The 144,179-nt window shown below is 38.5% G+C and overlaps 5 protein-coding genes and 4 non-coding genes across 9 annotated transcripts; 1 reads left to right on the top strand and 8 right to left on the bottom strand.

The window, feature by feature from the left end:
• Window positions 1-9,490: 9,490 nt before the first annotated feature.
• Window positions 9,491-10,092, bottom strand: LOC142179833 (uncharacterized). Its single transcript, XM_075250717.1, has 2 exons — window positions 9,649-10,092; window positions 9,491-9,502 (listed from the first exon to the last, which is right to left on the bottom strand). The coding sequence occupies exons 1-2, from the start codon at window positions 10,090-10,092 to the stop codon at window positions 9,491-9,493; spliced, it is 456 nt and encodes a 151-aa protein (XP_075106818.1).
• Window positions 10,093-23,008: 12,916 nt separating this feature from the next.
• Window positions 23,009-24,522, bottom strand: LOC107793744 (uncharacterized). Its single transcript, XM_016616159.2, has 2 exons — window positions 24,398-24,522; window positions 23,009-23,576 (listed from the first exon to the last, which is right to left on the bottom strand). Exons 1-2 carry the CDS (start codon window positions 24,520-24,522, stop codon window positions 23,009-23,011), a joined length of 693 nt encoding a protein of 230 aa, XP_016471645.2.
• A 2,686-nt stretch (window positions 24,523-27,208) lies between these two features.
• On the bottom strand, window positions 27,209-28,791 carry LOC107793745 (thioredoxin-like 1-2, chloroplastic). Its single transcript, XM_016616160.2, has 4 exons — window positions 28,354-28,791; window positions 28,082-28,264; window positions 27,825-27,989; window positions 27,209-27,660 (listed from the first exon to the last, which is right to left on the bottom strand). The coding sequence occupies exons 1-4, from the start codon at window positions 28,567-28,569 to the stop codon at window positions 27,415-27,417; spliced, it is 810 nt and encodes a 269-aa protein (XP_016471646.1). The 5' UTR covers window positions 28,570-28,791; the 3' UTR covers window positions 27,209-27,414.
• A 24,571-nt stretch (window positions 28,792-53,362) lies between these two features.
• LOC142179832 (uncharacterized) lies at window positions 53,363-129,157 on the top strand. Its single transcript, XM_075250716.1, has 2 exons — window positions 53,363-53,532; window positions 126,858-129,157. Exons 1-2 carry the CDS (start codon window positions 53,363-53,365, stop codon window positions 127,462-127,464), a joined length of 777 nt encoding a protein of 258 aa, XP_075106817.1. The 3' UTR covers window positions 127,465-129,157.
• On the bottom strand, window positions 121,759-121,838 carry LOC142180522 (small nucleolar RNA snoR122). Its single transcript, XR_012709143.1, has one exon. It is a non-coding gene; the product is annotated as a small nucleolar RNA snoR122 (small nucleolar RNA).
• Window positions 122,171-122,254, bottom strand: LOC142180501 (small nucleolar RNA R44/J54/Z268 family). Its single transcript, XR_012709124.1, has one exon. It is a non-coding gene; the product is annotated as a small nucleolar RNA R44/J54/Z268 family (small nucleolar RNA).
• Window positions 122,328-122,423, bottom strand: LOC142180500 (small nucleolar RNA R44/J54/Z268 family). The gene has a single exon (XR_012709123.1). It is a non-coding gene; the product is annotated as a small nucleolar RNA R44/J54/Z268 family (small nucleolar RNA).
• LOC142180499 (small nucleolar RNA Z267) lies at window positions 122,574-122,642 on the bottom strand. The gene has a single exon (XR_012709122.1). It is a non-coding gene; the product is annotated as a small nucleolar RNA Z267 (small nucleolar RNA).
• A 141-nt stretch (window positions 129,158-129,298) lies between the features above and the next one.
• Window positions 129,299-131,526, bottom strand: LOC107769270 (uncharacterized). Its single transcript, XM_016588477.2, has 4 exons — window positions 131,371-131,526; window positions 130,168-130,297; window positions 129,826-129,883; window positions 129,299-129,618 (listed from the first exon to the last, which is right to left on the bottom strand). The coding sequence occupies exons 1-4, from the start codon at window positions 131,468-131,470 to the stop codon at window positions 129,544-129,546; spliced, it is 363 nt and encodes a 120-aa protein (XP_016443963.1). The 5' UTR covers window positions 131,471-131,526; the 3' UTR covers window positions 129,299-129,543.
• Window positions 131,527-144,179: the final 12,653 nt, after the last annotated feature.

Genomic DNA, 144,179 nt, shown 5'->3' with positions numbered 1-144,179 from the left:
TGAAAAGTACGAAAATCTCATAATCCATTCTGAGTCACAGTAAACTACATACTCAACCAGTTAGAAACCTTCCATTTGATCTCATCTAGGAGAAAATCCCTATTTGCAACATGTTCCACACAACGGTAGGAAATATACACCTCGAACCATGGTAGTAACCATTGAAAACTCTTCGAAACTCATTTGCACATAAGCAAGCTATCAGAACTAAATCTCTCTATCTCAACCAAGCCACGCAGGCTGCCAAAACCCAAGAGCATTGCCACGAAGCACCTGTAGAAACTCACCACATCACAAGTACCCAAAGAACAGATCATATCTTTTATTGTGCTGATCCAACCTACTACCAAGTTGACATTTTCCCTTTCCAGAACACCACGACCCTTAACCAAAACTCACGACAATCGGTCATAACATAACACCACATGCCTTAAAACCCATAAGCCGTTGAACGCTCTCTTAAGTACCCCCGAAATACCACAACCGAGATACTCACTCCGAAGAGACCTCCTGCGAATTTCAAGTTGTTCTTTCACCTTCCTGATACTAAAATGTAGAATCCATAAGGATATAGAAATGCCACGAGTCTCGACACCATCCACTGAAATTCTCAGTTTCTAGCTATATACAAATCCTGAAAGTTTCCAATTACTGCATTTAAATCTTGTATCCATTAAAACCATTCTCGAGAGTGTTCCACCCTACTCAAATCTCAATTATACCGACCAAACAGACCGAATGGTCTGTGCCCCATTAGCACACCAACACCCAAGGAAGTGACCCCACATTAATGCAACCAAACAAATTTCTACTCCATTCACACTACATCCTTCACGAATAACCACTCAATCATTCCATGATTTCTATATACCCATAGAGTGTAATACAACCTGCATCCAGAAATTCCTTCACTCGAGTCATCCTCAATCTCAACCTCTGTAAGTCATAACTGATTCACAAATATACCTCAAACGGAAACCAATACAACACATAATCGCGCAATCAACCCGTCGATAGCAGACTCCCCCACTTGGCTCAAAGCCAAGGAATAAAGCATTTGATAACTTATAATACCCATACTTTGTTGCTGCCCAAAATCCAATTCAACTAAATCCTACGTAAGCTTATGTAACACAAACCATCTAATATCTCATATCATCTGCAAATCTTGCATTCACCCTTGTAACAGTCAAGCCAATTCTCATAAGCGATCCAAACCCAAATTGCAACACATATAATTCACTGGTAAAAGAGAACTCGCTACAAAACAATATAGGGATCACACAAACCTCAGGACATCCCGCAGGAGATAACCCACCTGCTTTGCCTCAAACTGACATCTCTCTATTCCCTTCCACAGTTATAACTATTACGCAATCACTTAATCTTCCTGAGTCTGAACTCATATCACAAAATTGAAAACTTACTTCACTCTACAACCAAACAACATGAAAGATCCTTCAACACGCCCATAACTCGAGACTATACGTCGAATAAAGACAGAAATCAGGCACCCGATAGCCCCTTCTACACCTCAAGCAAACCCTTCTCGTCATGTTCAAACCATATGAACACATCTCGCAGTCACATCATACTCATCACGTAGCCATCCAGCCATAAACTCCACTAATAGGGACATTATCGGGCATATAAATCCAAAAGCACGTGCTCACATAATCAACACCTCTGTGCTCAAGCTACAATCGAAACCCGGCCTCAAGTCATCTATACTGGCCCATCATTAGCATGCCAAAATCGTATTCCGCACCTCAATCATGGAATCACAAGCCGTCGATGCACAATTGATACCGAGCACTCACATGCGCATATGAATGAGTGGAAGGAATTCAAAGAGTTACGCTTCAAGCTGAATCAATGTTGCATGATAAGGAAAGAAAGATAGGAAGTATATCCTAAATGTCCTGTAGCCTCTCGAAGATAGGTATGGACGTCATCATACCGATCCGCAAGACTCTACTAGATACTTGCTCATGACTTGTAGAACCTATGAACCTAGAGATCTGATACCAATCTGTGACAATCCAAAATCAACTAGTCGTGATGGCACATAACCCAACCTGCTAGGTAAGCCAACTAATAACTATCCAATTCCACTAATATTAATAAGACAATTAAACAAAAGGAATTATCTAAATCTTATACATTCAAGGACTGATAGTACAAATCATGAGCTTCTAAGAATAGAATTTACAAAGCTGATATAAAGTAAATACATCTTCTATTTGAAAAGTACATAAACAGACTTTTTATAAATCTAAGGCTACCATGAATAAGAGGCGGCTACAACAGGAAAGCATGTACATCTTCAAATCCGGCAACCATCGAGCACAACAACAATAGCATCCAACATCTGCACGCAATGTGTAGAAGTGTAGTATTAGTACAACCAACCCCTTGTACTGAGTAAGTAACAAACCTAACCTTAGGTTGAAAGTAGTAACGAGCAGGAGCATAGGTCGGGTCCAACACCAATAACCAATAGCAGTTCAAAACAACGTAAAGAATATAAATAAGAAAGTAACTCAGAGATAAAAATGCTCAACTTTTTCACAGTTTTCCGAAAATAGTTCCACTTTTCAAGAAAATCAGTGAAAACTCAAATCCTTTACCGAAATCGTCGTAAAATATGACATAGTTTGAAAACTGTAATTGTTTCAAAAATCCTTTCCACAATAAATTAGATGTTTCATTTTCTTTCCAGATAGCAAGTTTGAAATACCTCTTTATGCCCACATATCAATGTGTGTAAAAAGTCATGAATGACGTGATACCGTACAGCATGAGAAAAAATTCACCTCTATGCATGTATGTCATGTGTGTATGCCAATGCCATGTATCTCAGAGATGAATCATGTACTCACTCTCTGAGAGTACTCAATCTCACCGTCTCACACTTTTCACTCATCATGCTCCACCACTCGGTACTGTATATGGCCCATACGGCCTAGGGAAATCAATCCTGGAACATATACAACACTGACTATAAGTCATCTAGTACCGAGGAAAAAGGGCAATCCAACCCTGTGGAGAAATCCATCTCCAGATATCAAGTACTTCGGACAAATCTATGTCCAGGGAAATTCATCCCTCTATAATATCATCCGCGCTCACTGGGAGTGTGTACATACTTCGGAGGGGCTCCTATATCCCAAGCACTATCATAAGCCACATCCAGGCATAAATCAATATAACATGCTGCGGCGTACAATCCGATCTCATAACTGTCACTCACAATCAGGCTCTCAGGCTCACTCAGTCATCAATCTCTCCAATCTCACTCACGGGCTCACAATGTCATGAAACTAGCCCGACAACAATGATATAATGTATCAATAAACGACAACTGTGACTGAGATATGATAGGAATGCATGAATATGACTGAGTATGAAATATCAATGAAATCAGTAAGATGACAGCAAGAAACGACCACTATGGTTCCTAACAATATCAGCATAAAGCCTAAATAGGTTATCTAGCATGATTGACAGCTCAGTTACTTTATCACATGGTGATAACACAGATATCAACCAAATAGGGCCACTAAATAGTGTCATGAAAACAACGGAGTCATAATTCACAGAGTGCACGCCCACACGCCCATCACCTAGCATGTGCGTCACCTCATCATCAATCAAAATCGAGTATAGAACACTTACCTTAATCCATATGGTAAAAATCACCTCCAAATATTGTCCAAATCCGAGCTCCCCAACTCAAAATATGACCAAATGAACAAACCTTCGATATTAAGTACTTTGCCCAGTTTTTCTACCTCGTTTTGCATGCCAAATGATTCCAAAACTTACTTTTGATGCCTCCAATGGATTCCTTGTGAAATTGCAATCAAGATAGAATTTTGAATCACTCCATTTGACCTTATAATGAAGGAGAAATGTTGGTTTTAATATTTGAAAATAGTTGCAGATTTTTAAATACGAAGTCAATGGCAATTTTGTAATTAATCTGAAAAAAAATATGGCAATCCAATTCTTAGTAAAATGACCATAAAATCCTCATACGATGTCCACATTTGACGATTCTTTTTGCTACGGATCCGTAATTATGATACGGATCTAATACGTCAACCAAAATAAAAATCGGAGCTCATTTGTTCAATGTGGTACCATTTATGCTTGAAAAAACGATGTCGAAACATAAGAAAAACGAGCGCAACACAACCCAATTCTATCCAAAACTCACCCGAGCCCCTCGGGACCCCATACGAATATACCAACAAGTCCCATAACATAAAACGGACTTACTCGAGGCCCCAAATCACGCATAACAACATTGAAACGATGAAACACACCTCAAATCAAACTTAATGAACTTTCGAACTTTCGACTTCCAAAAACTCGCGTCGAAATATATCAAATTAACTCGGAATGAACTCAAATTCTGCACACAAGTCCTAATACATCATACAGAGCTACTCATGCCCCCAAACTAGCGAGCGAAGTGCAAATACTCAAAACGGCCATTCGGGTCGTTACACTTATTTGTATGCAATGTATTAATGTATTTCTGGCTGTAGTTAAAGTATAGTAGAATTGTTATTATTTTATTTTTTGGTCTTTAAACATCTTTTATTAACTTACTGTTTCTTTTGGTACAGAATCGAATATTTTTTGCACCACATGATATTGGTTATGGCATCACTAGGTTCCAGACATTATCAGACCCTGTTGTTCGTGCCCAAATCAAAGGTATTATTGTTTGAAAATGGGTTAAAGTTGTTTAAGAAGACATGTTTTGGGCACTTTCTTTGCATGCCCAAAATATGTATCCAAAATCAGGCAATTCACCTTCTCATGAAGTATGAATTGAACGCATCCGGTTCTTTTTTTTTAGAGCAGAGATAAAGGGTAAGAGGTTGAACTTTGGGTTAAGGGAGTTTGCCCTTATCACTGGCCTTAGATGTTTTACAGAAGTAACGGACTTTGGTTACACAACTAAGTATGACAGTAAAATAATGAGGAGCTATTTTTCGAACAAGGAAAAAGTTGAGAAGTCATACTTGAAACAAATTGTAACCAGCCGTAGTTGGGTGAATGATAAGGATGCAGTCAAGCTGTGTATTCTCTATCTAATAGAATTCTTCCTCTGTCCTTCATAGAAATATAATGATTTGATAGACCATTTTAGGTTCTATTTAGTGGACTCAGGACAGTATGCGAATTTCGCATGGGGTATCGAACCTTATACACAATCGCTTCTGTCTGTTAGGTATAAGCTGAACCCTTCTGTGCATTTTTATCTCATTTGAGGTTTTCCACTGTCTATGCAAATCCGGTTATATGAGTGTTGCTCTACAGTCAACACTGATATAGCTACAAGGGTTGGTAATTCGATCCCCTGCATACTTAATTGGACAGCTAGTAAGGACAAGATATGGATTTCTGCATTGGAAAAGAGGATGATCAAACCATTATGGATCAAGATAAATATTTTTCACTTCTGTACAAAAAATATAAATATAAATTATCTATACATTTTATACATATGATGACTAGGTCCCTCACATTTTTATTTCACTCAGTTCACCAACATGATTTAAGCCCCGGAAGAGCTTTCTAGAATGACTTTGCCAGACAAAGTTGAATACATCCTTGAAGAAGCTGAGACACAGGCCGAGCATCCGACAGATGCTCCATCTCCATCTGGCAATAAGCAGGCAATGGAAATAGATGACAAGAAAGATATTATGAAAGAACTAAAAAATTAAGAAAAGATATTGATAAGGTAACAACTGATGATATTCCTAGCTGGTTTTCTTTAATTTATGTTATGCAAATTATTTCTTTAACTCTTTCTATTTTAATACGTAGGTAAGTTCAGATCTTGGATTGTTCAAGAAAGAGGTATACCTAATTCTTGATTTTTAGTCTTCTTTATATATTTGTAAGCATCTAATTGTCAGATACATTATAACAATTTTATGTTCTTTAGTTTTTTCAGGAACTAGGTAGCATTCGACTCCTACTCAATGATTCCATCAAGTTTGTGTTGCATGCAATAAAAAGTCAACAGGATACTAACATTGATGCTAAGGTTTCATTAAAAATATATTTATTTTGGACAACAATTCTTACCATGTTTATATTTATATTAGCATTCATAAAGTATATAGCCTGACAAATTCTGCTTGCAATTTACTGGCAGTTCTGTGAAAAATGATGAGCATTACAAAGAAAAGAACAAACAACAGTATCGTGGCAGTAGTGCTAAACCAGTGTTCGCCAGCAACAATAAAACAAGTATTTTAAGAATTTTAACACAATTTCATGACAAATAATCTACATTACATTTACACTAATAATCTACATTATATTTTCAATTGTTATCTTAGATACAAGACACATGTCAGACATTCAAAATGAGGAGAATGTTCCTATATCATACCCTGTAGGTGTTGACTTATCTTTCCAATTTCAAGGGGCATTGGAGGAAGAAACTGCAGGTATGATTTAGTACATTTTATCTACATATTTCACAATACATATTACATCTCAGCTACAGGACAATATTTTAATAAATTAACTACAATTAAACTATAATTTATCTACAATGTTGTTTCTGTTTACTACAAATGATCTACAATTTTATTAAGTTATACATATTTATTGTAACAGAAAAGAAAACTATGCATGTGGACTCTCCAAAATAGGATGTGAAAGTCGGCATACAAGGAGAGCATTTAAATGAGGAGAAGGAGACTATGCATTTGCAATCTCTAATTCAAGAAGCAAATGTTATACAACAAGGAGACGATTGTAATGAAGATTTCAGTGGTATTATATATTATAATATAATTGTAGGTAAAAAGCAACAGCTTTCATATAAGTTTCAGTTTTCCCAAAGAACTGTTGCAACCAACATACAATGTTGTTCTTTTGTTTTTAATTTTATAGGTGAACCAGTCGACTACATCAATGTAGGTGATTCGGACAATGACTCCAGGTCTGGAAAAATGGCAGTAACACTTGATGATTTTGAGCTGCCAGAGAACTTCTCACAGATTGTTAAGTTCGACGAGGTTAATGAAGAAGAAACAACCCATGTGCATCAAGGAAGAACAAGGGTTCCTGGAAAGCATGTCAGATCCCCCTTTCTTCCTTATTTCAGTTCTGGGGGAAGCACTTTTGTTGGATCTCCTCCAATTTTTAACATCAAGCATCCATTTACTGGGGTTATTGACGACGATGTTGATCCTGACTTGTTAGAAGAATTCAATAAGTGGTTATATTTAGGTAGCGACACGATTTCAAAGAGGTTAGATTATATATATTTTTCATATTATCGAGTGCATAATTTTACTTGCTATATATTTAAATAGGAATAAGGCACCTTATACTTTAAAAGATAACCAGTTCAACATGTGGTTTGATCTTTGAGTGGAGAAAGTTGATAAAAAGGACTAGTTTTATACTTTGGCACATCCCGGTCAAATCCTTAACAACACGGTACATGCATACCCTGGCAGAATTTAATGTTTAGCTGTAGTATTCTTTTATTTTAGATATCTGTAGATTTTTTATTTGAAAATTATAGTTAAATTGTATTCAGCATTGAGAAATAATAATTTTTTTTCCAGCACATTGATGATATTTTATACTATTTTAGGAAGAGAGGAAAGTATGGTCCTGAAAATAAAATACGGTTTACCACCACTGACTGTATCTTCAAACTAGAATTGAACAAATTTATGAGAGGTACATTAATGCTCCTGCTGATAGGAAGCTTGCTGTTGTCAAACCCCAGGACGTTGTATCACAATACATATTGGGGTACCGATTACTTGCAAATATTGCATGGGACAAAGTTGATTTTGTGAATATGCCCATAAACATTGTGGAAAAATTTCATTGGTTATTGGTTGCGTTTGACATTACCGATAGGGTTCTATATGTTTATGATTCTATGGTCTTTTCACAAAATCACAAACTTGTTGAATCTGTTGTCGACAAGTTAGCTATTATGATCCCCCTCTACTTGTCATGCACCGATTTTTATGGAAAGCATCCAGACATTAACTACAAGAACACAAAGGCATACATTGAAAAATGTGTTACTGACCCTCTTGAAATTCAGTGGTTGGTCGGTGAGATACCCCAGCAAAAAAAGGGATCATTGTATGTGCTGATTTTCCTTCTATTTAACCAATTGTATTTTATATTGAATGCTAAATCTTTTTTCCTATTATTTTTTGCAGTGACTGTGGTGTATACGTGGTGGCATTTGCAGAATATGTCAGCATTGGAGAGCTATCAATTTCATAGGAAGACCTTTCTGATATTGATCAACACCGTAGACGCTATGGAGCGCTCCTTTGGGATTATGCTAGAAAATAGCAAGAGCTTGGTGCAATTAGTGAAAGTGAAATGACTGACAGATTAGCAAGAAGAAAAAGTGCATTAGCTGTGAAGGAGAGAACACGAGTCCGGAGCAAAAAGAATTAGTTGCCCTTTTCAGTAGAAAAATTATAGTTAAAGTGTTTAGTTGTAGCTGGATTGTAGTAAAGTTGTAGAAAAATTATTTATTGAGAACAAGTCAGCTATAATTTATTTGTAGCAGATTTGTGCTACAGTTGTTTTACCTTTTGTTTTGTTATTTTGTCCAGAATTCTACTACTTAGAATAAAAAATATTTGTGACATTTTTTTTGGTTGAAAGTTGTTAGTAATTAATCTCGATATTGGTACTATATAATTTCTTTACAGCATTAACTATAACTATGTCTACAACTACTATAAAAAAAAATACATAATCTATTCAATTTTAGCAGTGTTGTTGGGAAAGGCTGAAAAGTAATAAATAAATCCAGTATTTGAACAAAACAACTATAAACCAATTACATTAAGAGTTAAAATATGTTTAGCAAACATTCATTATAGGAGACAATCTTTATTCAAATTAACAACACAATTACACCACAACTATAATTCTCTAGAACAGAACAAATACAACTTAATATGTCTTAAAGGATAGATTATCATCAATAGTACTCAGTAAGAAAAAATTCTTTAAACTATATCAATTTTTATTTTCTTTTGAGAGCATTCCTACAAGATCTTTTGTTATGCCTTTCTAGTCCGCAGTTGCCGTATGAAACCTTATACTTCTTTGCATTTACTTCATCATATGGTTTGTATATATTTTTTTTGAGATCTCCCTGGATGCCTTTTCCCAATAGTTGGCATTACAACTTCTTCAGTTATATGTTGTGGCACATTCCATTTGCTTTCATAGGCAACAGGTCTACTGGTATTTTATAAGTCTGCAGAAGGCTTTCCCCCGTGTAATAAGGAGAACAATAGTTTTTATAAGACTCGTTCATGTGCCTCAAAGCCGCCAAAGCATGTGGACATGGAAGTTCATCAAGCTGGAATTGTCCACAACTACATCTCTTATTTTGAAGGCAAATAATGAAGCGCTTCACACCATCTATCACAGTATGGATGTAATCTGTTTAAACCCTCACCTACAATTTCATTACAAACACATAACAATTTGTCAGCAACAGATACAAAACAAAATAACTACAATTATACAACAATATTTCTACAATTATCAGTATATATTTAGTTTGTTGAAATCAATGATCTGATGTTATTGGCCATAACTTACTCTCATCTTCTGCAATAATGTCCTATTATCCTCCAACTCTTTGTTGTATTTTTTTCCAAGGTATGTGAACATACCCTTTGCATTCAATAACTTTTTATTAGTCCAACGTTCAAGAATTGTCCTCATGTACTCTAATAGTTCTATTACGGGCAACTCTCTTACATCTTTGGTTACCGCATTCAAGGACTCTGCAATGTTTGATGTCGTCGTCCATGTTCTGTTCACCGTAGCATGTACCAGAGACCATCTGTGATAGCCAATATCGTATAGGTATGCTTTAACATGTTTGTCGATCTCTTCAATCTTTGACATTCTTTCATTAAATTCATCAAACGTGTATGATTGTGTCGTGGCAAAGTACAATTCGCTTAACTTTAGATAATTTTTCTTGAACTTTGACCTTACATTTATCCAAATATGCCACATGCAAGCATAATGTGCCATGCCGGTATAAACAGTAGATGTTGCCTTCAATATACTCTCATTCCGGTCCGAAACAACACACATATTTGGTTCTTCACCATATACATGTTTGAATTTCTCAAAAACTCACCTCCATGATGCGTCATTTTCTGAATCAACAACGGCGTATTCTAGTGGTAATATGCTACCTATCACATAGATAGCAAAAAGAAATTCCAAATTCAAGTAATGAAACTTGAAAATATAAAAAATACAATAAATAACTTTATAATAATTTTTTTACAATTAATCTACATTATCTGTTGCATCCATTGTGCTAGTTGTTAGCATGATTCCCCTATATGCCGACTTCAAGATGGTGCCATCGACTACTACAACTGGCCTACAATGCTCCCAACCCTTGATGGACGTACTAAGTACAACAAATGCATACAAGAAATAGTCATTTTCAGTCTTCTATAATTTCACTACCGATCCAGATAAGTCTTCTCCAGAATATATAAATAACTCGGCAAGCGACTATAGGAATCAACTGGATGACCTCTCAAAATTTTCAAAGTCTTTTCCTTTTCTCTCCAAGCTTGCATGTATGTTAAGTTCACAACATGATCCGACAACATGCCAGTTTGTATGTATTTTGGTGTGTATATTGTCCTAGATCCGCATATTTTGGCATCACCATAATGCCAACTACCATGGCGGTAGGTTTGCGTTGTATATATGTGTTGTCCATCAAAGAGCATGTGTGCAAGCTGTTGAATTTTTGAACCGTGAACAATGCTGATTCATTTATGTTGGTGGACTTGAAGTGCCACGTACAATTGTCTCCAACATATACGAGGTAGTAGCTACTGAATAAAAACAATTCAAAAAATGTTATGCAAATTATAGCTACAGAATACGAGGCTGTTTATGCACAACAACTTGTTTTAAATAATTTTTATACAAAAAAACTACAACTTATACACCATATGAATTTGACAAATATAATGTTCCTACCTTCTTGCACTAAACCATTTCACCCTAAATTGAAACTTATTCATGACAGAATAGTACTTCATTGCACTGATAATTATTTGCTTGTCTTGGTAAACTTGGCCTACTTCAATTACATTTGGCGTATGTTATGTTATGATAATACTTTCATATTCCACAATTGCTGGAGATGTTTGCATATCAATCAACTTCATTGTTCCTGATACTTCTCCAATTGGGGTACAATTGTCAATAATTGTAACACGTTAGTATTACGATAATCAGAAGAACCTTCATTCAATTAAAAGTATAATAATTCAGACCTCTGTATATTCATGTGTTCAGTATTTGACAGAATACTTGTAGAGACATAACAGTTGAACTGCATTTGTTATGTAGTATTATTGTAGATAATTTGTAGTAAAATTGTAGAACACTTGAAATTGAAAAAATATCAGCACTGAAAAAACAGAGCAAACCTGCAATTATGCTCGCATTCGACATACTGCATTCCAAATCGAAATCACGCACCGTTATACACAGCGGATACATTCCTAAGTTTTTGTTTTCCTTTTTCGTCTCCATATACACTCGAACTCCCATATCGTTCTGAATTTCTATTGGAGGACAACGTTCATTGATAGTGTATTTGATTTCGATATTTTGCGGAGGTATCGATCATTAGATGCTCTGTAATTGCGGAATTCAATTGACTATAATTTGAATCTTCATTGACTACAATTCAGTCAACATCAAAATCTTTGTATCTCCCAACGCTATCCCACCAACCATTGAGCTGAAGCATAATCGCTAATTTTGACATTATGTTGTGAAATTCAATTCAATTGTAGCTAATTGTTTGCAATTATTTTCTTCAAAACCTTTGTGTATGGAAAACCAGAGAAAACCAGAGAATAGAAGGATACTACAGATATGTTGCCTTGATTATGGTGTGATGATAACCAGAGACAATCTGCGTAATAGAAGAATTCTACAAATATGTTGCCTTGATTATGGTGCAATAATTGCGTCAGTAAAATCTCTAACTGAAATATAAGCGATCCCAAAATCTCGCGTCTAAATAAGGAAGATTACCGTAGAAAGGAGTCTAGTTTAAGCAAATATATATTTTTTGTAGCTAAAACATATTTAGGTCGGGTAAATACCAAAATTGAGATATTTTTGATAATAAGGTTTCAAATAGTGTATAGGAATGAAAAAAGCCCAAACTTAAAAACTGTTGCCGGAACTTACCAAATAAAAAACTGTTACCTTCTAAATTTCACGATCATTCATGACTTCACTTGCTATCATTATTCTCTCTAGTCGACTGGTGCTGGTTGCATGCCGAAATATCTTTCTTTTGGATGCAAAAAGATTCATCACATATCGCATTTAGCAAACACTATTAAGAAGTTATTAGCTAGAAGTTGCAATTGGAATCTTTCTTTCACTGGCTAACTAAGTACCAAGCTTTATAGTTCAACTAGTACATATGTCCGCGCTTTGCGCGGTACTAAAAAAAATTAAAATTTAATTAAATATTCTTTGATAGTTGTCTTAGTGGTGCCATATATAAAATTCTTTAACAAAAAGAATATGAGAAAATTGTGACTTCAAGATCAGCAAAAGACCGATAATCAATTTGCATCAAGTTATTTCTTTTTGCAAAATTTGCTAGGGCTCTACAAAAAATAAACTGGAGTACACAAATCTTTCCTCCATGTCAAAACATATATATTTGGCCTAATTCCGAAATAAGATGTACTACTAAAAATTGTTTACGAAATGGATAAATGATAATAAAAACAAATGTCATTTTCTAATACAAAATTTATGGACGCGCACACCATGCGTTTTATCTCTATCTGAAATGAGCAAAGACATGAGGATCGAATTCAAGAAAATGCATCAATTCCTGTATCAAAGTAGCTTGACCGTATTGATTTGGTGCTTTTAGAATAAATGACATAGCACTACATACTGGACTGTTTTTCTGCATGTTCTGCTTCCTTCCACCTGGTCCTTGCATATAAACTAAATCAAGTGAATAACAAATGCTCAAACGAAGAATACGGTGATGAAGAGGAGAAGGCGGAAAACACTTGAAAGGTGATGCACACTTTTCAGTTCTCCATTGTTATACACAATAAAGAATAATAATAGCTATTCTTTTTAAAACACTGAATAAGGGAGGGAAAAAGAACCAAAAAGATAGGATGCAAATCATTAAAAAGGTAGGATATGGTGCAAATTAAAAAAGAGGACACACATTAGAGGTACAAAATAGAAAGAACTCAGAGACGAATTGACCCTTTATAATAAGGAAAAAAACAAAAAATTTGAGAAATTAAGAAGATAAATAGTTTTCCTGGCTATCCAAGAGAATTTCAAATCACCTCTTCGAAGACCGTGTATATATATTTCCTTCGATAAAAGTTAAATTCTTCTATTCATATAATTTTCTACTATTTTTATGATAAAAAAGAAGAAAATTAAATAAGAAGAAATAATTAGAAAAAGAAGTAGAAAGAAATAATGGTAGCACCAATTTTGGACCCTTTTCATTAGATCTTTCTCCCAAAACGGACACCTTCTTTCTCCCTCATGACCTTCTTCCCCTTTGGTAACAACGGATGTCCTTTTACTCTCAAGTCAGAAAACAAATGTCTTCTTTCATTTCCTCCTAATTTGCTGTATATGTTTCTTTTTGCAAATAATTATTCCCATCATTTGGAAATACTGATCACTTTTCTATAAATTTAATCTCTCAAAAAGAGTTGTATTTGGGTGTGTGTGTGTGATTCTTTAGAAAATAATAAGTACTAATATAGATTCCAAACAAAGCAAATTAAGCCAGCAAATATTACCTCCATTATATTGTTCCTGAACCCAAACCCGCTTCTGCATGAAACGATAATACGCACAAGCAATAATAGCATATAATTTCATTTGTTTCCAACATGTGGTATGAAAGGGACAACATTACCTAACAGGAATTTGACCGTGTCTATCCAAAAAGTTTTCAGGGAGTTCAAGCATGAAAAAAGACATTAACAAAGTCTTGTACATGGCTTAATTAGCGTTGAAGAGAAAAAATGACAACAACAACAACAAAAGTCTGCAACAAAGACCCAAAAATTAAATTTTAAGGGGCACCTTTCAAAGAGAAGATAAAGGAAAAAAGCACATGGAAAGAAAATGCTTGTCTGACGGAGATCCAAAAAACACTTCTCTATGCATCTGATCACGCTTGTTTTGTTTGGGGTGTGTGTGTGAGAATGGATGTGAAGGGTGAGAAAAGGTTTTTATAATTTATAAGTATCGGTATACAGTTATGAGTCTTTGTAGAATGTAGTGCCGTTTAAAGGGTATGTGTCGTTTAAATAGCCTTTTTTCATAGGAAAAGGCAAAACGTTGTGGAAAAAGATACAAGTAATTTCTGATCAATAAGACATGCAACATTACTTGGCAATGTCCCTTAATTATATATATATATATATATATATATATATATATATATATATATATATAGATTACATGATATGGCTAACAATACAACAATTCGTATATTTATGAACTGGTACCTCTTTAACCTGCAAAAACATATTTTGGTGCTCCATCTGAATTCTGTTTTAGTGCAAGCTATCAATATGTTGCATATGCCTTTTTTATTTAATACTTTAGCATATCTATGAAGCACGTCAAGACTACTAAAAGCTTGCTTAAAACCATGCATGATTTTGAAAATTGGATGGCAAAAGTTTTTTTCAGTGTTTAAATTCCGGCAACAGTTTTTCATTTTTGTAAATTCGGGCAACAGTTCGTGGATTGTGGCAACAGTTTTTCTTCGGAAGGTGTTTACCCGTAAAATAGTACAGTTGAATTTATACGTAGTTTATAGACAAGTGAATTAGTTCGATCCAAAAATAACAGATGAATTAGACAAAAATATAAGACTTAGCCTTAAAATTGAGATAAACGGCAGATATCTTATTTCCAGACGCAGAGCTACTCGGAGCAATAAGAACAATGCAAGTAAGCAAGAAAATAAAATGTTATTTGAGCTTTTGATAAAGTATAGTACATGCTTGTCAGAAAATTCGTGTCCGTACAATGATGATAGAGCTCACTATTTATAGTTACACATGGGGAACAAGGTCATAGGATTAAGCTCCTCTTTAATGATAATTATGAGGGCAATTGAATAATGTGTAACGGTGGGCAGTAAATGTCATATTCTCTATAACGAATCATGCACTTAATGTTGTAGAATATTCTTCATTGAATGCTACTGGATGGCGGCATTTATTTTATTTTTATGAGTGTCATTCTCTCTGATGACAAGCGAGATCATTGCCTTCGGGTTTGGCTATCTTCTGTCTTCAGTTCCACGTGTCGCTTTCTCATGCGATCATTAAATATGAACATATTTTACCCCATACAGATAGTCCCCCTACTTTCCGGTGGCATAACTTTGTATCACCGGGATATTGGTAAAGACACCTTTCTTGGCAAGAAATTCTCAGACACCCTCTGAAAAGTTTTTGACGGTTGATTAGACGCACGTCTCTCCGTATTTAATGACTCGAACATGCGTCATCCCATGATTCAACATCACTTTTGCCAGTTATCTAGGTAATTATGGCCACGATTTTAGCCGCCTATTCCTTTACTTATACGCATCAAACTTTTTATTTACACTTCATAATTCCTTAAACTTTCTCCTCTTTACTCAACTCGTACTTTGTCTTCAAGCTTTTTTTTAACCTTCTTCATGAGAGAAAACTCTCCTCCTTTTCTGATAAAAAATGGCATCTTCTTCCAGAAACCCTAGTTTCTCAAAGAACAAAGGTAAAGCTGATGATGTTGCTCCTCCTACGATGAACACCATCATCCCAAAGAGTCTTGTCAAGGCTAAGGACTTCGAAGAGAAGTTTCCTTCCGCTCACCCTCGTACACGGTCCGTTAGCGTATACCCTTCTTCCATCCATCCTTCCAGTATTTCTGCTGTGAAGGAAGACTGTTATTGCCAGGATCTAGACATTATCACTCCTGATATGGCGAACCGGGTAACCTTACCCAAGAAAGGTTTTATGTATTTTTATATGTACTCATTCACTTTGGGGTCGTTCTCTTTGAGTGGAGAGCTTGACTCTGACATCGTGGAGTTCTGTATACGCTACCAGGTATGCCTAGCACAAGTAAGTCCTTTTGTGTGGAGGACAGTCACTTGTCTTTGGCGCTTGTGCCAGGAGACGGGAGAAGAGTTAACCCTAGCTCGATTAATAAATCTTTACTCCCCCAAGATATTTCGCGGGAGAATAATAAATTTCAGCAAGTGTGGCCACCATGCTCTGCTATCCATCATGGACGATGACAACGACCGTGGGTGGATGGAACGGTTCATTGCAGCTGCCACCATTGACATCATTCAGGCCATGGCTTTATCCTTTCCGGAATTATGGAACCGCACTCGTAAGTTCTTCGTTTGTCTTTTCTTCCATTAAAGATCGTCCCATATCGTTATTGACCCCTCTTCTTTCGCTCGTTTCAGCAACTCGGTGGGTACCACCTAGGGTTGAAGGCTAAAAATCATGGTAAATTGAACTCATCTTGTCTTTACTTTTCGTATAAGGAAGTTGATTAACCTTTCCTTTCTCCTTGAATTCAGGTCTACCCCAGGACTCAGTTGTCATCTCCGAGGAGGACGTTTTGGCTAATCCTGCTGACACGGCAAGGCTGATGCATGAGGCTTTTACACGAACAGGTGTCTCCAAGCCTGCTTCTGGTGCAAGTGCTTTTTCTCGAAGTCCCCGCCCGGAGAACAAGCCACAAAAAGGATACGTTCATCCGCAGCCGGGGGAATAAAAAAAAGGCAAAGAACGCAGCGCCCGAGTCATCTTCGGATGTTGTAGTGATGAGCGCCGCACTCGAGCCTGTCCTAGAAACCGTGGTGATTGACGATGATGGAGAAGCTAGTGATGATGGGGCTTCTCTACATAGAAGACGACCGACCTTCATCAACTCAACAGAATGCTCAATCTATTGAGTTAGCTATACTAACCGAGGACGATGCCCTGGCACTATGGGGGGAATTTGATGTGGTAGAAGATGCCAACTCATGCTTACGATTCCCAGCTGCCACGCCCGATACTGTAGGGCTAAGCACCGAGCGTCTTCCGTCTTCAGTTGACGAGTAACCATCAACCAACACTGCACCTGTCGCAGATGCTTCTCACCCTACAATGCCATTTGCTTCATCTCCCTCTTCTCCAACTCTGTCTTCGCCACCGGCAACTGCTACATCATTTCTACCGGCCGCAACTGCCTGAGAGGAGGATGTCCCTCTTCCCCAGTTCCCAGTTCATAGGAACCTAGGGCAAGATTATATTGCCCCCTCAGAAGATCCCCAAATAAGAAGGAGCGCCACCCTCTCGGTTTCCACTGGATTTAATTTGTTATCCCGGCCGGTGAAACTTGCTAACTATCTGAAGCCCCTAGCTTCAGTGAAAAATTGGGAAAAAATACAAACTCTCTCGGGAGAGTGCTTGTTGAACAATGCCATGCACAACGCAGCGGCAGTGTAGTCTTTGTTTTCTTAGTTGTTTCTCCTACTTTTGTTATGGCAAGGTTTTGAATTTTCATTCTTGTTTTGCAGGCCAACTTACTTGCTTCTGAGGGACTTCAAAGGTTGATTCATGATAAGGAGGAACTTACCTCCGAGCGGTATCAACCTTTGGCCGAGAGGGACTAAACTGATGCTCGCCTTTCAAAACTGGAAGCTCGAGCTACTGAGCCCGTTGAGTTGGAGGCTTGGTTGCAGCAAAGCGAGCAAGAAGTAGTGACCCTTAGCCAAGAGGTTGCCCCGTTGAGGGCTCAATTTGAATAGGCTAGGACCAAATGTGTTGAAATCCATAATACCGTTCTTGCTGCATCCGATCGTGAGGCTACCTCCGCTGAAAGAGTGAATAATTTAGAGGCGGCCTTAAACTCCAAAGCTGAAGAGCTTGTTGCTGTCGGGGTGAAGTATGCCCAATTGGAGGAGAAGCATAAGAGCACCATTGAGCATAATAGAATTTTCAGCTCTGCTATCCGTGACCTCGATGTCAGCCTCTTGTCCATTAGAACCACGCGGTAAAATCTTTCTGCTGAGGTCGATCAACTTAAAGAAGAACTTCAGCACCGAACGGCTTCCCTCATTATTGAAAAGGCATATGCTATGTATAGCATGAGGAGAGAAACCTTGGAAGAGGCCAAAACATGTGTCATTGACTTTGATGCCGAAATCGCTAAGGCCCGTGAGCTAGAGTTAGCTGTAAAAAGGGGTCTTCCGGCCCGGCCTGATGCTACCAATTCTTCTGGTTCTAGTTCTGAGTTCTCGAGAACTGAAGAGGAAATGGAAGGCGATGATGCTGAAGGCCAAAATGACAAAGGCGAAAATATCGAACTGACGGTAGATCCACCCACTTCTCCTGGGGGCGTAGATGCTTCTCCTCCTCCGTGTTCCGGAGATGCAGCAGCTTAATTTTTGCTTTCCTTTTCAAACTTTTGTACTTGTGTTGTTTGGCACATTCATTTTAAATAAAAACAATTTTTCGTTCAAGTATCATATAAGTTTTCCTTTCTACGTACTTTTGTTTGAATATTTGTACAAGTTTGCTCTTTGCGTCTTTTTTCATTTAAGTATTTGCGCAAGCTTTACTACTTGTGTGTCTAATTGTGCAAGGGTGTCTTTTCCCGCGAATGCATTTTGATTTTGGGCACTGGTTCTTCCGAAATCAATCCTTTATCATGAGGGTTTTCATAAGAGAGGGCCCTATTATATTTACGGTGCTCTTGAAGAGGACGTCTCCTGTTCATTATGGCACTAGCATTTGAAGTACTTGTTTAACTTTCAAATGACAAAATCAATTCATCGTTCATACAAGAAACATGATATAAACAAAAGTACTTTACTTTATTTGTTCTATTTTCCAAAGTACATAAGCATTCGTTGTGCTAAAACGAAATGGTCATTTCTTGTGGTAACTTGTACAACTTGTTTCTACGGGGCTGGCCGCGTAGTCCCCAATCCTGATAATACAACTATGTTTCGGATTTCGTATTTCGGTCGAAGTGGCAGTCACTGTTGTCGCATCCTCATATCATTCCCCCCAATGTTTGAATGCGAAAAATGCAACTTTGAACACTGGAAGTTTTACACCTTCAAGGATTCCACTAGTGAATTGCTAGATAATCTCCAGTTCAATAACAAACTTCGCTTCCCCTTAGGAATTTATGCTATCGAGCCAAAGATTATTTAACAATCCCCCAGTGGCTTGCACTTGTGAACGGTCGGCTAATCTCTGCTCAACAGCAAACTAAACTTCCCAGTAGGAACTTTGCTATCGAGCAAAAGACTATCTAATCGCTCCGTAGTGGTTCTTTGCTTGTGTGCCTTGTCATTTAAAGGTCTTATTGCTAAAGCTCCCTTTGTAGTATGCTTTCCGTTGTTGCCTCGTTAAAAAGCTTGCCAGGAAAACCCAATTGGGACAAAAACTAGACAAAGGGAAAAAGAGTGGAGCACATACTTTCAGTACAAGTGATGTTCATCAGCAATACTATCTCTTGAGGTGCACCACGTTCCAGTTGCTTGGCAACTTTTCTCCATCTTGATTCTCTAACTCGTATGACCCTTTTCAGGTGACAGCTGAAACTCGGTAGAGGCCTTCCCAGGTTGGACCTAGCTTCCCCGTGTTGAGTTCCCGGGTGTTCTGAGTTACTTTCCTTAAAACCAAGTCTCCTAATTTAAAATAACGGAGGTTGGATCTTTGATTATAATATATCTCTATTCTCTATCTTTGGGCTGCCATCCTTATATGCGCCAAGTCCCTGCGTTTGTCGAGCATCTCCAAATTGACTAACAATGCTTCCTTGTTTTCTTCTACGTTTGTTCGGAAATAACTCAGGGTAGGTTCACCTACTTCCACTGGGATCAGGGCTTCTGCCCCTACACAAGAGAAAAAGGAGTCTCCCCCGTGCTCGATTTGGCTGTTGTTCGATATGCCTATAGTACACCTGGCAGCTCTTCGAGCTATTTTCCTTTAACTGCTTCCAATCTCTTTTTGAGATTTTGTATAATCACCTTGTTCATTGATTCTGCTTGGCCGTTTGCGCTCGGATAATAGGGTGATGATGTAATTCTCTTGATTTTCAAGTCTTCGAGGAACTTTGTGACCTTTGTGCCTATAAATTATGGTCCGTTGTCGCAGGCTATCTCTTTTGGTATCCCAAATGTCCAAATAATATTCTCCCATGAGAAATCTACCACTTCACGTTCGTCGATCTTTTGATAAGGACCTGCTTCAACCCACTTAGAAAAATAGTCAGTTAAAATCGAATGAAATCTTACCTTACCGGGGGCCGGAGGCAGTGGTCCGACTATATCCATTCCCCACTTCATGAACGGCCATGGTGACAGAACTGAGTGCAATGGCTCTGTCGGTTGATGTACCATCGGTGCATAGCGCTGATATTTATCACATTTTTGAACATAAGCTTTGGCATTTTGTTCCACCCGAGGCCAATAGTATCCAGCCTTTATTAATTTTAGTACTAAGGAATCTGCGCCTGCGTGATTTCCGTAGATCCCTTCATGGACTTCTTGCATAACATAATTAGCTTCAGAGGCTCCCAAATAATAGGCCAACGGGCCTTGAAATGATTTTCTGTATAGTTGACCCCCTTGAAGCTATAGCAAGCTGCTTTAGAGCGTAGTGCCCGAGATGCCTTAGGATCTTCAGGCAGTTTCCTGTGTTCGAGGTAGTCAATGATTTTGTTTCTCCAGTCCCAGACCAATTTAGTCATGTTTACCTCGTAATAGCTATCCGCGTCCAGTACCGAGTGCATAAGCTGTACGACCATACTAGAGTTCGATCATTTCATTTTCATAGACGAGCCAAGGTTAGCTAGTGCATCTTCTTTTGCATTTTCTTCCCTCGGGATATGCGTGATTGACCACTCCTGAAACCGAGCAAGCAGAGCCTGAACCTTCATTACGTATTGTTACATGTGTTCCTCCTTGGTTTCGAAGATCTCGTAGACCTGATTTACCCCCAACTGGGAGTCGCATTTGATTTATATGACCTCGGAGTCCAGTCCCCGGGAAAATTCGAGCCCTGCAATCAAAGCTCCATACTCCGCTTCATTGTTAGTCAAAGGAACAGTTCTTATGTCCTGCCTTAGGGTTTTCCCCGAAGGCATGGTTAATACCATGCCCAGCCCGAACCCTTTCACAATGGAGGCTCTGTCCGAGAACAAGTTCCAAACTCCTGATGTCGATTCCGACACCATTACTACTTCTTTAGTAGCCAGAGGTAAAAGTCCTGGACTGAAATCGCCCACAAAGTCGGCCAAAACCTGTGACTTAATATCAGTCCTAGGTTTATATTCTATGTCAAATTCACTCATTTCGACGACCCATTTGGCTAGCCTACTTGAGAGTTTAGGCTTATGAAGAATATTCTGCAGGGGAAAAGTGGTCACCACAGCTATCGGGTGACACTGGAAATAAGGCCTTAGCTTTCGAGTGGTGACTACGAGGGCTAAGGCTAATTTTTCTAGATGTGGGTAGCTAGTTTCTGCTCCCGTTAAAATTTTACTAACGTAGTAAATAGTAGACTGTCTACCTTCATCCTCACTGGCCAAAATGGCATTTACCGCCACCTCAGATACCGCTAAGTAGATCAATAATTGTCCGCCTTCCTCCGGTTTTGATAGTAACAGAGGACTTGACAAATATCTTTTCAAATCCCTCAAAGCCTGCTGACACTCAAGGGTCCATTAGAAGTTGTTCTTCTTTTTTAGGAGCGAAAAGAAATGATGGCATTTCTCCGAAGATCGTGAAATGAATCTGCTCAAAGTGGCCAGTCTCCCTGTTAACCATTGAACATCATTTACGCTTGACAGCTGATCCGGGATGTCTTCGATGGCTTTAGTTTTATCGGGGTTAACTTCAATCCTCATTTGTGACACCACGAATCCCAGGAATGTACAGGAGTTGACCCCGAACGCACACTTCTCGAGGCTAAGCTTCATGTTATGCTTCCTTCATATGTCAAAAGTTTCTTGCAAGTGTTTAAGATGATCACCTGCGCTCAAAGACTTAACCAGCATATCATCTATGTAAACTTCCATGGTTTTTCCTATTTGTTTTTTCAAACATTTTGTTCACGAGCCGCTCATATATGGCTCCAGCGTTCTTTATCCTGAAGGGCATCACATTATAGCAACATGTGCTGAAGTTTGTTATGAACGAACTTTTTTTCCTGATCCTCCGGGTTCATCTTGATTTGGTTTTAACCAGAGTACGCATCGAGAAAACTCATTAACTCCTGCCCAGCCGTTGCATCAATCATTTGATCAATGTTTGGCAATGGGAATGAGTCTTTTGGGCACGCCTTATTTAAATTCTTATAATCTACGCACATGCGAAATTTATTGTTCTTCTTTGGAACTACTACTATGTTAGCTAGCCAATCAAGATACTTTATCTCTCGGATTGAACCGATATCAAGCAAGCAAGTTACCTCATCTTTGACAAATTTGTTTCTGACCTCGGCAATAAGACATTTTTTCTGCCTTACCAGAGGGATGCTGGGATCCAGGCTTAGCTTGTGCACGGTCACTTCTGGCGGGATACCTGTCATATCCGCTTGTGACCACGCAAAACAATCGACATTAAATTTAAGGAATTCAATACATCCAGACCTGAGCTCAGGGTGCAGGCATGTCCCTAAGTGGAACTTCTTTTCCAAGAACTTTTCGAACAATGCGACTTGTTCAAGTTCCTCTGCTGTAGATTTTGTTGCGTCCGTCACTTCTGGTACCTGAAAATACCTTGGTACCTGATAGGATTCCGACGAGTCTTCCCCTGGTTGATATTTCTTGGCTCGGGAGCAGGCGCCGGTTCCTATAATTGCTATGTTGCAGGCTCCTTCCCTTTGCTACCGGAGATTGAGATTGCATTCATCTTCCTTGCTGCCGTTTGGTCACCTCTTATTTGTTTAAGTCTCTCGAAAGTTGGGAATTTCAGCAGTTGATGATACGTTGATGGCACAGCCTTTATTTCTTGCAACCATGGTCTCCCTAGGATGATGTTGTAACCCATATCACCATCCACCACCTCGAAAAGGGTCGTCTCCATCACCCCTTCAGCATTCGTGGGCAGCAGGCTCTCTCCTATGGTTATCACTCTTGCTAGATTGAACCCGGCGAGGAGCTTTGTGGTCGGAATGATGCTTTTGGTGAGCTTGACTTGCTCCAACACCCTCCATTGTATAATATTGGCCGAACTTCCTGGATCCACCAGAACACGTTTAATTCTAAAATCTAAGACATTTAGAGAGATTACCAGGGTGTCGTTATGCGGTAGCAGCAGTCCATCCATGTCTTCCTCCGTAAAAGTAATATCGTCTCCAGCGACTTCCCGGAGTCTCTTGATGTGGGTCACTGACACCTTTGTCTTTTTTGCCGTCAAAAATGTAACCCTGTTAATCTCATTCCCCCCGAAAAATCATGTTGATCATCAGGCATAAGGGATCTTCTACTGCTTTCTAAGGCTCCGCGTTATCACGATTGCGACCGTAGTTGTTTTTAGTCTGGTCACTTAAAAATTCTTTGAGATGGCCGTTTTTCAGCAATTTCGCCACCCCTTCGCGCAGATGCTGACATTCCCCAGTCCGGTGACCGTTTGTCCCGTGGTATTCGTACCACAACTTAGGATCCCTCTGGCTAGGATCGGATCTCATTAGTTTTGGGAACCGTGCTTCTTTAATGTTCCTCATAGCCGACACCAGCTCTACTGCACTGACATTGAAGTTGTATTCGGAAAGTTTGGGGTAGGAAGAATCTTGAGATTTATTCTGTTGCTGCGCTTGGTTTGTACAGTAATTGTGTGTACTTCTTTGAGTTTGACCCTTTCAGCATTGGTGGTGCGCCCGAAATTTGATCCATTCGGGCATTTACTTTCCTCATAAACCGCATGAGTTGGATTTCAAAGGGATCACTCTCGTTATTGTGATCAGATCCGCTCCCCCCGGCCCCATCGGAGCCGATCTCGTCCCTCAAAGTGTTGTTGTCAAACCTCTGCGTTGTTTGATTTGTGGGAGCACCAGGAAGAACTAGACCTCGTCCATTCGCATTGTTGGAAGCACCCGACAACGCTTGCTTCAGCTCCGTCATGAGCTTATCCTGTCATGTGAGATGACCTATAATGGCCTCTTGTTGCTCCTACAAGACCCTGACTGCTTCGACAACGTGCTCTTCTTCAACATCATCAGGAGTCGCGCCCCAAACATGTCACGGATACCTGCAGCCGTGGACCGGCATGGCCTTGTTCCCCTTGTTGTGGGTATCACTGATAGAATATTCGTGTTGAGGCTGATTTTCTTGAGCCTCAACGTTGTGTGTGTTGTCAACACCATTATCTGCCATTTTCAATGACTTTTATTGAGGACAAAGAATCAAAAAAGTTAGTAATAGAAGCAAGGATCAACTCAATTACACAACTGTCTATGCCCCACGGTGGGCACCAAACTGTTTACCCGTAAAACTGTATAATTGAATTTGTACATGATTTATATACAAGTGAATTAATTTGATTAAAAAATAACAGATAATTTAGACAAAAATATAAGACTTAGCTTTAAAATTAAGATAAACGGTAGATATCTTAGTTCCAGGCGTAGAGCTACCGGGAGCAATAATAACAGTGCAAGTAAGCAGGAAAATAAAATGTTATTTGAGCTTTTGATGAAATATAGTATATGCTTGTGAGAAAATTCGTGTCCTTACAATGATGATAGAGCTCACTATTTATAGTTACACCTAGGAAACAAGGTCCTAGGATTAAGCTCCTCTTTAATGACAATTACGAGGGCCATTGAAGAATGTATAACGGTGGGCAGTGAATGTTATATTCTCTGTGACGAATCATGCACTTAATGCTGTAGAATATTCTTCATTGAATGCTACCAGATGACGACATTTATTGTGTCTTTATAAGTATCATTCTCTCTGATGACAGGCGAGATCATTACCTTCGGGTTTTGTTATCTTCTGTCTTCGATTCCACGGGTCGCTTTCTCATGTGATCATTAAATATGAACATAGTTTACCTTATATATTAGGTTGTTCCCGTTCTCATTCAACAGGCGGGTATTGTTTTCCTATACTAAAAGCTAAGGGAATAAATTGGAATTCACTCCTCGATAATTTCAAACGTATTGTGTTTTCTAACCAACCATTAAATGGGACTCGAATTTTGAACAATATAAAAATAGTAGTACTGTATAGAATATTGACCAAAAATACTAGTGCGTGTGGGGAAGACAATAAAATGAGGGGAATGGTGAAACAAGTAGTGAGTAATTGAACTAGTGCGTGTGGGGAAGACAATAAAATGAGGGGAATGGTGAAACAAGTAGTGAGTAATTGAAATGTGAGTACCACGTACCCATCCCAATCCACATTCAAAATCTAGGAGATGTGGTATGGTATCCCCACATTAAATAGCAAATGGGGCCATCCTCGTCAGCTCCACGGGGTACCCAGCTAATGGGAACTCTTTTCTGTGGGTAATGTCGGGGCTTCCATTTGTTTCCAACTTTCCATAAACAACTGCGCTATTACGAGTATCCTTGACACCATGGGAATAGCTCCATTTTATTTTCTTGACAATCCATTATTAATACTAGTATTTTATAAATGGCCCATGTTGCCCACTCTCCTTCTCTATTCTTGAATTAGTCAGAGTTCTAAAATTAATGAAATTTTTTTTAAAAAAAAGAGTCAGAGTTCAGAAAAAGATCGCACTCCAAGAGGGTATAATATAAGTAGTCTATTCTGATGCAATGATCAGTGGTTGATTTCATGCCTTGAACCCGTAATTTATAGATCACACAAAGACAACTTTAGCATTGCTCCAAATTTATCCTTCTAAATGTATATTTATGAATGGAAATCAACTCAGCGTTCACATGAATTTAATCCACTCCATAAATCCTCAAAAGGAAGAAGCATGTCTAATTTCATTCATAATGTTAAGATTTTTGGCGCTGAACTTCCGAGAAGAATAACTAAGAAGAAGATGTACATAGGAAAAGGTGAAAGAACTGGATATTTCTAATTGTGCACGCTGTAGGGTTATGTCACGGGTTATTGGTTACGCCCCAAATGTAACAATTTGCAAAGCAAGCATTATTCTTCACAAAATATATATAAACAAGTGACATTAATTAAGGAGAAAAAGAAAAGCTAGCAAAAGTTATGGAGAACTACGTGTTTGAAAATGAGAAGGTGGGAAAAGGTTGCCTAAGTAAAATTGTTTAACAAAAGATCGAAAAGGACATTGAGAAAAAGTTACGGAGAACTCATGTTTGCTTTTTAAGTCTCCAACGACCATCTTGATTCCAACCAAGTCCACAAATAGCAACAAGTCCTAAAGGGCATAAAATAAAATTAAGTTGAAAACTAAAATTAAACCTAGCTAATGACTTAAGAGAAAATTATTGGGATTTTTACATAATTCGAAACCAAATTTCATGCCAATCTTAAAAGCAAAGTTCTTGTCGATATTATACACATTATATATCATTGTGGAATTTTTCTCATCATTTGAATTATGATCTTGGTATTAAATTCTTCAATTCTTCCTACTGTAAAGCTGGACTCTTGTCGGCGGACGCACATGGTATTTAGACTTTGTAAAACTTTGAAAGAGCGACAAATATGTCTTCTTAAAGCTTTCAAACATGGAATCAATCGCCGCCATGTTTTGGTTTACAAATGCGTTTTGACACTTAGCTGTCGACTAATTTATGTTGAACGCTATCCTGGACTTGCGTTGAGGATATTTGAATTGAATCTTTATACTATAAATTTCCATCAATAGCCTTTTCTATTTAAATTCTTGTAATAATGTCAAGGTGGATGTCAAGCTACAAGTTTTGAAATTGGTTAAAAGATTTAATTGGGAATTGCTTGAATCACCTGTTAATGCGAGGATGGAATAAATTAACTACGTAACAAATAGCTAAACACATAATACTAATTATTCCTTCGTCGAGGGTTGAAGAAGAGGAGAAAATATTTTAGAACGGTAATGGATAAGATAAAACGGTAAACGAAAAGATAAGCATAATGTATTTCATTTGCTTAACAAAATGACTATGTTTGATCCAATTGACAGATTGACCAACTATGCAAGAGCTTATCCAAAAAACACCCAGCCCTGCTTATGGAAAACCCCAATTAATAATATTTACATTCACAAAACAAATTTGCTCCCAAAAAATATTGTTGCAAACTTCTATTCAGATCTCCAATTTAGGCCATCAACAACTCGTTGCTTTCTTTTAGCCCCAGATTATTATCAAAATTGCTGGATAGATCCACACCTGATAGCACAAAATTTTCCAATCTATCCTTTTTCGGATAATCCAAGGATTGATTTCTTGATAATTGACCAATTGAGGCTAAAGCTAACAGCTCAGACTCATCAAGCCCTTTTGCTGGACCAAGGCTACACCTATCTGTTCCGTACTTCCCTAATGCATCTTTGAATTTCTTGATCTGCATAATAACAAATTTGCTATAAGAAACTATAGGACTCCTATATTTTTGGTCTTTGAGAAACTAAAATTTCAAAAATCTATATATTTTTGGAGGATCCGATAGAGTGCGGCAGCATTTTGGGCAACATAACGAAAAAATAACAGGAGTTTTGTGTAACTTACTGTTGCATTAGTACAGCTGAAGCTACAGAGTTTGCCTTCTGCACCCCTATAGAATCTAAAGAAGGGCAAAACATGAATTCGAAGAGCATGACACATGGCTTTGAGTTCTTCATAGTTTACTTTGAGAAAAATTGCATCCGGGTTTGAATCAGCCAGTTGACATATCTAAAAACATTGAGAAAAAAAAGGTGAGATTTTTGTAACGCAAACAGGTGGAAAAGGAAAATAAAAGTCATCCTAGGTAAAATTAAACATACCTTAGGATGTAAAGTCCTGCAACCTCCACAACCAGGGGAATAAAAGTCAATAATGACCAATTTGTCACCAGCATTTAACAATGAATCAACAAGCTCCTTCGCTGAATGGATTTCTAGCATGTTGGGTTTTAGGGTTTTTTCCCACCATCTTTGAGCTTTGCTTACACATATTGATGCTTGTGCCTAATAGTCAAAAAAGATTCAATCTTTGAACCCAAAAAAGGCTAAATCAATACATAAAAGAGAAAGTTACTAAAAAAAGTTTTACATACATTAATGGAGACGGGTTTTGGAGTTTTAACATTCCAATGGCTCAAACCAATCTGATTCGGTACATCCAAAGATTTGCCCAGAAATTCATTGGGTGTTAAAGCTGTAATATTTAGAGCCCCAACCGAAGAGCGAACAGAAAAGCCTTTGTTTGTGTTGTTGAAAAAGCAATCGCAGGAACCAGAAACAGAAAATCCAGTTTTGAACGAACAAGCCATTTTTCTCTCCTAAAAATCTGAGGATTAGTCAAGAATTTAGCATCCAACAACAAATTCCCACAAAATCCACCGACCCTTTTGGATCAAGAATCAATTTCTTCGAATAGAACAAGATTAAAAGGAAAAAAATTGTCCGCTTTTTCAACAGGAAAAGTAACGATGTGTTCTTTTGGACCAGTATATGTTTTGGTGGTTGAGAGGTAAAAAGGGCCAAAATAGATTGTGGCTTTGTGTTTCTCTCTGAAACTTATAAAAAGAGGCGAACAAATTGAAGAAGAAAAGAATGGTGGGGAGAAAGAATTATTAAAGGTCAAAAAGTGAAAAGGAAAAGAAAAAGGATTAGGTGGGGTCAATGAGTCAGATTTAAACTGTGGGCTTTATCCATAAACAAATTTCCCCTTTCCTTTTCACTTTCTTTTTTCCTTAATAATAGATTAACAACTCCTAAATTTCTGATTTTGGATATAGTAATTGATAATGCAGGCTATGTGTCGGATCTGATTTGGGATGAGGAGAGGATTAAGGCTTTGTTTATTATTGTGCTTGCGTGTATTTGCGTGTATTTGCGTTGGCATTTTCTTTTTTGGTTTTTTGTCATGTTTTAAAATTTGAATTAATTGGATTTTTTTATTTTTTATTTTTGCCTAAGGGCTAATATATAAATAAAATTTCAAAAATGGATCAAATGCTTACCAGCTGTCCAAATCAAAAATCAAAATAGAAATTGCATGAAGCTACTAGCTATTAAAAAAGATAGAAAAACTAAAATCTAATGAACTAACTATTACAACATGATAAGTTGAATGTTTCCTTCTCCTATTAGTGTATGTGAATCCAATTGTCATTGGCAAATACCAAGCAGCACCTATCAAGCTCTCACAAGGCGCCAGGGTATATTGTCCATAGTCTAAAATAAATTCTAAACATCTTCACCGCAGAGTTGAAGTCCGTATCGTCCTTCAAGTGTCGCTACTATATGATTTTCATATGCAGTAGATTAATTTTATTCAAGTATTAATCATATGCTCACTCATCAAAATTAATTGGATTTAGATAAGTGTTTTTAGAAGAAAAATATCCAAAAGACGGGCATCTGGAGCTTCGGTGGAGGAGCTGATTATTGCCATTATCGGTTTAGGATTTTTGGCAGTAAGTCACTGCATTTTCACCGCGTAGCTGACTGTGTCCTTTGCCAGTTGGGCATATTTTGGATTTGGATAAGACCCCACCAAATCACTATTTACAAGGACATTATATACCGACAATATCGTATGTGGATGCACATTACTCTAGAAAAAAAAATGCAACATCTTTATTTACGTTACTCATACGCATTGTCACAATAAATAAGATTAAAATACATATATTATATTATTATAATTGATTCATAGTAACCAGAAAAGAGTTTCTTAGTAAACTTCGTTCTTTTTCCGTTTCTCGTTTTAAAATAGGAACAGTTGTTAAAGTGTATCAAGAAGTAGAAGATTAGAGAGAAGTGCTTCAACAAAACAAAATATTGCAATTGAAAGTTGAAGTGAAGTTTCAATTGTAACGACCCAAAATTCAATTAGTCGTGACGGCATATAACTTAATTCGCTAGGTAAGCCAGTTATCAACTATTCAATTTTAATGAAATTTAACAAGACAATTAAGTAAAAAAAATATCTAAATCTTATACATTCTCCAATGACTGGTAGTACAAATCATGAGCTTCTAAGATTAGAATATACAAAACTGGTATGAAATAAATACAACATCTGTTCGAAAATGTACATAAATAGATCTTTATAAATCTAAGGCTACTATGAACAAGAGGCAGCTACAACCGGAACGCGGTACATCTTCAAATTCAGCTCCCGTCAGTCTCAACAACGTCAGCAGCCAACATTTGCACGCAAGGTGTAGAAGTGTAGTATGAGTACAACCGCCCCCATGTACTCAATAAGTAACAAACCTAACCTTATGTTGAAAGTAGTGACGAGTTGGAACAAAGGTCGGGTCCAACACCAATAGCCAACAATAGTCCATAACAACGTAAAGCAAGTAACAAAAGAAGTAACTCAGAGATAAAATGCTCAGTTTAATCATGATTTCTGAAAATAGTTCTGCCTTTCAAGTATATCAGTGAAAACCCAAATCGTTTATCGAAGTTGCCAAAAATATGAGTAAGTTTGAAAATAGTAATTTTCCCAAAAATCCTTTCAACAATAAATAAGATGTTTCATTTTCTTTCCAGATAGTCAGTGTAAACTGCATCACCATGCCCATATGCCAATATATGTGAGAAGTCATGAATGACGTGATACTGTACAATATGAGGAAGATACATCTTTATGAGTGTATGTCATGTGTGCATGTCAATGCAATGTATCTCAGAGATGAACTCATGTACTCACACTCTTAGAGTACTCAATCTCATTGTCTCACACTTTCAACTCATCATGCTCAATCACTTAGTATCGTACATGGCCAATCCGGCCCAGGAAAGATTCATCCCGGAATATATACATCAACTGACCATCAGTTACCCAGTACTGAGTAGGGCCAATCTAGCCCGTGGGGAAGATCCATCCCCAGATATAAATGCTTCGGACAAAGATCCATGTCCAGGGAAGATCCATCCCTTAATATAAATCAATCACACTCACTGGGTATGTGTGTAGACTCCGGAGGGGTTCCTTCAGCCCAAACGCTAAAATCCGCACGGACAACTCACGTGCTATAATATCAATATCTCAAAATCAGGCCCTCGGCCTCACTTAATCATCAACCTCTCCAATCTCCCGGGCTCACAATGACATGAACTAACCCAAAATGATGATTTGATGTATCAATAAATAACAACAGAGACTGAAATATGATATGCAATGAATGAATATGACTGAGTATGACATTGCAATGTAAGCAAATAACTCAACAGCAGTAATTACCTCAATGAGTCCCAATAGAATAAACATGTATCCTAGACATGGTTTCTAATATGATTCACAGCTCGATAACTTTAGTACGTAGAGATTTCATAATTACAGATAAGTTCAGGTAACTATGCAGTACCACAGAAATAACGAAGTCATAGTTCACACAGTGCACGCCCACATGCCCATCACCTAGCATGTGCATCACCTCAACACCAAACACATAACACGTATAGTCAAGGTTCATACCCTCAGCTCCAAGATTAGAAGAGTTACTTACCTCGAACAAGACGAATCCAATGCCGGGCAAGCTAAACAATACTCCGAAAATTCTATTCCGCACGTATCAACCTCCGAACGCCTTCATATCTCCTAAATTCCATGCCAAATGATACGAAACTAGTCAAACAACGTGCAAATTAATCAAAATACACTCCAATGCTTGCAATTTAACAATTTATAAAAATTTCTAACTCCGCTCGAAAAATCGACAGTGGGGCCCACGTCTCGAAATCTGACGAAACTCACAAAATCCGACAATCCATCAAATTACGAGTTCAACCATACTAATTTTACTCAAATCCGACACCGAATTGGTATTCAAAACTCGAAAATTCGTTTTATGAAATTATAGAAATTTTCTTCGATTTCTCTTGAAGATTCGATAATCATACACCAAAAATGAAGATTAGTTAATGAAATATAATCATAAGGGAGTCAAGAACACTTACCCCAAGTTGTGTGGAAAAATTCTTCTCCAAAGTCGCCCAAACCGAGCTCCAAAATCCAAAAATGGATAAAAAATATTGAACCCTCGAATATAAGGCATTCTGCCCAGCGTTTCCGCATTTGCGGACACTAGGTCGCATTTGTGACCATCGCTTCTGCGTAACAAGCTCGCATCTGTGAGACAGCCTTGGCCAGCAGTGATCACTTCTACGATGTCCAGGACCGCTTCTGCGCGCAAAATTCCATATCTGCGGCTCCTGCCCAGCAGTGCTCAGTCCATTTCTGTGAAGGGTTGCTCGCTTCTGTGGGCCGAACCTGCGGTTCCTCATGCGCAGGTGCGAAGACACTAGCAATAGAAAAATTCTAGCATTTTTTTAAGTCCGAATTTGATCCGTTAATCATCCGAGGCCCCCGTGAGTTCAACCAAATATACCAACAAGTCCTAAAATATTATACGAACTTAGTCGAGGCCTCAAATCACATCAAAAAACACTAAAACCACGAATCATAACCCAATTCAAGCTTAATGAAACTGAGAAATCTCAACTTCTACATTCGATGCCGAAACCTATCAAATCAAGTCCGATTGACCTCAAATTTTGCTCACAAGTCATAAATGACATAACGGACGCATTCCAACTTTCAGATTCCGATCCCGATATCAAAAAGTCAACTCTCCGGTCATACTTCCAAACTTACATTCCCATTTTTAGCCAATTCAAGCCTAATTTTACTACGAACTTTCAAATAATTTTTCGGACATGCTCCTAAGTCCAAAATCACCATACAAAGCTATTGAAATCATCAAAACTCTATTCTGGGGTCGTTTACACATAGTCAATATCCGGTCAACTATTTCAACTTAAGCTTTAGCCCTTGAAACTAAGTATTTCAATTCATTCCAAAACCTCACCGGACCCAAACCAATTACCCCGGCAGTCATAAATAACTGTAAAGTATAAATTAAGTAGTAAATGGGGGGAACGGGGCTGTAATACTCAAAACGACCGGCCGGGTCATTACATTCTCCCCCACTTAAACATACGTTTGTCCTCGAATGTGCCAAGAGTTATTTTCAAGCCATCACATCACTATTCCATCTTGTCACACCCATACCCGGGGGTGATCCCACGCCATCCTATTCCATATAGGCGTGACAGTACAACATAATTGAAGATCATTACTTTAACTTTAGTCTGTAAAACTTAGGACCCAAATTTCCAACATCCAGAATTCTTTTCAAGACACGAATCTCACATCTGCACACTGTATCTGAACAAGCTGTATCAAGCCATAACCATAACCCCAGATATAATCACATAACATACTACACAACTCGCATGCTCGCAGCACCATTCCCGATCACAACAACTACTCCAACTAACCCGGTACTAGTAGTAAACCCCATATCAAGCCAAACCTCATTCCAAAACCTTCGTACACTGCTGATAATAAAAAAAACATGAGGAATCTCGTAACTCCTTATCAGATCAACAAGTCATGGACCTCTCTCGCCCCAACCAGAACCATATTCACTTTCTAAGCCGACTTTTAATGTCATCCTACCAAATATACCGTAATCAAACCTGATAGTACCCATTCTAGGTCCAATGACCATGTATTATTAAACACAACTATCCCACAGACATGCCACACCAATATAACTCAAGCCACAACTGTGCAATCCGTGTACCCAAAAATAGAAAATGTCTCAAAGAAGAGAACCGTATTGCATGTTCAACCAGCACCACCACAACTGCACACGAATCTAACAACGGCAACCAACTCTTCTAGAGCTCACATTAACATCAACCGCACGGCATGGTCACATGCCTCCAGTCCCAGCATATCATACAAGAGCAATTAAACAAGTATACATGTATATAATAATGAGATAAGATTCTCATGATCCTGGACTGGTATAAATAACACGTTTCCTACACCAATAGAAAATATACTATCACAACTAAAATCAGCAAGTTAACGCATAAATAGTAACTACTAAGTTTTCTCAGGGAATTAGCCTCTTCATAACTTCAAGTATAGCCCAGATAGTTCTCCACAAAGGTATGAATATGAGAAATGTTATAACTTTATGATTAACAGTTAACTCTAGGCATATCATAACCTAAGCATTCTTCCGAGTATGAATACTTGCCCCGATGCCCGTACATGGGCTCAAACCTCACCTATATGCACACTCATAGCGCGTAGCTATCACAAATAATTAATGCAACTAGTACCTCAACTGAGTTTAAATAAAATACTCACCTCAAACAGGTCGCAACCCTAAAACAATATGCTTCTGAGAATTCCTAGTTTTCAAATTCATAGGACACATGAATCATCATAACTGATCTCAATTCTAGCATTCGAATGACTAACACATCTTTCATGCATGATCATACCACGAGGAATACTTCCATAATTCTTCTGTGCCACATAGCAAAAATTCGAATACCAGTAGTCTAACAACCATATGAGTACCGCCATACCAATGAACATCCGTAAGTCAAAACACAATGCGCCTTTTGAAATGCGCACTCTTCTCAGGGATTACCGATCGGTTATAACATTCATCGAAATATCTGAAATTGACCATTCTGTCCAAAATTCGTGATCTTCCTTTCAAGAATGAACTGCCACCTTGCACATGTAAATCTAAATCCCGCACAACACACTACATCTATCATGTGAAAGCATGAGAATCGCATTATAAACTCTGAGTCACCAGCAAATTACATACCCGGTTAGTTAAAAACCTTTCTCTTGCTTCTTTCCAGGAGGAAATCACAATACACAATATGTTCCCCACACCGGTAGAAAATATCCGGTTCAAACCATGCTAGAAACCATCAAGAACATTTTGAAATCCATTTTCACGCAACCAAGCTATCAGAACTAAATTCCTCTAACTCGATCAAGCCACGCAGGTCACCAAACCCAAGAATATTGCCACCAAAACATCTGTAGAGCCTCACTACATCATAATCACCCAAAAGAACCGAGCCTACCATTACCATACTGGTCCAGCCTACTACACAGTTGTCCTATTTTCTCTGAACTTCTTCTGAATTACCCTCAAGTTGACACTTTTCCTTGTTAGAATACTATCATCCTTACCCAAAGCTCACTATAAGACACCCTAACATAAAACCACACCGCCCTAAGGCCCATAAGCTGTTGTATTCTTTTTAAGCACCCCGTAAATACCATAACCGAGATATTCACTCTGAAAGACCTTATGTGAATTTAAAATTGTTCCTCTTCCCTTTCTTATACCTTCTTCACTCTGAAAGACATTCACTCTGAAAGACCTTCTGAATTACCCTCAAGTTCACACTTCTCCTTGTCAGAACACTATCATCCTTACCCAAATCTCACTATAAGACACCCTAACATAAAACCACACCGCCCTAAGCCCCATAAGCTATTGTATTCTTTTTAAACACCTCGTAAATACCACAACCGAGACATTCACTCTGAAAGACCTTATGTGAATTTAAAATTATTTCTCTTCCCTTTCTTATACTGAAATGTAGAATCCATAGTCATACAGAATTACCGCAAGTCCCGATACCATCCAATATAAATAACTGATTCTAGTGATATAGGATTCCGAAAAATTTTCAATTACCACATATACATTTTTGAATCCATTAGCACCTTCTCGAGAGTCACCCACTTTGTTCAAATCTAAATTACACCACCCCAAACGGGCTGAAAGACACATGCCCCATTAGCATAACAACACCCAAAGAAGTAACCCTGCCTTAATACCACCGATCAAATTCATACTCTGTGCGCACTACATCCTTCAGAAATAATAACTCACTCATCCCATGATTTTCATATACTCCTAAAGTGCCATATAACTCGTATCCAGTCATTTCATTACTCGAGTCCTCCTCAATCTCAACCTCGGTAAGTCGTAATTGATCCATAAGTATGCCTCAAGCCAAAACCAATAAAACACATAACCGTGCAATCAAATTGTAGGTAGCAAACTCCCCCACTTGGCTCAAAGTCATAAATCATGACATTCAATAACTCACAATACCCATACCGTGTTATTGTTGTGATACTGCAGCGAGATTCGACTAAATTATTCACAAGCTCATTAACGCAACCCGTATAGTACCTCAATTCATGTGCTAAGCTCCCCTTTTATTTCTCTAGACAGTCAAGTCAACTTTATCAACCAGATTCAAATTCAAACACATACACCCTGTTGGTAGAAAAAAAACTCTCTACTCAATATTATAAGGAACACACTAACGTAGATTACTACGCAGGAGATAACCCACATATCTATCCTCAAATTGGCATCTTGCTATACCCTTTTGCAGCCACAATTCTTACGCATTCCCTTAATCTTTCTGAGTTTGAACTCATTAACACGACATGAAAATCTAATTCGCTCCACAATTAAACTGTATGACAGATCCTTCAATACATTCATAACTCGGACCGTACGTCACATCATAACGAAAATCAAGTACCCAATGGCCCTTTTTACATTCCAAGGAAACACTTCTCGTCACATTCAAACTATCTTACACATCCTGCAGTTACATCATACTTATCATATAGCCATTCAACCGCTCATCGAGTCACGAATTCCATTCATAGGGACACCACGGGACATATGAGTCCAATTGTACAAGTTACAACTGAAGTTACCGAGCCTAAGCTACGGTCTAAACTTGGCCTCAAGTCCTCCAGACTGGCCCTTCACCAAAACACAGAATACACATTTCAAACCTCGTTCATGGAATCACAAGCCGGCGATGCACAACTGATACCGAGCGCTCACATACGCACATGAATGCGTGGAAGGAATTCATAGAGTTATGTTTCAAGCTGAATCAATTTTGCACGATAAGGAAAGAAAGAAGGGAAATTATCCTAAATGTCGTGTAGCCCCTCGAAGATAAGTATGGACATCATCATACCTATCCGCAAGACTCTACTAGACACTTGCTCATGACTTGTAGAACCTATGAACCAAGAGCTCTGATACCAACTTGTCACGGCCCAAAATCTAACTAATCGTAATGGCACCTAACCCAACCCACTAGGTAAGCCAGTTATCAACTATCCAATTCCAATGGAATTTAACAAGACAATTAAGTAAAAGAAAGTATCTAAATCTTATACATTCCCCAAGGACTGATAGTACAAATCATGAACTTCTAAGATTAGAATATACAAAGCTGGTATGAAATAAATACAACATTTGTTCGAAAATATACATAAACAGGTCTTTATAAATCTAAGGCTACCATGAACAAGAGGCAGCTACAACCGGAATGCGGGTACATCTTCAAATCCAGCTCCCGTCGGTCTCAACAACGTCAGCAGCCAACATTTGCACGCAAGGTGCAGAAGTGTAGTATGACTACAACCGCCCCCATGTACTCAATAAGTAACAAACCTAACCTTATGTTGAAAGTAGTGACGAGTTGGAACAAAGGTCGGGTCCAACACCAATAGCCAACAACAGTCCATAACAACGTAAAGCAAGTAATAAAAGAAGTAACTCAGAGATAAAATGCTCAGCTTAATCATGATTTCTGAAAATAGTTTTGCCTTTCAAGTATATCAGTGAAAACCCAAATCGTTTACCGAAGTTGCCAAAAATATGAGTAAGTTTTAAAACAGTAATTTTCCCAAAAAATCTTTCAACAATAAATAAGTTGTTTCATTTTCTTTCCAGATAACCAGTGTAAAATGCATCACCATGCCCATATACTAATATGTGTGAGAAGTCATGAATGACGTGATACCGTACAGCATGAGGAAGATACATCTCTATGCATGTATGTCATGTATGCATGTCAATGCAATGTATCTTAGAGATGAACTCATGTACTCACACTCTTAGAGTACTCAATCTCATTGTCTCACACTTTCAACTCATCATGCTCAATCACTTAGTACTATATATGGTCAAATCCGGCCCAGGGAAGACCCATTCCGGAATATATACATCGACTGACCATCAGTCACTCAGTACTGAGTAGGGCCAATCCAGCCCGCGGGGAAAATACATATCTAGGTATAAATGTTTCGGACAAGATCTATGTCCAGGGAATATCCATCCCTCAATATAAATCAATCGCGCTCACTAGGGGTGTGTGCAGACTCCGGAGGGGCCCCTTCAGCCCAAGCGCTAAAATTCGCTGACAACTCACGTGATGCATGGACAACTTACGTGCTATAGTATCAATATCTCAAAATCAGGCCCTCGGCCTCACTCAGTCATCAACCTCTCCAGTCTCTCGGGCTCATAATGACATGAACTAGCCCAAAATGATGATATAATGTATCTATAAATAACAACAGAGACTGATATATGATATGCAATGAATGAATATGACTGAGTATGACATTGCAATGTAAGCAAATAAATCAACAACAGTAATGACCTTAGTGAGTCCCAACAAAATACTAACATGAATCACAGCTCGATAACTCTAGTACGTAGAGATTTCATCATTACAGATAAGTTCAGGTAACTACACAGTACCACAGAAATAACGGAGTCACAATTTATACGGTGCACGTCCACACGCCCGTCACCTAGCATGTCCGTCACCTCAACACCAAACACATAACACGTATAGTCAGGGTTTATACCCTCAGCTCCAAGATTATAAGAGTTACTTACCTCGAACAAGACGAATTCAATGCCGGGCAAGCTAAACAATACTCTAGAAATTCCATTCCGCGCGTATCAACCTCCGAATGCCTTCATATCTCCTAAATCCCACGCCAAATGATACAAAACTAGTCAAACAACGTGCAAATTAATCAAAATATACTCCAATGCTTGCAATTTAACAATTTATAAAAATTTCTAATTTCGCTCAAAAAATCGACAGTGGGTCCCACATCTCGGAATCCGACGAAACTTATAAAATCCGACAACCCATCCAATTACGAGTTCAACCATACTAATTTCACTCAAATCCGACTCCGAATCGGTAAACTAGAAAATTCGTTTTATGAAATTATAGAAATTTCCTTTGATTTCTCTTGAAGATTCAATAATCATCCACCAAAAATGAAGATTAATTCATGAAATATAATCACAAGGGAGTCAAGAACACTTACCCCAAGTTGTGTGAAAAAATTCCTCTCCAAAATCTCCCAAACCGAGCTCCAAAATCCGAAAATGGATAAAAAATATTGAACCCTCGAATATAAGGCATTTTGCCCAGCGTTTCCGCATTTGCAGACACTAGGTCGCATCTGCGACCATTTCTTTTGCGTAACAAGCTCGCATAGCGAGACAGCCTTGGCCAGCAGTGATCACTTATGCGATGTCCAGGACCGCTTATGCGGTCGCGCTTCTGCGCAGGTTCCTTCGCATCTGCGGTTCCTTTCGCTTATGTGATTAGTGTCACCGCTTCTGCGGCCGCGCTTCAGAGCGCAAAATTCCGCATCTGCGGTTCCTGCCCAGTAGTTCCCAGTCCGCTTCTGTGAAGGGCTGCTCGCTTCTGCGGGCCGCACTTGCGGTTTCTCATGCGCATATGCGAAGACACCAGCAACAGAAAAATTCCAGCATTTTTCTTAAGTCTGAATTTAATCCGTTAATCATCCGAAACTCACCCGAGGCCCCCGGGAGCTCAACCAAATATACCAACAAGTCCTAAAACATTATACGAACTTAATCGAGGCCTCAAATTACATCAAACAACGCTAAAACCATGAATCATACCCCAATTCAAGTTTAATGAAACTAAGAAATCTCAACTTCTACATTCGATGCCGAAACCTATCAAATCATGTCCGATTGACCTCAAATTTTGCACACAAGTCATAAATGCCAAAACAGACGCATTCCAACTTCCAGATTCGGATTCCGACCCAATATAAAAAAGTCAACTCCCCGATCAAACTTCCAAACTTATATTTCCATTTTTAGCCAATTCAAGCCTAATTTAACTACGGACTTCCAAATAATTTTTCGGACATGCTCCTAAGTCCAAAATTACCATACAGAGCTATTGGAATCATCAAAACTCTATTCTGGGGTCGTTTACATATAATCAACATCCGGTCAACTATTTCAACTTAAGCTTTAACTCTTGGAACTAAATGTTCCAATTCATTCCAAAACCTCACCGGACTCGAACCAATTATCCCGACAGTCCTACAACAACTATAAAGTATAAATTGAGCAGTAAATGGGGGAACATGGCTGTAATACTCAAAACGACTGGCCAGGTCGTTATACCAATATAAAAAAGAAAAAAAAACATTGGAAGGTTAGATAAAAGTGCTCTAATAATAGGCGGAGCTAAGATTTGAAGTTTATGAATTTGTGATTCTAGCTTGTTTAAGTTATTGAGTTATAAGTTAATAGTTTGTACATATTCAATAAACTTTTAAAACAAATATAGGATTTGAATGAAAGTTATTGATCCGGCCGAACCCATATTTCGCATTCCTACTCTATATTTGGCTCCAACAAAATAAAAAAATTAAAGATAGATGAGAAGTGCATCATCACACTGAAGATTGGAGAGAAGTCTCCAAAAGTCAGACGCATACACTTCGAATTATGAGGTGATATTAGAAAATTAAAATCAAAGTTAGAGTAAAAACCAAAATTATTTAGGATTTGATATTTGATAGTTTATTCAATTTTTGTCTAGTTAAAATTTATAATAAGAATTATATACCAACAGGTTGCATACTTTAGTAGTTCAATATTTTCTTCTACTATCATATATATATATATATATATATATATATATATATATATATATAGATGCTAATCATTACTTATTATTATTATTATTATTATTATTATTATTATTATTATTATTATTATTTTGTGAAAAATTGTGAAGAATATTAAAAAAATGTAGATTACGAGTGCATTATTTTTCCTTTCAAGTTCAAATACAAAGGATCATTTGAAGGCCTTAAACTGAAGTTTTATATCACATTAAGCCTAAATTATGGTCAAACTCAGCTTCAGTGCAAGAAATATTTACCACGTTCGAGACATTTTAATTCACGCCACATATGAGTTCTTTTTATTTTTTGTGGAGTTGCCTCTTTCGTTCTTGTCATCGCAATACTTGAATTGGACAAAAGGATTTCTAGAATGTATTCATGGCCCAAGGGATGGGTGGTAAATTGTAGGTCTAGTTTCAAATGTGTGTTTATGGTTCTTACAACACACGTTGATGCTCCTCCATTGAAAACTTTTAACGCATCAAAAAAAAGTTAAAGGAAAAAAGAAAAGAAATATAAGGCTGTTTATTGTCAAACTCTTTTGCACCACAAGGATTATGGTGAAATTAAAAAATAGTCAGATTTAAAAGTGCTAATTAAAAAATAATCATAGTTTCAAAAGTAATCAAAATTTAACTACTTTTCATGTAAAGATAAATTTGAACGAAAATACTGTTCCAAATCCGGAAAATATTTCAGTATAATATACTGGACTTCCAGTATAATATACTGGTCTGGCATAATATGCTGGACATTCATACACATGTGCACCAATCTCCAGTATATTATGCTGGAACTTTCCGTGTTGCAGCAAAATAGTGGCTATTTTTTAATGACTTTGCAAACGCTGACTATTTTTCAATTATCAGTCCAAAAACTGGCTAGCGTGTTCTATTTTTCACCAAAGATTATGTATATATAAAAAAATAACTAGCGAGAATCTTGTGTTTTGTGCTCAACGACTTTTCAATCTCATATGTTTACTTGAAGTACTGCATGTATAAAGAAGTCCATAAAATATGGGATTCCTGATTGATTCAAATCAATGCATTAATTTCTTGGTACCCCATTCAATTAAGTACTGTCAATGTGTGCTTTGAAACCTGGTGTAGATATACTGGTGATCTTAGGTTAATAGGTTACAAAATAGCCCAAAATGTAGAGCAGCTGATTCAAGGGATGCCCATTTTTCACGTTAAAAGGAAAGGCATCAGTCCGGACAGCAAGAGAGTAACTATCCAAACTTTGACGGGATGAACGATGAATATGTCTTAATGGATAGAATCTAAGATAACTTAGACAAAGTATTTTGAGCTAAACTGGGCTAAAAGGGTGCAAGCGAACAGATTGATCTAAACCCGCCGTAGTGTCTTAAAACAATACTTAATTCTTCAACTACAAAATAAATTAAAGAACCAAAATAATCAATGTTGTAAAAAAATTGGCCAAATGGTTACAAGTAACTATTTAAGAAGTGGTCTTGAGTTTGACAGATAGGATTATGACCCCCTACTTAACTCATATTTGATCCAAATATATCTTAAGCGCGATAAATGAGTAATTTTTATGGGTGATTATTCAACTTTATATTCATTACACAAAAGTTATTTTTCTTTTTTTTGTTACGTAAAAATCATTCAACTTTGTATTCATTACTCAAAAGTCATTTTTCTTTCTTTTGTTACACAAAAATCATTTTACTTTGCACTATTTATCAAAAAAATCACATTTGCTAGATTTTATAATACTTTTACTTGAAAAGTCTATTATGCCCTTGACATTATAAATCCTCTCATTTATGTAACACCTTCTATATTATATACAATTTAATATATTTTCACCTAGGTATTTTACTTATAATTAAAATAAATTTATATTATTTTATTTATTATTTTTATAATATATCCATACATTTAATTTTTTCACGGCACTCGATTTGTTTAATCATATTCAAACATGAACATATTTTAAATATAAAAATAATAAAAATATTTATCTTTTAATATTTACTTGAAATAATAAAAATAGATTTTTTTAACAAATGGTAGTTTTTTTTAACAGTTAATAAGAATTTTAGAAAAAGTTTCAAAGATATTTGTGTTTAGTATTAAGTTTTTAAAATTTTATCTGTTAATATTATTTATTTGAAAGTATTAATCCGATGTGTCATTGTGCTAAATGTAAGTATTTTATTTATTGGATTAATGGGTATGGTTTGACTGATAAATCAATGAGCTTTGATTTTATAATTTTCATTAAAAATATTTCATTAAGCATGGTTAAGAATGTGGACTTGAGATTTGTTCACGGCAATGTTACCTACAAATTTAATAATGCTACTAATTATATATTTTAAAAATTATATTATAAAAATAATAAATAAAATAATATTAAGTTGTTTTAATTATAAGTAAAATATATGAGTAAAAGTATATTATATAGTATATAATATAGAAGGCGTTGCATAAATGAGAGGATTTATAATGTCAAGGGTATAATAGATTTTTTCGGTGAAAGGTTTGTAAAATTTGGTCAAAGTGGCTATTGTGATAATTAGAGCATATTAAAATATTTTTTGTGTAATAAAAGAAAAAAAAGTGATTTTTGGGTAATGAACACAAAATTAAATAATTTTTACGTAACAAAATAAAGAAAAATAATTTTTAGGTAATGAAGACAAAATTGAATGACCACTCATAAAATTTACTCCGCGATAAATCATGTACACCATATATCCATTATCCATATGGTGAACATAGAATTAAACTTGTGAAGTAGCTTTGATTCCTTAGGGCTGATAAATTAGACATGGGAAAAGAAGATATTTTGTTTGAAGAACAAGCCAAGTATGGTGGAAACGTTATGGGATGAGAGCACAAGAGGTCCTCATACATGGGATTTTGTGGATATATTTGATTAGGTTATTGGGTCCACACTGGATAAAATGTCTTTGCCCATGGTTTTGGAACTGCTGGTTTCCACGCCGAGGTTTCTGTTTCTTCTATAATCACTTTCCCTTCCTCTGTACAGATTAAGATGCAAACTTTCAACAAAAACAATGTCTTCTCCTGCAATAAATGAGAGAGTTATAAATACCATGCTGAACTTACTCTACTTAAAATATTGTATCTTAATAATTTTTCCCCGTGAACTGATGTCTGGTACATCTTGTTAGTATCACTGAGTTCGAAACCGGACAATCAGAGACCTAAAGAAATGTCATTTCAATAAAACAAAACATAAAATAATTTTCGAGCCCATAAGTTATTTGTATATTCTTAATAAATTTAATCCCCTCATTGTTGTCCAAGGTTATGGATTACTTCCTCTCATGATAGAACGAAAAAACTATTCTGTAATACTAGCAATCGAAATTACAAAACTTCAGCGAACTCAACAAATAGAGCAAATCTCACTTGACACTTATATGTTTGTTTTGGAAAATAATGCAACAATATAGAAAAGATGAGAGAAGTTATCAGATTTTCCATGTATGAAAAATGAGGCTAAGCCTCTAAATTTATAAACAATGAAAGGATAAAAAGAAGAGGTGCAATTCAAAAGGTGGCTCTTTCATTTCTCATTCACGACATTCACAAAACCTAACAAAAAATTCATTTGGTTATGCAAATTTTTCTTGAAAACACCACCAGAAAAAATCTTTCTTTTGTAAGAGAACTTTTCTATCTGGATAAGTAAGTTTCCGTTTGAACTTCCCGTAGTGAACTTATATCGGATATACTCGGTCAATCGGTAGATTTGATATCTTCGAATCGTCGAACTTTGGTGTATACCTAGACAACCATAAGTCACACGATCATCCCTTAACCGTCTTTGGTTCTCATTATTGTGTTCGTTTCGGCTATGAACACCGCATGGTTTCATAGGTGCATAGAGAATTGGCCTTACAGAATTCTCCTTGAAGCGGCTAATACTTCACACATACAAGGGTGAGTCCTAAATGTGTTATCCCGCAGATACACTATTTGATATACCTCGTATCAAACTTAGAAACCACTAAAAAGTCTTAACGCTTTACCTATGGTACAGAACATTGTCTCATCATGAGAATGGACCAACAAAATTTTATTTGACAATGTTGAACCGTTATTAATGACTTTTCTTGATCTCCTTGAATCTAGATCTTGGGATCTCCAGTCTTCTAAGTAGAGTTACCGCCATAATGACTTGTCCTCGGCCATAGTGTCATTCCCCTCGATGATCTTTCAACTACCTCTCTAGTTAGGCCTTTTGTAAGTGGATCTGACATATTATCGCTTGACTTTGCATAGTCAATTATGATAACTTCCCTAGAGAGTAGTTGTCTAACGGTTATATGCCTTCATCGTATTTGACGAAATTTTTTGTTATACATAATGCTCCCAACCCTTCCTATTGTCGCTTGACCATCGCAATGGATGCATATAGGTGCCAATATTTTGGGCTACGATAGAATTTTTTCAAGAAATTTCGGAGCCATTCAACTTCTTCCCGACCTTGTCTAAGGCTATAAATGCAGCCTCCATTGTAGAGAAGGCAATGCACGTTTATTTAGATAATTTTTAAGACATCACTCCTCTACCGACTGTAAAAATATATTCACTTGTGAGTTTATAAACACTCAAAATGGTGATCTAATTTGCATTACTATACCCTTCCACTACCGCATGATACTTATTATAGTGCAAAGCATAATTTGAGTATATTTCAAATATCTCAAAACTCATTTCATTGTCATGATAGTTCAATATAAACTTCTTTATGACGTAGACTAATACGTCTTGATTTTCTATTGTATATCAGATTATTGACTACACTTAGTGTAGCAATATTATATCGTAATAACAACTGGAATGGTTGGCATTAGTTGTGGCCACAACTTTTTAATATTTAACATATTTCGTGACTACTCCATTTTTTACTAGCATTTGTATTCTATTTATTCATATTCCATAAATAGAATACACGTCTATACAAATTACAAATTATAACACCTTCATTCATGAAGCAAATTCAACTTGCTATGGATTTTTATCATTTTTATCGTTTGGTTCACCATATTATAGACCAACGTATTAATACATCCGTTCAAGAACAGTCATGTCCATACAAAAATATACTGACGTATCTTTTCACGAAATGTCACAACCTTCGAAGTAACATCCTTTCATAAAAGAACTAAACAATATAAAGAAAGAAAACAAGCTTTCGAGAAAGGCATGTGACGAACTTCCAAATTGATAGTTTCATCAACTAGTCTTCACTAAGACTGAACAAGTAATGCATTCACCGACTACCAAATCAATATCCACTAAAAATTTGTGGGGTCCAAAAATTATCATCTAGTTTGTCTAAATAATACAAACATCATATCTAACATTGGCTTTTGTTATGCATAAGCTAAACGTCCCCACATTTTAAATATTTCATGTGCCTTTTCTATTATTCGTTATCTGTTACATATCATCCACATATAGACAAACAATGACTACATGATTTGGAGTATTCTTAATGTAAATACATTTATTTACACTTATTAATTTTGAAATTATTTGACAGTATTATTTGGTCAAATTTCGCATGTCATTGTTTGGGTGCTTATTTTAGTCCATAAAGAGACTTAACACGTCTGCATACCTTCTCTTCTTTTTTAGGAACCAGAAACCCTTGGTTATTCCATTTGGATTTCTTCCTCCAAGCTCACTTTCGAGAGTCTCTTTTGTTGGGCTCGACGGCCCCAATCGAAAGGCTAGATCCAGATCCCCCATAGCCTGTTCAACATGAGGAATGGCTGGCGGAGCATCAGGATTTCCTTGATCCATTCTCAAGATTTCAGCCCCCCTACCAACTCGTTCCCGGTGACATTAGGCACTACCTCATTTGGACTAGAAATTATATAACTATCCATAAAATAAATCATTGCAAATAATAATTTAAAAAGGTTGTATTCACATCCATTTGATGGATTTCAAGACCGTATACAATAGAAAATGCTACTAACATTCATATGTACGTAATACTTATAACCGACGAGTATATGTCGAAATAGTCAAGGCCTTCTCATTGTCTACACTCGTTGACAACAAGTCTTGAATTATACATGTCAATAGTGCCATCATCCTTTATTTTTCTCTTGAAAATCCATTTTGAATCTAACCGTTTGTACCCTAGAGTAAGATCAACTAACTCCCAAGTATGATTAATTAATATGGATTCTATCTCACTATTGACTGTATTTTTTCAAGAAAGTCATAACTTCTTTAAACGTTTGAGGCTTATTTTCCAACAAGATTATTAGAAAATCTAGTCCAAAGGAAGTAGTTGTCCTTTAACATTTACCACGTCTTGAATTCACCTCATTTAGTTACTTAGATTTTTCACTAGACGACTCACATTCCTTTTTATAAGAATAAATATTCTCAAAGAATTCGCCATTATCTGATTGTATCACCAATAAATATGAATCTCCGGGTTTTCTGATTTGTGAATTAGAAATCGATATGCTTTACTGTTGGTTGCATATCCTATGAAAACACAATCAACGATTTTCGGTCATATATCTACCCTTTTAGGTTTAGGACCTGCACTTTAGTCAAATACCTCCACACTTTGAAATATTTCAAGCTAGATTTTCTTCCTATTCATTTTTTATATGAAATGGATTCTGTTTTGCTATGGAAACTCGATTGAATTCAGTTAGTTGTATGAATAACTTCTATAACGACCATGCCGATCATTTTGAGAGTTTTAGACCCAAACCCCTAATTATTACTCCCTTTATTTTATTTTGTAGTTACGTAACTGCCGGGAGGAGTTATTTTTAGTTTCGGAGTGAAATGAGACACATAGTCTCTGAATTGGAAGTTTAAGCTCTAAGTATTGACCATAGCTTGAATTGTGTGAAGATGACTCAAGAATGGAGTTTCGTTTCAATAGCTCCGTAGGGTGATTTTAGTCTTAGGAGCGTGTTCGGATGTTGAATTGGAGGTCTGTAAGTCATCTTAGCGTCAAATGGCGAAAGTTGGAAAGTTGGACCGTGAGTGAACTTTTTGATATCAGGGTCGTATTCTGATTTCGGAAGTTGAAGTAAGTCCGTAATGTCAATTATGACTTTTGTGTAAAATTTAAGGTCAATCGGACTTGATTTGGTAGGTTTCGATATTAGATGTAGAAGTTTGAAGTTTTAAAGTTCATTAGGTTTGAATCGATGTGCAATTCGTATTTTTAGCATTGTTTAAGGTGATTTAGAGACTCGACTACATTCGTATGATATTTGTCATGACCCAAACCGCAGGGCCGTGACGGGCACCCGGTGCCTTACACAGCTGATAACCAACGTAACATATCTTTCTTATCATACTGTCATGGGTAAGTGGCCAAGAAGGGCCGTCATGAGACAACGGGAATAAAACATAAGGGAATACTAGACATAGGACGATCCAACATGATATAGAAACTTATATATGTGACATATGGGCCTATAAGGCCGACATGATCATTTGTATACTCAAGACATAGGCCGATAAGGCCATACAAGTATCCATATACATGTCATCAGTCTACAAGCCTTTAAGAGTACATAAATGTCGAGAACCAATCAATACATATTCAAATCATACTGACCAAATAGGCAACTCCGGAGCAAGTGGAGTGCACAAATACCTTCTACTGAGCTGATAGACTACTAGGAGAACTCTTAACCTATCTATCGGGACCTGCGGGTATGAAACGCAGCGTCCCCAGGAAAAAGGGACGTCAGTACAAATAAAGTACCGAGTATGTAAGGCATGAAAGAAACATAGAGTAAGGAACTCAACCTGTAAGTCTGAATAGCTCTGTGAATTATGAAAATATTTATAATGTCATGCATGTGCATATGAATATCATACCATGCATAAGTATATGCATACATAATATCATCAAGCCTCTGAGGGCATCCCATCATATCATCTCAGCTATTGTGGGCGAAATCATCAACGTATACCAGCTGATCAGGTAGTGTTGCGTATATAACGCCATAACCTTTCCCCATATCCCATATATATATATATATATATAATATACGTGTATATAATGCCATCTGGTCATGGGTCAATGTACATGTATAAATGAATGCAATACATAATGAAGTAAGTCACTAAGATTTCTCGGAATGTCATAAGATCAATATACCTTCGGATAAACTTTAGTAACTTACGTATTTTTATGATACCCATGAACATAAGATATAATAATAGGACACATGGGGAATCAAGAACATAGGCACCCCTAGTACTTCTATGAATAGAGTCATTTATGAAAGTTCCGCATTTGCATGTGTCATTTGTATCATATGGATCATGCCAAAAGAAAAGAATGGATAGCCTTATCATACCTTATCACAATATTTTCAATCACCAAGTTGAACTCGCCTCTTCGTACCTTAATCTACAACAACAATAATAACACTATCGTTAAGTTACGAAAGGTACAACTATCGCACAACGAACGACAAACTTATTTTGTATTAAAACGGGCAGCATCTCCCCTATAATCCTTACTTCCTTCAAATTCAAGATAACACCAACAATACAAGAACAGAACAATAACAACATATATACATCATTTTCCAGCCCTATATACACCATCAAATACTACAAAACAGCCCAACACACCCCAATCTCTTCATACACAAAACGACCACCGTAGTAGTGTCAAACGACCCGAAAATATTATGACGAACGACCAGCCCACCACCATAAATTTATGTGGTGTTTCTCCACAACCTTACTCCTCCAAAACTCCACGAAACAGTAGTAAAACACGCATCCCAACAGCAACACAAAACAATCCACAAAACAGTCTGCTACAAGTGAATACTCGAACTCACAGCTACCGATCACCATCCCGTGAGTTCAAACTATTAGAAAACTAATTTATCAACCTTCCTTGATATTTTAATACTTAAATACAGAAAGTACACATTTTCTTAACTTTTAATTACCTTCCAAAACTCAAACTACAAAGAAAAAGAGAGGTGATATAGCGATACTTATGTCGTAGGGATCGTTTTAATGTTATAGTTTCTTGATGCCATGCCCGGGATGATAATATTGTTTGAAGTTCTTGCAGAGAGCTTAAGAGTAAATTTAGAGGTCTTATTTGGTTGTGTGTTCTGGAAAATTGAAGAAAGAAACGAGATAAGGATATAAATATCCATTTTGTTTGAAAAGTCAAAAGGTGCTACTTGGCACATTCGTCCTTCTTCCAACACTAAAAACATTTTATCCGGGTGTCGTATGAACGAACGGTTAAGAGAGTTGGAAACTACATTCCAAGACCTTCAATTTGGTATATAATATGTCCCAAAAAACCTCATATAGTACACGGAATATATTTCTCAAAAAACTCTATTACAAGACAAATCCTTAGTCGGTTTTTCCGCAACTTTAATCCGATTTTCCCAAACTTCATATTTTCTATCCAAACATCATATATAGTCATATTATGACTTTAAAATCATTTAAATAATGATTAACAAGTCTTATATTCATTACGTCACCTTGGGACACACAGGGTGTAATAATCTTCCCCCTTTAGAAACATTCGTCCTCGAATGTTAAACACCCAGAAATATATAGAAATTTTGGCAGAGTCTCCTCTGTAACGGTACTGCTACCAACCTAAAGGCTGTGATGTCTCAGTCTGATCCTCCTCCGGAAGTGGAAACAAGTGAGGATACCTAGTCTTCATTTCTTCTTAAGTTTTCCAAGTCATCTCCTCCACATTATTGTTAATCCAAAGTACTTTAACCGAAGCCACATCCTTAGTTCTTAATCTCCGAACTTGTCTATCTAGTATAGCAATGTGAGCTTCCTCATATTATAGATGCTCTGTAACCTGAACATCGTCAATTGGAATGACTTTAGAGGGATCTCCAATACACTTACGGAGCATAGACACATGAAATACTGGATGTACAAACTCCAATTTGGAAGGAAAGTCTAACTCATATGCTACTTGTCCTACTCTACATATAATCTTATAAGGTCCAATGTACTGAAGGCTAAGCTTTCCTTTCTTACCGCCAACATGATATAGAAACTTATACATGTGACATACGAGCCTATAAGACCGACATGATCACTTGTGTACTCAAGACATAGGCTGATAAGGCCATACAAGTATCCATATACATGTCATCTGTCTACAAGCCTCTAAGAGTACATAAATGTCATAAAGGTCGGGACAGGGCCTCGCCATACCAATCAATACATACTCAAATTATACTGACCAAATAGGCAACTCAGGAGCAAGTGGAGTGCACAAACACCTTCTGCTGAGCTAATAGCCTTCTAGGAGACTCTCAACCTGTCTATCGAGACCTGCGGGCATGAAACGCAGCGTCCCTAGGAAAAAGGGACGTCAGTATAAATAAAGTACCAAGTATGTAAGGCATGAAAGAAATATGGAGTAAGGAACTCAACCTCTAAGTCTGAATAGCTCTGTGAATTCATGAAAAATTTATAATGTCATGCATGTGCGTATAAATGTCATACCATGCATAAGTATATGCGTACATAACATCATCAAGCCTCTGAGGGCATCCCATCATATCATCTCAACCACTGTGGGCGAAATCATCAACGTATATCAGCTGATCAGGTGGCGGTGCGTATATAACGCCATAACCTTTTTGCATATCCCATATACATATAATATATGCGTATATAACGCCATCTGGTCATGGGTCAATGTGCATGTATAAATGAATGTAATGCATAATGAAGTAAGTCAGTAAGATTTCTCGGAATGTCATAAGATCAATATGCCTTCCGATAAACTTTAGCAACTTACGTATTTTTCTGATACCCATGAACAGAAGATATAATAATAGGACACATGGGGAATCAAGAACATAGGCACCCCTAGTACTTCTATGAATAGAGTCATTTATGAAACTTCCGCGCTTGCACGTTTCATTTGTATCATATGGATCATGCCAAAAGGAAAGAATGGATAGCCTTAACATACCTTATCACAATATTTCCAATCACCAAGTTGAACTCGCCTCTTCGTACCTTAATCTACAACAACAACAATAATACTATCGTTAAGTTACGAAAGGTACAACTATCGCACAACGAACGACAAACTTATTTTGTATTAAAACGGGCAGCATCTCCCCTATAATCCTTACTTCCTTCAAATTCAAGATAACACCAACAATACAAGAACAGAACAATAACAACATATATATATCATTTTCCAGCCCTATATACACCATCAAATACTACAAAACAGCCCAACACACCCCAATCTCTTCGTACACAAAACGACCACCGTAGTAGTGTCAAACGACCCGAAAATGTTATGACGAACGACCAGCCAACCACCCTACATTTATATGGTGTTTATAAACCCCCTTCCTCCTCCAAAACTCCACAAAACAGTAGTAAAACACACATCCCAACAGCAACACAAAACAATCCACAAAATAGTCCGCTACAAGTGAATAACTCGAACTCACGGTTACCGATCACCATCCCGTGAGTTCAAACTATTAGAAAACAAATTTATCAACCTTCATTGATATTTAAACACTTAAATACAGAAAGTACACATTTTATTAACTATGAACTACCTTCCAAAACTCAAACTACAAAGAAAAAGAGAGGCGATATAGCGATACTTACGTCGTAGGGATTGTTTTAATGTTATTGTTTCTTGATTCCGTGCCCGGGATGATAATCTTGTTTGAAGCTCTTGCAGAGAGCTTAAGAGTAAATTTAGGGGTCTTATTTGGTTATTTGTTCTGGAAAATTGAAGAAAGAAACGAGATAAGGATATAAATATCCATTTTGTTTGAAAAGTCAAAAGGTGCTACTTGGCACCCTAGCATTCGTCCTTCTTCCAACACTAAAAGCATTTTATCTGAGTGTCGTATGAACGAACGGTTAAGAGAGTTGGAAACTACATTCCAAGACCTTAAATTGAGTATATAATATGTCCCAAAAAGACCTCATATAGTGCACAAAATTTATTTCTCAAAAAGTTCTTTTACAAGGCAAATCCTTAGTCGGTTTTTTCGCAACTTTAATCCGATTTTTTCCAAACTTCATATTTTCTATCCTAACATCATATATAGCCATATTATGACTTTAAAATCATTTAAATAATGATTAAAAATTCTCATATTCATTACGTCACCTTGGGACACACAAGTTCGTATAATATTTTAGGACTTGTTGGTGTATTTGGTTGAGGTCCCGGGGGCCTCGGGTGATTTTCAGATGCTTAACGGGTGAAAATGGCTGAAGTGCACCAGCTCTGGTGTAATCGCACATGCGCAAGATTGACCGCATGTGCGAGCCAGCAGAAGAGAGCAATTAGGCGCAGAAGCGGGGCTGGGGGAAATGGCTAGTGGTCGTAGATGCGACGTGAAAACCGCAAAAGTGGAGCCGCTTCTGCGGAAGGGTGATCGCAAAAGCGGAGTGAGTGAGGGAGATGGGGTGTCCAAGGCCTCCACAGAAGCTGACAAGGAACCTATAAAAGTGCTTCCAAATATGCAAATGTTTGCGCGCAGGTGCGGAAGCTGGGAGTTTTAGTGAGCTCCGCAGATACAGAGACTTCACCGCAAAAGCGAAAAGCCTGGGCAGATTTTATTAATTTCAGGGTTCGAGATTTTTATCATTTTTGGGCGTTTTGAGCTCGGGTCTTGGCAATTTTTGAGAGCATTTTCAAGGGATTTCTTGAGGTAAGTCTCTTGTACTAAATTTTGATCAATAATCTTGTTTCCCTATTGATTTTTCCACCTAGTTTGTGTGTATTTAAGGTAGAATTTAGGAGTTTAAGGCTAGGGATTTAGAGAGTTTAAGTTGGAGATTTGTGTGGCGACTTGGTGTCGGATTTTGATAAAATTGGTATGGTTGGACTTGTGGTCGAATGGATATTCGTATTTTGTGACTTTTACCCGATTCCGAAATGTGGGCCCTGGTTGACGTTTTGGGGCAATTTTTCGATTTTTTGCTAAAGTCATAGGTTTATTATTTAAATTAGTTTCTTGTAGTTGTATTAATGGTATGTAATTGCTTTTGGCTAGATTTGGGCCGTTCAGAGTCGGAAAATCAAGGGAAAGGCATCCTTATCAATTGATTGAGCGAAATTTAAAGTAAGTGACTTGTCTAACCTTATGTGAGGGAAAGTCCCTTAGGATTTGGTACTGTTGTAAAAATTTGTGATATTTGAGCACTGTGTACGCGAGGTGACGAGTGTGTACACGGGCTAATTGTGGAAATTTCTGTTTTGCTGAGTAGATTTCCTTTAAATTCCTTAACTAAGTTGCCTTAGCATGTGTAGCTATCATGTTAGCCTAGTATAGCATGTCTACGTGTCTTAACCTGTACTTAAAATTCGTGCAACATTCTTAGTTGAATTTCCTGTTTCCTTGATTATTGTATTCGGTCTTTAACTGTAGGATTCCTTGTCGTAAATTCATTGTTCCATAATTTATGAGTTACATATTTACTTTTGGGACTATGAGGTGGTACCTCGGGAGATCCCCTTTTTGTGCATATTTACTTTTGGGACTACGGGGCGGTACCTCATGAGATCCCCCTGTTGTACATATTTACTTTTGGGACTACGAAGCGGTACCTCGGGAGATCCCCCTATTGTGCGTATTTACTTTTGGGACTATGAGGCGGTACCTCGGGAGATTTCCATGTTACATATTTACTTTTGGAACTACGAGGTGGTACTTCGGGAGATCCCCCTGTTGCGTATTTACATTTGGGGTTACGAGGCGATACCTCTATAGCACCCCTGTTGTTTACCTCTATTTGTTGTGCCGTTACCTTTCTGTAATTTCTCGTTGTTCATTTCTCAGTTATTTCATTATATTATTATATTTTCTGCCTCATTTCTTTTTATTCCAGTAGGGCCCTGACCTGACCTCGTCACTACTCTACCAAGGTTAGGCTTGACACTTACTGGGTACTGGTTGTTACACCCTATATTTTCGTACGTAAAAATGCGTCGTAAGCAAACTAATGTAGGACCAAAAATGAGATAATATTTAAAAGTATATAAAGTAAGTTAATCATGTTACCTCTGAGGTTACAAATATTGAAGATCATGAACAACAAGTACAAAGAGGGTTGGACAGTTCAGAAGCTAAAGCAATTGAAGAAAATAATGTTTCGTCGAAAGTCGACAAGTTGGGAATGTTATAACATGTACCTTTGGGGTGAGACTAGGGTGATTAACATGATAAGGAGATTATGTTATGATTTATATTAGTCGTATGACATCCGTGTGTTATGTTTTGAAGTCAAGCGAGTTGTGGAACAAAAGTCGATGAAAGTCATCACAAGTTACATTTATAAGTTTTACTGAAACTTTGGGTCAAATGTAACTGCAATTTTCTCCCAATATACTTAGAGTTATGGTGTGTTCCACCCATTAAATTAAAGATCTATGAGTCTATTTTCCAACGCATTAAACCGTTTGTCAATACAACATCGGAGTAGAGAGATATGGGCATTTTTGCGATACTGCACAAGCTGCTAGGTGACAAGTAGGCGTGTCACCTACTTGCTTAAATGAAAGCCCAAAAATGGGCCATTTCGGGTCGTCCAAAGAGGCCTTTTAAAGGCCTATTTTCTTCATATATTAGACTTAAAATAGAGCATAATAACCAGACATAAGCTCTGCAAAGAATCCTCCCAAATATTTCCCACAAACCCTAATTGATTTTCTCTCCCTTTCAAGTTCTAATTGGAGGTAAAACCTAGAGTTTGAAGAACCAAGATAGGAGCTGAGTTATCCAACAAATAAGGTGAGTTTACTGATCTCTTTCATCCATTTTTGCTGCTGTAAATTCATGGTAAGTCATTCTATACTTGTAAGAACTCACGGGACGGTGATCGGAAGCCGTGAGTTCGAGTTATTCACTTGTAGCAGACTGTTTTGTGTTGCTGTTGGGCTGCGTGTTTTACTACTATTTTGTGGAGTTTTGGAGGAGGAAGCGGGTGTAGAAACACCATATAAATGTAGGGTGGTTGGCTGGTCGTTCGTCATAACATTTCTGGGTCGTTTGACACTACTACGGTGGTCGTTTTGTGTATGAAGAGATTGGGGTATGTTGGGCTGTTTTGTAGTATTTGATGGCGTATATAGGGCTGAAAAATGGTGTATATATGTTGTTATTGTTCTGTTCTTGTATTGTTGGTGTTATCTTGAATTTGGAGGAAGTAAGGATTATAGGGGAGATGCTGCCCGTTTTAATACAAAATAAGTTTGTCGTTCGTTGTGCTATAGTTGTATCTTTCGTAACTTAACGATAGTATTATTATCATTCTTGTAGATTAAGGTGCAAAGAGGTGAGTTCAACTTGGTGATTGGAAAGATTGTGATAAGGTATGTTAAGGCTAAGCCTTCCTTCATTTTGGCATGATCTCGTAGCTACATGTGTTAGTAATGAGACAAAAAGAGAAGTTCATATTCATGAATTTATTCACACTATTCTAGTCTCATAAGTTACAATATTATTCCTTATCGAGACTCTATATTCAATTTAGTATTGTCTTCTTCCAGTCAAGAGAGCAGCAAGCCTATATATATAGTACAGTATTACAGTATTTTTATTACCATCGAGCTATAATCGATGGGCAGGCCCCTATTGGGCAACCTCTGATCAGATGGAAAGTTATATACCGAGCCTACTGTGGCCGAGCGCCTATGAGCGAGCCCAGCATGGTCGAGATACATAGCCTAGTATGGCCGAGCGCCTATGAGCAAGCCTACTACGGTCGAGCAGTTATATATACCGAGCCTTATAAGGCCGTACAATTATTTTACTTACTATATTGAAGGAGTTGAGTCAGTATCAACAGGCAAGTATATCTCCAGATCATCTTTGACTCCCAATTATTTTCAGTTATTATATTATCAGTTCAGTTTCAACTTTCAGTTATGTTATCGCCTTATATACTCGGTACATTATTTTGTACTGACGTCCCTTTTCCGGGGACGCTGCATTTCATGCATGCAGGTTCAGATAGACAGACGAGTACACCTCCTCGGTAGGTGTTTCCAGAGTTTAGCCTGATCGGTAAACTCCACATCCTTCGGAGTTATCGGGTCTAGGTTTTTGTGTGCATCTTATGTATGTATTTATATATATAATATGGGTAGGTCGGGGCCCTGTTCCGATCACAATATATCTATCAGTAGAGGCTTGTAGACATATCTTGTTGGTTAGTGCAGTATGTTGGGTTTGTAGGCCTGGTATGTATATTTGATGGTTTCTCAGCTGTAGTAGCTATGATGGCCTTGTCGGCCTAGCTTTATATTGATGTTTAGTTAGCGCTAGTTTCCATTCAGTTTTATATTTTGCTTCGCAAATTTGAAGGAATTTAATTATTTCTGTTGGTTAAAGAAAGTTATTATTAATTCTATAAATCATGTTGATTTAATATTTCTAATTTTAATATTATTGACCCTTAGTGAGTGTCAAAGTCGACCTCTCGTCACTACTTTTTCGAGATTAGGCTTGATACTTACTGGGTACATGTTGTTTACATACTCATGCTACACTTGCTGCACATTTTTGTACAGGTACGTATATGTCTAGCGGCCTTGTGGGCGCATAGGTGTGGTTAATGCGGAGAATTAGGTGAGCTACATTCTATATTACAATCTGCAGCCAGTAGAGTCTCCTTCAGAGTTATTTATATTTTTCCTATCTAATTTGTAATCCGGACAGTTGCTGTATTTTATTTTATATTCCTAGTAAATGCTCATGCACTTGTGACACTGGGTTTTGGAAAGATTATAGGTTGTTCTGTATTGAATTTGTTAAAAGTATTACTATTTACTCTGTAAATCCCCCTTCTTTACTATGTATATTAAAGGAAAATCTGATTTCAAAAGTAATAAAAATGAGAACTCAATTTAGTATTTATTGTTGGCTTGCCTGACAGTGGTGTCCGGTGCCATCACGACCTTAATGAATTTTGGATTGTGACATTTAATTTTCAAATCGACTATAAAGTCACTTGGACTTTAATCTCCGACAAATGAGTAAAGAGTCATGAAAACTTTAATCTCAAGGGACGAGTAAAAAATTACATAGATTTTAATTTTCAAGCTGGAGTAAAATATTACGAAGATCTTTAGTCTCCGTAATAAGCGTAGAAAATCACGAAGATTTTAATTTCATTTTCAAATGGCTTTCCAACTAAACCATTATAACACTTAAATAATTTGATCTCTTACTCTAATCAAATAAATACATATATATAATATATATATATATATATATATATATATATATATATATATATATATATATATATATATATATATATATATATATATATATATCACCTTATCAAAAATATTTTTAAGTATTTAGTCTACGCCTAATTCATATCTTACCACCTTAACAACTATCTTTTACAGAGTTTCATGTATGCTACCAAATTGTATACCAACAAATCGATTTCTGGCATGCAAATAGAATATACTTTGAGATCATCAAATAATAAGTATTTATCCTAATATTTATAGAAACTGAATTACATAATTCACACATGATAGAAAATCAATTAAAAATAAGTAGAGTAAGAAAAGCGTAACCCGATTTTGATAACTTATAATTCACCACGGATTGAAATCTTTAATTACCATGAACCAAGGAGTTCCTCCACTTTGCTTTCTCAATTCATCGCTTTGAGATTATGTCTTCCGTGTAAAATCATATGAGTCTTAGCAAGATTGTGAAAGATTGCATATAGATGTTCGTAACACGCATTGGAAGACAATAACAATCCTAGGAAGATTTTTTCGTGTTTAAAATTTATTTACATGTCAAAGATCGGATCTGAGACGTACTTGGTGAAGAGAGTTACGTTTCAAAATTTCTTCGAAAAGGCGAAGACTCTAGGCGTATCCACACCGAGACTAATCCTTGTTATCAACTCTTTGATCAATGAAACACGCGAACAAACTGAACGAAAAATTGTGTTGAAAGTTTTCTCAAAAATCTCAACCCAAAGGTAGAAGAACAAGAAATAATTTTTCTTGTAATTGTATTTTCTCTCTTGGCTTTATATTGCACTCCCACTTTCACAAAGTGATTTTTCTTCTCAAGAAATAATAATACTGCAAATTTTTCTCCATCACCCTTTATATAGTATTACCTATAAACCCTTTTTCTATTTGGTTGAGGTAATGATTTACTTAAAAGTCTATTTCCTAAAGAAAAATCAGTAACACATTCTTAATGGGTTTGAGTCTGCCGAATTCTACTTGGACTTTCCATGTAGTCCAACGTCAAAGTTGGTACCGTAATAATGCCAAATCCATTTCAATTTTGGATTTTCTTATAAGTCATTAATTAATATTATGCAAAGTTCAAATTCCATAACCAATGGAGTTGAAGTAACCAGCGATTTTCTCATCAATCCAATTCTTAACTGGATTGATCAACTTAATCTTCATTAATAATTATATACATATCTTATATGTAAATATTAATTATATATATCACATATATATTTCAACCAAGAGATAATTTAATTTTCTATTCCAAATAGAAAACTTCAATTTGTTCACAATATTAATTATAACCTCTGTGCTAGCAAAGAATATAATAATATTTCATTTGGACTAATAACTAAGTTTATTTGACTAATTAAATTCTTTAATTTAATTATCAAATAATAAAGTAATTAATCCTTTAGCAAAGATCAGAGCACTCGTTAGTGTGCGACCCCATAGGTTCAATACTAAGCCGGTAGTAAGTTGATCACATCAATATACTAATCAAGGATGGCGTCTAGCAACACTCCTTAACGACCGGATATAATGAAGTATACAATTTACTCTCAAGAACCCGTAGAAGAATAATATAGTAATTCCTTTTGTCCTTATAGCTCTGGGTCACCCTAGGATATGGTTCACTTGTCAAATCCTAATAGGCGACCAACTATGCGTTCATGTCAAATATAATCGACCATTGAATGATCTAAGAAACTCTTTTTTTCTTTCATTCAATTGCCCTGGCCAAGGTCTTAATTTGGTCGTTTATAATTCATGACAACATGGAGCTTAAACTCATTACCAAGAGTTGACAGATTCCATCTTGATCAATCACTAATTTTACAAGCATTTAATCGTACCCAATATCCTTTCAACTATCGCCCTAGGGCTATTGGTGTCTAGTATCAAAGCACAATAAATAACTTGTCAACTACTATGATGATCTCAGGTCATAGGAAATTCTTACATCACGTTCTTCAAGAGAATATCCTATTGACAGTTTATGGTAATTCTAACCATTAGGAATTATCCAATGAGTCAGTTCAATAATCATATCTCTATATGCATCAACTATTTATGTGATTTAGTTAATGAGATCAACTAATCTTCATCCCATAAAGACGATCACATAAATATTGATCTAGCCGGATTACTAATGTCCAAATTAATAATCCTACGATCAAGAACAAATTTAGATTAAGTTGTAAGAGACTATACTCTCATTATCAAGATCTCCATTACGATGACAAGTCTCAACATTTAATCAAGGACCTTATTAAATTAATAAAGCTATTAATAATAACTATGATAAAAGAATATCAAATGCCATATATTTTTGTCACGACCCGAAATTCCCACCTTCAGATCGTGATGGCGCCTAACATTTTACTTGCTAGGCAAGCCAACGTTAGAATAATATTATCTATTTTTTAAAATAATTTTTAAAATTATTAATAACAAAGAACAATTACGGAAGTAAAGTCTAAAATGTAGTGAATAATCCATAAAAACAACGGTGTCTAAATACCGTCCCAGAATTGGTGTCACAAGTGCACGAGCTTTTAGAATAAATACAATTAAAGGTCTGAATAAAATAAAGTTGTCTGAAAATAAACACGCAGCTAAATAAAAATAGACGGGGACTTCAGAACTACGGACGCCATACAGTTAAACCTCAAGTCTCATTCGAGTAGCTGAAATTAGAGCAAGTCTATGGCAAACCGCTGGGACCAACTCCGAAATCTGCACAAGAAGTGCAGAGTGTAGTATCAGTACAACCGACCCCATGTACTGGTAAGTGCTGAGCCTAACCTCGACGAAGTAGTGATGAGGCTAAGGCGGTTCACTTACATTAACCTGTACGCAATATTAATAACAACAACAAATAATAGAAATAAATCAGGTAACTCATTTATAATAATTGAAGCCAACTCAGCAGTCATAATCCATTATTATTTCAACCAATTCTGTTGCAGCGTGCAACTCGATCTCACAATATATTCACATTCAATTCTGTTGCAGCGTGCAACCCGCTCTCCCAATATATTCCTTTTAATCAAGTCTGTCATATATTTATTTCAATCAAGTATATATATAGACTTTTAAATAAGTCTGTTGCGGCGTGCAATCCGATCCCCCAATATTGACTTTTAAATAAGTCTATTGCGGCGTGCAATCCGATCCCCCAATATTGACTTTTAAATAAGTCTATTGCGGCGTGCAATCCGATTCCCCCAATATTAACTTTTAAATAAGTCTATTGCGGCGTGTAATCCAATCCCCCAACATTGACTTTTAAATAAGTCTATTGCGGCGTGCAATACGATCCCCCAATATAGATATATTTACTTTCATTTTCGTTGCGGCGTGCAACCCGTTCCCCCAATATATATAACTTTAAAAAGCTCATAATGTAAATAAAAATTACTTCAATAAATACCACGTCCAATGAGAAACTATTAAGCATCAAGGCACAAAATAATTATAATTTATTTATGAACAAACAATGTCAATAACAATTTATTTTGGAAATTGGGGAGGAAATAGACAGTTTAATATTTAATATGTTAAATGTCAAGTAGCAATTAGTGCACATAATTCAAATAAGCATGTAGGAATTATTACAAGAATTTAAGAATTAGTATTTGGCAAAGAATAGGAGAGAAATAATTATTATAACAATTAATTCATGTATTAAAATAAATTTAGGATTTTTAAATAATTAAGCAAACAATTAATTTGACGACGTATAGGCACTCGTTGTCACGACCCAATTTTACCTGTAGGTCGTGATGGTTCCCAACACTACAGCTAGGCAAGCCAACTAATAAATTTAGCATACTTTGACAAAGTTTAAAACCAAGAAAAAAATATATAAATCCAAACTCTACCAATGTGTGTGCCAAGACCTGGTGTCACAAGTGAATGAGCATCTAGTAGATTATACAAAACTCCAAATACTGTCTGAAATAAAATAGACAGAATGTAAATATAAGAAGAGACACTGGTAGCTGCAGAACGGCTCAGAAAGACAGCTCACCACTATGCCTCTGGATGACATGGGTATGTGATGATAGGTCCTCCACTAGTACCTGTCTCAGGTCCTGCACAAAAAGTACAGCAAGTATAGTATGAGTACGTAAACAACGTGTACCCAGTAAGTATCAAGCCTAATCTTGAAGTGGTAGAGACGAGATGGCCGACTTTGACACTCACTATGGGTCAATAATAACTGAAATAAAACTAGGATATTTAAATCAGCATGATTTATAGAATTTATAATAATTTATTTAATCAGCGAAAATAATCAAATTCCTTCGAATGTAAAAATTCTCAATATATTAATTAAATTTCTTCAATTCAAATAATTTCCAATTTATCAATTAAATCTCATTTACAGGAGTAAAAATTAATTCCTTAACAAGCAAGAATAATAATTCATTAAATTCCAAAAAATTTTCAATTTATTAATTAGCTTCACAAGCTGAAATAAATTATTAAAGCATCATGTAATTATTATTATTATTATTAAGCATGATTTCTGCCGAGGACGTACGGCCCGATCCAGAGTGTCGTGTACACTGCCGAGGGATGTGCGGCCGCGATCCATAGATGCATCTATCCTGCCGAGGCATTTGGCCCGATCCACAAGAAAGGAGGACATTTTCTTATATGCCTCCGGAAGGAGAGTATGTTTATTATAAGATAAATTTGGGAGGAGAACAATTTCTTTTAACAATTAATTGATTTAAACAAAAATTAAGCATATGAGATTTCAATCCTTTAATATCTTTATCTAACAATTCACAATATATTCATATATATCAATTAATATTAATTAATCAAAGAATACAATTTACACAAGTAAGGCATGCTTTGAGTCCTAAACTACCCGGACTTTAGCATTAATAGTAGCTACGCACGGACTCTCGTCACCTCGTGTGTACGTAGCCCCCACAATTTAGCAACAATTGTTTAATCTTAATCATCTATGAGGTAATTTCCCCCTCACAAGATTAGACAAGAGACTTACCTCGTCTTGCTCCAATTTAAACCACTATAAGGCCCTTTCCACGATTATCCAACTTCGTCTGGCTCGAATCTAGCCAAAATAATTTGATACAATCACTAATTATTATATGAATCAATTCTATAAGAAAATACTACATTTTAAAGAAAAGATCCCGAAATTAATTAAAAATTTGCCTGTGGGACCCACATCTCGGAATCTGGCGAAAGTTATAAAATCCGACAACCCATTCAATTATGATTCCAATGATACCAGTTTCACTTAAATCCGACTCCGAATCGATACCGAAATCTCAAAAATTCGTTTCTATGAGATTTCTAAAACTTTCCCAAATTTAAATCTCAAAACACTAATTTATGGTGAAAACAATGATATACTTGTATATGTAGACCAAATCCGAGTTAAAATCACTTACCCCAATATTTTTCCCTTGAAAATCTGCCAAAAGTCGTCTCTGCTCAAGCTCAAGTTCGTCAAAAATGGCAAATGGGACGAATGCCCTCTTTTTATAAAACTGCCCAGCAGCCTTCGGAACTGGTCCTCAAACTGGGCCTCGATCGCGGCTTCGATCACAGGCTTGAGCCTGGACCTCGGTCATGGCCTACCTTAGATCAGGACATCGAGGCTGGGCCTTCGATCAGGGCATCGAGCATGTGCCTTCGATTAGAGAATCGAGCATGTGCCCTCGAACGAGTTTAGAATTATACCTGAAGTGTTGAATAAATCTGGATATCTGCTCCGCATGTTTTCCTCGGCCTCCTAAGTCGCTACCTCGACTGGTTGGCCCCTCCACTGAACTTTTACTGCAGAAATCCTCTTGGACCTCAACTGGCGAACCTGTTTATCAACAATGGCAATTGGCTCCTCTTCATAACCCAAGCTATTATCTAGCTGAACTGTGCTGAAGTCTAACACATATGATAGGTCGGCATGATACTTCCGGAGCATAGATACGTAAAAAACCGGATGAATTCCCGATAGGCTGGGAGGCAATGCAAGCTCATAAGCAGCCTCCCCAACTCGTTTCAACACCTCAAATGGGCCTATAAACCTTGGGCTCAACTTGCCCTTCTTCCCGAATCTCATAATTCCTTTCATCGGCAAAACCTTCAAGAGAACTTTTTCATCTACCATAAATGATATATCACGTGCTTTCTGATCTGCGTAACTCTTTTGTTTGGACTGTGCTGTACGAAGTCGCTCCTGAATCAACTTTACCTTTTCCAAGGCATCACTTACCAAATTAGTACCATATAACTTAGCCTCACCTGGCTCAAACCATCCGATAGGTGAACGACATCGCCGACCATATAAAGCCTGAAATGGAGCTATCTCGATGCTGGATTGGTAACTGTTATTATAAGCAAACTCGGCAAAAGGCAGGAAACGATCCCACTGACCTCCAAAGTCGATCACACATGCCCTGAGCATATCCTCCAAAATCTGAATTATCCTCTCTGACTGTCCATCGGTCTGCGGATGAAAGGCTGTGTTGAGCTCTACACGGGTCCCCAACTCACTCTGTACTGCTCTCCAGAAATGTGAAGTAAACTGAGGGCCTCTATCTGATATGATGGAAATTGGCACACCGTGCAACCGAACTATCTCCTGAATATAAATCTGGGCCAACCTCTTTGAAGTATACGTAGTCACAACAGGAACAAAATGTGCCGACTTAGTCAACCTGTCAACAATGACCCAAACTGCATCAAACTTTCTCAAGGTCTGCGGCAACCCAACTACAAAATCCATAGTAATTCGTTCCCATTTCCACTCTGGTATGGTCATCTGCTGAAGTAGGCCACCTGGCCTCTGGTGCTCATATTTAACTTGCTGGCAATTTAGACACCGAGCTACATACTCAACTATGTCCTTTTTCATTTGTCGCCACCAATAATGCTGCCTCAAGTCATGATACATCTTCGTAGCACCTAGATGAATAGAATATCTAGAACTGTGTGCCTCTTCCAAGATCTTTTTCCTCAGTTCATCCACATTAGGAACACACACGGACGATCCTGGAGTCATAGAACACCATCTGCACCAATAGTAACTTCCTTGGCACCACCTCGTAGTACCGTTTCACGAAGAACCACCAGGTGTGGGTCATCATACTGGCGAGCCTTGATCTATTCAAATAGTGAAGATTGGGCCACAACACATGCAAGAACTCGGCTGGGCTCTGAAATATCCAGCCTCAAAAGTCTGTTAGCCAAGGACTGAATATCTGAGGCTAATGGCCTTTCCTCTGCTGAAATGAAAGCCAAACTACCCATACTCTCCGCCTTTCTGCTCAAGGCATCTGCAACCACATTTTCTTTGCCTGGATGATACAGGATAGTAAAATCATAATCTTTTAGTAACTCCAACCATCTGCGCTGTCTCAAATTTAGGTCCCTCTGCTTGAACAAATGCTGAAAACAGCGATGATCAGTGTAAACTTCACAAGACACCCCATAAAGATAATGCCTCCAAATCTTAAGAGCGTGAACAATCGCAGCTAACTCCAAATCATGTACCAGATAATTCTTTTCGTGGGGCTTCAGCTGACGTGAAGCATATGCAATAACTTGCCCTTCCTGCATCAATACACAACCCAAGCCAATGCGCGAAGCGTCGCAATACACTGTATACATCCCCGAACCAGAAGGCAACACTAACACTGGTGCTGTAGTCAATGATGTCTTGAGCTTCTGAAAGCTCACCTCACAATCATCGGACCATCGGAATAGAGCACCCTTCTGGGTTAATTTGGTCAAAGGTGCTGCAATAGATGAAAAAACTTCCACGAACCAACGATAATAACCTGCCAAACCCAGAAAACTCCTGATCTCCGTCGTCGAAGTGGGACGATGCCAATTCTGAATTGCCTCAATCTTTTTGGGATCAACTTTAATACCTTCGCCCGATACGATATGTCCCAAAAATGTTACAGACTCTAGCCAAAACTCACATTTAGAGAACTTAGCATATAGCTTTTGTTCCCGCAATGTCTGACGCACTACTCTCATATGCTGCTCATGCTACTCCTCACTACGTGAGTAGATCAAAATGTCATCAATGAAGACAATGACAAATGAGTCAATATATGGCCTGAATACCCTATTCATCAGATCCATAAACGCTGCCGGGGCATTAGTTAAACCAAAAGACATTACCAGAAACTCATAATGACTATATCTAGTATGGAAAGCAGTCTTCGGAACATCCGAATACCGAATCTTCAACTGATGGTACCCCGACCTCAAGTCGATCTTAGAGAATACCCTAGCACCCTGCAACTGGTCAAATAGATCATCAATACGCGGCAATGAGTACTTGTTCTTAATAGTGACTTTGTTCAATTGGCAATAATTAATACACATCCACATTGTTCCATCCTTCTTTTTCACAAATAATACTAGTGCACCCCAAGGCGATACACTCGGTCTGACAAACCCTTTGGCTAGTAACTCTTCAAGCTGTTCTTTCAATTCTTTCAATTCTTTCGGAGCCCTGGGATACGGTGGGATAGATATAGGCTGGGTATCTGAAGCCAAGTCAATACAGAAATCAATATCATGATCATGTGGCATACCTGGAAGATCTGAAGGAAATACATCGGGGAACTCCCGAACTACAGGTACTGAATCAATAGCCGGAGTCTCTACAGTAGTATCCCGAACATAGGCTAGATAAGCCAAACAACCCTTCTCAGCTATGTGTTGAGCCTTTATAAAAGAAATAACTCGATTAAATGAACTAACAGGCGAACCCTTCCACTCCAGCTTAGGCAATGCTGGAATAGCCAAGGTAACAGTCTTGGCATAACAATCTAGAATAGCATGATATGGAGATAACCAGTCCATGCCCAGAATAATTTCAAAATCGGTCATCTCAAGCAATAGGAGATCTGCTCTAGTTTCGTAACTGCAGAATGTAATAATACAGAACTGGTAGATCCGGTTCACAACAACAAAATCGCCCATAGGAGTGGACACATAAACAGGAGTACTCAAGGACTCACGAGAAACACCCAGGAATAGAGCAAATAGAGATGACACATATGAATACGTAGATCCTGGATCAAATAATACTGAGGCATCTTTGCCACAAATAGAAATAATACCTGTAATCACGGCATCTGAGGCCTCTGCATCTGGTCTAGCTGGAAAAGCATAGAACCGAGCTGGAGCGCCAACTCGCTAGCCTCCGCCTGGCTGACCTCCACCCCTAGGACGGCCCCTACCCACCTGTGCTCCGCCTCTCGGTGGTCGGACTACTGGTGGAGCAACTGGTCCGGTAAGCATAGGCTGCTGACCCTGCTGTACTGGTCTACCTCGAAGCCTGGGGCAAAACCTCCGCATGTGACTGGGATCCCCGCACTCATAACAACTCTTCGGTGCGATGGGCTACTGACTAAGTGTCTGGCCCTGGGGATGTGAATACCCACTGGGAGGACCCTGAATAGCTGGTGGGCGATAAGAACTCTCTAGGATAGCACTGAAATAAGGTCGTACTGGAGCACCTCGAGGAGGTGGTGGTGCTGGATATGGGGGTCTGCTGGACTGTCCCCTCACGAACTGACCTCTGCCCCCGGACGGAGCACCTCTGAACTCTCCAGAGTACCTGAAACGTTTATCTCTCATAATCTGCTCTCGGCTCCACTGACGTACACCCTCAATCATCCGGGCTATCTCCATAACTCGCTCATTAGAAGTACCTATCTCAACCTCTCAAGCCATAGTGGCCTGACTACCAGTATGTAAACCGGTTACAAACCTTCGCACTGTCTCCGCCTCAGTTGGGAGTATCATTAGTGCATGGCGAGATAATTCAGAAAACCTCGCCTCATAATCGGTCACTGACATCTGACCCTGCTGGAGCTGCTCAAACTGAAACCGCAACTCTTCCCTCTGGGAGGGTGGAATATACATGTCCAAGAAGATACGGGTGAACCTGTCCCAAGTCATGGGAGGAGAATCTGCTGGTCTGCCAAGAGCATAAGACTGCCACCATCTACGGGCTCTACCCTCTAGCTGAAAAGTAGCGAAATCAACCCCATGGGATTCCAATATACTCATGTTGTACAGTCTATCCTTGCAACGATCAATGAAATCCAGTGGATCCTCATGTCTCTCACCCCCGAAGACATGAGGATGTAGTCTAGTCCATCTTTCCAATAGTTTCTGAGGATCGGCGGCTACAGCTGGCCTGGGCTCAGGTGTAGCAGCTGCCACTGGCTGGACTCCACCCACGGGTAGTGCACCCTGGGTCTGATATACAGCAGCTGCCTGTCCATGAGCCTGCGCGGTAGGGGTCTGTGCTCCCCCGCCTGCCTGAGATGTGGCTAGGTCTGCCGAAAATAAAATGGCCTGAGTCATATTGTCCATGAATCGCAGCATACGACCCATGACATCCTGAAATCCCGGTGCAGATGTGAAGTCCACCAGAGCTGGCTCTGCCACAGGTACCTCACCCTGCTCCTCAATAGTGGGATTCTCTGCTGGATCCACTGGCGGCATACCCGGAATAGTCCTGGGACGTCCTCGCCCTCTACCACGGGCTGGAGCCCTCCCTCGGCCTCTGCCTCTGCCTCGGCGTCTAGCAATTGGGGGAGTAGCTCTTCTTTGGTCTGGAATCTCATTAGAGCGTGTTCTCACCATCTGTGAGAGAATAAGAGAAGGATATTTAGTACTACATCAATTGCACGATGGAATATGAAGAAAGGTAGTTTCCTAACACTATATATCCTCTCGAAGATAAGTACAGACGTCTCTGTATCGATCCGCAGGACTCTATTAGGTCTGCTCATAACTTGTGAGACCTACGTGAACCTAGTGCTCTGATACCATGTTGTCACGACCCAATTTCACCTGTAGGTCGTGATGGCGCCCAATACTACAGCTAGGTAAGCCAACTAATAAATTTAGCATACTTTGATAAAGTTTAAAACCAAGAAAAAAAAATATAAACCCAAACTCTACCAATGTGTGTGCCAAGACCTGGTGTCACAAGTGAATGAGCATCTACTAGATTATACAAAACTCCAAATACTGTCTGAAATGAAATAGACAGAATGTAAATATAAGAAGAGACACTGGTAGCTGCAGAACGGCTCAGAAAGACAGCTCACCACTATGCCTCGGGATGACATGGTTATGTGATGATAGGTCCTCCACTAGTACCTGTCTCAGGTCCTGCACAAAAAGTGCAGCAAGTGTAGTATGAGTACGTAAACAACGTATACCCAGTAAGTATCAAGACTAATCTCGAAGTGGTAGAGACGAGATGGCCGACTTTGACATTCACTATGGGTCAATAATAACTAAAATAAAACTAGGATATTTAAATCAGCATGATTTATAGATATTATAATAATTTATTTAATCAGCGAAAATAATCAAATTCCTTCGAATGTAAAAATTCTCAATACACTAATTAAATTCCTTCAATTCAAATAATTTCTAATTTATCAATTAAATCTCATTTACAGGAGTAACAATTAATTCCTTAACAAGAAAGAATAATAATTCATTAAATTTTAAAGATTTTCCAATTTATTAATTAGCTTCACAAGCTGAAATAAATTATTAAAGCATCGTGTAATTATTATTATTATTAAGCACGATTTCTGCCGAGGACGTACGGCCCGATCCAGAGTGTTGTGTACACTGCCGAGGGACGTCCGGCGCAATCCATAGATGCATCTATCCCGCCGAAATGTTTGGCCCGCTCCACAAGAAAGGAGGACATTTTCTTATGTGCCTCCAGAAGGAGAGTATGTTTATTATAAGATAAATTTGGGAGGAGAACAATTTCTTTTAACAATTAATTGATTTAAACAAAAATTAAGCATATGAGATTTCAATCCTTTAATATCTTTATCTAACAATTCACAATATATTCATATATATCAATTAATATTAATTAATCAAAGAATATAATTTACACAAGTAAGGCATGCTTTGAGTCCTAAACTACCCGGACTTTAGCATTAATAGTAGCTACGCATGGACTCTCGTCACCTCGTGCGTATGTAACCCCCACAATTTAGCAACAATTGTTTAATCTTAATCACCTATGAGGTAATTTTTCTCTCACAAGATTAGACAAGAGACTTACCTCGTCTTGCTCCAATTTAATCTACTATAAGGCCTTTTCCACGATTATCCAACTCCGTATAGCTCGAATCTAGCCAAAATAATTCGATACAATCACTAAATATTAAAGAAATTAATTCTATAAGAAAATACTACATTTTAAAGAAACGATCCCGAAATTAATTAAAACTTCGCCCGCGGGGCCCACATCTCGGAATCCGGCGAAAGTTATGAAATCCGATAACCCATTCAATTACGATTCCAATGATACCAGTTTCACTCAAATCCGACTCCGAATCGATACTGAAATCTCAAAAATTCGTTTCTATGAGATTTCTAAAACTTTCCCAAATTTAAATCTCAAAACCCTAATTTATGGTGAAAACAATGATATACTTGTATATGTAGACTAAATCCGAGTTAGAATCACTTACCCCAATATTTTTTCCCTTGAAAATCTGCCAAAAGTCGTCTCTGCTCAAGCTCAAGTTCGTCAAAAATGGCAAATGGGACGAATGCCCTCTTTTAATAAAACTGCCCAGCAGCCTTCGGAACTGGTCCTCGAACTGGGCCTCGATCGCGGCTTCGATCACAGGCTCGAGCCTGGACCTCGGTCATGGCCTGCCTTCGATCAGGACATCGAGGCTGGGCCTTCGATCAGGGCATCGAGCATGTGCCTTCGATCAGGGAATCGAGCATGTGCCTTCGATCAGGGCATCGAGCATGGGTCTCGATCCTAGCCCTCGAGCCTTACCTTCGATCATGTCGTCGAGCTGGACCTTCGATCCTGGCTTCCATCTCAAGCTCGAGCCTGAGCCTCGTCAACCCTGGGCTCGATACCTGGGCTCGATATCAACTCAGAATATCCAACAGAAGAGGAAACACTGCAGCAGTTTTTAAGTCCAATTTTTGATCCGTTAACCATCCGAAACTCACCGAGGCCCTCGGGACCTCAACCAAATATACCAACAAGTCCTAAAATATCATACGAACTAAGTCAAACCTCTAAATCACATCAAACAACGCTAAAATCATGAATCATACCCCAATTCAAGCTTAATGAAACTAAGAGTTTTCAACTTCTACATTCGATGTCGGAACCTATCAAATCAACTCCGATTGACCTCAAAGTTTACACACAAGTCATAAATGACATAACAGACTATGAAAATTTCCGGAACTGGATTCCAACTCCGGTATCAAAAGGTCAACTCATCGGTCAAACTTCCAAACTTCAATTTTTGTTTTTAGCCATTTCAAGCCTAATTTAACTACGGACTTCCAAATAAAATTCCGAACACGCTCCTAAGTCTAAAATCACCATACGGAGCTGTTGGAATCATCAAAATTCTATTCCGGGGTCGTTTTCACATAATTAGACATCCAGTCACTATTTGAACTTAAACATTTTAATCCATTTTTCACATAAAAACTTTCCATAAAATTTTACGGATTGCGCACGTAAGTCGAGAAATGATAAATAGTACTTTTCGAGGTCTTAGAATACATAATTAATTATTAAATTTAAATATGACATTTTGGGTCATCACACTCGTCACCTCGCCTATACGTCTTTCACATACAATTCACATAACAATTAATTTAAGGGTTCTATTCCCTCAAGTCAAAGTTAACCACGACACTTACCTCGCTTTGCAAATTCCAATGAATTATTCAACCACAACTTTTCCTTTTAAATTTGTCTCCGAAAACTTCAAATCTATTCACAAACAATTCGATATATTCAATACTAATCATAGGAATTAATTCCATTTGGATTTACTAATTTTCCGGATAAAAACCCGAAATTCATTAAAATATTTGACAGTGGGACCCACGTCTCAAATTCCAGAAAAACTCACGAAATCCGAACACCCGTTTCAATACGAGTTCAACCATACAAAAATTATCCAATTCCGATATCAAATGGACCTTCAAATCCTAACTTTTCGATTTTGAAAGATTTTATAAAAATTCCAATTTCTTCCATCTAAATCCGAAATAAAGGATGAATATAGACATGAATTTGTGAAATATAATCACTTTTGGTTAAAGAACACTTACCCAATTCAAAGTCGTGAAAATTCCTCGTGAAATCGCCAAAATCCGAGACTTGAAACTCAAAAATGAGTAAAAATGGCGACTTCCGAATTTATGGGCTCTGCCCAGTCATTTTCGCATCTGCGGATAAAAGTTCCGCATTTGTGGGCTCGCATTTGCGAGACAAAGCTCGCATTTGCGATGCCAGGCTGCCAGGTGAAGTTCCGCATCTGCGGACACTCCTGTCGCACCTGCGACATCCGCTTCTCCGCAAAATGGCCGCACCTGCGAAGACCTCAGGCCAGCCCAGTCCCGCATTTGCGTGATTTGGTGTGCATCTGCGGACACGCTTCTGCGATCGAAGCCTGGACACGCCTGGGCACATCTGCAATGGAAGGCTCGCTTCTGCGAGCTTGCACATGCGGGAAAAAATCCGCAGGTGCGATTACAACAGAAGGAAAAATTCAGATTTTGCTTAAGTCCAATTCTTGATCCGATTTCAATCCGTATCACTCTCGGGGTACTCGGGCCCCCGTACGAATATACCAACAAGTCCAATAACATAATACGGACTTACTCGGGGTCTCGTATCACGTCAAACAATGCTGAAATTACAATTCACACCCCGATTCAAACTTTGAGTTTTAAACTTTTTAATTTGCAAATCTCGTGCAAAAACATATTAAATGAATCCGGAAAGACTTCAAATTTGGCACACAAGTCATAAATGACATAACAGAGCTGTTCAAATTTCCAGAATCGGATTCCGGCTCCGATATCGAAAAGTCAACCCCGTGGTTAACTTGGAAATCTTGAGCCTTTAAATTGCTAGTTCCGTTAAATGGTCATAACTTGAGCTAGGAACCTCCAAATTAAATTTCAGGCATACGCCCAAGTCCCAAATCACGATACGGAGCTACTGGAACTGTCAAAACACTTATCTAGGGTCCATTTTCTAAAAATGTTGACCAAAATCAACTCAGTTGAGTTTTAAAGCTCTATTTCACATTTTAATCCATTTTTCACATGAAAACTTTTCGGAAAATTTTACGGATTGCGCACGCAAGTCGAGAAATGATAAATGGTGCTTTTCGAGGACTTAGAACACAGAATTACTTATTAAATTAAAAGATAATATTTTGGGTCATCACATTCTCCACCTCTAAAACAAACGTTCGTCCTTGAACGAAGTTAGAAAAAGTACGTGGGCTGGTGAATAAGTGTGGGTATTTACTCCGCATGTCCGACTCGAACTCCCAGGCAGATGCCTCTACCGGCTGACCTCTCTATTGCACCCGAACTAAAGGATAACTCTTAGACCTCAACTGTCGGACCTGCCAGGCTAGAATAGCCACCGGCTTCTCCTCGTAAGGCAAATCTTTGTCCAATTCGACTGAGCTGAAATCTAACACATGGGACGAATCACCATGATATTTTCGGAGCATAGACATATGGAACACCAGATGAACCGCTGATAAACTAGGTGGTAATGCAAGCCTATAGGCTACTTCACCCACCCTTTCAAGAATTTCAAAGGGTCCGATATACCTAGGGCTCAACTTGCTCTTCTTTCCGAACCTCATTACACCTTCATAGGTCAAACCCGGAGCAATATCCTTTCTCCAACCATGAATGCAATATCACGAACTTTATGGTCAGCATAACTCTTTTTTCCTAGACTGAGCTGTGCGAAGTCGATCCTGAATAATCTTGACCTTATCCAAGGCATCCTGTACCAAATCAGTACCCAACAACCGAGCCTCTCCCGGTTCAAACCAACCAACTGGCGATTGGCATCGCCTTCCGTATAATGCCTTATATGGAGCCATCTAAATGCTCGACTGGTAGCTATTATTATAAGCAAACTCCGCAAGTGGCAAGAACTGAACCTAAGAACCTCCAAAGTCTATAACACAAGCGCGAAACATATCTTCCAATATCTGAATGGTGCGCTCTAACTGTCCGTCTGTCTGTGGATGAAATGTTATACTCAACTCAACCCGCGTGCCTAACTCACGTTGTACAGCCCTCCAGAAGTCTGAGGTAAATTACGTACCTCGATCTGAAATAATAGACACGGGCACACCGTGAATGCGGACAATCTCACGAATGTAAATTTCAGCTAACCTCTCTGAAGAATAGGTAGCTGCCACTAGAATAAAATGTGCTGACTTGGACAACGTGTCCATAGTGACCCAAACTGCATCAAATTTTCTCTGAGTCTGTGGGAGCCTAACAACAAAATCCATAGTGATACGCTCCCACTTCCACTCAGGAATTTCTAACTTCTGAAGCAAACCACCAAGTCTCTGATGCTCGTACTTAACTTGCTGACAATTCAGACACCGAGCTACATATGCAACTATATCTTTTTTCATTATCCTCCACCAATAATGTTGCCGCAAATCTTGATATATTTTGGTGGTACCTGGATGAATAGAATACCTGAAACTATGTGCTTCTTCAAGAATTAATTCACTAAGCCCATCCACATTAGGCACACAAATACGACCCTGCATTCGCAGAACCCCATCTTCCCCCACATCAATTTGTTTGGCATCACCGTGTCGCACCGCGTCCTTAAGGACAAGTAAATGAGGATCATCATACTGCCTCTCTCTGATGCGCTCATATAAAGAAGACCAAGTGACTGTGCAAGCTAGAACCCGACTGGGTTATGAAATATCTAACCTCACGAACTGATTAGCCAAAGTCTGAACATCTGCTGCTAATGGCCTCTCACCAATCGGAATATATGCAAGACTGCCCATACTCACAGCCTTTCTGCTCAAAGCATTGGCCACCACATTGGCCATTCCGGGGTGATACAAAATGGTGATATCATAGTCTTTCAACAACTCCAACCATCTTCTCTGCCTCAAATTAAGATCCATTTGTTCGAACAGATACTGAAGGCTACGATGATCAGTAAATACCTCAAACGAGACACCATAGAGGTAATGCCTCCAAATCTTTAGCGCATGAACAATGGATGCCAATTCTAAGTCATGAACATGATAATTCTTCTCGTGAACTTTCAACTACCGCGATGCATATGCAATTACCTTGCCTTTTTGCATTAATACTGCACCAAGCCCAATGTGAGATGCATCACAATATACCGTATACGATCCTGAACCTGTGGGTAATACTAACAATGGCGCCGTAGTCAAAGCGATCTTGAGCTTCTGAAAGCTCAACTCACACTCATCTGACCATCTGAATGGGACACCTTTCTGGGTCAATCTGGTCAACGGGTTTGCTATAGATGAAAACCCTTCCACGAACCGACGATAATAACCTGCTAAACGCAGAAAACTTCGGATCTCTGTAACTGAAGTAGGTCTAGGCCAATTCTGAACAACCTCAATCTTCTTAGGATCCACTTTTATGCCTTGTCCCGATACAACATGCCTAAAAAAGGCAACTGATCTAACCAAAACTCACATTTTGAAAACTTGGCATATAACTGATTATTCTTCAAGGTGTGAAGCACACTTCAAAGATGCTGCTCATGTTCCTCTCGACTGCTGGAGTAAATCAAGATATCATCAATGAATACAACCACAAAAGAATCCAAATAAGGCTTGAATACCCGATTCATCAAATCCATAAATGCTGCTGGGGCATTTGTCATCCCAAATGATATCACTAGGAATTCGTAATGCCCATACCGAGTTCGAAAAGCTGTTTTAGGGACATTAGATGCCCTAATCTTCAACTGATGGTAACCAGACCTCAAATTGATCTTCGAAAATACCTTGGCACTCTGAAGCTGATCAAATAAGTCATCAATTCTTAGCAGTGGATATTTGGTTTTGATAGTGGCTTTGTTCAACTGCCGATAATCTATACATATCCGCATAGAGCCATCTTTCTTTTTTACAAATAATACTGGTGCACCCCAGGGCGAGACACTGGGTCTAATGAATCCTTGATCAAACAAGTCTTGTAACTGCTCTTTCAATTCTTTCAACTCTAGCGGGGCCATACAGTATGGTGGAATAGAAATGGGTTGAGTGCCCGGAGCCAAATCAATACAGAAGTCAATATCTCTGTCGGGTGGCATCCCCGACAAATCTGCAGGAAATACTTCTGGAAATTCACGAACAACTGGTACTGAGTCCATAGAAGGAACATCCGCACTGGGATCGCGAATGTAAGCCAAATAGGCTAGACACCATTTCTCTACCATACGCCGAGCTTTCATATAATAAATAACCCTGCTGGCAGAATGACCAGGAGTCCCTTTCCACTCTAACCGAGGTAACCCCGGCATAGCTAGGGTCACTGTCTTGGCATGACAATCCAATATAGCATGATAAGGGGACAGCCAATCCATACCCAAGATGACATCAAAATCTACCATATCAAGAAGTAGAAGATCCATACTAGTCTCAAGACTATCAATAGTAACCAGACATGATCTACTACAATAGAGTCTCCCACCGGTGTAGATACACACAAAGAAGCACTCAGAGAATCACAAGGCACAACCAAATATGAAGCAAAATAGGAGGACACATAGGAATAAGCAGATCCTAAATCAAATAGAACTGAAGCATCTCTATGGCAAACTGGAATAATACCTGTGATCACAGCATTAGATGACTCGGCCTCAGGCCTAGCTGGAAAAGCATAAAAAGCGCCACTCTGAACTGCGTCTCTGGGACGGCCTCTAACTGGCTGGCCTCCACCTCTAACGGTCTGACCTCCACCTCTAATGACCTGACCTCCACCTCTAATGGCCTGACCTCCCCCTCTAGCTGCATGACCCCTACCACTAGCTGGCTGATCAGGCGATGAAGCAACCGGTGCCGGTATGATGGCACAAGAATCTTACCGAGATCTATTACTCGCCAATCTAGGGCAATACCTCCTGATGTGACTAATGTTTTCACACTCATAACACCCATCCTGATGTTATGGTTGCTGAAGCTGAAGCTGACCCTAATGGGCCGGATAACTGCTGTAGTAACTCTGGAGTGGTGATGCACTCATAGGAGCTGAATGTGCACTGAATACTGGCTGCCCAGAGTAAGGCATAATAGGACCGTGACTCCCTGAAGCACCAGGAGATACATGAAGTGCTAAATGAAACGGTCTGGGAGGATGACCCCTACCAAAATTACCTCTGCCTCCAGACGAGGTACCACTGAAACCACCGGACTAACGAGGCCTCTTATCGGACCTCTGCCCTCTCCTGTGCAAGAACCATCTCGATCCTCCTTGTGACAATAACAGCCGCCTGAATAGAAATCTCACTTCCGGTCTCCTTGGCCATCTGAAGTCTGATAGGGTGAGTGAGTCCCTCAATAAACCTCCCCACTCTCTCTCCCTCCGTAGGGAGTAAAAAGAGAGCATGACTGGCCAAATCCACAAAACGAGACTCATACTGAGTAACAGTCATACTGCCTTACTGTAGATGCTCAAATTGCTTGTGAAATTCCTCTCTCAGTGTGATAGGGAGGAACTTTTCCAGAAATAGATGAAAGAACTTCTCCCATGTAAGTGCAGGCGATCCAATTGGTCTGGTCAATGTATAATATCTCCACCATCTCGTGGCGGAACCCGCCATCTGAAATACAGCAAAATCAACCTCATTGGTCTCAACTATACCCATGTTCCGCAGCACCTTGTGGCAGCATTCAAGATAATCCTGTGGGTCCTCAGAAGGTGTACCACTGAAGTGAACTAGAAAGAGCTTAGTAAACTTATCCAGTCTCAATAAGGCTTCAAAAGACATGGCGGGCCTACCACCGATCTGTACCGTAACAACTGGTTGAACTACCCCAACTGGCGGGGCTGCTGGAGCCTGATTCTGGGGAGCCATCTGCTCCGGAGCGGGAGTTTGTGCTCCTCCCCCAGCCTGTGAGACGGCTGGTGCCACTGGAAATGTACCATTATGGGCCACGCCCCCTATAAGACTTACCTAATAGACTAAAGCGTCCTGAAGTACTGGAGTGGCTATGAATCCTTCCGGGACCTGAACTGGTCCAACTGGTACATTCTAAACTGGAACCTCCTCCTGAAGGTCCACCTGAGGTTCTTTAACAGGTGCAGCTTCTCGAGCTCTAGACTGAGCTCTACCTCGGCCTCTTCCTCTGCCTCTAGCATGACCTCGGCCTTGACCTCTACCCCTGGTCGTAGTTGCCACCGGGGGTTCTGGTCTCTATCCATCGGTAGTGGTATTACGTGTTCTCACCATCTGTGAGAGAATAAGAGTAGAATGGTTCAATCATCGATGATAGAATAAATTCGCATGACAGAATAAGAAAGAAGTGATATTGTTCCTAAACTTCATAGCCTCAGAGAGATAAGTACAAACGTCTCTGTACCGATCCTTCAGACTCTACTAAGCTTGCTCGTGACTCGTGAGAACTATGTAACCTAGTGCTCTGATACCAACTGTCACGGCCCGAAATTCCCACTTTCTGACCGTGATGGCACCTAACATTTCACTTGCTAGGAAAGCCAACGTTAGAATAATATTATCCATTTTTTAAAACAATTTTAAAAATTATTAATAACAAAGAATAATTGCGGAAGTAAAGTCTAAAATATAGTGAATAATCCATAAAAATAACGGTATCTAAATACCATCCCAGAATTGGTGTCACAAGTGTACGAGCTTCTAGAATAAATACAATTAAAGGTCTGAATAAAATAAAGATGTTTGGAAATAAACACACAGCTAAAGAAAAATAGACGGGGACTTTAGAACTGCGGACTCCATGCAGTTATACCTCAAGTCTCCTCCGAGTAGCTGAAATCCGAGCAAGTCTATGGCACGCCGCTAGGACCAACTCCGAAATCTGCACAAGAAGTGCAGAGTGTAGTATCAGTACAACCGACCCCATGTACTAGTAAGTGCTGAGCCTAACCTCGACGAAGTAGTGACGAGGCTAAGGCGGTTCACTTACATTAACCTGTACACAATATTAATAACAACAACAAATAATAGAAATAAATCAGGTAACTCATTTATAATAATTGTAGCCAACTCACCAGTCATAATCCATTATTATTTCAATCAATTCTGTTGCAGCGTGCAACCCGCTCTCCCAATTTATTCACATTCAATTCTGTTGCAACGTGCAATCCGCTCTCCCAATATATTCCTTTTAATCAAGTCTGTCATATATTTATTTCAATCAAGTATATATATAGACTTTTAAATAAGTCTGTTGCGGCGTGCAATCCGATCCCCCAATATTGACTTTTAAATAAGTCTATTGCGGCGTGCAATCCGATCCCCCAATATTGACTTTTAAATAAGTCTATTGCGGCGTGCAATCCGATCCCCCAATATTGACTTTTAAATAAGTCTATTGCAGCGTGCAATACGATCCCCCAATATATATATATATATTTACGTTCATTTCCGTTGCGGCGTACAACCCGTTCCCCCAATATATATAACTTTAAACAGCTCATAATGTAAATAAAAATTACTTCAATAAATAGCACGTCCAATGAGAAACTATTAAGCATCAAGCCACACAATAATTATAATTTATTTATGAACAAATAGCCAATAGCATTTTTAAGATGCAACATATTTGAATTATAGTCAAATGCTTAAATGAAAATAATAAAATGTTTTAGATGCAGGAGAAAAATAATTCAAAAGAGGGATGTGAAAAGTTTAATAAGTGTAAAGCATGCATAAGCAAAATGGTAATTGGTGATCCGTGAGACTTATAGCCTGTTTGGTCAAGCTTCTCCAATTTGAAAAACAAAAAAAAGTAATTTTTTTTCAAAGTTAAGTGTTTGGCCAAGTTTTTAGACGAAAAAAAAAGTATTTTTAAGGAGAAACAAAAACAGTTTTGGAGAAGCAGAAAAAATATCTTCTTCCCAAAAGCACTTTTTTTGATAAACACTTTTGAGAAAAATTAACTTAGAAGCACTTTTGAGAAAAATACACTTAGAAGTATAGGTATTTAACGGGTGGGCCGGGTTGAGAAAAAAGGTGACCGGCCGGTTTCCAATCTGGGCCGGTTACCGATTTTTTCAAGCCGGGCTTAACAGGTCCATCCAGGTAAAAAAATGAACCGGAAGGGTTACGGGTCCAAGGGGTCGGGCCGGGCCGGGTTAGTGTTATTCTTTTTTTTTTTTGTATTTTGTATAACTATCGTAATTTATATTAATATAAAGTAAAAATATAAAACAAAAAAACAATCTTCTTATAAAAAGAGTGTTTGAATATAAGGATGCTGTCACGACCCAAAATCCATAAAGGTCGTGATGGCACCGGACACTACTGTCAGGCAAACTAACAATAAGTACTTAATTGGGTTCTCATTTTGTTACTTTTGAAAACATATTTTTCCTTCAATTTAAATCATAAAAGATGAAGTTTACAAGATAAATAATAATATCTTTAAAATTTTCAATACAGCACAACTCATAATCCTCCCAAAATCCGGTGTCACAAGTGCATGAGCATTAACTGAGAGAGACTCTATTGGCTGCGGATCGCCGTATAGACGATGTCTAGCCTTTTAGAAATTTATTAACAAAGTTCGATATGATTTAAGCATTTTAAATTGACAACAAGATTACAAATATTACAAGTAAAGCATGCTTTTGGGTCCTAGACTATCTGAACTTAAGCATAATAGTAGCTAAGCACGGACTCCCGTCACCTCGTGCGTACGTAGCCCCCACAAATAGGAGCACACATTGATTTATTTCACCTATGGGGTAAATTCCCTCTTATAAGGTTAGAAAGGAGACTTACCTCGCTCCGAAGTTCCATAACCGGCTTCCGAGCCCTTCAAACAACTTAAATCGATGCACAGCGCTCCAAAACTAGCCAATAATTATGCAAACCCATTAATATATACTCAAATACTCAATATAATCCAATTTATAACAATTTCTAACCCTGATCAAAAAATCGATAAAAATCACCCTCGGCCCCATGTGCTCGGATTCCAAAACTTTTCGAAGATAACTTTACCCATAACCTCACGAACTCAAATATATAGTTTATTCTCAATTTCATGCCCAATTTCGTGGTCAAAATCCAAAAATACCAAATTCTAAGTCTTCTACCAAAACCCCACAATTTATACTAATTTTCATGTTCCAACCCATATATAATTCATGTATTTAACTCAAAATGGGAAGAAGCCACTTACCTAGAATTGCTTGATGAAAATCTCCCCTTGAAGCTCCCCAAAATCGTCCAAACCAAATGAAAATGGGAGAAAAATGGGCCAAGTCTCGATTATAAAACCCTTCTGCCTAGCGACATTTTCGCACCGGTGGAACAGTAGCCGCACCTACGGCTTCACAGGTGCGACCAAAACCTCGCACCTGCGCATTCCCTCTGCCTAGCACTATCTGCACCTGCGCCTTTCCTTCCGCATCTGCGCCTTCGCAGGTGCAGACATACCCTCGCACCTGCGCTCCCAGACCCTTCTCTCACTCTCGCACCTGCGAGGCACCTCCGCATCTGCGACCTCGCAGGTGTGGACAATCTTTCGCACCTGCGATCACTGCCCAGCTTTTCCCAAACCGCACCTGCGACCACTGGCTCGCATCTGCGGCCCTTATTGCGCAGGTGTGATCACACCAGATATCAGCTGCCTCATCTTTTCTTCCAAGTCCAAAATCGATCTGTTAACCATCCGGAATCCACCCGAGGCCCTCGGGACCTCAACCAATTATACCAATACTTCCCAAACACATTACGAACCTAGTCGAGCCTTCAAATCACACCAACCAACGTCGAATTCATGAATCGCACCCCATTCCAAGCTTAATGAACTTTGTAACTTCAACTTCTACAATCGATGCTGAAACCTATCAAATCATGTCCGTTTGACCTCAAATTTTGCACACAAGTCACATTTGACATTACGGACCCACTCCAACTTCCAGAATCGAAATCCGACCCCGATATCAAAAGTCCACTTCCGGTCAAACTTCTCAAAAACCTTCAAATTCCTAACTTTCGCCAAACGACTCCAAAATGACCTACGGACCTCCAAATCCACTTCCGGACGCGCTCCCAATATCGGAATCACCATACGGAGCTATTCTCAGACTCGAAATTCCAAACGCACATCGATAACATTGAAATGCACTTCAATCCGAATTTATGGAATTCTTCCAAAATGCTAACTTCCACAATAGGTGCCGAAACATTCCCGGGGCATCCAAAGCCAGATCCGAACATACGCCCAAGTCCGAAATCATCATACGAACCTGCTGGAACCTTGAAATCCCGATTCCGAGGCCGTTTACTCTAAAATCCAATCTTAGTCAATATTTCAACTTAAAGCTTTCGAAATGAGAATTTTCTTTCCAATTCAACTCCGAACTTCCCGAAATTCAATCCCGACCACGCGTACAAGTCATAATACCTGAAGTGAAGCTGCTCATGGCCTCAAACCGTCGAACGACGTGCTAGAGCTCAAAATGACCGGTCGGGTCGTTACATTCTCTCCCACTAAACATACGTGCGTCCTCGAACGTGCTAAGAACCGTGCGCTGGAGTTGTCTAAAATCACTGCTTAACACCTCGTGTACCTACCCGTGCTACCACAACTCAGTTGAGCACATTAGCTTGATCAAATCTGAAAATATTCTCTTTTATTTAGGTAGATAAGCCTTAGAGCCCAGTTCCAACATCCAGAATTCTCTGTCAGGCCTGCTTCTAACATACGAACACCGTATCAATCACCACAAGATGTACCAGAACACGACTGCATACCTTTGCCGAATTCACACCATACACCGCAACATTCACATGACCATAATAACATCCTCTGATAACAATAGCCGAAATTCCACGAACCTGATGCTCACCATGCACCTCATGGCATATATAAGTTTGGTTCCAACTTTTGAAATGCTTCCGCAGTGGAAAAGATGCGTAGAAATTTACAACCAACTACCGAGTCAACCATTCATTGAGTTTCTCCCCTTGACAAGAACCATTACCTTATTCTGGACTGAATACCGATACTTACTCTTTAACTATGCCTCATACCGATCTGATCACACTAACCCCAGGTCCAATAATCCTGTCTCTCCCAGTATAAGTTGTTCAGGCAATAAGCCACCTCAGACGCTGCCAAAAGTCTCATGTGATGCCACAATGTGCCAATAAGCTACAAACTTGAATGTGATACATAAGAAAATCGAACTCTGAAAGAGCTACTCAACCCACGTAACTAACTAGACAACCGAAAAGGTGTTAAGAACCTTCCTTAGAAAATGGAACATAAAACACACAAAGATAGATATAGGGGACTGTACTCACATCACACTGTTGCGGCGCACAACCCGATCCGAACATAAAATCTATATAAGGAGATACTTACCGAGCTAGAATGGTCATTATTATCAAATACCCAAATATCGGCCCCGAGCACGCTAAGTGCATAATACCATCCCTGGGGAGACAGATAGTGCCATACGCTACAAAAGTCAAGCACAACTAAGGTGCGATATATGATCTGAATCTCGAGAGCCATCCTGCTCACATAACATCATACCCACGTAGAACCTCAACAGATATGAAATTAACAAGCCGTTTCACAACTCACACGGCACAATATAGTATTACATAAAATAGTCGGCGACGAATTAACATCCAACATCCAAATACTCCTCCACAAGGAGCGCTATGCTGAAATTAACACCTCCAGCCCAACATAGAGCCCGCATTCATATCTATATCCACCCACGGACCTCAAGCCGATTCGGATTGCACTGTACTAGTCTAATAAACTTTCAAGGGTTCATAATAACCCTTTTTCCCATAACACACAAAAACAATCATCATATCCAGAACAAACCTCCATGGTCCACAACCAAATGAACCGAGCGCCCTCCAGGCATAAATTCTCACATGAACAATAGTACCGCAATCTCTATACTTGGTTCTAATCTTTGATCAATCAAGTGACTATATGTCACACTTATACAATCTTCCTGTGGGACGTGCTCCCACGACCTTCCACACCAAATAACAAGTGTGCACATCCATACCACCGGCCGCACAAATGTTGTAAAGCAAATCAAAAATATGAAATCACTACTCAACGCCTCTTACACAGGACACCGATCTCAGGTGACGCGAAAGACAATACCAGCTTACTCTAACCATCTGAATCCTTTCCCGCTCATCCGAGCTCTTGACATTCTTGTCGACACCAAACTGCAACCTTGATCCTCAACTTCCGAATCCCATGTCGATCACTGCACTTAATCATGCCAATGCACAAGAGTACAAGAATTTCATCTTAACTTCCGAACTACTAATAGGGTAAACACTTCATCACATAGAAACCTTTTACTTAACTCATTCCAAGAGAACCATCGCAACACGCGACTGAATCCTCATATCCGCAGAAAATACCAACCTCAAGTAGTGGTCTAAACCACCATAACCCTTATGGGATCCATTTGCACATAACAGGCCATAATACTCGAAAGCCTCCAGATAAGATCAATTACGGCGACCGTCAAACCTCGCACGCACCGTCACAAATCACATGAGTAGCCCAACACACTGAAGGAGCTGATCATTGCCATCATTATGCTGATTCAACCATTGCTAATCGATCCAACTCCTTCTAATTTACCTTGGAATTGCCTTAGGAATAATAATAGCTCTAATCAAAACATAGTGAACTCAATCCGCACTCATCCTGAGTGATCCCATTTCACAAGACCACATTGTCTCAAAACCCACGAACCATTTCATACCCTCTTTGTGCGCATAGTCACGTCTTCAACTGATACACCCATTCTGATAATTCTTCTATAAATCCAAAGTTACATGCTCTTATTCCTCTCATGATACCCTGTAGACCAAAGATAACACGGAACACTCCAAGCTCATTTATCATAATCTGCTGCAAAAGCTCGATATTCAACCATACTATGGACTCGAAATCCTTAGGCACCACACCTTAACTTTTGAATCCACTAGGACCGTTATTGAGAGTCACCCACTCTGACTTGGTCCCGAATATAATCAACTCTAAGGCTCTGCTAGCACATGAGAACCCTCTAAAAGAAGCACTTGGCTGAATCATCTTCCTTGTAACTTGCCTCTACACGAAGCATAAATCCTGAGTCTCCCCAAAGCTTGAGCATGAATCGATAAGGCCAACTATAGCACACATTCCTCAAATTGCTTGCTCAAATTACCACTGATGTTCTCTTTCCTTAGTCGTAATAACCCATCAATATGCTGATAACCAGAAATCTTACAAATAGACGACCATGCAATCCAACTGTAGGCGGTGAGACTCTCCCATTTAGCTTGAAGCTACTATTGTATAAACCTGGAACCCACCAAGATTCTTTCTTCATCGACATGATCTAGCACAATCAACCCGCCAAATTCCTCAAAATCCTTCTATTAACCTTTAATGAACACTCCAAACCACTAGCCACATTTACATATTCAATATCTTAATGGGTAGCCAGTAGAATTCTTCGCAGAAGCTTCGTCAACAACACGCGACCGCTAACCTGCTCACAAGAGATAACCCACATGTGGAAATTACATGCCGACATATTCCAACGTCGCTGCACTGGGTATAATTACTACGAAATCAGTAGACCATCCTGAGTCCGAGCTTATTCACCAGCTGTACCAGTCCGTTCACTCCTCATGGACGTCAACTAAAGGTGCGACAATACATTCCAATCCAAAGTCATGTTGTATCCTTCTTCATATCAAGCAACTCCTTTCTGTTGTATCCGATCTCCCGCCATATAATAGCCAATATTTCAAATTAAGCCCGTTGACCCAATCACCGTCCACCATAATTCCCAAATCACTCTAAACTTTCCTCAAGGCATGTAGCTATCCTATCACAGAACCCATATGCTACTCTGCCACTCTCCCACTTGGGTCAAACTTCCTTCTTTAAGCAACTACTCGACTTTTGTTTCTCACACTTGGCCTTCTAGGAAGTTAACCACCACAAGACACCTCCCACATGTCCTACCTCATCCTTCGCTACCCAGTTGTTGCCTTAAATCAAAATATACCTCTGTAGCACTTGAACCGATAGACCGCTACCAACTTTAAACCTTTCCGAAGATCTTCTTCCTTGAGCCCTCAACACTTGTACCACCGATTAAGTGCTGAACCACCGCACAATGCGATCTCTGACAGCCGCTTCCCCCGCACTGTTTCACCCTACCCTGCCCCGAAGGCAAATTGATGAAGATCGTAACACCGGCGAACTTAACACATTCAATCAAGGGCGACAACACCACATTATTGATGAAAATTCTACCACGCTCAAAAATACCGAATCTCGTTTTCCATCAACCCAAATCTAAACATTCCTGGTCCGATTGCCTTTCCTTCGCCGGAAATAAAATATTGAATCTCTGAATCATGCACTGAGTAAACCTCCTTCCAAGTCATTCACTACTTCGACTCATAGACAAGAATCATTCCATTACACAAACACGGTGCGATAGCAACGCACGAATCGTCATACCAATTAGCGCATAGCCCCAAAACCATCGAAAATATAGCTACTGAGCTCAGATGACAGAACATCCTTCCACAAGGTGACGACGTTAGCCCCAATCGAATACGCAAGGGGGAAACATCCTGCTCTACATCATTAGTGCCATTAAAATTTCTTGATTCCAATTTATAATAAGCGCTTCGCGTCGCGTAAGATTGAATAGGAAGGAAATAAAGGCATAAGCCTCAAAGGAATCGAATCGCACGATGAGGAATCAAGAAGGGAAGTGCTCTTAACTCCCATGTAGCCTCTCGAAAATAAGTACAGACGTCTCCGTATCGATCCGCAAGACTCTAATAGAATCGCTCATGACTTGTGAGACCTAAGTGAACCTAGTGCTCTAGTACCATATTGTCACGACCCAAAATCCATAAAGGTCGTGATGGCGCCGGACACCACTGTCAGGCAAGCCAACAACAAGTACTTAATTGGATTCTCATTTTGTTACTTTTGTAAACATATTTTTCCTTCAATTTAAATCATAAAAGATGAAGTTTACAAGATAAATAATAATATATTTAAAATTTCCAACGCAGCACAACCCATAATCCTCCCAAAATCCGGTGTCACAAGTGCATGAGCATTAACTAGGAATATAAAATAAAATACAACAACTGTCCGGAATACAAATTGGACAAGAAAAATGTAAGGTCTTTAAGGGAAACTCGTCGTATAGAATGCAGCTTACCTAAGTTCCTTCCATAATCACGCCTCTGCGCCCACAAGGCCGCTAAACATATGTGTACCTGCACAAACATGTGCAGCAAGTGTAGCATGAGTACGTAAATCAACGCATACCCAGTAAGTATCCCGCCTAACCCCGAAGAGGTAGTGACGAGGGGTCGACTTCGACACTTACTATGGGCTATAAATAAATGGAATAATATTATTAATTTAGACATGGATTAATTAATACGGTTGTAAGCCCATTATTCTGAAGTAAGTAAACAGTTCTTTCATAATTAAGAAATCTCCAAATTTTATCTTCCATTATTTAACGATTATATCTCCGGCCAATGAGGTCATATCAAATTATCAGTTTATCTCAGACCAGGGAGGCAATATCGTTATTTTATAAATTTCAAGGCAAGCAATACAAGCATACGCAAGTCATGCCGAGGTCGTACGGCCCGATCCAACAATTATTTAAACTGTGCACTGCCAGAAAGTCGAATGGCGCGAACCATAGATGAATCTATTTAATCTACCGAGGCGTTAGGACCGTTCCATAAAAGATAACACATTCAAATAATCAATCAAGAATTCATCAAGGGGCAATTAGCCAATGAAAAGGCAAATTTCTCTTTTAAAAACCAAGAAAACGATGTCTAGCCTTTTAGAAATTTATTAACAAATTTCGATATGATTTAAGCATTTTAAATTGACAACAAGATTACAAATATTACAAGTAAAGCATGTTTTTGGGTCCTAGACTACCTGAACTTAAGCATAATAGTAGCTACGCACGGACTCTCGTCATCCCGTGCGTACATAGCCCCCACAAAGAGGAGCACACATTGATTTATTTCACATATGGAGTAAATTCCCTCTTACAAGATTAGAAAGGAGACTTACCTCGCTCCGAAATTCCATAACCGGCTTCCGAGCCCTTCAAACAACTTGAATCGATGCACAACACTCCAAAACTAGCCAATAATTATGCAAACCCATTAATATATACTCAAATACTCAATATAATACAATTTATAACAATTTCTTACCCCGATCGAAAAGTCGATAAAAATCACCCTCAGGCCCACGTGCCCGGATTCCAAAACTTTTCGAAAATAACTTTACCCATAACCTCACAAACTCAAATATATAGTTTATTCTCAATTCCATGCCCAATTCCGTGATCAAAATCCAAAAATACCAAATTCTAGGTCTTCTACCAAAATCCCACAATTTATACTAATTTCCATGTTCCAACCCATGTATAATTCATGTATTTAACTCAAAATGGGAAGAAGCCACTTACCTAGAATTGCTTGATGAAAATCTCCCCTTGAAGCTCCCCAAAATCGTCCAAACCAAATGAAAATGGGAGAAAAATGGGCCAAGTCCCGATTATAAAACCCTTCTGCCCAGCGACATTTCCGCACATACGCCTTTCCTTCCGTATCTGCGCCTTCGTAGGTGCGGACATACCCTCGCACATGCGCTCCCAGACCCTTCTCTCACTCTCGCACCTGCGACGCACCTCCGCATTTGCGACCTCGCCGGTGCGGACAACCTTTTGCACCTGCGATCATTTCCCAGCTTCACCCAAACCGCACCTGCAACCACTGGCTCGCATATGTAGCCCTTATTGCGCAGGTGCGATCACACCAGATATCAGCTGCCTCATCTTTTCTTTCAAGTACAAACTCGATCCGCTAACCATCCGGAATCTACCCGAGACCCTTGGGACCTTAACCAATTATACCAAAACATCACAAAACATATTACAAACCTAGCCGAGCCTTCAAATCACACCAAACAATATCGAATTCATGAAACTTTAACTTTTACAATCGATGCTGAAACCTATCAAATCACGTCTGTTTGACCTCAAATTCTACACACAAGTCACATTTGATATTACAGACCCACTCCAACTTTTGGAATTGGAATCCGACCCCGATATCAAAAAGTCCACTTCCGGTCAAACTTTTCAAAAATCTTCAAATTCCTAACTTTTGCCAAACGACTCCAAAATGACCTACGGACCTCCAAATCCACTTCTGGACGCGCTCCCAATACCGGAATCACCATACGGAGTTATTCTCAGACTCAGAATTCCAAACGGATATCGATAACATTGAAATGCACTTCAACCCAAATTTATGGAATTCTTCCAAAATGCTAACTTCCACAATAGGTGCCGAAACATTCCCGGGGCATCCAAATCCTGATACGAACATACGCCCAAGTCCGAAATCATCATAAGAACTTGTTGGAACCTTCAAATCCTAATTCCGAGGCCGTTTACTCTAAAATCCAATCTTAGTCAATTCTTCCAACTTAAAGCTTTCGAAATGAGAATTTTCTTTCCAATTCAACTCCGAACTTCCCAAAATTCAATCCCGACCACACGTACAAGTCATAATACCTGAAGTAAAGCTATTCATGGCCTCAAAATGCCGAACGACGCGCTAGAGCCCAAAATGACTGGTCGGGTCATTATAGATGCAAAGGCGTTAAAATCTTTATATTTGAAATTTTGAATATTTCATTAAGAATTTAAGATAATAGAATACAATGAAGATGGAAAAAAATTACACTTATAATTTGCAAGTGCTTTTTTTATTTCAAACTTACAAATTGATGTTTACATTTAACAACAAGTAAATTAACGAAAAAAAAGTAAATTCAAAGGTTTTGCATTGCCTTGTGGAGTGTTAAAGGCTTTAAATTCTGGAGTGTTAAATTCAGATGGGTTACCATGTGTTAATATTCTCCAAGTTCCTCGTCTTCTGGTCTATCAACATCTTCACGCCCTTGATTTCTTCGTTCTAATCTAATCCAATCTCTGAAACATACTAAAACTTCCAAAGCATTGCTTCCCAATGAGTGACGGGTGTCTCCAAGTTGTTGTCTTGCTTGACTAAATGCACTCTCTGATGCAACAGTTGAAATTGGCACATTCAGCACGTCCCGAGCCATAGCGGAAAGAACAGAAAATTGCTTTTCATTCTCATGCCACCATCCCAACTGTGAAAATTCCTTTGTGCGAGGCTCTTTTTGCTTTTGCAAGTAGAATTGAAGTTCATCAATGTTCCTGCTACTGGTTTGAGTGGTAGGAAATGTAGACCAAATATTAAAACCATCAAGGTCTTCATCATCATCCATAGTAGTAGAAGTGGTACAATGCATAGTGGGATTAACATTGCCTACATTAAGAGCAGCATCATCAACTATATTTGCATAATAATTATATAATTGTTGTAAATAATCATTTAGCTTGTTCATACAACAATATATATTTGGGGTTTCAGTTGGTCCAATCTCCATATAAGTATATAAAGCATTAATTAATTGGTGACAATCAGACATCTTAATAGAAGGATTTAAAACAGCACCAATTAAGTAAATCGGAGGAATTGGAAAGAAATATTTTTTGAATTTTGCTTGCATTTTTTCAACAGCATCCTTATATTTTTCTTTCTTCTTAAATTCAGAGAGTAGAAAAGAAATTTCAGCTATATGTACTAAAGCCATAGTAACAGTAGGGTAATATGCTCCAGAAAACTCAACAGTAGTTGTATAAAATTTATGTAAAAATTTAACATCATTTATGGCTTCCCAAGTAGTAGTTGTTAACATACGGTTTGGATCAGTACAATGCGCATTAGCAACTTCAGTTATTGGCAATCTATATTTGTAGCAATATTTTAAAAATAAGTATGTATAATTCCATCTAGTAACAATTTCGTCTGGCATGAATCTGGGGTTAAGGTTATGCTCAATACACTTATTCTTAAATTCTCTAATTCTAGATTGTCTATTATTTTCTTGAATAACACCAATTGCTCTTCTAACATGAGTAATCTCAGTTGAAAATAAATCAAGGCCACTTTTAACAATTAAATTATAAACATGACATGCACACCTAACATGAAAATTTTTATCAAGAGGTGGTTGCAAATGCAGTCTTAAGTGGTGTCTTTTTCTCCGATTAGTAGTCGAGGCCACATGTGGTCTACTACTAGCACCACGACCACCACTCATGCTACCAACTCCAACACTACTAGGTGTAAGTGGTGTCTCATCTTCAATTTCTAATTCATTATCTTCTATACCGAAATCTTTCTGTAATTGTTCATAATCTATATTATTATCAGATAATATTTCAGAAATATGTATAGAGTCATTTAAATTACTACCAGATGTTGAAGTAATACCTCTTTTTCTATTTCTCGATTACCCCGATTAGCAACCTTATTACAAACTCTTTTTGCAGCATTAAACATATTGTAAAAATTTAACTACTAGCAAAAATTAAATATGCAAATAAAATAGTAAATAAGAGAATGAGTTGGAGGGAGTGCATCGAATTCGGCAATAAATTGAACACTTGATGATTTTGCAACTCCAATATTACCATGAAGAAACGTCAATTGTTCAAAGTTTGAAGTTCAATTGTTCAAACTTCAAATAATAAATAATACGATAAATTAAATTTCAAAAAGAATGAGAGCCAAATAGTTGATTGCACTTTAGGTAAAGAATGAGAGAATGATAATTGAGAATATGAGTTTGAGAAATGAGAGATGAGTGAATAAATTAAGAAGATGGGGGTGTATTTATAATTTTTCTAAATACTAAATTAGTAATTACTAAAAGTGTTATTTTTAAAACAATTGCCCAAAAAAGGGTTATTTTTGCAATCCACCCGTTGGGCAACGGCCAAATTGAAGCTGACCATTGCCAACGATCATTTCACTTTAAAAAATAGGATGAAAAGCAAAAATCGGATCCGGTTAACCGGTTCAACAGTAATTTTTGTTGACCGGGTTTGACTGGTCCGGTTAGTCGGATTTTATTTTATAAACGGAGCAACTCCCCTAACCCATCCCACTCGGCCCCCTTACTACCAGTCCGAGCCGGTCCGGATTTCAACCGGTCAGGGCCGATCCGGAAACGGGTCAACCCGGCCCGTTTGACAGGCTTACTTAGAAGTACTTTTTAGAAACTCAGCCAAACACTAATTACTGCTTAGAAATACTTTTCAAATTAATTAGCCAAAACACAAATTGCTTTTCACCAAAAGTACTTTTGAAAAAAGTAATTTTGAAAAAAAAATACTTCTCAAAATAAACTGATTTTTCCAGTTTGACCAAACCTATTAAGCTCTTGGTAGTTTGATGTTTGCCCCTAGACAACTCTTAGGCTAATCTCCACGTTACCTTTTCTAATAATTGGTCTACAGTATTTTGTCTGAATGGTAAAGTTGAGCCATTCGATCCTTATAATATTTCGTAACAAGGGCGGCTCTAGGGTAAGGCAAGTGAAGCCCTTGCCTTAGGCCCCCAAATATTTAGGGCGTCAAAGATAAGAAGCACTACTATATTATTATATAATATATACTCCATAATTTATATTTATATAATTATTAATAAAAGATTTCAAATTTTAATAATTTTTAACATTTGGTAAACGTAAGATTGAGTAAGTTAACTGGATAATTTTTTCTCACTAAATTAAATAATATATTTACCTTCTCATCAATTTTATTTTTCTTCCTTTACGTATAGTCTTTTTTCATGATTCTCACGATTTTACTTTCTAATTTGAACTCAAATTCTCTAAATTAACTATTCCTTTTTGTCACATTTGATTGATCCACACACCAGAAAGCAAGTTCTTTTGTGTCTCATTTTTTTTAAATAAAAAATCTCTGAGACAAATGTCGTAAGGTTCAAAACACGATGGATAATGAGCTCATCCTTTACCATTTTCACTTAAGGGAAAAATTCAATACCATATGACGTGCGCCTAACTCATATATCATGAGTTGCGCTCTCACCACTAGATCAAAGTCATGTATGTTTGTTTTATATCTCAATATTATATGGATTTTATAAAAAAAGGTTTCAGGGTCTTTTTAATATATTTTGGTTTTAGGCCACAAATTCTGTTGAGCTGCCCCTCATTGACGATCAACAATTATATACAGACTACTGCCCCACCATGAACGTACTGTTTAGCCAAATTCATTCACATTTGGTAACTGAATGACACACTCACTACCATTAATGTTCTTGCCATTGTTGCCTTATCTTAAGTGAGACTCTATAAATTTGATTGAAAATGTCAGGGGAGGACAAGTGGCTCTAGTAGGTGTCACGACCCAAATTCTACCATGGGCCGTCATGGCGACCAACGTTACCACTAGGCAAGTCAACGATAAATTAAACCATGTTATTACTCTTTTAATAAGCTTTCAAGTAATTAAGTTCTATTTAATAGGAAATTAAAGAGTGAAAAATTCAATAAATGAAATGAAGACAACCGAGTGGCAACCATAGTAATATAAGTGCTCCAAAACCATAAAGTCTACTAGTGTGTGCCAAGACATGATGTCACAAGTATATGAGCAACTAGTAGAATATACAAAACTCTAACTATTGTCTAAAATAAAGTAGACAGATATAAATACAAAAGAGAGATTCTAGGGGCTGCAGAACGGCTCAGGAAGCAGCTCACCACTAGGCCTCGGGATATTTGGGATGTGTGCCGATAGGACCTCCAGATGTACCTGCCTCAGATCCTGCAAGGTTAGTGCAGAAGTGTAGCGTGAGTACATAAACAACATGTACCTAGTAAGTATCAAGTCTAACCTCGAAGAAGTAGTGACGAGGGGTCGTCATCGATACTTACTATGGGCTAATAGTAAAGAAATACATAATTCTAAATGAGCATGGGTTATGTAAATAATAATAATAACTCTATAACAAGTAGAAAGTAAATAATCCTTTCACACGGTAAGTTCCAAGTAAATTTCTATTGTATATAATTTTGCCTCTCGAGCCAAGGAAGGATATCAATTATATGATTACACTTCGAGTGTTATCACGCACGATTATGCCGAGGTCGTACGGCCCGATCCAGAATAATGTGTTCACTACCGAGGGTCGAGCGGCACGAACCATAGATGCATCTATCTACTGCCGAGGCATTCGGCCGCTCCACAAGAAGAGATGATACTTTTTAAACAACCGATTTAAGAGCTAATACAAGGCTAATGCACAATGAAATACAATTTTCACTAACGGTCAAGTAACCCGTCAAAACTCAAGTGAGTAAAATTCGATCTTTTACAATTCCTCTAACAAATTCTAATATAATTTAGGCACTATAATGAACAAGTATGGTGCAAACATTACAAATATTTCATGATTCGGGTCCTAAACTACTCGGACATAAGTATAATTAGTAGCTACGTACGGACTCTCGTCACCTCGTGCATACGTAGCCCCTATAATTAGAAGCAAATAGCAATTTAAAGCACCTATGGGGAAAATTTCCTCTTACAAGGTTAGGCAAGAGACTTACCTCGTCTCAAAGCTCACTTTCTGGCCTAAAATTTTGTTCTAAAGCCTCAACGATGTGCCGAAGAATCCAAAACTAATAAAATATTATATAATTTAATCAATAAATGCTCAAAAGTTCATAATTTACTATTAGAGTGATTACCCAACCCCAATTGAAGGATTCCTAAAATTCATCCCCGGGCCCACGTGCTCGGATTCCGGAAATATTTGAAGAAAGTTGTTACCCATAACCTCACAAACTCAAATATAAAATTTTCACTCATTTCCGTAACCATTTTCGTAGTTAAATCTCATTTTTATCAAAATCTAGGTTTTTCATCTAAACCCATGATTTTCACAATGTTTACATGTTAAAATCTACCTATAATCTATGTATTTAACTCACATTATATAGAAATTACTTACCTCAAAGTGCTAGGTAAAAACCCCTCTCCAAGAGCTCCAAAATCACCCAAGAGATGAAAGAAAATGAGTCAAAATAGCCTAAGTCCCGCATTAAATAGACCATTCTGCCTCCAGGACTTTCGCATCTGCAGTCCCTGGGCCGCATCTGCGGAAGGTTCATCGCAGATGCGGTCCTCTCTTGTCTAGCCTAAGTCCACATTTTCAGGAATGAGGGCTCGCTTCTGCGATGCCGCTCCTGCGGCAGATGAGCCGCACCTGCGCAAGCCCCTGCTTCTGCGGTCCCTTGACCGCTTATGCGGTCGCGCATCTGCGGTCGCCTTGTCCGCATCTGCGGTTTCTAGGCTGCCCATGCTGGGCCACTTCTGCGGCTGCTAGCTCGCTTTTGCAAGCTCACACCTGTGGCTGGCCCTCCGCAGGTGCGATTGCACCAGAAGCTGGATGCTTCAGCTGATCACTCAAGGCCAAATGACTTCCGCGCATCGACTGAATGGCATCCGGGCCCTCGAGGCCCCGTCCGAACATACCAACAAGTTTGCAAACATAAAACGGACTCGCTCGCACCCTCAGAATGCAGAAAACAATATTAAAACTAAGAATCGCAACCCAAAACCAATAGAATCAACTTATGAATTTCAACTTCTTCCAACTTACTCCGAACGCGCCGAATCATACTTAAACTTCTCGGAATGGCACCAAATTTTGCGTGCAAGTCTTAAATCACCATACGGAACTGTTCTCAGGCTCGGAATCCCCATTGGGCCTTGATAACACCAAATTCTATTTCAAACCTAATTTAAAGAACTTTAAAACCTTCAATGTGCCAACTTCCAATATTAAGCGCCGAAATGCTCCCGGGTCATCCAAAACTCGATCCGAACATACGCCCAAGTTCAAAATCATCATACGAACCTATTGGAACTGTCAAATCTTGGTTCCGAGGTCGTTTACTCAAAACGTTGACTCAAGTCAAACTTAGCCTTTTTTAGCCAACCTTAAGGAACCAAGTGTTCCGATTTCAACTCGAACCCTTCCAAATCCCGAACTCACCATCCTCGTATGTCATAAAACAGTAATAGCACATACGGGGAGTCTTATTTAGGGGAACGGGGATCTAGAAAGCAAAACGATCGGTCGGGTCATTACACTTCCGCTTCTGCGGACCCAAAATGCACATATGCGCTCTCGTTAGTAAAACAGTCAGATGTATAGTTGAAAAAATAGATTTGAGTATAGTTGGTAGGCAAAAAAATATATTAAACTGTATTTTAAACTCGTCATATTGAGAAAAATTTGGATTAATCCACAGCTTTGATGTATTCCAAGTATTGCGCACAGAATATGAATCTGTGAAACAGCGTATGTATAAGTCTAACACATGTGACAGGTCGGCATGATACTTCCGGAGCATAGATACATGAAAAACCGGATGAACTCACGATAGACTGGGAGGCAGAGCAAGCTCATAAGCAACCTCCCCAACTCATCTCAACACCTCAAATTGACCTATAAACCTTGGGCTCAACTTGCCCTTTTTTCCAAATCTCATGATTCCCTTCATCGGCGAAACCTTCAAGAGAACCTTCTCGCCACCATAAATGATAAATCACGCGCCTTCTGATCCACGTAAATATTTTGTCTGGACTGTGCTGTGAGAAGTCGCTCCTGAATCAACCTTACATTTTCCAAGGCATCCTTCACCAAATCAGTACCATATAACTTAGCCTCGCCGGGCTCAAACCATCTAATGGGAGGACGACATCGCCGACCATATAAAGACTCAAATGGAGCCATATCGATGTTGGACTGATAGCTGTTGTTGTAAGCAAATTCGGCCAAAGGCAAGAATCGATCCCACTGCCCTCCGAAGTCAATCACATATACTCTGAGAATATTCTCCAAAATCTAAATTGTCTGCTCCGGCTGCCCGTCGATCTGCGGATGAAAGGTTGTGCTGAGCTCTAACTGGGTCCCCAACTCACTCTCTACTGCTCTCCAAAAATGCGAAGTAAACTAAGGGCCTCTATCTGATATGATGGAAACAGGTACACCATGCAATCGAACAATCTCCTGAATAAAAATCTAGGCCAACCTCTCCGAAGAATACATGGTCACAATCGGAATAAAGTGTGCCGACTTGGTCAACCTGTCGACAATGACCCAAACGGCATAAAACTTCCGCAAGGTCCGCAACAACCCAACTACGAAGTCCATAGTAATGTGTTCCCATTTCTACTCGGGTATAGTCATCTGCTGAAATAGACCACCTAGTCTCTGATGCTCATACTTAACTTGCTGGCAGTTAAGGCACCTTGCTACATACTCGACTATGTCCTTCTTTATCCGTCGCCACTAATAATGCTGCCACAGGTCGCGATATATCTTCGTAGCACCTGGATACCGAGAACTGTGTGCCTCCTCTTGGATCTTCTCCTTGAAGCCATCAACATTAGAACACATAGGCGACCCTAGAGTCACAGAACACCATCTTCACCGAGAGTAACCTCTTTGGCACCACCCTGTAGTATCATCTCTCTGAGAACCAACAAGTGCGGATCATCAAACTGGCGAGCCTTGATCTGCTCGAATAGTGAAGACTGAGCGACGACGCATGCAAGACCTCGGCTGGGCTATGAAATATCCAACCTCACAAGTCTATTAGCCAAGGGCTGAATGTACAAAGCTAGTGGCCTCTCCTACGCTGAAATGAATGTCAAACTACCCATACTCTCCGCCTTTCTGCTCAAGGCATCTGCAACTACATTTACCTTTCCCGGATGATAAATGATGGTAATATCATAATCTTTTAGTAACTCGAGCCGCCTGCGCTGCCTCAAATTAAGATCCCTCTACTTGAACAAATGCTGCAAGCTACGATGATCGGTGTAAACTTCACATGACAACCCATAAAGATAATGCCTCCAGATCTTAAGTGCATGAACAATCGCAGCCAACTCCAAATCGTGTATAGGGTAATTCTTCTCATGGGGCTTCAGCTGACGTGAAGCATATGCAATAACTCGCCCCTCCTGCATCAATACACAACCCAAACCAATGTGTGAAGCGTCTCAATACACTGTATACATCCCAGAACCGGAAGGCAACACTAACACCTAGTGCTGAAGTCAATACGGTCTTGAGCTTCTAAAAGCTCGCCTCGCAATCATCGGACCAATGGAGCGGAGCACCATTCTAGGTCAATCTAGTCAAAAGTGCTGCAATAGATAAAAAGCCCTTCACAAACTGACGGTAATAATCTGCTAACCCCAGGAAGCTCCTGATCTCAGTCGATGTGGTAGGACGAGGCCAACTCTGAACTGCCTCGATCTTCTTGGGGTCAACCTTAATACCCTCGCCTAATACAACATGCCCTAAGAATGCCATAGAATCCAACGAGAACTCACACTTGGAGAACTTAGCATATAGCTTCTGTTCTCACAAGGTCTGAAGAACCACTCTCAAATGATGTTCGTGCTCCTCCATGCTACGTGAGTAGATCAAAATGTCATCAATGAAGTCAATGACAAACGAATCAATATAAGGCCTGAACACTTGGTTCATCAAATCCATAAATGACGTTGGGGCGTTAGTCAAGCCAAAGGACATCACTAGAAACTCATAATGTCCATATCGAGTCCGAAAAGCCGTCTTCGGAACATCGGAATCCCGAATCAACAGCTGATGGTACCCCGATCTCAAGTCAATCTTAGAAAACACCCTAGCACCCTACAACTGGTCAAACAAATCATCAATACGCAGCAACGGGTACTTGTTCTTAATGGTAACTTTGTTCAACTAGCAGTAATCAATGCATATCCGCATAGTGCCATATTTCTTCTTCACAAATAACACTGGTGCACCCCAAGGCAACACACTCAGTCTAACGAACCCCTTTGCCATCAACTCTTCAAGTTGTTCCTTCAACTCCTTCGGATCCATGCGGTACAGTGGAATAGATATAGGCTGGGTACCTGGAGCCAAATCAATACGAAAATCAATATCACGATCTGATGTGCCTGGGAGATCGAAAGGGAATACATCGGAGAACTCCCTGACTATGGGCACTGAATCAATCGCTGGAGTCTCGGTAGTAGTATCCCGAATAGAATCTAGATAATCCAAACAACCCTTCTCGACCATGTGTCAAGCCTTCAGAAAGGAAATAACCCGACTAGATGCACTGACAGATGAACCCCTCCACTCCAGTCTAGGTAACTCTGGCATCGCCAAGGTAACAGTTTTGGCATGGAAATCAAGGATGGCATGATATGGAGAACACCAATCCATGCCCAGGATGACCTCAAAGTCGGTCATATCAAGCAACAGAAGATCTGTTCTAGTATCATAACCACAGAATATAACAATGTAGGATCGATAGATCCGATCTACAATAACAGAATCGCCCACTAGTGTGAACACATAAATAAGAGTACCCAAGGACTCACGAGGAACACCCAAGTAATAAGCAAACAGAGATGAAACATATGAATATGTAGACCCTGGATCAAATAGTACCGAAGCATCCCTACCGCAGACAGAAATGGTACTTGTAATCACGGCATCTGAGGCCACTGTATCTGGTTTAGCTGCGAAGGCATAGAATCTGGCTAGAGAGCCTCCTAGATGGCCTCCACCTCTAGGACGGCCCCTACCCACCTGTCATCCGCCTCTGGGTTGTCGGACGGCTGGTAGGGCAAATGGTGCTGGAATCATAGGTTGTTGACCCTGTTGCACTGCCTTGCCCCGAAGCCTGGGGCAGAACCTCCGCACATGACTAAGGTCCCCGCACTCAAAACAACCTCTCGGTGCGGTGGACTGATGACCTGAAGTCTGACCCTGATGGCCTGAATACCTACTGGAGGATCCCTAAATAGCTGGAGGGCGGTAAGAACTCTCTGGCATGGCGCTGAAATAAGGTCGCACTGGAGCACCCCAAAGAGGGGGCGGTGCTTGATATGTGGGCCTGGTAAACTGACCCCTCACGAATTGACCCCTTCCCCCAGCCGGGGCACCACTGAACTCCCCAGAATATTGAAACCAGTTATCCCTCATTGCCTGCTCTCGGCTCCGCTGACGGACACCCTCGATCCTCCGAGCTATCTCCACCACTAGCCCGTAAGAAGTCCCTATCTCCACCTCCCGAACCACATTGGCCTGGATACCAAAGTGCAACCCGGCAACACATATTTGTACTCACTCTGCATCGGTATGAAGTATCATAAGTGCATTGCGAGACAACTCAGAGATTCTCGCCTCATAGTCGATCACCAATATATGGCCCTACTGGAGCTGCTCGAATTGAAACTGCAACTCTTCCCTCTGAGAGGGTGAAATATATCTGTCCAAGAAGGGCGTGTGAATTGATCCCAAGTCATGTGAGGAGAACTGGTTGGTTTTCCAAAAAGATAGGACTGCCACCATCTACGGGCCCTGCCCTCCAGCTGAAAGGTAGTAAAATCTATCCCATGGGACTCCAATATCCTCATGTTGTGCAGTCTGTCCCTGCACCGATCAATAAAGTCCTAGGCGTCCTCATGCCACTCACCCCCAAAGACAGGAGGATGTAGCCCAGTCCATCTATCTAATAGCTTCTGCGGATCATCGGCCACAGCTGGTCTGCGCTCAGGTATAGCTGCTGCAACTGGCTGAGCTCCACCCATGGGTAGTGCGCCCGGGGTCTGATACACGATAGTTATATGCCTTGCAGCCTGAGCGGTAGGGGTCTGTGCCCCCCCTCCCGCCTGAGATATGGCAGGGTCTGTTGGAAATAAACCAGCCTGAGTCATAGAGTCCATGAACCGTAGCATACGGCCCATGACCTCCTGGAATCCTGGTGCGGACATGAAATCCACTGGGGTTGGCTCTGCTGCAGGCACCTCGCCATGCTCCTCAATAATAGGATCCTCTATTGGACCCACTGGTGGAATAACTGGAGCAACTCTAGGATGTCCTTGTCCTCTACCAGGGGTTGGAGCCCTCCCTCGGCCTCTACTTCGGCCTTTAGCAACAGGGGGAGCAGCTCCTCCATGGTCTGGAACATTCGTTGTGCGCGTCCTCACCATCTGTGAGAGAATAAGAGAAAGATACTTAGTACCACATCAATCGCACGATAGGAGATGAAAAAAGAGTAGCTTCCTAACACCTTATAACTTCTCGAAGATAAGTACGGGCGTCTACGTACCGATCCGCAAGACTCTATTAGGCCTGCTCATAACTTGTGAGACCTACGTGAATCTAGTGCTCTGATACCATGTTATCACGACCCAAATTCTACCATGGGTCGTGATGACGACCAATGTTACCGCTAGGTAAGCCAACGGTGAATTAATCCACGTTATTACTCTTTTAATAAGCTTTCAAGTAATTAAATTCTATTTAATAGGAAATTAAAGAGTGAAAAATTCAATAAATGAAACGAAGACAACCGAGTGACAACCATAGTAATATAAGTACTCCAAAACCATAAAGTCTACTAGTGTGTGCCAAGACATGATGTCACAAGTGTATGAGCAACTAGTAGAATATAAAAAACTCTAACTATTGTCTAAAATAAAGTAGACGTGATATAAATACAAAAGAGAGAATCTAGGGGCTGCAGAACGGCTCAGGAAGCAGCTCACCACTAGGCCTCGGGATATCTGGGATGCGCGCCGATACGACCTCCAGATGCACCTGCCTCAGATCCTGCAAGGTTAGTGCAGAAGTGTAGCGTGAGTACATAAACAACATGTACCTAGTAAGTATCAAGTCTAACCTCGAAGAAGTAGTGACGAGGGGTCGTCATCGACACTTACTATGGGCTAATAATAAAGAAATACATAATTCTAAATGAGCATGGGTTATGTAAATAATAATAATAACTCTATAACAAGTAGAAAGTAAATAATCCTTTCACACGGTAAGTTCCAAATAAATTTCTATTTTATATAATTTTGCCTCTCGAGCCAGGGAAGGATATCAATTATATGATTACACTTCGAGTGTTATCACGCACGATTATGCCGAGGTCGTACGGCCCGATCCAGAATAATGTGTTCACTACCGAGGGTCGAGCGGCACGAACCATAGATGCATCTATCTACTGCCGAGGCATTCGGCCGCTCCACAAGAAGAGATGATACTTTTTAAACAACCGATTTAAGAGCTAATACAAGGCTAATGCACAATGAAATACAATTTTCACTAACGGTCAAGTAACCCGTCAAAACTCAAGTGAATGAAATTCGATCTTTTACAATTTATCTAACAAGTTCTAATATAATTTAGGCACTTTAATGAACAAGTAGGGTGCAAACATTACAAATATTTCATGATTCGGATCGTAAACTACTCGGACATAAGTATAATTAGTAGCTACGCACGGACTCTCGTCACCTCGTGCATACGTAGCCCCTATAATTAGAAGCAAATTGCAATTTAAAGCACCTATGGGGAAAATTTCCTCTTACAAGATTAGGCAAGAGACTTACCTCGTCTCAAAGCTCACTTTCCGGCCTAAAATTTTGTTCTAAAGCCTCAACGATGTGCCGAAGAATCCAAAACTAATCAAATGTTATATAATTTAATCAATATATGCTTAAAAGTTTATAATTTAACTATTAGAGTGATTACCCAACCCCAATTAAAGGATTCCTAAAATTCATCCTCGGGCCCACGTGCTCAGATTCCGGAAATATTTGAAGAAAGTTGTTACCCATAACCTCACAAACTCAAATATATAATTTTCACTCATTTCCGTAACCATTTTTGTGGTTAAATCTTATTTTTATCAAAACCTAGGTTTTTCATCTAAACCCATGATTTTCACAATGTTTACATATTAAAATCTACCCATAATTTATGTATTTAACTCACGTTATATAGAAATTACTTACCTCAAAGTGCTAGGTGAAAACCCCTCTCCAAGAGCTCCAAAATCACCCAAGAGATGAAAGAAAATGAGTCAAAATAGCCTAAGTCCCGCATTAAATGGACCATTCTGCCTCCAGGAATTTCGCATCTGCGGTCCCTGGTCCGCATCTGCGGAAGGTTCATCGCAGATACGATCCTCTCTTGGCTAGCCTAAGTCCACATTTTCGGGAATGAGGGCTCGCTTCTGCGATGCTGCTCCTGCAGCAGATGAGTCGCACCTGCGCAAGCCCCTGCTTCTATGGTCCCTTGACCGCTTATGCGGTCGCGCATCTGCGGTTGCCTTGTCTGCATCTGCGGTTTCTAGGCTGCCCATGCTGGGCCACTTCTGCGGCTGCTAGCTCGCCTTTGCGAGCTCACACCTGCGGCTGGCCTTCCGCATGTGCGATTGCACCAGAAGCTGGATGCCTCAGCTGATCACTCAAGGCCAAGCGACTTCCGTGCATCAACCGAACATACCAACAAGTTTGCAAACATAAAACGGACTCGCTCGTACCCTCGGAACGCGGAAAACAACATTAAAACTAAGAATCGCAACCCAAAACCAATAGAATCAACTTATGAACTTCAAGTTCTTCCAACTTACTCGAAACGCGCTGAATCATACTTAATGTCACGACCCAAAATCCACTAGTCGTGATGGCACCTAATCCAACCCGCTAGGTAAGCCAATTAACCTCTAACCAATTTCAATAACAATTAATAAAATGATTAAGTAAAGAAATATCCGAATCTTATACATTCCCCAAGAACTGGTAGTACAAATTATGAGTTTCTAAGAATAGAGTTTACAAAGCGGAAATAAAATAAATACATAGTCTGTTTGAAAAGTATATAAACAGAGTTTTATAGATCTAAGGCTACCACGAACAAGAGGCAGCTACAACCGAGACGCAAATACATCTTCAATCCAGCTCCCCATCGAACACAATAACATCAGCAACCAATATCTGTACGCAAGGTGCAGAAGTATAGTATGAGTACAACCGACCCCATGTACTCAATAAGTAACAATCCTAACCTTAGGTTGAAAGTAGTGACTAGCTAACACAAGGTCGGATCCAATACCAATATCCCACAACAGTTCATAACAGCATAATACAAGTAATAAAAGATGTATCTAAGAAGTAAAATGCTCAGCTCGTCCCAGAAAATAGTCATGTTTTTCAAGTATCTTAGTGAAAACCCAATCTTTTACCGAAAATGCCAAAATACGAGTAAGTTTGAAAACTGTAATTTTTCCAAATATCCTTTGCACAATAAATAAGATGTTTCATTTTCTTTCCAGATAGCAAGTGTGAAATACCTCTCTATGCACATATATCAATGTGTGTAAAAAGTCATGAATGACGTGATACCGTACAGCATGAGGAAAAATGCATCTCTATGCATGTATGTCATGTGTGCATGCCAATGCCATGTATCTCAGAGATGAATCATGTACTCACTCTCTCAGAGTACTCAATCTCATTGTCTCACACTTTCCGCTCATCATGCTCAACCACTCGGTACTGTATATGGCCAATACGGCCCAGGAAGTATCCATCCCACAATAGATACATCACTGACCATCAGTCACTCAGTACCGAGGAAGGCCAATCCGGCCCGTGGAGAAGATCCATCTCCGGGTATAAAATGCTTCGGACAAGATCCATGTCCAGGGAAGATCCATCCCTCAATAATATCAACTGCGCTCACTGGGGGTGTGCAGACTCCGGAGGGGCTCCTACAGCCCAAGATCTATCATAACCTAGATCCAGGCATAAATCAATATAGTATGTTGCGGCGTGCAGCCCGATCCCATAACTGTCACTCATAATCAGGCTCTCGGCCTCACTCAGTCATCAATCTCTCTAGTCTCAGTCACGGGATCACAATGTCATGAAACTAGCCTGACAACAATGATATGATGTATCAATAAATAAATAAATAAATAAATAAATAACAACTGAGACTGAGATATGATATGAATGCATGAATATGACTGAGTACAAAATATCAATGAAATCAGTGAGATGACAGCAAGAAACGACCACTATGGGTCCCAACAATATTGGCATAAAGCCTAAACATGATATCTAGCATGATTGACACCTCAATTACTTTATCACATGGTGAAAACATGGATATCAACAAAATAGGGCCACTATACAGTGCCATGGAAACAACGGAGTCACAATTCACAGGGTGCACGCCCACACGCCCGTTAATTAACATGTGCATCACCTCAATACCAATCACATAACACGTATTTTGAGGTTTTATACCCTCAACACTAAGATTAAAAGAGTTACTTACCTCGAACAAGCCAATACCAATGCCGAGCAAGCCAAACGATGCTCCAAAATGCCATCCCGCGCGTTCCGACCTCCGAACGGCTCGAAACTAACCAAAAACAAGTCAAATACATCAAACAATGCTAAAGGAACCAATACCGATCGAAAAAGATCAAATCTTGAATTAAAAGCCCAAAATCGGCCAAAAGCCAACCCAGGCCCACACCTCGGAACCCGACAAAATTTACAAAATCCAACAACCCATTCAATTATGAGTCCAACCATGCAAGTTTCACTCAAATCCGACCCCAATTCGATGTTCAAAACTCAAAAATTCATATTATGAAACTTTAGGCCAAAACCCCCCAATTTCCTCTTTAAAATTCATCAATCAAAAGCTAAAGTCGAAGATAGATTCATGGAATATAACCAAAACCGAGTAGAGAACACTTACCCCAATTCATATGGTAAAAATTGCTTCAAGAATCGCCTCAATCCGAGCTCCATACCTCCCAAAATATAAAAATGGCTGAAACCCTCGAAATAGAGCACTTTATAATAATTGAGCGAATCAATGCATCGCGATCGCGGAAATACCTTCGCGATCGCGAAGAAGAAAATGCACTGCCCCTAAAATTACACTACGCGATCGCGGAATAAGCTATGCGATCACGAAGCACAAATTGTTCAGTCTCGAAAAAAACCTACGCGAACGCGATGAAGAAGCCCTAAAGACCTGCCCAGCTCAGTTTTACAATGCGAACGCGTGCACACCTACGCGAACGCGAATAGTCTTCAACACAAAGCTACGTGATCGCTTCTGGCCAATCGTGACCGCGAATAATAAACAGCCCAACTCCATTTTCCCTTTACGTGATCGTATCAACTGATATGTGATCGCGAAGAACAATCCACGCACCAGAAAACCAGAACACACCAGCAAGGCCAAAATGGAGGAAAATAGTCTGAACACAATCCGAAACATGCCCGAGCCCCTCGGGACCCCATCCGAATATACCAACATGTCCAACAACATAACACAGACGTACTCGAGGCCTCAAAACACCCAACATAACATCGGAATGATGAATCACACCTCAATTCGGATTCAATGAACTTTGAAACTTCAACTTCCACAACTGATGCTGAAACCTATCAAATCACGTCCGATTGACCTCAAATTTTGCACACAAGTCACATTCGACATTACGGACCTGCTCCAACTTTTGGAATCGGAATCCGACCCCGATATCAAAAAGTCCACTTCCGGTCAAACTTTCCAAATTTTCAACTTTCGCCATTTCGAGCCAAATTCAACCACGGACCTACAAATCACAATCCGAAAGCGCTCCTAAGTTCAAAATCACCCAACAGAGCTAACAGAACCATCAAAATTCCAATCCGAGGTCAAATTCTAAAAAGTCAAACTTCATCAACTCTCCCGATTTAAAGCTGCAACAATGAAATTCTTTCTTCCAATTCGATTCCGAATAACCTGAAAGTCAAAACCGATGATTCACACAAGTCAAAATACATCATACGGAGCTACTCATGAGCTCAAACAACCAAGTGAAGTGTAAATGCTCAAAACGACCGGTCGGGTCGTTACATCCTCCCCCACTTAAACATACGTTCGTCCTCAAACGTGCCAAGAGTTGTTCCAAAAGCCATCAAATCGCCGTGTAACCTTACCATGTACATACTCGGGGGTGATCTCACGTCACCCTATCCCATATAGGCCCTACAACACAGCATAACCATAGTTTCTTAATTCAACCTAGCCCATAAACCTTAGAATCCAATTTCCAAAATTTTGGAATTTCTATAAGATCAGAATCTTGCCTCTGCACACTGTATAAGTCTGAACAAGCTGTAACAAGCCTTCACCATAACCCAAGATATAATCACATGATGTACCACATAACTCAAATACTCATAGCGATAATTTCAAATCACAGTAACTGCTCAAAATAACCCAACACCGGTAATAAACCTCATATCAAACAAAACCTCATTCTAAAACCTTCGTACACTGCCGATGATGAAAGAAACAAGCAGAACTCATAACCATTCATCAGATCAACCATACATGGAATTCCCTCTCATTCGACAAGAACTATAGCAAATTCTAAGTCAAATTTCGATATTATCCCTCCAAACATATTGTAATCAATTCCGATAGTATCCATTCTAGGTCCAATGATCTCATCTCATCCAACACGACCACTCTAGTGACATGCCACATCAATACAATCTGACGCCATAACCCGTGCAATCCGTGCACCAATAAGCAACCTTCCAAATATACTCAAATCATAGAAAACTGATTCAGACGGGAGAACTGTCCCGCAAGCTCAACAAGTACCACCACAATGCAATGATAAGAACCTATCACACACCGTAGAACCAAAACACACGAATCTAACACAAGGAATCATATCGCAACATAACTCCGCTGCAATACGTGACCCCATCCAAACACTGGTCCATATGAAATACCTCAGCCACCATGCTCAAAATCAATAACCACGCGAAATTTGACATCAAGTACCCAAGGTGCATTACCGTAACCCCGGAGAGCAATTAGCACCATACCACAATCCGGAAAGAACATAGCCAACGCGCAAACAATCATGCAATACTCAAATACTCATCTCGCTTAAATTCTGCTATAAAGCCCAAATAGAACCACACCATGTGTGCATATAACCCACGGATCGCAACCCCTCGTAGCATAGAAGAGTAACTCACAGATCATTTCAGAACACGAATAAGCTCAACAACAACCGAATGGCATATCCCTCAATAATAGTAGTATGGAGCCAACCAATCCGACTCAGCGTATAATACCTATCCTAGTTGGGCCTACCAATGGGCCCCCAAATTAATTTTGGGCACCCACACATAGATAAATAACCCTCCGAAAGCCCACAATGGCTGAATCATAACACATACTATCATCTAGCTAGCTTCGGCCACGACTTCACAGTCCGTAACCATGAAACAATCTGTTCCTGAGAACTCCCAGTCTCGAAATCCATAGAACACACGAATTACCATGTCTGATCCTAACTCCACCGCCAGAATGTCTAACTCATCTCTCATACACGATCATCTCATGAGGAATACTTCTAAAATTCTTCCGTGCCATATAGCAAAATTTGAATATCAGTAGTCGATTAACCAAAAGAGTGCCGCAATACCAGTGAAGTATCCATAAATCAAAACATACTGCCCCTTCTGAAATGTATACTCTCATCAAGCCATGCCAAATAGTAATATCATTTACCTAGTCATCTAAAACCGTCCATGCTTCCCAACAGAATGGTGATCCCTCTCACGTAAATCTTAATCTCACACAACACACCGCATATACCATGTCATCATATGAAAAAATATGAGAACTTCATAGTCCGCTCCGAGTCACAAGAAACTACATACTCAATTAGCCAAGGACCTTCCATTTGATCTTATCCCTGAGAAAATCCTAATACGCAACATATTCCTCATGTCGGTAGGAAATATACTCCTCAAATCGTGGTAAAAACCATTGAGAACTCTTCAAAACCCATTTGCACACAACCAAGCTATCAGAATCGAATCTCTCTAACTCAACCCAGCCACGCAGGTCGCCAAAGAAACAAGAGCATTGCCACAAAACACCTGTAGAAACTCACTACATCATAAGAACCAAAAGAGCCAATCACATCCGTTATTGCGCTGGTCCAACCCGTTACCAAGCTGTCCTCATTCTCTGAGTTCCTTCCAAGTTGCCTTCGAATTGATACCTTTCCTTACTAGAACACTACTAACCTTAACCAAAACTTGCCCCACGAACTTTAGCATAGGATCACACCGCCCTAAGGCTTATAAGCCGCTGAATTCCCTCTTTATGTATCCCAGAAGTACCACAACCAAAATACTTACTCTGAAGATACTTCCTGCGAATCTAAAGACATTACCTTCACCTTTCTGATTCTGATATGTAGAGTCCATACTGATATAGAAATGCCACAAGTCTTGATACACTCCCATATAAATCTCAGTTTCTAGCCAATTACACATCCTAAAGATTCCCAATTGTTACATATAAATCTTGAATTCATTAGGACCATTCTCGAGAGTCATCCACTCTACTCAAATCTCAATTAAACTGATCAAATATACCGAACGACTTGTGCCCCATTTGCATACCAACACCCTAAGAAGTAATCCACACTTCTAAGCAACCGAGTGAATTCCCTACTCCATGCACCCTACATTCTTTACGGATAATAACTCAATCATTCAGTGTTTCCCATATGCCCTGAAACATAATACAACCCGTATCCAGAAATTCCTTAACTCAAGTCATCCTCGAACTCAACCTCTGCAGTCATAACTGATTCACCAGTATGCCTCAAACTGAAACCAATTCAACATATAACCGTGCCATCAACTTATCCATAGCAGACTCCCCCACTTGGCTCAAAGCCATAGATCAAAACACACAACTTACAATGCCCATACTCTATTACTGCCATAATACCGTAGTGAGATTCAACCAAATCCTTCCTGAGCTCTTGTAACGCAAACCATCTAAAACTTCACATCATATGCAAATCTCGCATTCACCCTTGTAATAGTCAGGCCAACTTCCACCAGCGATCCAAACTCAAATTGCAACATATATCATTCATTGGTAAAAGTGAACTCTCTACAAAACATCATAAGGACCACACAATCTCAGGAACCTCGCAGGAGATACCCGCATGCTCTGCCTCAAATCGATATCTCTCTATACTCTTCCACAGTCATAACTATTACACAATCACTTAATCTTCTTGAGTCTAAACTCATAACACGACATGAAATCTACTACACTCCACAACTAAACAACATGAGAGGTCCTTCAACGCACCTATAACTCGAGACTATGCGTGAAATCAAGATGGAAATCAAGCACCAAATTTACATCTCAATCAAACTCTTTTCGTCACATTCGAACAATTTGAATACTTTCCACAGTCATATCATACTCATTATATAGCCATCCAATCGCTCATCGAGCCACAAATTCCACTCACATGGACGCTACCATACATTTAAGTCCAAAAGCACGTGCTCACATAATCAACATCTCTATGCTCAAGCTACAGTCAAAACCCAGCCTCAGGTCCTTCAGACTGGCCCATCATTAGCATACCGAAATCACATCTCGCACCTCTTCCATGGAATCATAAGTCATCGATGCACAGCTGATATCGAGCGCTCGCATGCGCATACGAATGCATAGAAGGAATTCAAAGAGTTACGCTTCAAGCTGAATCAATGCCACACGATAAGGAATGAAAGATGGGAAGTATATCCTAAATGTCCTGTAGCCTCTCGAAGATAGGTAAGGACGTCATCATACCGATCTGTAAGATGCTACTAGACACTTGCTCATGACTTGTAGAACCTATGAACCTAGAGCTCTGATACCACCTTGTCACGACCCCAAATCCACTAGTCGTGATGGCACCTAACCCAACCCGCTAGGTAAGCCAATTAACATCTAACCAATTCCAATAATAATTAATAAAATGATTAAGTAAAGAAATATCTAAATCTTATACATTTTCCAAGAACTGGTAGTGCAAATCATGAGCTTCTAAGAATAGAGTTTACAAAGCGAAAATGAAATAAATACATAGTCTGTTTGAAAAGTACATAAACAGAGTTTTATAGATCTAAGGCTACCACGAAAAAGAGGCAGCTACAACCGGGATGCAGGTACATCTTCAATCCAGCTCCCCATCGAACACAACAACATCAGCAACCAACATCTGCACGCAAGGTGCAGAAGTGTAGTATGAGTACAACCTACCCCATGTACTCAATAAGTAACAATCCTAACCTTAGGTTGAAAGTAGTAACGAGCTAACACAAGGTCGGGTACAATACCAATATCCCACAACAGTTCATAACAGCATAATACAAGTAATAAAAGATGTATCTCAAAAGTAAAATGCTCAACTCGTCCCAGAAAATAGTCATGCTTTTCAAGTATCTTAGTGAAAACCCAATCTTTTACCGAAAATGCCAAAATACGAGTAAGTTTGAAAATTGTAATATCCTTGCCACAATAAATAAGATGTTTCATTTTCTTTCCAGATAGCAAGTGTGAAATACCTCTCTATGCCCACATATCAATGTGTGTAAAAAGTCATGAATGACGTGATACCGTACAGCATGAGGAGAAATGCATCTCTATGCCTATATGTCATGTGTGCATGCCAATGCCATGTATCTCAGAGATGAATCATGTACTCACTCTCTCAGAGTACTCAATCTCACTGTCTCACACTTTCCGCTCATCATGCTCAACCACTCGATACTGTATATGGCCCATACGGCCCAAGAAAGATCCATACCAGAATATATACATCACTGACCATCAGTCACTCAGTACCGAGGAAGGCCAATCCGGCCCGTGGAGAAGATCCATCTCCGAGTATAAAATACTTCGGACAAGATCCATGTCCAGGGAAGATCCATCCCTCAATAATATCAACCGCGCTCACTGGGGGGTGTGCAGACTCCGGAGGGGCTCCTACAGCCCAAGATCTATCATAACCTAGATCCAGGCATAAATCAATATAGCATGTTGCGGCGTGCAACCCGATCCCATAACTGTCACTCATAATCAGGCTCTCGGCCTCACTCAGTCATCAATCTCTCCAGTCTCACTCACGGGCTCACAATATCATGAAACTAGCCCGACAACAATGATATGATGTATCAATAAATAAATAACAACTGAGACTGAGATATGATATGAATGCATGAATATGACTGAGTACAAAATATCAATGAAATCAGTGAGATGACAGCAAGAAACGACCACTATGGGTCCCAACAATATTGGCATAAAGCCTAAACATGATATCTAGCATGATTGACACCTCAATTACTTTATCACATGGTGAAAACATGGATATCAACAAAATAGGGCCACTATACAGTGCCATGGAAACAACAGAGTCACAATTCACAGGGTGCACGCCCGTCAATTAACATGTGCATTACCTCAATACCAATCACATAACACGTATTTCGGGGTTTCATACCCTCAGCACTAAGATTAGAAGAGTTACTTACCTTGAACAAGCCAATACCAATGCCGAGCAAGCCAAGCGATGCTCCAAAATGCCATCCCGCACGTTCCGACCTCCGAACGGCTCGAAACTAACCAAAAACAAGTCAAATACATCAAACAATGCAAAAGGAACCAATACCGATTGAAAGAGATCAAATCTTGAATTAAAAGCCCAAAATTGGCCAAAAGCCTAGCCCAAACCCACACCTTGGAACCCAACAAAATTTACAAAATCCAATAACCCATTCAATTACGAGTCCAACCATGCAAGTTTCACTCAAATCCGACCCCAATTCGATGTTCAAAACTCAAAAATTTATATTATGAAACTTTAGGCCAAAACCCCCAATTTACTCTTTAAAGTTCATCAATCAAAAGATAAAATCGAAGATAGATTCATAGAATATAACCAAAACCGAGTAGAGAACACTTACCCCAATTCAAATGGTGAAAATTGCTTCAAGAATCACCTCAATCCGAGCTCCATAGCTCCCAAAATGTAAAAATGGCCAAAACCCTCGAAATAGAGTAGTTTATAATAACGGAGCGAATCAATGCATTGCGATCGCGAAAATACCTTCGCGATCGCGGAAATACCATCGCGATTGCGAAAAAGAAAATTGTGATGACCCAAAGTATCATCTTTAAATTTAATAAGTAATTATGTGTTCTAAGACTTTGAAAAGCACTATTTATCATTCCTCGACTTGCATGCGCAATCCGTATGATTTTCCGGAAATTTTTATTGTGAAACATGGAATAAAATGTGAAATAGAGCTTTAAAACTCAACTGAGTTGACTTAGGTCAACATTTTGAGCAAACGGACTCGGATCAGTATTTTGACAATTCCGGTAGGTCTGTATCGTGATTTGGGAATTGGGCGTATGCCCGGAATCGAATTCTGAGATCCTTAGCCCGAGATATGGAATTTTGATGAAAAATTAAAAGTTTGAAAGCGTAATGATTTTTAAGAATGTACTGATATTGGATTTATTGACACCGGGTCTGTATTTTGGTTCTGGAGCTCGGTGTAGGTCCACTATAATATTTATGACTTGTCTACCGAAATTGGTGAGAAACGGAGTTGATTTGACGTGATTCGGACGTCCGGTTGTGAAAATATAAGTTTTAAAGTTGTCTTGAAAATTTCATTTGATTTGGTGTCTGATTCGTAGTTCTAGGTGTTATTTTGGCGATTTGATCGCACGAGCAAGTTCATATGATGTTTTAGAATTTGTGTGCATGTTTGGTTTGGAGCCCCGAGGGCTCGGGTGAGTTTCAGATAGGTTACGGGTGTTTTGAAACTTTGAAAAAATCTGGTATTTCCAGTTCTGGTTTCCTTAATCGCGATCACGTATCTTCATCCGTGATCGCGAAGGCTTGTTGAGCACAGATGAAAATTTGTACTATTCGATCAAATAGTATTGTACGCAATCGCACAGTTAGAAAAGCTAAGGCAATGCGAACGCGAGGACCAAGCTGCGATCGCGTAGAAGGAATGAGGCAGAAGCTGAAGCACTGAAATTGTGCTACGCGATCGCATAAGCATGTACGCGATTGCGTAAGGTTGAGAAAATGTTCCATGCGATCGCATGGCCATTTACGCGATCGCGTAGAGTTAAACTAACCTGGGCAGAAGTTGTTCTACGCGATCGCGAACGAATTTCCGCGATCGCGATGAGTAAAAATCCGAGAAATAGAACTTAAGTTCAAGAAATGGGATTTCGACCCATTTTCCACCATTTTCGATTTTGAGCTAGGGTAAGGGGACTCTTGGGCGATTTTCACGGGAAAACATTGGGGTAAGTGTTCCTTATCCTATATTGATTATATTTCATGATTTCATACTCATTTATATCATGAATCCGTGAAATTTTGGGAGAAAAATTATATTTTTATAAAATCTTCCGAAAATGTAAAATGAAGATTTGAAAGTCAATCCGATGTCGGAATTCGATAATTTTTATATGGTTGAACTCGTATCGGAACAGGTGTTCGGATTTCGTGAGTTTTTTCGGGATTCAAAATGTGGGTCCCACTTCGAATATTAAAATGAATTTCGGACTTTATCCGGAAAATTAGTAAATTCATATGGAATTAATTCCTATGATTGGTATTGAGTATATCGAATTGTTTATGAATATATTTGAAGCTTTTGGAGATAAATTTAAAAGTAAAAGTTGTGGTCGAGTAATTAATTGAAATTGCAAAGCGAGGTAAGTGTCGTGGTTAACCTTGACTTGAGGGAATAGAACCCTTAAATTATTTGTTATGTGAAATGCATGTGAACGACGTATAGGCGAGGTGACAAGTGTCTATACGTCGTCAAATAAATTGTTTACATAATTATTTGAAAACCCTAAATTTATTTTAATACACGAATTAATTGTTATGATAATTGTTTCTCTCCTATTCTTTGTCAAATATTAATTCTTGAATTCCTGCAATAATTGTTACATGCTGATTTGATTTATGTGCATTAATTGCTACTTGATATTTAGCATATTAAATAGTAAACTGCATATTTCCTCCCTGATTTCCATAATAAATTATTATTTGTCATTATTTATTTCATAATTAAATCATAATTTTTGTTTTTTTGTTGTCTTAAAAACTTCATATTAATTGTTGCATTTATTGGCGCAATTTCTTCTATAAGAATTAGTAAATGGATATATTGGAGGAGCGGGTTACATGCCGCAACAGAATTATTAAAAGTCCATATTGGGGGATCGGGTTGCACGCCGTAACAGACTTATTAAAAGTCCATATTGGGGGATCGGGTTGCACGTCGCAACAGACTTATTAAAAGTCCATATTGGGGGATCGGGTTGCACGCCGCAACAAACTTATTAAAAGTCCATATTGAGGGATCGGGTTGCACGCCGAAACAGACTTGTTTAAAAGTCCATATTGGGGGGGTCGGGTTGCTCGCCGCAACAGACTTATTTAAAAGTCTATATATACTTGTTTAAAAATAAATATATAGGAGGATTGAAAATGAACATGTTGTGGGAGCGGGTTGCACGCTGCAACGAAAATTGATTGAAATAATAATTGGTTATGACTGTTGAGTTGGCTTCAACTATTAGAAATGAGTTACTTGATTTAATTCTATTATTGTGGCTATTACTATTATTGCATACAGGTTAATGTAAGTGATCTGCCTTAGCCTCGTCACTACTTCGTCGAGGTTAGGCTCGGCACTTACCAGTACATAGGGTCGGTTGTGCTGCTACTATACTCTACACTTCTTGTGCAGATTTCGGAGTTGGTCCCAGCGGCGTACCATAGGCTTGCTCGAATTTCAGCTACTCAGAGGAGACTTGAGGTATAACTGCACAACATCCACAGTTCTGAAGTCCCTGACTATCTTATTTTAGCTGTGTATTTGCTTTCAGACAGTTTTATTTTATTCAGACCTTTATTTGTATTATTCTAGAAGCTCGTGCACTTGTGACTCCAGTTCTAGGATAGTATTTAGACATCGCTATTATTATGGATTATTCACTATAATTCAGACTTTACTTCTGCATATGTTTCTTTGTTATTAATTAAATTTAAAATTGTTTTAAAATATCTAATAGTATTCTAACGTTGGCTTGCCTAACAAGTGAAATCTTAGGCATCATCACGATCCCGAAGGTGGGAATTTCGGGTCGTGACAGTTGGTATCAGAGCACTAGGTTACATAGGTCTCACGAGTCATGAGCAAGCTTAGTAGAGTCTGAAGGATCGGTACGGAAACGTCTGTACTTATCTCTCAGAAGCTATGAAGTTTAGGAACAATATCATTTCTTTCTTATTCTGTCGTGCGACTTATTTCTATCATCGATGATTGAACCATTCTACTCTTATTCCCTCGCAGATAGTGTGAACACGTAATACATCTACCGATGGACAGGGACCAGAACCCCTGGTGGAAACTATGGCCAGGGGTAGAGGTCGAGGCCGAGGTTGTGCTAGAGGCCTAGGCAGAGGCTGAGGTAGTGCTCAGTCAAGAGCTCGAGCAGCTGCACCTGTTGTAGAACCTTATGTGGATCTTCAGGAGGAGGTTCCAGTTCAGAATGTACCAGTTGGACCAGTTCAGGTCCCGGAAAGATTCATAGCTACTCCAGTGCTTCAGGACGCTCTAATCTGTTTGGTAAGTCTTATGGAGGGCGTGGCCTAGAATGGTACATTTCCAGTGGCACCAGTCGTCTCACAGGCTGGGAGAGGAGCACAAGCTCCCACTACTCCCGCTCCAGAACAGATGGCTCCCCAGAATCAGGCTTCAGCAGCCCCGCCAGTTGGGGTAGTTCAGCCAGTTATTGCGGCACTGACCGGTGATAGGTCTGCCATGTCTTTTGAGGCCTTATTGAGACTAGATAAGTTTACTAAGCTCTTTCCAGTTCACTTCAGTGTTACACCTCCTGAGGACCCACAGGATTATCTTGACCGCTATCATGAGGTGCTGCGGAACATTGGTATAGTTGAGACCAATGGGGTTGATTTTGTTATATTTCAGATGACGGGTTCCGCCAAGAGGTGGTGGAGAGATTATATATTGGCCAGACCAGTTGGATCGCCTGCACTTATCTGGGAGCAGTTCTCTCTGCTATTTCTGGAGAAGTTCCTTCCAATCACACTGAGAGAGGATTACCGCAAGCAATTTGAGCGTCTACAGTAGGGCAGTATGACTGTTACTCAATATGAGTCCCGTTTTGTGGATTTGACCCGTCATGCTCTCCTTTTACTACCTACTGAGGGAGAGAGAGTGAGGAGGTTTATTGAAGGACTCACTCATCCTATCAGGCTTCAGATGGCCAAGAAGACCGGAAGTGAGATTTTGTTTCAGGCGGCTGCTAATGCCGCAAGAAGGATCGAGATGGTTCTTGCACAGGAGAGAGGGCAGAGGTCTGATAAGAGGCCTCGTCAGTTCGGTGGTTTTAGTGGTGCCTTGCCTGGAGGCAGGGGTAATTTTGGTAGGGGTCATCCTCCCAGACCATATCATTCAGCACTTCATGCATCTCCCGGTGCTTCAGGGAGTCACGGTCCTATTATACCTTACTATGGGCAGCCAGCACTTAGTGGACATTCAGCTCATATCAATGCACCACCACTCCAGAGGCACTACAGCGGTTATCCGGCCCATTCAGGTTAGCTTCATCTTCAGCAGGCATGGCATCAGGATGGGTGTTATGAATGTGGGAACATTGGTCACATCAGGAGGTATTGCCCTAGGTTGGCGAGTAACAAATCTCGGCAAGATTCTCGTGCCATCATATCGGCACTGGTCGTTTCACTGCCTGTTCAGCCAGCTAGAGGTATGGGTCAGGAAGCTAGAGGTGGAGGTCAGGCCATTAGAGGTGGAGGTCAGGCCAATAGAGGTGGAGGTCAGACCGTTAGAGGTGAAGGCCAACCAGCTAGAGGTCGTCCCGGGGACGCAGTTCAGAGTGGCGGGGCTCAGCCCCGATTTTATGCTTTTCCAGTTAGGCATGAGGCTGAGTCATCTGATGCTGTGATCACAGATATTATTCCAGTTTGCCATAGAGATGCTTCAGTTCTATTTGATCCAGGATCTACTTATTCCTATGTGTCCTCCTATTTTGCTTCATATTTGGTTGTGCCTTGTGATCCTCTGAGTGTTTCTGTGTGTGTATCTACACCGGTGGGAGACTCTGTTGTAGTAGATCATGTATATCGTTCGTGTGTGGTTACTATTGATAGTCTTGAGACTAGTGTGGATCTTCTACTTCTTGATATGGTAGATTTTGATGTCATCTTGGGTATAGATTGGTTGTCACCTTATCATGATTGTCATGCCAAGACAGTGACCCTATCCATGCCGGGGTTACCTCGGTTAAAGTGGAAAGGAACTTCTGGCCATTCTGCCAGGAGGGTTATTTCTTATATGAAAGCTCAGCGCATGGTCGAAAAAGGGTGTCTAGCCTATTTGGCTTATATTCGTGATCCCAGCGTGGATGTTCCTTATATGAACTCAGTACCAGTGGTTCGTGAATTTGCAGAAATATTTCCTGCAGATTTGCCGGGAATGCCACCCGACAGAGATATTGACTTCTCTCTTGATTTGGCTCCGGGCATTCAGCCCATTTCTATCACACCATACCGTATGGCCTCGCTGGAGTTGAAAGAATTGAAGGAGCAGTTACAAGACTTGCTTGATCAGGGATTTATTAGACCTAGTGTCTCGCCCTGGGGTGCACCAGTACTATTTGTAAAGAAGAAAGATGGCTCTATGCGGATGTGTATAGATTATCGACGGTTGAACAAGGCCACTATCAAAAACAAATATTCGCTGCCAAGAATTAATGACTTATTTGATCAGCTTTAGGGTGCCAAGGTATTTTCAAAGATCGATTTGAGGTCTGGTTACCATCAGTTGAAGATTAGGGCACTTGATGTCCCTAAAACAGCTTTTCGGACTCGGTATGGGTATTACGAATTCCTAGTGATGTCATTTGGGTTGAAAAATGCCCCAGCAGCATTTATGGATTTGATGAATCGGGTGTTCAAGCCCTATTTGGATTCTTTTGTAGTTGTATTCATTGATGATATCTTGATTTACTCCAGCAGTCGAGAGGAGCATGAGCAACATCTTCGGAGTGTGCTTCATACTTTGAAGAATAATCAGTTATATGCCAAATTTTCAAAATGTGAGTAATGGTTAAGCTCAGTTGCCTTTTTGGGGCATGTTGTATCGGCAGAAGGCATAAAGGTGGATCCTAAGAAGATTGAGCCTGTTAAGAATTGGCCTAGACCTACCTCAGTTACAGAGATCCGGAGTTTCCTGGGTTTAGCAGGTTACTATCGTCGGTTCGTGGAAGGGTTTTCATCTATAGCAAGCCCATTGACCAGACTGACCCAGAAAGGTGTCCTATTCAGATGGTCAGACGAGTGTGAGTTGAGCTTTCAGAAGCTCAAGACCGCTTTGACTACGGCGCCAGTGTTGGTATTACCCACAGGTTCAGGATCGTATTCGGTATATTGTGACGCATATCACATTGGGCTTGGTGTAGTATTAATCCAAGATGGCAGGGTGATTGCATATGCGTTGCGGCAGTTGAAAGTTCACAAGAAGAATTATCCTGTTCATGACTTAGAATTGGCAGCAATTATTCATGCGCTGAAGATTTGGAGGCATTATCTCTACGGTGTCTCGTGTGAGGTATTTACTGATCATCGTAGCCTTCAGTATCTTTTCAAACAAAAAGATCTTAATTTGAGGCAGAGAAGATGGTTGGAATTGTTGAAAGACTATGATATCACCATTTTGTATCACCCCGAAAAGGCCAATATGGTGGCCGATGCTTTGAGTAGAAAGGTTGTGAGTATGGGCAGTCTTGCATATATTCTAGTTGGTGAGAGGACGTTAGCTGCAGATGTTCAGACCTTGGCTAATCAGTTCGTGAGGTTAGATGCTTCAGAACCCAGTCGGGTTCTAGCTTGCACAGTCGCTCGGTCTTCTTTATATGAGCGCATCAGAGAGCAGCAGTATGATGATCCTCATTTACTTGTCCTTAAGGACACGGTGCGGCACGGTGATGCCAAAAAGGGTGGGTGAAGTAGCCTACAAGCTTACATTACCACCTAGTTTATCAGCGGTTCATTCGGTGTACCATGTGTCTATGCTCCGGAAATATCATGGTGATCCGACCCCATGTATTAAATTTCAACTCAATCCAATTGGACAAAGATTTGACTTACGAGGAGGAGCAGGTGGCTATTCTTAGCCCGACAGGTCCAGCAATTGAGGTCTAAGAGTTATCCTTCAGTTCGGGTGCGATGGAGAGGTCAGCCGGTAAAGGCATTTACCTGGGAGTCCGAGTCGTACATACGGAATAAATATCCACACCTTTTCTCCAGCTCAGGTACTGTTTCTAATTCTGTTCGAAGACGAACATTTATTTTAGAGGTAGAGAATGTGATGACCCAAAGTGTCATCTTTAAATTTAATAAGTAATTCTATTTTCTAAAATCTCGAAAAGTACTATTTATCATTCATAGAGTTGCATGCGCAATACATATAATTTCCAAAATATTTTTGTATGAAAAATGAATTAATATATGAAATAAAACTTTAAAACTCAACCGAATTGACTTTGGTCAACATTTAAGCGAACGAACTCATATTAGTGTTTTGACAATTCCGATAGGTTCGTATCGTGATTTAAGACTTGGGCATATGCCCGGAATCGAATTTCGAGACCCCTATTTTTAAGAATTTACTGATGTTGGATTTATAGACACCAGCTCCATATTTTGGTTCCGAAACCCGGTATAAGTCCACTATAATATTTATGACTTGTCTGCCAAAATTTGGCAAGAAACGAAGTTGATTTGTCGCAATTCAAACGTCCAATTGTAAAAATATAAGTTTTAAAATTTTCTTAAAAATTTCATTTGATTTGGTTATCGATTCGTAGTTCTAGGTGTTATTTTGACGATTTGATCACGCGAGCAAATTCATATGATGTTTGAAAATTTGTATGCATGTTTGGTTTAGAACCCCGAAGGTTCGGGTGAATTTCGGATAGGCTACAGGTGTATTGAAACTTTGGAAAAATCTGGTATTTCCAATTCTGGTTTCCTTAATCGCGATCACGTGTCTTTGTCCACAATCGCGAAGGCTTGTTGAACACGAATGAAAATTTGTACTATGCGATCAGATAGTATTGTATGCGATCGCACAATTGGAAAAGCTAAGGCACAGCGAAAGCGAGGACAAGCAGATCGCGTAGAAGGAATGAGAGAGAAATTGAAGCACTTAAAATACTTCCACTACTAAGGGATATAGCTCTTCATTTTCTTATCTACATTTCTCCAAGTTCCTACTTGGATCAATAACACTAATCCATTTTAATATTAAGGGTTTAGATTTAATTAACTAGAAATAAGTCTAAATCACAGTTCTTTAGTCAAAATCAACAGCCTTTACTCCATCGAATCCTGATAATAAGGATATTATTTTGTAAAAATGTTTAGAGGACAAACTCAGCAATCAAAACACACATCCATTATTATTCTAAGCGAATAAAGAAACAAAGAACAATTGGCGATAGATAGTTTGCCTCAGAGGTAGTGACAATTTTGCAGATCATCATCCTTGTTTCTGATAATACATGCAAATATAAATACATCACTGGCAAACAAAAAGAAAAAACCAAAACATCATCCTTTTTCTGATCATTTGTAATCAAATCAGGCTTTCGTTTTCCTTTTTGGCAAAAAGTCGAGGAGAAAAATTAGATGAAACCAAGAAAAAAGAGCAGAACAAATTTGCAACATCAAAATGAAAAACATTTACTTTGCCTCAGATGCGATGATTCATTGACATGATCACGAATCACAAGTCATAAAATAATAACATCACTGGCAAATATCAATTATTGGAGTGTTAAAAACAGCAATTCCAAGATTATATTACTTTTATAGAAAAGATTAAGCTGCCAAAAATCACATCTGAAAACAAAATGGTGTAGTGCATCAGAGAGATTCCCATCGACAAATCATCATAACCTTGTAGGTTCTGATGTCCCTGTCTGTTTTATCATCATTTGCATACACCAAAAGAAAAGACTAAATGAAATAGAAGCAGAAAAAATAATGGGAAAAAGGTATTTTAAGTTGGCTTGAATTTGCATCAGAGAGATTCCCATTAGACTAAGTCATCACATTTTCCCCATATAATGGAGGTTCTGATGTCCCTGTCTGTTTTATCATCACTTGCAAATCAACAACAGTAACATTGAAACACTAAGCTAATTTGTTACAAACAATAACAAAATGACTAGAAAACATAAATCACATTTTCATACAAAGAGGAAACCTAAAAAGGAAATGGATAAAACTGAATGGAGTGGAAAGAAAGGAATATAACCTCAAGCCTCAGAGTTAAGTTAGTTTCATAGTGAAATACTCAAAGTATATTTAATGCCATCATAGGCAGAGGCAACATAAATGTAAATAAATGAAATTATAGGGAAAATTACAAAAGGGAAAAAAGAAAACGCATCAGAGATTCTGATTTCCGATGTAAAACAAACTTCATCCTTCTCCACAAGGGAGTATGGTGTATTAAATATCATCACTTGCGCCAATCTAATAAGTAGGAGAATTGATATCCTATAAACTAAGATCTCAAAAAAAAAGTAATTGATGAGTAGAATGACTTAATGCCTCAAGGTAAATCTAGAGATTTAAGATTACCATCAGAGGCAAAAGGGTATCATATTCATACACCACAAAAATCACACAAATAACACAAACAAAAACGACCAAATGAGCAAATAAAACATACATGGAATGAGATTTTATTAAGTGTCAGAACTCTGCAGAATTCATAGCGAAGTCGGCTGGGCGAAAAAGAAGATGTGTTACTGCTAGGGTTTCTAGTCCTGGATATTGGAGATAAATGGGGGTGTTTATATATACGTGTACTGTGATCTGTGGAGGGTTCGAAACTAGGGTTTAAGAAAGGGGGCAATGCAATTGCTATGATACCCCTCTAATTGTGCTATTTCTATTTAGTTCCTCCTATGTCTTCCTTCTATTGTTTTTACCCCTGCAATATAAAGTGCTTTCTCTTTTGCACCCCTAACTTATTCAGTAGTTTGGGATTTCAAGTACTTCTGTACTAGTTGCAAAAAGCACTCTTTTCTCTTACGAACTAGCTTACACAATAAACAAATGTTAATTTTCTCAATATGGTAAAACTTATAAACAATTGAACAAAATAGGTAGAATGAAGACGGTATCAAATCTTGCAGTCCGACAAGACTTATAAATTATTGAACAAGATATACATAATTGACATTTATGAAAAATTTAAGTCGATGAAAAGAATGAAGATAGTACTAGTTATGCTAGACTAGCAAGACGTGTGAACAATCTAAAAACGAGTAGAATGAAGATTGTACTATAATTATAACTTGCTCAGCATAATTTGTGAACATGATAAGTTTTGTCAATCCGACAAGACTTGTGAATGATTTAACAAGATATATAAATTGAAATTGTACGAAAGTTATGACTTATATGTCATAACTTGTGAACAATGCACAATTTACCTATTTGGCAAGATTTATGAATAATTTAATAAAGTATAATGTGTAAAATAGATTTGTAATAAAGTTGCAACCCACTAGGCATAACCTGTTCAAAAATATTTTTCCATCTGCTACATGTGTATCTTAGGTCATTTTTTCCACAAATTAATGGGGACAAAATTTAAACGACCTATTTGAAAACACAAAGATTAATTTCAACAGTCGACGTTAATCAGAGCTACTGCTTACTAGGTTATGGGCTGCCGTGGATAAGGCCCAGCTAAATTCTTCGTGTATTTGATCCACTTATTGAGGCTACTGCTGAACGGGCTAATAAAACACTAGAAAGCCCAAAAGTGACCGCAGTGGCACATATGAAGACGATTGTTACACAAACTGGCCAAATTTTTTTTTTTTACCCAGTATACATAAATTATATACACAGTTTATATATATATAAATATATAATATATTCACCGACTATTTTTATTTTAAAAGATTAGGTGAGGATTATTTGGGTTAATTCCCTATGAAAATTCGTAACGCATTAACTACTAATGTGGTAAGACCAAAAGTGGTAAAGGTAGAAACGAAAAAAAGAGGAACAATGGTTGCTTTGAACCATTAGTCTAAATCATGAACAATGCTAGTCAATGAACGGTCAGGGCCGGCCTAATGGCCAAGCAAGTAAAGCAACTGCTTAGGGCTCATTATTTGTAGGGGCTCCAAAATTTTCTGATATTTAATGTATTTGTCCATTTGTTTTAATAATATTAAGTATTTGAAAAGAAAAAAAAATGCAAGTTTGACGTTGGAGAACAATTGGAAAAGGAATCTATTTTGGGAATTCATGTCCCACGCGTGAACATCCCACTAGGTTGTCTAATTTATCTACCATTATTATTATAAAATGGGCCCACATTCTTTATCTTTTTTTTATCTTTCTCTGCAAAGCCTTGTATGGACTCTACATTCCAAATTTCAAATCTCATTCAGTTACTACCTCAAAATAAAATAGCATAACACAACTACACAAGTACCATCTGTTTAATTTGCTCTCAAGTATTTTGGTCTTACATCAAGAATTTTGAAGTAGCAAAAGCTTATCAAATTATCTATTTGTTGTCTTGTTGAATAAGGTTTGATCGTTCTATATTTTATTATTTGTATCTACTTTTTATTTTTGGGGGGATATATTTTCTTTATAAGTATATATTGATATTTTAGTTATTTATTAGAGTTTTAATATGTCAACTAGAAAATATGAATCCGGATGTTCAAAACGTCAAAAAAGAAAAAGGATTGAAACTCTAGTACAATCCCAAAAAGAAGCACTTGATAAATTTATAGCGAATATTAAAAAATTTAAATCAGAAAATGTGAAAGATTTTATGATATATGAACAAATCACTAATATAATTGAGATAGGCAATAATAAAATTCAAGAAGAAGAGGAAGGAGGAGAAGTTGTGGAGAAACCTAACATATATCCTCAAGAAAAACAAGAAGTTCTAAATAAGTTGGATAATTATACTCTCAGGAACATATATGATCCTAGTCAATGGACTAGTATAGATACAAAATTGAGAGATCTATTAGTAGAAAAGGGGCTAATTAAAATTACTAAAATATATTTTTCAAAGGATAAATTCTTTAGATATTTTTCTACTACAAATTATATTCAAAAATTGGCTAGTGGAGAAAGACATGAAAGAAGATAGTTAGTTTACTCTAAAGATTTGGATACGGTATTTTGTTTTTGTTGTAAGTTGTTTAATACTAATTCTAGCTTTTGTAGCAGTAAATTAGCTATTAATGGTAGTAATGATTGGAGAAATATAAGTGCTCAAAGCTCATGAAACATCAAAAGAACATATTATTAATATGGGTGCATGGATTGATTTAGAAATAAAATTGCACAAAAGTAAAATAATTAATAAAGATGTTCAAGAACAAATCAATAGAGATAGAGAGCACTGAAAAAATATATTATCAAGAATTATTGTTGTGATAAAAACTCTTGAAAAAAATAATTTGGCATTTAGGGGAAAAAATGAAAAGAACTATCAAGAAAGTAACGGAATTTTTTTGAGTCTAATTGAAATGATTGCAGAATTTGATCCAATCATGGAGGAACATGTTCGCCGAATTAAGCATGATGAAATCCATAATCATTACCTTGGACATAATATACAAAATAAATTGATAAATTTATTAGCTAGTAAAATTAAGAATAAAATTATTGACAAAATTATAGAAACAAAGTACTTCTCAATCATACTTGATTGCACTCCAGATGCAAGTCATCAAGAACAAATGTCTTTTATATTACGGAGTGCCGACATCACTGTAACTCCAGTAAGAATTACTGAATATTTTTTAGAGTTTTTAAAAATTGATGATACAAGTGGAACATGTCTTTTTGAAGTTATTGTAGATGAGATAAAAAATATTGGACTTGATATTGATAATTTAAGAGGACAAGGATATGATAATGGATCCAATATGAAGGGAAAACACCAAGGAATGCAAAAATGAGACATAAATCCTAGATCATTTTATACACCATGTGGTTGTCATAATCTAAATTTGGTACTTTGTGATATGGCTAATTCTTGTGCCAAAGCTATATCATTTTTTGGAGTAGTACAACGCATATATTCACTATTTTCTTTTTTTAACTAAGCAATGAAATTTTTTAAAAGATAATGTACCTAGCCTAACTCTTAAATCATTATCACAAACGCGTCGAAAAAGTCGTATTAAAAGTATTAAAGCAATACGATTTCAAACTCTACAAATAAGAAATATTTTATTAAAATTAGTAGAAGTTAGTGAGGATCCAAAAACTAAAAGCGAAGCTAGTTGTTTAGCAACTTATGAGTTTGAAATTTTTGAGTTTTTACTGGGTATGACTATTTGGTATGATATACTATTTGCAGTTAATTCAGTTAGCAAACATTTACAATCAAAAGGTATGGATATTGATGTTGCCATAGATCAACTTAGAGGTTTGATTTCTTTTTTCAAAAAATATAGAGAAGAAGGATTTGCAACTATCATGATTTCTGCTAAGGAAATTGCATATGAGTTGAATGTAATAAACGTGTAATATATAGAAAGAAACAATTTGATGAGAATGTTGATAATGAAATTATAAAATCTCTTGAAGAATCTTTTAGAGTTGATTACTTCTTATACATAGTAGACCAAGCTATTTTTTCACTTCAAAGTAGATTTGAACAATTTGAAGCATATGAAAATATTTTTGGTTTCCTATTTAGTGGCAAAAAGTTGAGATCTCAAGATGATGAGAACTTAAAGAAAAACTGTCTTAACCTTGAATGTTCTTTGAAACATAATAGTAACTCTGATATTGATGGTTTAGACTTATTTTATGAATTAAAAGTTTTAAGGGAAATAATACATGTAGAAGATAATACTCAAATCGATATACTTAATCATATAAAAAGACTTGATTCTTTTCCAAATGCTTATATTGCTTATAGAATAATGTTAACAATTCCTGTAACAGTTGCCTCTGCGGAAAGAAGTTTTTCAAAATTAAAATTAATAAAATCTTACTTAAGATCAACAATGTCTCAAAATAGATTAAATGGATTAGCTATATTATCAATTGAAAAAAAATTATTACAAGAAACCGATTACAAACAAATTATTAATAATTTCGCATCTCAAAAAGCTAGAAAAATAAATTTCAAATAAAAGTATGAGTTTTCTTCTACAACAAAAATCTTAGGGCCGCTTATTGAAGTTTGACTTTAGGCCACAAATATCATTGAGCCGCCCCTGAATGAACGAACCAACACGCTGTCAGCTAGCCATGAATTTGTCATGCTTGTATATATACTAGCAGGGGAATGCCGGTGCTAAGCACCGGCCCAAGCCCAACAATAAACTTCTACAGTTAATTAAAGGAAAAGGAAGTGTTGCAGCAAATCAGGAGTCCACATTTATTTTTTTAATCCTTGAAGTCTATGCTGCCTATATCCTTCATTAAATGGACGTAACTGCTGCAATTTATGGATGAATTATATTATTATAGAATTAAGAGGAAAGAAGCAAGCATGCACCAACAATGGGAGCTGGCAGAAGCAAACTAAACACGTAAGAGGTCTATTTGTTTTATTTGCATTCTGATTTTAGGGTAGAAACCATGTTGGGTAACTGCTAAACTACTACTGGTGTCGTGGTGTGTTGCTGTCATGATGTCCTACTGCCTGAGGCAGTTCTTCCATCAGGAATCTAATGGTTTTGCCTTTCTGGCCTACAAAAAAAAAACTCTATACTTTCAAAAGAAATCTGAATATCTATTTGGATGAAACACGTGATGTATTGGTTTCAACTTCAATAACATCAATATTAGCATCAGATCATATTTACACGACAAAGTAGTCAAAAAAGAGAGTGAAAACAATGAAGGAGTAAAAGGCAATTTTATACTCGTGAAGCAGCATCCTTGAATATGGAATTTTGTTCACATAATATATGAAGTTATTTATAAAATTTGAGTGGTAGGCGTCAAAGATGCACTGGTGATGATTCAGTACATACCAGAGTCATCTTACTTCCAATAATTAAGCATTTAAAGTAATTTTGCACAAGAGCACAACACTATTTGCTATTGCGTACTTTTATATATACCATATGTGAAGAAGGCATAAGTGCAGTGTCTAGTGAAACCATTAACATATAAATATTACAGACATAATACCGGAAAAAATACATAAACTGTTTGTATCTTCAGTACAACACAACCCATAAGCCTCAATCCTGGTTTTGCCTCTGAGCTGGAGCTGTAGTACTAACCTTAGTAGCCAATTTTTATGGAACACAACCCATAAGCCTCATATTGTATTTTGAACATTAGTGAGTTACTCTACCCTTGCATATACTAAAATATAATATGAATTTCCTAAATGTTCAAAATAAATGTAGCTGGAACACATTAAAAGAAACTTTGACTGGAAAAATCGCTGCAGGAAAATTCTACCTCAAAGTGCTTAGGTTAAGCTAGAAGAAATTTGAAAAGTTAACATATGTAATGTCATATTGCTTATTGAAAAGTCTCTCGACAACTAAACCAAGATGAAATAGATGTAAATATCTACTAAGATCAACTAATCTCATATAATTAAAGGCAAAACTAGTTTGAACTAACGTAAAATAAAGTGGCACATTGCTTTACCTGTAAATGTAGAACACTGAGGCAACCAAAAACTTTCATAACCAGCATAATCATCCTCCCTAGTTCTTAATGATCGATCACCACCACCACATAATGCTTTTGTAGCCTGCATCAACTCATTCTTAAAAATAGCGCATGTTGGCAGTGATACATTCCCTTTTCATTCACAAGTTCACTCGATTAACTTACATTAGAAATAATATTGTGAAGAGTAGGGGGAATGAGACTTTAGCATTCAATTGAGAACCCAAAAAGGTTTTCTTTTTCAGTAGCAAAAGATCCCCAAAAAAGGTTGATACTTCCTGACTTTGGAAAACATAAGTTAGTGCAAAAAAAAGACAATCAGAATTGTAAGGAAGGAAGCATAATCTAAGCTGCATAATATTATAATCACATCAATTTAGAAGTCAGAGAATATAAGTAATCTCAATCCTCAACTACAGATACTTTGGGGGACTCAATCTTCTAGCTTCAGCCTTGTGCTTAGAAGATTCAGATATCACAACCGCTGCTTCCATTTCTACCTCATTAGTACTTAGAAGCTTGAGTTTCTTTTATGTTTCCGCCAATACCCGGTGGAAAGATGTGTTCCTTTTCTACGTAGGACAAAATTGATAGACTTGCACGCATATTGTTAGAACTTCTCCAGGATGATTTTTCCCAAATGAATTCTGAAAATGCAAGAAGCCAAATTTTAGATCTAAATTACCCGGTAAAATGAAGCTAAAATGAAAGTATAATATATGCATATTTTACATTCTAAAAATGATTCAATCATGGCCCACATAGCTTCAATAGAAACAACAAACTGAGAACATTTATAAAGTACAATAATACAAATAAATAACCAATGTAAAGCATTTTTTCAGCTAGATTACCAGAAATAATTGTAGTTGTCGAGCCACTACCATCAGTAAATCAATTTGGAATGTGCACCTGCAAAAAGATAGTTTAATATCTGTAAATATGTGATCTATTTTCTTAAAATGAAACTTATAAGCATGGCAAAACCATAATATCGATGAACTTATTTGTCCATTGTTTAAAATGGGTGCAGTCAAATTCCCTTCTTTCCTTACATAAAACTTCTGCATGTCATTGGATATTTATATTTCTGCCTCAACATGAAAAATCCCACTCTCAACGAAAAGAAAATCACATGTTGGTTATCTATGTTATATAAATAAACTTATACAGATTTGGATATCTACTAAACTTACAGAAGTTTTTGACAGAATTTCTGCAATGGGTATAATTCGTTGTTGAACAGGAAACACTGTGAGAGAGGCGGAAGACCGTAAGTAGCTGCGTGATGCATAACTTGCAAACATGTATATGTTTGTTTTTGCCCTGTCGTCACAACATATAGGGTATTTCAATATCAATATGATGTGCAGATTAACTTTAAAGAATAATACTAAAGATCCTATACCAATTGATCAGCTCCAACGCTAGTGGATAAGCGGGATCTATTTTGTTGTTGAGTTGAATCTAGTTTGCGGTGATAAACCAGTATATACCACGATCTTGGTGTAATGTTGTACTTTGAAAAGATATATATGAGGGGACAAATTTGAGTACACTAATACCCTAATAAAGAGATATTCCTATTCTCCTAGCAAGAATTATAGGATATTCTTCATACACTAAACTACATTCACACGGCCAAGTACATATAAAGCAGCACCTCCCTGTCGTTTTAGTACATAAATTAGAAAGAAAAGAAGGAAAAAGAGAAGAAGATGGTGGCCATTAAACCCGTGAAAATTCTTCAAAAAAAAATGGTCGTACTCAAGATTAGAAAATGCTATTGAAGATACAGAACAAATAATCTAATGCAAAGGGAAGCCCAGCAAAGACAATGAACCCGTCAGAACGACTGCTATGCAACAATTTCTATCCACTGGTGCTTTCACTATGGTTCTATCAACTTCTCGATGAATCGGAAAATACCCGTTAAATGAAGGGGTCGATTAGGGCAGAACAATCAAGAACTTCAGCCATATTCATTACTGAAATACTTGTTTAAAATGTTGTTAAGGCTTTGTATAAATGTTTGGCTATGCACACACCAGAAAAGAATAATAAAAAAATCAAAAAAAATTGCAGAAAATCCAGAAAAGTCCTGAAGACTGTTCAAACAGATCATTGAAAGACCAAAACTAACAAATCTCAGAATATGGTGAAACCCAAATAAAAAAAAAGGAAAAAACCACCAGTTGCTAGAACTTTGAAGCAACCAAAGGAGACGAAAAGTGGAAAAAGAGAATAATCTTGTCGAGTTCTTCTAGGAATAATAACTTTTGAGGTTAAGTTTTATTTAAAATGTCAGATTTGTATTTATCAAATGTTCAAAATCATACATCTAGGTATCAATTTCCAAACATGCATAGATTAAAAAGAAAGTGGAAGAAGAAGAATACCGGAGAGCTGAGCGAAGTAACAAAAAAGTCTCCTCTCAGATTCAGCAGCTTCCGATGAAAATAGTGAAAGAGCAATTGCAGGCAAAATCAGTAGAGGCATAGGATTGAGAACTGGGCTCGTTTATGAAAAAGCTAATGAAGAACACTGTTAGAATATGAGCGGGGATTCGATATTAACAAAGGAGCGAATGTAAATACTGTTAAACCCCCAATTGGCAAAGCTTTTGTCATAAAAGGTAGGGGCAAAATTGAGAAAACAAAAGCAGAATTTATTTTTAAAATATCAAATTTACCCATGTTCATATCCTTGTTTGTACACCCAACTCTCATTTCTAAATAATAGTAATATTTAGACAATTAGTTTTTGCCTCATAAAAATATATGGTACAATTTCCCTTGTAACGAGAGTTGTAATGAGAATTACCAAAAGATTTTTCACCAAAGAAAATTCAACCTTGTAAGATATAAATTAGTATTGCAAGCTTTTGTATCTATCATTTCATCGAGACCCCGATCTTGCTCTTTTGAGAAACCATCACTGGCAATATTTAAGTCAGTTATTGCCAATATTTTGCCATTTGTGATATAACTTGTTTTCTTTAATTGTTAGGCTGCTTACGATAATTGATTGGCCAGATCCTTAGAAACTAGACTTAATTTATCTTGTTAACTCCGTTTTAGTTTTTGTGATGGTAAATAACATAGGGGTCGAGAATTGTTGTCCTTACTGTTTATTGTTGTCTATTTTTTGGGGATTTTTACACAAATAGCCGGTCATATTCATTGTTTATTTAATCTAGTCATATACATAATTTATAAATTGATTATACATAATTATACACATATAATATACCTCTACAGATTATTTTTAATTTAAGCGGTTGGGTGAGCGGCTATTTGGATTAATTCTTCATTTTTTTTTGTTTTTTGGGTAAATTGGAAGGAGACCTTTGAAAGCAGCTTGCAATATCAACAATGACTGGAATTTTGCAAATTTCGTACTATTATTAATTTGGACTTAAAATTTTAATTTGATGGTTCAATCCTTAGGTTCTTATTATTAATTCATTTTAGAAATTACTGTCAGAATTTGGTATGTATTTTTTACAACATAAGTGATTTTTAAAGTATATATTTGTGCTCCTTGTCACACCCCTTTTTTACCCCAAAAAAGATATATGCATTTTATCGATTGTTGTGGATTAAAGAATATTTTCATTTAAAGTGACAAACTTGAATATGGATTGTTTTATTTACAGAGTAGCCACTTGGAATTGAGTTTTTGGGTGTTCCAAGTCACCTTTTATTTAAATCTCTAGTCAAAGAAATGTTTGACTATATTATTATTAGTCTGGAAAAATAAAGTCCGGGTAAGTAATTATGTTGACCGGGAAGAAGGTGTAAGGCATTCTCCGAATCTCGTGATTCTAGCACAGTCGCTTTATTGACTACATTTGACTTATATTATTTTTGGATAACCTGTGTTTTATTGGTTCTCATGTTTTACCTATGTCCGCTTTTATTACTTGATTATTAGGATTACTAAAGAATGACTTGGAGAATATTACGTTGTCATGACCACGCTACGCAAATGAATGCGTGATCGAAAACGAAATTAATTAACTTATCAGAATGGCGCCTCGCAAGCGAATCCGGAATCGTGACAATCAAATAATTATAGTACTTTTGAGAAATTACTACATTTGTGATTAAGGAAATTAGTTTAGAAAATTATTAAATGACACTATCGCGCTACGCAAGTGAATTCGCGATTAGAAAAGAGATTAATTAAATTAGGAAATAATTAAGCTATTGAGATTATAGAATTAATTTACTAAATATTAAACATCACGCTACGCAAGCGAGTCCATGAATAAAAAAAATTAAAGTGCGCCTACTAGTTGCCTAGAGATATTGTTAATTATTTTTTCTAAACTAATTTTGAGATTATTGTAAAGTCATGAGGTATGAAATTTATTGTGGAGGAAGTATATCACTTAGATATTATTGCAGTTGATGGGATTATCAACTTTACAAGTAATTAACGAACTAAAATTAAGGGAATCGTAGAGTTAGACTAGCTCGTTTACCTAATCTCACACATGCTTTCTTTACCAAAAAATCAAATCAAACCCACAACAAATAATAGTTCAAAAGCAAAACCCAATTCTTGTTATCATCACTTTATCAACTAAAACTCCCATGGCCCATTTCAATTATTTTTATACTTCAGTTGCCATAAAATTAATATAATTATAGTACCACTCTAAACATGAATAATCACTTCCAAAGTAATACTAGAAAATAACGTGTATTCTTACCCTGGTTAAACATAAGTAAGCATCTACATACACTGATAATATTCAAAAGCAAAATAACATAAGTCAAAAGCCATATATCATTCCTAACATGTATCATTTAGATACCACAATTTATCTTTACATTTCACCTACCAAACAAGAGAGAAGATCCAAATCATAAACATTTAAACCATTTCTAAACAAATATGCAAAATATTCAATAACTTAAAATCTAAAGATGCCAATATTTCTAACCAAAGACCAAATCGACACATACAAGATTATGATTACGACCACAATTTATTCAAGCATAACTCAAGCTAATATAAACTAAGCTATGAATTTTCTTTTTCAAAAAAATAAAAATAAAACTTCAGATTTAAGAGTAAAAGGATGGACCTTAGTGAAGTGAGAGTGACTCCTAATGCTCAGACAGACCACGAACGAGACCTCAGCCGAAACTCCGACAACCTCAACTCGACCCAGAAACTTTAGCTATTTATTGGTAGTGCTTTGGAGGTGAGGAGCTGGGTTTCAATGGTATTTTGTGTCATCTTTTTAGCTGGGTTTTAATGGAGAAAACTGCTGGAATTTAGGCTCGATCTCTTCGTGTTTTTGGAGGAGAAAGAAGTTGATTTTCAGGAGGTTTTCCAGCTGGGGTTTGGGGTTGTTTAGGCTGATTTTCATGCTGGTTTGACGTGATTTTGGGGTGTTTTGAGGTGGAAAAGAGCTTATTCTTAGCTGAGCTTTCAACTGATTTTCGGGCTGAGGGAGACCGTTTTTTTCAGGAAAAGATAAGCAGCAGCTGCTTAGTTTTTTGGCTATTTTAATGGCCGAAAATTGCTGCCCGTTTTTTGAGCTTTTCTTGGCTAAAAATTGAATGGAAAGTGGCCAGCTTTTCATGAGCTTTAAAGACTGATTTTTGAGGGTGCAAGATGATTCCTTCCTCCTCTTTTCATGCCCCTTTTCCCTCGTTGTCCCTCTATTTCTTCCTCCCTTTTTTGACTTTTTGTTGTATCTGTAAGAGAGAGTGGGAGTGTGAGTTGTAAAGAGTAAGAGTGGGGGAAGTGGAAAAATAGGTATTGGGGAGATGATTGCAGAAAATTCAAGCATGGCAAAAATTTAGGTGCTCACAGCATGCCCCTCTTTGCTTGCAAACATGAAGAGTTTTCAGGCAAAGAAAAGATGAGCGATATGACTAATTTTTGGCCATACCATTATTTAAAAGGGAAGAGATAAGAGAAAAGAGTGCAACCGAGTGTTGGTTTTGGACAACCTACATATCCCGGGTTATAAGGGAATCAGATCGCGTGTAGTTCAAGGAGAGTGATGGAATGATGAGTTGGAGAGTCAAGTGAGGTTCCGTCGAGGTTCCGGTCTGTGGTCCTGTTATTACATCAAAATCAAAAGAAACTAAACAAGCCTATCAGCTATGAGTTACAAGATTCCTATTTATAAGTCTTCTAAAACTTGATCTTGAATCTTGACTAGTTCTTCACGCAGACTCTGATCTGAACCTTGATGCTTGCTAGTTGCAGGTGCCAGTTCATTCTTCTACGGCCTCTTCTGATGAAGACGGGAAATGCAATGCTCGTGACTTCGGTCATGTCTTGAGCAGTTCACATCTTTTCATCCGCTTCTGCATTCTAGATTCACTTCTTTTTCTTTTCATTTCTTTATTCTGGATTGAGAATTCTTCTTTTGGTCATCTCGAACCCTGTGCCTCGAGGTAAAACCTGGTCAGACACCAAAACAAACAAACGAACGAAATTTTTCTGCCCTAATTTTCACTAGGAAAATTTCGTGTGTTATTGTAACAAAATTCTAAACTACTTATCTATTAAAAGCACTAAAGTGTCGGAAATGGTGTACCCTGGGAAAACATGAAGATGATTATTTTTTTTGAATGGTGTACCCTTCTTGTCAAAATGATGTCTTAACTAAGGATTGATGTACCTTATGTTGGAGAAATGCGACTAAGAAATGGTGTACCATATATTAATAAAGATGTCAGGGAGTGGTGTACCCTACATTTAAGCTAAAGATGTCAGGGATTAGTGTACCCTGCATTTAAGCTCACATCAATTAGGGAGTAGAGACCCTATGTTGGAAAATATAGCTAGGGATTGGTTTATCCTATACTGGTAAGGAGACTAGGGAGTGGTGACCCTATGTCGGAAAACACAACTAGGGATTGGTGTACCCTGATACTGGTAAGGAAATATAACTACGGGTTGGTACCCTGTATTACGGAAAAGGAAATGTAACCAGGGGTTAATGCCCTATATTACTAGGAAGGAATGCAACCACGGGTTGGTACCCTGTATTACTATAAAAAAAAAAATAACCAGGGGTTGTTGCCCTGTATTACCGAACAGGAATGTAACCAGGGGTTGGCGCCTTGTATTACTGAAAAGGGAATATAACAAGGGGTTGATGCCCTGTATTACTGAAAAGGGAATGTAACCAGGGGTTGGTGCCCTGTATTACTGAAAAGGAAATGTAACCAAGGGTTGGCGCCTTGTATTACTGAAAATATAATGTAACCAGGGGATGGTGCCCTATATTATGGAAAAGGAAATATAACCAGGAGTTGGCGACCTGTATTACTGAAAAGGAAATGTAACCAGGGGGTGGTGCCCTGTATTACAAAAAAGTAAATGCAACCAGGGGTCAACGCCCTGTATTACAGAAAAGCAAATATAACCAGAGGTTAGAGCCCTATATTATTGAAAAGGAAATGTAACCAGGGGTTGGCGCCCTGTATTACATAAAAGAAAATGTAACCAGGGGTTGGTGCCCTTTATTACTGAAAAAGAAATGTAACCAGGGGTTGGCGCCCTATATTACTGAAAAGGAAATGTAACCAGGGGTTGGTGCCCTGTATTACTGATAAGGAAATGTAACCAGAGGTTGGCGCCCTGCATTACTCAAAAGGGAATGTAACCAGGGGTTGGCGCCCTGCATTACTGAAAAGGAAACGTAACTAGGGTTTGGCGCCCTGTATTACTGAAAATGAAATGTAACCAGGGGTTGGCGCCCTATATTACGGAAAAGGAAATATAACCAGGGGTTGGCGCCATGTATTACGGAAAAGAAAATATAACCAGGGGTTGGCGCCCTGTATTATTGAAAAGGAAATGTAACCAGGGGTTGGCGCCCTGTATTACGGAAAAGGAAATGTAACCAGGGGTTGGCACCCTGTATTACTGAAAAGGAAATGTAACCAGGGGTTGGCGCCTTGTATTACTGAAAAGGAAATGTAACCAGGGATTGGCGCCCTATATTACGGAAAAGGAAATGTAACCAGGGGTTGGCGCCCTATATTACGGAAAAGGAAATATAACCAGTGGTTGGCGCCATGTATTACGGAAAAGGAAATATAACCAGGGGTTGGCGCCCTGTATTATTGAAAAGGAAATGTAACCAGGGGTTGGCGCCCTGTATTACGGAAAAGGAAATGTAACCAGGGGTTAGCGCCCTGTATTACTGAAAAGGAAATGTAACCAGGGGTTAGCGCCTTGTATTACTGAAAAGGAAATATAACTAGGGGTTGGCGTCCTGTATTACTGAAAAGAAAATATAACCAGGGGTTAGCACCCTGTATTACTGAAAAGAAAAAATAACCAGGGGTTGACGCCCTATATTATTGAAAAGGAAAAGTAATCAGGGGTTGGCACCTTGTATTACTGAAAAGGAATGTAATCAGGGGTTGGCGCCCTATATTACGAAACAGGAAATATAACCAGGGGTTGACGCCCTGTATTACGAAAAAGGAAATGTAACTAGGGGATGGTGCCCTGTATTACGAAAAAGGAAATATAACCAGGGGTTAGTACCCTGTATTATTGAAAAAGAAATATAACCAGGGGTTGGTGCCCTGTATTATTGAAAAGAAAATGTAACCAAGGGTTGGCGCCTTGTATTACTGAAAATGAAATGTAACCAGGGATTGGTGCCCTGTATTACTGAAAATGCTGAATCCCCGTAGGAGAAAAGGTTCTACCGGGTTAAGCTACGTAAAACAACATGAGCGAAGAGTACTTCTACCCAAAAATATGAGCTGGATCCCCCTTAGCGAAAAGGTTATACCTCAGTTAAGATACGTAAAACAACCTGAGCGAAGAGTACTTATACCCGGAAATATGAGATGGATCCCCCCAGGAGAAAAGGCTCTACCTGGGTTAAGCTATGAAAAATAGCCTGGGCGAAGAGTACTTCTACCCAGAACTATGAGCTGAATCCCCCTAGGCGAAAAGGTTCTATATGGGTTAAGCTACGAAAATAACCTGTAATAGTGATGCATGCTGAAAATAAAAGAAAATAAAGATTTTGCGAAACTCACCTTTGGTGACATTCGTTCTTTAGGAATCGCCATTCTGCACTGCTTTGTTCCTGCTGCAAACAAAGAAAAACTGTGAGTTTTAAAAAGTGGTGGCCGGTTTGTGGCCTTGATGTCTTTAGCAACTTGGCTTTGTGCCCATCTTCTTTTGATGATGATTTCAACCTGCCACTAGATGTTTCGTGAATACCACTTGCATTTATGGCCCCAAAGAGCCTTTGACTTTTCAAACTTTTACATGACAGTTGGTCGCGTGGGACTTAACCTTTTCAACTTTATTTTTGCCTTTGTGGCATTTCACTTTCGACTTCTTTCCTCCAAAACTTTCAATTTCAGAGCATTGGGGAACCTTTGGCTTTTCAAACTTTGCCAAAACGGTTAGCCACTTGGGACTTAACCTATTCAACTTCATTTTGTCTTGTAGGTACTTTCAATTTGATTTCCTCCTTACAAGAGTTTTTGATTTCTAAGCACCGGCCGCCATGGCCAGTCGGGGTCGACTTGATGCCCCTGCCGAGTCTGGGTGCCTTTTTTGCATATTAGCTTGTATCAAACGAGAGCCTTATAAATCAGTCTTGCCATCCTTTCTTTGCCTTAGTTTTTGGAACAGAGTTAGACCGAAAGGGATTCAAAGAACAACAAACAATGAAATGGACAATGAATATAGACAAGAGGTATCTTTCATTGAATATAGACAAGAGGTATCCCTTTCGGGGAAAGGAAAGGACTTATTTGAAGTACATGCGGACTTCAATGAACATGACATGCCTTTTGGACTGGATGCCTGATCTGTGTAAACTGTCCGACTCTTAGAAATTCATCACAACTTTTTCCTCAAAATCGAGAAACCTTACCCATGATTGTGTCGATGCCAATGGTTGTGAGGATCTTCTTTTCGATCAGTGGCGCCCTTTGTGGGTTTTCACCAGTTGACCTCTCTCTTCTCACCATCGCCTTATAGTGCTCTTTGCGTGTTTTCACTAACAAGACTCTCTTATTTTAATTTCTCTGCTTACCATCGCCATACGTGCCCATGGGGTTTTTCACCAATAAGACCCTCTCATTTTATTTCTCTCATATGATTGCATCATATCTAAGTAACTGTATCCTCCCATTTTGAATCTCTTTGCCGATTGATCGGAAGGACTTGAACATGATTTGGGGTAAAAAGAATTTGGATTGAATTACAACTTTGGAACCTTTCAGGCGAAACCATCGCCGAATCATTATAACATCTGCCCCAGTTTCACTTTTAGGGGAATTTAGATTTTTGTTTTGGTGTGACTGAACCCCAGAGAGAGGCTACCTACGTATCCTTTCAGAATCAAGTCGAACGTAGTTTTTTTTCCTTCTTTTTTTTTCCTCAATAATAACTTCCAAGTCTCAAAGAGGGTAATCAAAGAAAAGGGAACCGACTCAAAGGGTTTGCAAAAGGTTGATAGTACTTGGATAGTGAGAAAGAAATCATTTTTCATCCCAACCAGAGAACATTAATGTTATATAGAGGATCAAACATAGTACCTTTTGACTGCACTTGCGTTGACATTGTTTGAGGGATATTTCCTTCGATCTTTCCCAAGTACAACACTCTCTTTTGGCAGTACTTCCGTTACAATGTATGGACCTTTTGACATTTTTGATTCTTTATTTTATTTCCTTAAAATTATCTTCATTGCATTCTGATTTTTCATTCATTATTTCAAAGTCTGACAGTATTTTAGGATTTGGGCCTGAAGTCCGCAGGCATGTCATGTCATCAAAATCTGCATTTAACAGCACTGAAAAGAGAATAAGAAAAGTGACAAGATTAAGAAAAGAGACATTCCCAGACAATGAAATATTAATTTTATTTGATTTTTTTTTTAAATTTTAAATTTTAAAGATAGAAGGGTTTACATTGGAAAGTAAGACAACAAAGTTAAACATCCGGATCACACCCTGAAATAATCTGAATGCGGAAAGGATAGCAAGATCGGCTACTGAGACTCTCATCTGATAGGGGACTTTCAGGTTTGGCGACCGTTTTTTGGCTTTTCTTCTGTCTCGGCAATGGCTGCAATGGCCTTCAGTGCCGGATCAAATTCTTCATTTTCACAAATCATTCCAACGACTGGCCCATTGGTGTGAGCAGGCATGGGATTGCTTGTCACATCATGAGCCTCCTTGTCCTGAAGAACTATTGCCTTGACCTTGATGTGGTCTTCCACTGCTCTTTTGAGAGTCCAACAATATTCAGTATCATGTCCTACTACTCCGGAGTGGTATTTACATCTAGCATCAGCTCAGTGCGAGGTGGAGTCAGGGTTTGGCCGGTTCGGGGACACTGGCTACAACAGACCTAGCCTAACTAACTTTTTGGAACAAGCTAGAGTATGATTCACCAATAGGGGTGAACTGATTCCTTCTGAGGGGATCTATTGGGAGAGGATTGTATTGGGGAACATTTGGTTGGGAATTATATGGAGCTTGGTAGGGACAAGTATTTCTGGGAGGTGGAGCTCGGTTTTGTGTATAATCTTGTAGCGGTGTGTAAGATCGCGCGTTCATCACCGCATAGGGATGTTGTGCCACGACATAAGAAGCATCTTGATGGGGGTAATAGTGTTGTGGGACCTCAGAAAGCATATATGATTGGCGGACCTCAGGATAATAGTGTACCACGACATATATGTTGTTCAAGACTTTTCATTTTCCAAGCTATCTCATCCGGCTCAACTGTCTTGGCGGGCTTTTCATTTCTACTGGTGACTCATATTGAGGAGTCTGATTGTATGGAGCCGAGACCCTGAAAGTCATATTTGGAGAGTAGTATTGGCCATCATAAGCATGAGATGGTGGATCGTTGTTTGGCCTTGTCCCAGGAGGTGGTGGCGGAATTGTATATACCAGTGCGCCAGACACGACGAGAGGGGTGTTCCTCACCGGTGCGACTGGAGGTCGTATATTAGAGGTACCAAGGGCAGCATGGAGGTTGTAGTTTAGCACATACCATGGTGGTAGAATGTGATCGCTTACTGCAAGGAGCGGGGGTTGAGTAGCCCGGGGTGCGGTGAAAGTTCCCTCCGAGGGACCCTGGGGTGGAGGCTGACCAGAAATCCAAACTTGATATACATCAGACAGTTGTTGCCTCAATTTTCTTATTTCCTCCAATTCTTGCTCAACTGACGGACCCTAGGGATTGTCACTGAGCAAATCGATTTTATCACTGTTATCTATTACTATCGTTCTCTTTGATCTGGTGAAGTAATGATGTGTTGCTAGTTTTACCACAAATCAACCACCTTAAGCTTACTATATAAGAGACAACAAACGTGTTAGGGTTAGGCATTTTATAGATACGAATCACACGTAATATGCCACGCTCCTAACATTATCACCATTTTTTTTTCTTTTCCCTCACACCTCATTTTGATCCCCCATCTTAGAATCGTTGAAAAATATTTTGATCGAACCTTTTGTGGGTTGCCTACGTATCATGTCGCCACATTAATCAGATCATTACATAGTTCAGGGAGATCGAAAATAGACTGACCCATTTTTTATATATATATAAAGACTTTTAAATATTATTTTTTTTGAGTTCTTTTTCTTTTTATGGAATTTTGAATTTTTTTATTTTTTTTAAAAAGAAGGATTTCTAAAGAAGGAAGGAAATATTTTGGATTTTGATTTGAAATTTTTTTATTCTTTTTTTTTTGAATGAAATACTTCGTAAAAGAAGGAAAATATTTTTGGATTTTTTCTTTGGATTTTCTAAGGAAAGAATTCTAAAGAGGGAATAAAGGAAAGGAAAAATATTTTTGAATTTTTTTTGAAAATTGGGGCCGGAACCGATGAGGTTTGCCTAGCTATCTCACATCCGGTGAGAATCAGACTCACGTAGTTCGGTCAAAACCGACTATGTTCTCTTTTTTTTTTAATAAAAATTAATCTTTAAAAACTATTCGCACTAGACCACATCATTTTTTTCTTTTTTTTTCTCTGTTTATTCAACTGATTTATGCTAAAATCGATCAACATGCAAGCCTCCCAAATAATGCAACAAATAGTACATAACATGACGTAATGGTCTCAACAAGGTACGTGTCCTAAAACAGAACTCGACTCCTGTGCCGACCCTTGCTAAGTCAAATGTCGTGATGCAAATAAAGCGAACCTACTAGGAATATCTGGCATGAGGTTTATTCTTCTAGGTTTAAATCATGATGGAGAAGGTATCTAGACAATCAAATAATTATAGTACTTTTGAGAAATTACTACATTTGTGATTAAGAAAATTAGTTTAGGAAATTATTAAATGCCACTATCGCGCTACACAAGCGAATCCACGATTAGAACAAGAGATTAATTAAATTAGAAAATAGTTAAGCTATTGAGATTATAGAATTAATTTACTAAATATTAAACATCACGCTACGCAAGCGAGTCTGTGAATAAAAAAAGTTAAAGTGCGCCTACTAGTTACCTAGCGATATTGTTAATTATTTTTCCTAAACTAATTTTGAGATTATTGTAAAGTCATGAGGTATGAAATTTATTGTGGAGGAAGTATATCACTTAGATATTATTACAGTTGACGGGATTATCAACTTACAAGTAATTAACAGACTAAAATTAAGGGAATCGTGGAGTTAGACCAACTCTTTTACCTAATCTCACACATGCTTTCTTTTTCAAAAATTCAAATCAAACCCACAACAAATAATAGTTCAAAAGCAAAACCCAATTCTTGTTATCATCACTTTATCAACTAAAACTTCCATGGTCTATTTCAATTACCTTTTATACTTCAGCTGCCTTAAAATTAATATAATTATAGTACCACTGTAAACATAAATAATCAATTCCAAAGTAATACTAGAAAATAACGTGCATTCTTACCCTGGTTAAACATAAGTAAGCATCTACATACACTGATAGTATTCAAAAGCAAAATAACATAATTCAAAAGCGATATATCATTCCTAGCATGTATAATTTAGATACCATAATTTATCTTTACATTTCACTTACCAAACAAGAGAGAAGATCCAAATCATAAACATTTAAACCATTCTTAAACAAATATGCAAAATATTCAGTAACTTAAAATCTAAAGATGCCAATATTTCTAACCAAAGACCAAATCGACACATACAAGATTATGATTATCACCACAATTTATTCAAGCATAACTCAAGCTAATATAAACTAAGCTATGAATTTTCTTTTTTTGAAAAAAAATAAAACTTCAGATTTAAGAGTAAAAAGATGGAGCTTAGTGAAGTGAGAGTGACTCCTAATGCTCAGACAGACCACAGACGAGACCTCAGCCGAAACTCCGGCAACCTCAACTCGACCCAAAAACTTTAGTTATTTCTTGGTAGTGCTTTGGAGGTGAGGAGCTGGGTTTCAATGGTATTTTGTGCCATTTGTTTAGCTAGGTGTTAATGGAGAAAACTGCTGGAATTTAGGCTCGATCTCTTCGTGTTTTTGGAGGAGAAAGAAACTGATTTTCAGGAGGTTTTCTAGCTGGGGTTTGGGGTTGTTTTGGCTGATTTTTACGCTGGTTTGATGTGATTTTGGGGGTGTTTTGAGGTGGAAAAGAGCTGATTCTTAGCTGAGCTCTCAACTGGTTTTCCGGCTGAGGGAGGCCGTTTTTTCCATAAAAAGATAAGCAGCAGCTGCTGAGTTTTTTGGCTCTTTTAATGGCCGAAAATTGCTGCCCGTTTTTTTAGCTTTTCTTGGCTGAAAATTGGATGGAAAGTGGCTAGCTTTTCATGAGCTTTAAAGACTAATTTTTGAGGGTGCAAGATGATTTCTTCCTCCTCTTTTCACGTCCCTTTTCCCTCGTTGTCCCCCTCTTTTCTCCTCCCTTTTTTTGACTTTGTGTTGTATGTGTAGGAGAGAGTGGGAGTGTGAATTGTAAAGAGTAAGAGTGGGGAAAATGGAAAAATAGGTATTGGGGAGATGAGTGCAGAAAATTCAAGTATGATAAAAAATTAGGCACCCTTCTGGATGAAAATGTTGTGTTCAATATCTTGGACCAGTTGATTACATCCTCCTTAGAAAAGAAAAAAAGAAAAAAAATAATTACATCCTCCATCCGCCACTAGTTATTAAGCAACACGCATATATCTTGGGAGATGGGAATTGGGATTGTGCATGAAAATCGGTAGTGTAAAATT

This window comes from Nicotiana tabacum, chromosome 4, assembly GCF_000715075.1.
Source record: "Nicotiana tabacum cultivar K326 chromosome 4, ASM71507v2, whole genome shotgun sequence".
NCBI classification, from domain to species: Eukaryota; Viridiplantae; Streptophyta; class Magnoliopsida; order Solanales; family Solanaceae; genus Nicotiana; species Nicotiana tabacum.
Note: the sequence above shows the minus strand (reverse complement) of the source record. Positions and strands in the feature narration are given on the sequence as shown.

What these genes read in the sequence shown, in the direction of transcription:
- LOC142179833 (XM_075250717.1), bottom strand. Translation starts at nt 10,092, where the DNA reads ATGGCACATTATGCTTGCATGTGGCATATTTGGATAAATGTAAGGTCA.
- LOC107793745 (XM_016616160.2), bottom strand. Translation starts at nt 28,569, where the DNA reads ATGGCTTGTTCGTTCAAAACTGGATTTTCTGTTTCTGGTTCCTGCGAT. An exon ending in GCAGGACTTTACATCCTAAG is followed by an intron (nt 27,990 to 28,081) that starts GTATGTTTAATT and finishes CAATGTTTTTAG; the next exon opens with ATATGTCAACTGGCTGATTC. An exon ending in TCAGCTGTACTAATGCAACA is followed by an intron (nt 27,661 to 27,824) that starts GTAAGTTACACA and finishes GTTATTATGCAG; the next exon opens with ATCAAGAAATTCAAAGATGC.
- LOC107769270 (XM_016588477.2), bottom strand. Translation starts at nt 131,470, where the DNA reads ATGCCTCTACTGATTTTGCCTGCAATTGCTCTTTCACTATTTTCATCG. An exon ending in AAATTCTGTCAAAAACTTCT is followed by an intron (nt 129,884 to 130,167) that starts GTAAGTTTAGTA and finishes ATCTTTTTGCAG; the next exon opens with GTGCACATTCCAAATTGATT. An exon ending in GACAACTACAATTATTTCTG is followed by an intron (nt 129,619 to 129,825) that starts GTAATCTAGCTG and finishes TTGCATTTTCAG; the next exon opens with AATTCATTTGGGAAAAATCA.
- LOC142179832 (XM_075250716.1), top strand. Translation starts at nt 53,363, where the DNA reads ATGGCTAGTGGTCGTAGATGCGACGTGAAAACCGCAAAAGTGGAGCCG. An exon ending in ATGCAAATGTTTGCGCGCAG is followed by an intron (nt 53,533 to 126,857) that starts GTGCGGAAGCTG and finishes TGTAATATATAG; the next exon opens with AAAGAAACAATTTGATGAGA.
- LOC107793744 (XM_016616159.2), bottom strand. Translation starts at nt 24,522, where the DNA reads ATGGCAGATAATGGTGTTGACAACACACACAACGTTGAGGCTCAAGAA. An exon ending in ATGCCGGTCCACGGCTGCAG is followed by an intron (nt 23,577 to 24,397) that starts GTATCCGTGACA and finishes TGAGATTAACAG; the next exon opens with GGTTACATTTTTGACGGCAA.